This window comes from Aegilops tauschii, chromosome 4, assembly GCF_002575655.3.
Source record: "Aegilops tauschii subsp. strangulata cultivar AL8/78 chromosome 4, Aet v6.0, whole genome shotgun sequence".
NCBI lineage: Eukaryota > Viridiplantae > Streptophyta > Magnoliopsida > Poales > Poaceae > Aegilops > Aegilops tauschii.
This window is the reverse complement of record NC_053038.3, coordinates 53,027,811-53,171,989: the sequence shown is the minus strand read 5'-3', so window position 1 is coordinate 53,171,989 and position 144,179 is coordinate 53,027,811. Positions and strand designations below refer to the sequence as shown.

At 45.2% G+C, this 144,179-nt stretch overlaps 1 protein-coding gene, 1 long non-coding RNA gene and 1 pseudogene across 4 annotated transcripts; all 3 read left to right on the top strand.

The window, feature by feature from the left end:
- Window positions 1-3,425: 3,425 nt before the first annotated feature.
- LOC109763290 (uncharacterized) lies at window positions 3,426-9,582 on the top strand. 2 transcript variants are annotated; one of them, XM_073496216.1, is made up of 3 exons: window positions 3,426-4,110; window positions 8,302-8,407; window positions 9,069-9,582. In XM_073496216.1, the coding sequence occupies exons 2-3, from the start codon at window positions 8,348-8,350 to the stop codon at window positions 9,471-9,473; spliced, it is 465 nt and encodes a 154-aa protein (XP_073352317.1). In that variant the 5' UTR covers window positions 3,426-4,110; window positions 8,302-8,347; the 3' UTR covers window positions 9,474-9,582. The 2 variants fall into 2 exon arrangements, with proteins under 2 accessions (XP_073352317.1, XP_020177725.1); XM_020322136.4 differs by lacking the exons at window positions 8,302-8,407; window positions 9,069-9,582 and adding exons at window positions 4,758-4,863; window positions 5,534-6,129 and having other exon boundaries at window positions 3,511-4,110.
- A 17,716-nt stretch (window positions 9,583-27,298) lies between these two features.
- LOC141021189 (uncharacterized) lies at window positions 27,299-30,892 on the top strand. 2 transcript variants are annotated; one of them, XR_012181327.1, is made up of 6 exons: window positions 27,299-27,551; window positions 27,625-28,031; window positions 28,196-28,362; window positions 29,127-29,217; window positions 29,394-29,500; window positions 30,365-30,892. It is a non-coding gene; the product is annotated as an uncharacterized lncRNA (long non-coding RNA). The 2 variants fall into 2 exon arrangements; XR_012181328.1 differs by lacking the exon at window positions 27,299-27,551 and having other exon boundaries at window positions 27,734-28,031; window positions 28,181-28,362.
- Window positions 30,893-74,978: 44,086 nt separating this feature from the next.
- On the top strand, window positions 74,979-136,002 carry LOC120963241 (uncharacterized; annotated as a pseudogene).
- The last annotated feature ends 8,177 nt before the right edge of the window (window positions 136,003-144,179 follow it).

Here is a 144,179-nt window from a genome sequence, read left to right as displayed (position 1 = left end):
TTTGGGTGACCTCAAAGGACTACTCCTTAGAGCAGCGAATTGGGGAACCAGAGCACTTGCCGAAGTTCGCGTACATATTGGAGATTTTTTCCGAAGAACCGAAGAATCTCACGCATGAAGGAGGTTCCCGCGGTCCGCGTGGCAGAAAATAACCACATCATCGGCGTAACGCGATATACTGGAGGCGACATGTCGCGAAGTAAGGCATTGAAAAAACCCCTGCTCGGTAGCTTTGGTGACCATGGAGTTGAGGACATCAATGGCGAGCGTGAACAACATGGTCGATAGGGTATCGCCTTGGCGCAGGCCGCGGGCATGCTCGATGGAAGGTCCAGACACACCGTTGATGAGGACATGAGTCGAGGCCATGGGCAGAAGGATGGAGATCCACTCTCGCACCTAGCCCCGAAGCCGAGGTGAATCATGGTGCCAAGCAGGAATGCTGAGGAGACCGAATCAAAGGCACAAGCAATGTCTAGCTTCAGTAGCACCATTGGAAGTTTCAGATTAGATTGTGGAGGAGGCACGCAGTTTGCTGGACGAGGAGGAAGTTGTCATGAATGCATCTGCCGACGATGAACGTGCTCTGGTTCATGGAGACCATCGAGCTGAGCCGGGGAGCCAAGTAGAGGGAGCACCTTGACGAAAAGCTTGGCGAAGAGATGTATGAGACTGATAGGCCGGTAATGCTGCAAAGTCTCGGCATCAGGCTTCTTTGGAAGCAAGGTGATGAAAGCTTCATCAAGCTTCTGGAAGCCGTGACCGTTGAGCATGTAAAGCTTGTCAAAGGCCTCACAAATGTCGTGCTTGATCACCGACCAGCAACTTCGCAGGAATTCCACCGAGAAGCCGTCAGAGCCCGTCGCCTTGCCGGTGGGAAATGATTCAACGGCAGCCCAAATTTCATCCTTAAAAAATGGCAGCTGAAGCTCTCCCGGATCAAACGGGCGTTAGTGGATGGCCGCAAGGTTGATGGAGTAGCACCGCTCCTTAGCCGAGCCGAGTACGGCAGTGAAGTAGTCATAGGCAGCCCTCGCCAAGTCCGGTGGCTCAGAGCTAACGAAATCACCCACCTTGAGGGAAAAATGTGCCTCTTCTACTACCGATGAGATGCGTGGATGTGCAAGAATGTGCTACTGGCCTCACCATTCTTGATCCAGGAGAAGCGGACGCATTTGTTAGGAAATGTGCAATTTGTATTTTCATAAGGCCATAGACCAGTATATATACATGTACAAGTGTAGAAAATATGCAGAAAACCCCTTATACGATGGGGTAAAGACAAAAGGCTACATGACTATATATACTACTCTAACACCCCCCCTCAAACTCAAGGTGGATGAACAACACTGAGTTTGGAGAGATAGAAGCCATGTTGTGGTCTAGTCTGGGCCTTCGTAAAGAAATCCGCCAACTGTAACTCGGAAGGCACATACTGAAGAGCAATAACATGATCCTACACACCAGCACGCACATAAAAAGCATCAACACCAATATGCTTGGTGAGATCATGCTTCACAGGGTCGCGCACAATGCTAGTAGCACCTGTACTGTCAGACAATAGCAGAGTAGGTGTAGTGACAGAAACACCAAAATCCTGAAATAACCACCGTAACCAAGTCACCTCTGCCGTCAAAAGAGCCATAGCTCGCAACTCAGCCTCTGCACTCGAACGGGAAACTGCGGTCTGTTTCTTCGTCTTCCAGGCAATGAGAGAACCACCAAGGAAAACACAGTACGCAGAAAGTGAACGGCGATCCGAGAGATCACTAGCCCACGTAGCATCCGAATAGGCCTGAAGCTCTGATACCATGTAGAAGTGCATGCTCTAGCCAATGCAATCAAAAGACCGATCTGATGGAAGTGACTAGGCAGCACATTATACGTCAACACTCCCTCTCACGTGTGGCTCCCTCAGGCCTAGACGTAGACCGAAAGTAGGTTGCAATTTAATTGCGCCAGCCGGGTCTTGAACCCAAGACCTCTTGGCTCTGATGCCATGTTAGAAAATATGCAACTTGTATTCCCATGAGGCCATATGCCAGTATATATACATGTACAGGTGCAGGAAATATGCAGAAAACCCCTTATACAATGGGGTAAAGACAAAAGGCGGTCAAGAGAAGATAGGCCGCCTTGAGCTTTCCGTGCAGCCAACATTCAGTTTCAAAGCGGTCTTAAGGTCTTGCGTCGCGTTGAGACAGGCGATGTGCTCTCGCGCCGTTTCGTTTCTACCCCGCTTAAAAAAAGAGAGGGAGCCAGGGAAAAGTTTTACGCTTCCATTCCCCTGGCCTTCTTTCTCCTAATGTCTAGAGCTCTTGTCTCCTCCTAAACACCTAGGGTAAAGACAAACGCTTTTAGCATGTGCCACCTCCGACACCATGGCTGTAGACGGGAAGGAGCACAAGGGAGGGAAAGCAACAGTTGCCGAGAAGAAACCGACGGCGAAGCCCAAAGGGAAAGTGGAAGCCCTCCACTGTGGACTAGGCCCAACTGGACCGGTTGACCGCAGCTGGCTACCTGCTGACAGCGGACTTGTCACAAGAGACCACGCTGCTGCCCGCTCTCCACTCGATATCGAACGTGGCGGACGCGCCCGGGCTCGTCCGGGCGTCCCCATATCCACCCACATATGGGCTGGATGGGGTTGCCGGTCAGCCCGAACGTTTGGGCTAAGTTTGGAGCGTTCGGTCGGGTGTCAATTTTACGTCCGGGCAGGCCGTCCGGAGCGTCTGGGGCTTGTATAGGGCGTCCTGTTGTAGATGTGTTAACAATATTATTCAAGCCAAATAATGTACTGAGTACTGACGTACAAGCCATAAACTTAATTATCCCGGAAAAGGCATGACATATTCTAGTACACCAAATACAAATTAATTGCATGAGCTGTCGCCATCGTTCGGTAGCTTTATTTCCCATGCGAGGCTGATAGTTTGACTTAGGATGGCACTAACATAAGCAATTACTATAACACGTGTTTAGGATCCGGACAACTGGAGTTGACAGTAGTAATCCGGTGCGCATGTGAATACGAGAGATCTAAACACGCCGCATCTCGACTTGTCTGCTCAATGATTCTTGGGAAGGATTGATCCATAAGAAAACAATGAGGACTCTAGTGTGCTACGGAACCCCGGTAAGTACATGAAAGGTACACATGACAATATGATCAAAGACTAACAAAGCACGTACCACTAGTAACCTATGGCTGTGTGATACATATCATGTGACATATTTCCTTCGTCCGGAAATACTTGTCAGAGAAATGAATATATACTCCCTCCGTCCGAAAATACTTGTTAGAGAAATAGATGTATCTAGACATATTTTAATTCTAGATATATCATTTTTATCCATTTCTCTGACAAGTATTTCCGGACGGAGGGAGTATGTGATAAGCAATTCAAACAATTCAAAAAGAAATGCAAAGGTCATGGATTATCTTCCTTTTTAAAAAGAAAAACAAAGCACATACCCTCAACATATTTGATAGTGTACCGGGGTGATTGCTAGAAATATTCTCATAGATGAAACTTTAATAATACCATTACATGGAAACCCACAATGATATTAAGGAAAACCTGTTTCTCTAACCCCTGACAGGCAATCCAAGTGCATGTGTGTATATAACATTATTAAAACCAAGGCATTTCAAGTGTGTAGAGACACCAGGGGACACATAGGCTTTGAGTAGTTTTGAGGTTTGTTTAAAATATAATACTCAGCTGTAGCTGGAGCTTCTTATCTCATCATCATGCCTATCCTTTTCCTGGCACCAGACGGAAGCATCTTTGACACATCAAGATACATGGAATCGAACCTCATTGGCCAAAGTGACTTGGATTCGTTCGGCATGCCTACAAAAAAGGCCCCACCAGCTGCTGCGCTGTGAAGCTCATGGCAGCCCGGAGAGAATCTCATATCCCCTCCATCGCCTCCCTCTCGCCCTGGTGCCTCAAATCATATCTATATCTACCTGCTTGCTTGCTTGCTTGCATCTCAGCAGAAGCAAAGCTCTGGCCTGGTAAACAAACTGTAAGAGAGGAGAGCTTCGTTGGGAGAGGCAGAGGGAGTACCTTCTCTGGGAGGCGGCTGGAAACCAAAACAGAGGTGGGCACAGCCTTCTTCTGATCTCTTGTCTTGTTTCTTCTTCTTCCATGGAACATGTTGTGGCGTGCTTCAGAGCTCAGAGTAGGCAGATCCTTGTGTTCTTCTCAAGTGCTCTTTGCGATGAATTTTTCCGGAAGGCCGAGTGGCATGCGCTAGTCTGAAAGGAAATTTGCCAGCTACTTCTTTCTCCGTCTCCCTCATAGCTCTATCCATTTTGCTACCCTGTCATAGAAAGAACAGTTTTACTGTTGTTGACAGAAGCGTAACAGAATGCCGTTCACTTAGTTAGAGAAATACAGTACTCCATCCGATTCATATTAATTGTCGCTGATTTAGTATTGTACTAAATCAGGGACAATTAATATGGATCGGAGGGAGTACTAGATTTGATCGGTTGTATTAGGGTGTAAGCTATAAGTTCAATCTGAAAAACAAATGAATAAAATTGGTTTCTCCACAAAAACCAAAAAAATCAGGGCGTTTTTCTTTTCTTCCTGGAGGACATAAGCACATAGGTTGTAATGAAAGCTACCAATTCATGGAACAAGGCACTACAACAAATATTTCAACACTGAACACAGATCCTATTATTATCATTTAAGTCAGAAATTGCATGCGGTACTCACTGTGATATTCCCATGAAACAGATTGGAGATAGACACAGAAAGACTTGCAGCTAGCATTTTCCAAGAGATGGACAGAGAGGAGATGAAGATGGTTATCCTGGGGCAAGAACAAACATTCAGACAACAGGTAAGGCAGCACACTCGGTAAACACCATTCTACCTATGTGTGCATCTTCCAGTAGAACATTGGACACGCTTCCAGTATACGGCCAGGGAGTAGGCATCATCGCAAACTTTTCCCTGGACAATTTCGTGGGTGTGTATGTAGCTCTCCATAGCCGGGCAACTAACCAGAACATGCAACACCTTAACACATAAGTTAATTTCTCCAATGCATCAACAGATGTGAGCATACCCATGTTTTAATAGTAATAGCCGTCTTCCCATCCAATACCGTCCTGACAGGTTGGACATGGGTTCTGGCTGAAGTAGTAGCCCACCGAGCTCACTAGCCTGAAAGAGGCTATATCCTGATGCCACTCATTCCCAAAATATAGTCCAAACCAGCCTCGGTAGCATGTAGTTTGGTGTCTCCTACCGTGCAAACAAGGGAAACTCTTTGCGCAGGGTGTGAGTGTGACTTCCTAAGTAATAATAGGTTGCATCATGCTCTCTCTGCATCCTATTATATATCCAATTGATGGAGGTACGAATAGTCATATGTAAGAAGAAATAGAGTACAAGCAAGTAGTTGAGACATTAATGCTAGTCTCTAAGAAGCAGTACTACATTTGCTGTGTGCACTTCAAGATAGGCGAAAAAGCTTCTCACCGATTTGCACATCTTTGCTGAACCAGGTTCATGAGATGCACCGAGTTTACCATGTTCAGAAACAACTGATGAGGGAGATGCAGTTAGCTGGGCTGAACCAGGCTCACGCTGAGACGAAACATAAACTTGAGGTCTGGCGCGACGACAAGGCTACCGACCGTCAGCAACTCTACAGTTTCTCAAACAGCTGCACCCCTGCCTCTGCTGCAGAAGAATGCGACCTCGAGCTCACTCTGGCAACCGGGAGCAGCAGAAGCCACAAGGGCAAGCAAGTCGGCAAGTCCTCAAACTCAGACTCAGGGATGGCGGTGTCGTCAACATCGACCGAATCCGATCTGGCTCAGTTCAAGGAGTTTGACACAAGGGTGGTGAGGTTTCAGACCGAGAGCAAGAGGTTTACCATTGCCGATGAGACGAATCGGTCTCCTTGGCCGTACCAGCCTGTGATCCTTAGGGTGGCACGGTGACCGACTTAGCTAGGGTTTGGCGTTGTAGATTTCAGAGAAAGAAGAAGAGATGTTGTCACTTCACAGAGCAAATTTGCTCCAACAATTTGCAATAGACAAGAGGTCTCCATCTTCCGGAGGCATATGCAACATCTAATTTAGTTGTTTCGGCAAAACCTCTGAACAAAGAACAAACATATGTAACATCTAATTTAGTTGTTTCGGCAAAACCTCTGAACAAAGAACACAATTGATTCAGAATTTCAGCCACGTTCATAAGCACGACAAGTATGCTAAAATGTTAATATGCAAAAGTAACAACTCACTGGACTTTTCTGCAGTGAAGCTATAACACAATAGATTTTTGAATTGCATGAACTATGACATGAATTCGTAGTTGTTTACTCAACCAAGCCGAGTAAGTTGGTTTCTCCACAGAAAATAATCGAGACGTTTTTCTTTTCTTCCTGAAGGACATAAGTACATAGGTCGTACTGAAAGCCGCCAATTAATGGAACAAGGCACTACAACAAATATTTCAACACTGAAGACAGATCCTATTATTACAATTTACCACAGAAATTGCATGCCGTACTCATTCTGAAAGGTTAATTTCTTCAGTGCATCAACAAATGTGAGCATATCCATGTTTTAACAGTAATAGGAGTGTTCCCATCTAATACCGTCCTTATAGGTTGGACATGGGTTAAGACTGAAGGTGTAGCCCACTGAGTTCACTGGCCTGAAAGAGGCTATATCCTGATGCCACTCATTCCCAAATTTTAGTCCAAACCAGCCTATGTAGCCTGCAGTTTGGTGTCTCCTACCATGCAAAGAGGGGAAACTCTTTGCTCAGGGTGTGAGTGTGACTTCCTAAGTACTGCTAGGTTGCACCATGCTCTCTTTGCATCCCATTATATATCCAGTTGATGGATGTACGAATAATAATAGGTGACAGGTAGAGTAGAAGCAAGTAGTTGAGACATTAAGACTAGTTTCTAAGAAGCAGTACTGCATTAATTGTGCATTTCAAGATAGGTGAAAAAGCTTCTCACCAAATCTGCACATCTTTGCTGAACCAGGTTCATGAGATGCATCGAGTTTACCGTGTTCAGAAACAACTGATGAGGGAGATGCAGATAGCTGGGCTGAACCAGGCTCACGCTAAGACGAAACCTAAACTCGAGGTCTGGTGCGATGACAGGGCCACCAACCGTCAGCAACTCTACAGCTTCTCAAACAACTGCATCCCTGCCTCTGCTGCAGAAGAATGCAACCTTGAGCTCACTCTAGCAACCGGGAGCAGCAGAAGCCACAAGGGCAAGCAAGTGGGCAAGTCCTCAAACTCAGACTCCGGGATGACGGTGTCGTCAACATCGACCGAATCCGATCTGGCTCAGTTCAAGGAGTTTGACAAAAGGGTGGTGAGGTGACCGAGAGCAAGAGGTTACCATTGCCGATGAGACGAATCAGTCTCCTTGGCCGTACACCCTGTGATCCTTAGGGTGGCACGGTGACCGACTTAGCTAGGATTTGGTGTTGTAGATTTCAGAGAAAGAAGAAGAGATGTTGTCATGTCATAGAGCTAATTTGCTTCAACAATTTGCAATAGACAAGAGATGACCGCGTAACGGTCTCCATCTTTCAGAGCCATATGTAACATCTAATTTAGTTGTTTCGGCAAAACCTCTGAACAAAGAACACGATTGATTCAGAATTTCAGCCACGTTCATAAGCACGGCAAGTATGCTAAAATGTTAATATGCAAAAGTAACAACTCACTGGACTTTTCTGCAGTGAAGCTACTCCCTCCATTCCACAATGTAGTGCTTCCTCTATCTCCGTGCTTCAACTTTGACCGTAAATTTAACTACCAAGACCGATTGCGGCGGGAGCAAAAATTATATCAGTGAATTCGTATTCGAAAGAAGTTTTTAATTATGTAATTTTTTCACCCGCCGCAGTCGGTCTCGTTCGTTAAATTTATGGTCAAAGTTCGACCTCGGAAAGCGCGGGCGCACTATATTTTGGAATGGAGGGAGTATAACACAACAGATTTTTGAATTGCGTGAATTACCACATGAATATTCGTAGCCGTTTACTCAACCAAGCGGAGTAAGTTGGTTTCTCCACAGAAAAATAATGAAAATTGGTTTCTCCACAGAAAATAATCCAGACGTTTTTTTCTTTTCTTCCGGAAGGACATAAGTACATAGGTCGTACTGAAAGCTACCAATTAACAGAACAAGGCACTACAACAAATATTTCAACACTGAAGACAGATCCTATTATTACCATTTACGACAGAAATTGCATGCCGTATTCATTCTGAAATTCCCATGAAGCAGATTGGAGATAGACACAGAAAGACTTGCGGCTAGCATTTTCCAAGAGATGGACAGAGAGGAGATGAAGATGGTTATCTTGGGGCAAGAACAAACATTCAGACAACAGGTAAGGCAACACACTCGTGTAAACACTATTCTACCTATGTGTGCATCTTCCAGTAGAACATCGGACACGCTTCCAGTATACAGCCGGTCATCAGGCATCATCGCAAACTTTTCCCTGGACAATTTCGTGGGTGTGTATGTAGCTCTCCATAGTCGGGGAACTAACCAGAACATGCAACACCTTAACACATAAGTTAATTTCTCCAATGCATCAACAAATGTGAGCATACCCATGTTTTAATAGTAATAGGAGTGTTCCCATCAAATACTGTCCTTACAGGTTGGACATGGGTTGAGACTAAATATGTAGCCCACTGAGCTCACTGGCCTGAAAGAGGCTATATCCTGATGCCACTCATTCCCAAAATATAGTCCAAACCAGCCTATGTAGCCTGCAGTTTGGTGTCTCCTACCGTGCAAACAGGGGGAACTCTTTGCTCAGGGTGACTTCCTAAGTACTGCTAGGTTGCACCATGCTCTCTTTGCATCCCATTATATATCCAGTTGATGGATGTACGAATAATAATAGGTGACAGGAAATAGAGTAGAAGCAAGTAGTTGAGACATTAAGACTAGTTTCTAAGAAGCAGTACTGCATTAGTTGTGCATTTCAAGATAGGCGAAAAAGCTTCTCACCAATCTCCACATCTTTGCTGAACCAGGTTCATGAGATTCACCGAGTTTACCATGTTCAGAAACAAGTGATGAGGGAGATGCAGATAGCTGGGCTGAACCAGGCTCACGCTGAGACAAAACATAAACTCGAGGTCTGGCGTGACGACAAGGCTACCGACCGTCAGCAACTCTACAGCTTCTCAAACAGCTGGATCCCTGCCTCTGCTGCAGAAGAATGCAACCTTGAGCTCACCGTAGCAACCGGGAGCAGCAGAAGCCACAAGGGCAAGCAAGTGGGCAAGTCCTCAAACTCATACTCCGGGATGGCGGTGTCGTCAACATCGAGCGGATCCGATCTGGCTCGGTTCAAGGAGTTTGACACGAGGTTGGTGAGGTTTCAGATTGAGAGCAAAAGGGTGCACCAGCCTGTGATCCTTAGGATGGCACGGTGACCGACTTAGCTAGGATATGGTGTTGTAGATTTCAGAGGAAGAAGAAGAGATGTTGTCACATCACAGAGCTAATTTGCTTCAACAATTTGCAATAGACATGAGATGACCACGTAACGGTCTCCATCTTTCGGAGGTATATGTACATTTGGTTTAGTTGTTTCAGCAAAAACTCTGAACCAAAAACACAAGTGATTCAGAATTTCAGCCAGGTTCATAAGCACAATAAGTATGCCAAAATGTTCATATGCAAAAATAATAAATCACGGGAATTTTCTGCAATGAAGCTATAAGCAGCAGAAATCTGAATTGCGTGAATTACCCCATGAATATTCGTAGCCGTTTACTCAACCAAGTGGAGTAGGTTCAGAACTAGAATCGATCCCTGTGATTCAACTTGCCGCAGTAGCAACTACGAACAAGATACAGTGAAACTAAACCAATGGGCCATCAATTGCAAGGCTACACCGCCGCGAGTTTGCCACATAAATCCGCCCAGTGATAAATTATCTAGGCAGTCAACACAGTCGCACAGCTGCATCAATCACAGTATCCATGGAGTAATACGGGAAAGGAAAAAAAATGGATGGATGGAAGGAGAGCTCACCGTTGCTGGGTGGCAGCTGGCAGCAGTCAGCGGCGTGGCTAGGAAGGTGTGAAAGTGGAATGCGTCCATGGGGCATGCGGCGCGCGGAACCGGCGGCTGGCGACGGCGGCGGGGCTCGCCAGATGGGGTGGACTGCTCTTTCCATCGAGTGAGTTTGACCTGGAGAAGGCCCCCGTGGATTCGGCCCAAATAGGGTCTCGTTTTTTTCTTGGCTTTTCTTTTCTTACTTCCTTTTTTCTTTTTTCTTCGTTTTTTTAACATAATACAGACGCAAGCGCTCATATATACGCGCATACACTCACCCCTATGAACGCACACACGCACACCCTACCCCTATGAGCACCTCCGAATAACTGAGCCGACATATCATCTTGAAATTTACGAAGTCACCATAGCCACCTCGTCATCGACGGGAACGTCTCCTCCCACTGAATGCGCATCACCGGAAATCCTGAAATAAATCCAGAAGTAAATGCGAGCACCAGGATTTGAACCCTGATGGGCTGGGATACCACAGTCCCTCTAACCACACAACCACAGTTTGGTTCGCGATTTCTTTGTTTCCTTATTCGGTTTTCATCTGTTTTTTCATTTATTTCTTCATTTTTAACACATGTATATATATATTTTAGACATTGTATATTTTTCTAATACATGATTAACATTTTTCAAATATATGTTTTGATGCCTATTTTTAAATATATTTTTTGTATACACATATTTTTTTTAAATACTGTGAGTACAGTTAAACATTTTTTAATACAAGTTAAACCATATTTGTATTTATAATATTTTGAAAAATATAGAATAACAATAAACCAACCCAAAAAATATATAAATGCTGAGTTGGCCGGCCCACTTAGGGCATCCTTGAGGCAAGGGCATCATTCATCTCGCATAAAACAATACATACAAGATTCTAAAACAAACAAGACATATCCCCCCTCATTTCTTATACGATGCTCATTGCGTTGTATTGTCGACCCTTCACATAGTACTGATAAGACCAGCACTCCATGCTCCACGTGAGGTTAAGTAATTTATGATTGTCGACCCTACTTGTGCTGAAGACCCTCTCTAGTGTAGTTGTGTACTGGCTGACAGCGTACAACTACAGGAGCTCACGCACATGAGAGGGAGGGGAGCAGAACATGAAAGAGGCGCATGCGGCAGGTACCAAACCAGGGCGACATCAACCACACACTACACAAGTCTCGTACGAGTGCAACACTCTAGCCTAGCGAGGATTCGACAGCTGAGACTTGGCACATATGTCACATGCTCGTGTTCAGCCTAGAGATGGCCTGCACACCAAAGATTCCAAATCCTTGGCGTTGGCTGGTTGTACTGCAACTCGAGATCGTGCTTAACTAGGAAGGGCATGGATACACATTGGCAGCCACATTTAGAGCATCTCTACCTCTTCTCTTAACCCCCTCCCCTCCTCCAAAAAAACTTAACACATTTTAAAAATTCTGAATGTTTTAAAATGTTCATGTTAGTGTAACAAGCGTGCTTGACACTTTTCATGCGAAACAGGAAAGCGATGCTTCGTATATGAAAAAAAATAGCGTTTGACTTTTTTTGTAAATGCTTAAGCTTTTGCCTTTAAGATTTGCGGTTAGCATTTTGGTGTGACAATGGACATCTATTTTTTTTATATTTGTAAAATACATTTTTGACGCGCAAGAGCATATGCTCCCTAGAGACAAGTTGGATTTCCATAGTTTTTTGCACATAGACCTTTCCCCCGAATTCTTAACTCCTCAAAAACACAAATTTGCACAAATAGGCACCTCAAAAACACAAATTGGAACTAGATTTAATAACTTATTGGTTTATAAAACATACTGCCTCATTATAAATATAAAAGTACCTTAATTAAACTACGGTGCACTTCGCACAGATAAAGCCAAAAAGACATGGAGATGTTGTGAGGCTTGAGGCTTTAGGAAGCTTTGGGCAGATAAGGCTCCACTAGGAGCAAGAGTATTAAACCATTTCTTAGCATCACCCTTTAATGGGAAAGGAAACAACTTAAGAATGTAATAGTAACGATTTTTTTTCTCATGAGCAAATAGGGTGGCAATATCATTTAATTTAGTAAGGTGTGCTATAACAGTTTCAGTTTCATAACTATGAAAATGATTAGATTCTACCAAAGTAATTAATTCAGGATCGACAGAGAATTCATAATCCCTATCGGTAACAAAGATAAAGATATGAGAAGTCGCAAACTTAGGATCATATTTCATCATCTCTATCATTACAAGCAAGAATTTCCCTAGATGTCTCCCCATCTATAACATAACCATCAGGTATCTTAGGCATTTCAACTATTATAGGAGAGCTAGGCATAATAGGCGAATCATAATTATCATCAATTTCATCATTCTCAATTTCTTTAGCTTTAGCAATTTGTTCATCAAGAAATTCACCTAGTGGCACAATATTATCAAGCAAAGTACTAGCATCATCACAAGTTTCATTTATAGCAGAAGTAGCATCATCAATTACTTGTGACATATCAGAATGAATAGTAGGTGGTGGTGTCGCAAGCCTACTTAAACCAGAAGGTGAATCAAGTGTAGAGTATGATGGCGGTTCCTTACCTCCCCTCGTCTTAGAGTGTACGATCTTGGTCTTAGCGTCTTTCAGATTCTTCATAGAGATCAACAGATATAATTCCCAAGTGATTCAACAAATAGAGCTATGCTCCCCGGCAATGGCGCCAGAAAAAGGTTTTGATAACCCACAAGTATAGGGGATCACGACAGTCTTCAAGGGTAGTATTTCACCCAAATTTATTGATCCGACACAAGGGGAGCCAAAGAATATTTATGAGTATTAGCAGTTGAGTTGTCAATTCAAGTGTTTAGTAGCACAATAGTATGATAGTTTGATAGCAGTGATAACAGTAGCAATAGTAACAAGAACAGTAACAATAGCAGTTTTGTAGTGATTGTAACAGTAGCAACAACAGTAGTAACTTAGCAAAGATCAATATGAGACAATCTTAGGCATTGGATCAGCGATGGATAATTGTGTTGGATGTCATTCATCATGTAACAGTCACAACCTAGAGCGATTCATAATAGCTCCAATTCATCAACGTAATGTAGGCATGTATTCCGTATATAGTCATATGTGCTTAATTATAATAAGAACTTGCATGACATCTTATGTCCTACCCTCCCGTGGCAACAGGGTCCATAAGGAAACTAAGGGATATTAAGGCCTCCTTTTAGTAGAGAAGCGAAAAAAAGCATTAGCACATGGTGAATACATGAACTGCTCGAATTACAGTCATCCCCGGAGAGTATCCCAACTATCATCACTTTGGGGTCTACGGATCAGAACAATAACAAGTGCATATAACTAGCAGATAGGATCAAGAACTCAAATATATTCATGAAAACGTAGAGGGTTCATATTTGAAATCATGGCACTCGGGCCCTAGTGACAAGCATTAAGCATAGCAAAGTCATAGCAACATCAATCTCAGAACATAGTGGATACTAGGGATCAAGTCCTAACAAATTGACTCGATTACATGATAAATATCATCCAACTCCATCACCGTCCAACAAGCCTACGAAGGAATGACTCACTCCCGGTGGTGAGCATCATGGAATTGTTGATGGACGATGGTTGATGATGACGACTGAGGGAGTCCTGGACTAAGGGGTCCTCGGGCGTCCGGCCTGTTAGACATGGGCCGGACTGATGGGCTGTGAAGATACAAAGACCGAAGACCCTCTCCCGTGTCCGGATGGGACTCTCCTTGGCGTGGAAGGCAAGCTTGGCGTCCAAATATGAAGATTCATATCTCTATAACCGACTTTGTACAACCCTAATCCCCTCCGATGTCTATATAAACAGGAGGGGATAGTCCGTAGGGGCAATCATAATCACAGAGGCTAGACTTCTAGGGTTTTAGCCATTACGATCTCGTGGTAGATCAACTCTTGTAATACTCATATTCATCAAGATCAATCAAGCAGGAAGTAGGGTATTACCTCCATAGAGAGGGCCCGAACCTGGGTAAACATCGTGTCCCCTGTCTCCTGTTACGATCGACCTTAGACGCACAGTTCGGGACCCCCTACCCGAGATCCGCCGGTTTTGACACCGACATTGGTGCTTTCATTGAGAGTTCCGCTGCATCGTCGTCAAGAGGTTCGATGGCCCCGTCAATCATCTACAACAATGCTATCCAAGGGGAAGTCTTCCTCCCCGGACAGATCTTCATATTCGGCGGCTTCGCACTGCGGGCCAACTCGCTTGGCCATCTAGAGCAGATCGACAGCTACGCCCCTGGCCATCAGGTCAGATTTGGAAGCCTGAACTACGTCGCTGATATCCGCGGAGACTTGATCTTCGACGGATTCGAGACTACGCCAGCCGCTCCCTGTCACCTCGATGAACATGACTTAAATCTGTCATCGGACCATACCCAGGAGATAGCACCTGTAACTGCTCTGGCCCTAGATCCGGAGCAGATCGCGCCATCCGAAGACGGGAAGCTCAACCCCTCCACGGAGGCCGCAGACTCAACGGCGTCGGAGCCGCAGACAGACCCAACCTCGGGTGGGATCTGTGTCACCGGAACCTTGGACTCATTTCCGGCTGCAAGTTTCGAACCATGTGCGTCCGCGTACGTCGAGCTCGATCAGGCATCGATCGTCGAATTCAGCTCCGCGGACATCTTCCGACGCTCGCCTTTAGGCGACGTGCTAAACTCATTAAAAGCACTCTCCTTGGCGGGGGACTCACAGCCGAATTATATCCGGTTCGAACTAGAGGCTGATGACGGAGAATTTCGCTTCCCACCCACCGCCCACTTCATAGCCACTGTCGAAGACTTAACCGACATGCTCGATTATGGCTCCGAAGACATCGACGGTATGGACGATGATGTCGAAGAGGAGCAGGGCCAAAACCCGCCGTTTACCGAACGCTGGACGGCCACTTCTTCGTACAACATGTACATGGTGGATACACCTAAAGAAACTAACGACGATGACAAAGAAGATCCAGTCGAGGATAAACCTCCTGAGACACAGCCAAAGCGCCGGCGTCAGCGGCGCCGCTCTAAGTCACGTCGTGGAAAAGACAGCAATACCGACATGGGAGAAAGCAATGCTCCGGACGATGCTGAAGACAATGAAGACCCCATTGAGGCAACTTCCGAATAGGACGAATGGGAAGACGGGCAAGTTAGCCCTGATGAACAGGCCATACACGAAGACTCGGAGGACAGTAATTATCTTTCGCTCTCTGGGGATGAGGTGAGCCTTGGCAACGAGGATTTTATCGTGCCCGAGGAACCTCTCGAGCAGGAGCGCTTTAAGCGCCGGCTAATAGCCACTGCAAGGAGCCTGAAAAAGAAGCAGCAACAGCTTCAAGCTGATCAAGATCTGCTCAACGATAGATGGACTGATGTCCTGGCAGCCGAGGAATACGGCCTCAAGCGCCCAACCAAAAGTTACCCGAAGTGCAAATTGTTACCTCAGTTCGATGATGAGGTACTGGAGCCCGTACCATCATCGCGCAATGCGGCTGACCGACCACCACGTGGTCGGGACAAAGCGGCAACTCAAGCCGAACACCAGCCCGCTCCACCTCACCGTAAAGGCAGAGATAAAACAGCTCGGGGTCATACATATGACCTTCGGCAGGAGCTGGACAGTAGAGCAGGACATACCAGATCGATCTACGGATCGCGAGGGCGTGCCCCGACACGCGACGACGGCTATCTATTTGGACGTGACAAGCCTAATCACGCCGGGCCAAAAACCGCAGGCGGACTCCATCCGACCTACGTCGCGCTGTGGCCCGATATAGAGGCGCCGCACACCCTCTTTGCTTCACTGACGAAGTAATGGAGCATGAATTCCCGGAAGGGTTTAAACCCGTGAATATCGAATCATATGATGGGACAACAGATCCCGCGGTATGGATTGAGGATTTTCTTCTCCATATCCATATGGCCCACGGAGTGATCTTCACGCCATCAAATACCTCCCGCTAAAACTCAAAGGGCCAGCTCGGCACTGGTTAAACAGTTTGCCTGAAAACTCTATTGGCAGCTGGGAGGACTTGGAAGACGCCTTCCGTGACAACTTCCAAGGCACATACGTACGACCTCCAGATGCTGATGACTTAAGTCACATAGTTCAACAGCCCGGAGAGTCAGCCAGGAAATTCTGGACTAGGTTCCTAACTAAAAAGAACCAGATTGTCGACTGTCCGGATGCCGAAGCCCTAGCTGCCTTTAAACATAGCATCCGCGACGAATGGCTCGCCCGCCACCTCGGCCAAGAAAAGCCGAAGTCCATGGCAGCTCTCACGGCACTCATGACCCGCTTTTGTGCGGGCGAGGATAGTTGGCTGGCCCGCAGCAATAACACGGCAAGCGAAGCGGGCACCTTTGAGGTCAAAAACAACAACGACAAGCTCCAACGCAACAGGCACAACTGTCGAAGCAACGGTGACAATACCGATGACACGGCAGTCAATGCCGGATTCAGTGGCTCCAAGCCCGGTCAGCGGAAAAAGCCATATAAAAGAAACAATCCGGGACCATCCAGCTTGGACCGCATACTCGATCGTTCGTGCCAGATCCATGGCACCCCAGACAAACCAGCCAATCATACCAACAGAGGTTGTTGGGTTTTTAAACAGGCCGGCAAGTTAAATGCCGAGAACAAGGAGAAGGGGTCGCAAAGCGAGGACGATGACGAGGAGCCCCGGCCACCGAACATAGGGGGACAGAAGAAGTTTCCCCCCAGGTTAAAACGGTGAATATGATATACACAACCCATATGCCCAAAAGGGAGCACAAGCCCGCGCTTAGGGACGTCTACGCGATGGAGCCAGTCGCCCCAAAGTACAACCCATGGTCTTCCTGCCCGATCACTTTCGATCACAGGGACCATCCGACCCGTCATGGCGGTTCAGCCGCACTGGTCCTCGACCCAATCATTGATGGATTCCATCTCACACGAGTCCTCATGGATGACAGCAGCAGCCTGAACCTACTCTATCAGGATACAGTGCACAAAATGGGCATTAATCCATCACGGATCAAGCCCACAAAGACTACCTTTAAAGGAGTCATACCGGGTGTAGAGGCCCGATGTACGGGCTCAATCACACTAGAGGTTGTCTTCGGATCTCTGGACAACTTCCGAAGCGAAGAGTTGATCTTCGATATCGTCCCCTTTCGCAGTGGCTATCACACACTGCTTGGACGAACCGCATTTGCTCGATTCAACGCGGTGCCACACTATGCTTATCTCAAGCTCAAGATGCCCGGACCACGCAGCGTCATAACAGTCAATGGAAACACTAAACGCTCCCTCCGTACCGAGGAGCACACTGCGGCTTTAGCAGCAGAAGTACAGAGCACCATTTTTAAGCAGAACCTTAATTCGGCGGCCGAGCTCCCGGACACTGCCAAACGAGTCCGGACTACTCTGCAGCAGGACAGCCCAGCTCGTCAAGAGCTCGACTAGCAATTTGGCCTCCGTCCCAGTCCCGACCAAGTGGCGGCATTCGTACCGCGCGTACATAACTACGCACTCAAAATACCATGGGCATAGACGGAGGCATAACTAGTTGGTGATCCATCATACGGCTCGATCGCCCCTGGACACGCATACTTTCACTTTTTCTTTTTTCTCCTTTTCAGGTTCCTTTTCCACAGGCCTTCTCCGACGGCCTGATCACCGGTCCTTTCGAAGGATAGATACGCCAAGACGGCAAGAAGCACGGACGTATAGGGGAATTCCTAGGTGGTCTCTTTAAACGATCACTCTACCTGTTTCCAGGACCCGCACCCAGCTCTCCCTTGGTCGTGGCATATTAAATAGCCTCGCTCCTTATTGCACTACTTGTACAAATACGCTTTGACGTATTAATCAAACCATAACGAAAACAGTTTGTGGTCGAACTTCTGCGGCACTAGCTCGCCACTCTTCTTCTTGATAATTTTATTGCACCCGTACACTTTGGTACGCTTTAATCCACTAGTGGCTTCATTGAGCCCCACAATGCGGCAAAAAGTCCGAACACCTTCTTTTTATAGTACAGTTCGGCACCCCGAATTTATCATTGTATGCATTGGCTCCGAATCATGTCTTTGGTCAATAGTTGGGTTGCCCGGCTCCTGTGCTTGCTACCTTACGTTCCGTTATATCGGCTAGGGTAGTAAAGGGAGAACTACTACGATTGTGTCTTGGTTTATCCAGATGAGGACCTCAGTAGAGAAAGCCGAAAACTGACTGTCATGATGCGACGAGAGCTGGTCAGCTCTTCGGAGGTTTCAAATCTTTAGCGATTTTTCCGCATTATGCGAGGGATCGGTTCTTACCCGATCAGGTGTTTACAGCATCCCAGTTCGGATACTAGGGGTTGCGCCTAAATTTTTATTGTCGAACTCCTATGACTAAGTGAGGGTGCTAAAGCCACGTAGTCCGATTGCCTGGTTCGTTGCGCTAAACACCTCCTTTAAGGACCAAACAATTGGATCAAGAGTGTTTAGATTCCATCCCGAACACCCCCGTACTACCTACGTGGGGGCAGAAGCCGACGACTGGCCAACTCTCAGCTTTCATAAAAGCGGCCGCACAGGAGGTAATTTTTTTTACAAGCATTATATTACATAACGACTTTGTTTCATCATAGAAGGCAAAGACAACATGAATGTATTCATTCAAAGATAATGTCTTTTGCACATTGCGTCGCCACAATGCGAGACCCCTCCAGGACATCTTCAAAATACCGCTCGGGCGTGCGATGCTCCTTGCCCTCGGGTGGTCCCTCAGTCGCGAGCTTGACGGTGTTCATCTTCGCCCACTGCACCTTGATGCGGGCGAAGGCCATGCGCGTGCCCTCGATGCAGACCGACCACTTGATGACGTCAAGCTGAGGGCAGGCATTCACTAGCCGCTTCACGAGCCCGAAGTAGCTGCCGGGTATAGCTTCGGCAGGCCACAGCCGGATTATTAAATCCTTCATGGCCAGTTCGGCCACCCTATGCAGTTCGACTAGCTGTTTTAGCTGGCCGCTCAAGGGCGCCGGATGTTCTGGTGCAAGGTATTGCGACCAGAACAGCTTCTCTGACGAGCTCCCTTCTTCGGCTCGGAAGAATTCCGCAGCGTCAGAAACACTGCACGGCAGATCCGCAAACGCCCCTGGAGAACTCCAAATCCGGGTTAGTAAGAGATACCTCTTCTTCACATACTTGCTTTGCATACTAAAAGCCTTACCCGCCGCGATTTTCTTGGCCTCCTAAATTTCCTGGAGGGCACCCTGGGCTTCAACCCGGGCCTCTTGTGCGCTTTGACGAGCCTTGGCGAGTTCGATCTCTTGAGCCGAAACATCGCACTCCAAGGACTCGCATTTTTTCACGGCATCCTGGAGCTCTTGCTGGACCTCATCGAGCCTGGCCTCATGCTTTTCACGGGCGGCTTGATCCTTGGCAGCTTTCTCCTCGGCCTCGGACAACGCCTTTTTAAGGGCCTCGACCTCGGTCGCCGCTCCTACAAATATCATGGCACTATGGTCAATACACATCATTCATCCTTTCCGAATAGACACAATGTCATTACATACCTTGTTGGTCCTCCAGTTGCGTTTTTACATGGCCGAGCTCTTCCTTGGCCCGCTCCAGACTCTGCTTTAGTCCGGAGACCTTCGCAGCATGAGAAGTCGCGGCCAGCAATGACGCCTGCTTATTCACATAAGACACATTTAATTAGTTTCCTGCAAAAATTATTTGACCCTCTGTCTGGCTTTTCTTTTCGAACACCAGACAGTGTCTCAGGGGCTACTGTCTATACTGTGACATTCTTTTTATATAATGACATTGCTTACCTCAAAGCCTGTTAGAAGGCTTGTGCAGGCTTCAGTCAGTCCGCTCTTCACAGACTGAATCTTCTCAATCACCGTACCCATGAGGGTACGGTGTTCCTCCACAATGGGAGCGCTTCACAGCGCTTCCAAGAGAGCATCTGGTGCCTCTGGTTGGACAGAGGGCACCGACAGAATAGGTACACTTCCCTCTTTCAAAGGAGGCTGCTTGCCCGATTCTGGAGCCGTATAGGTCTCCGGGACCGTATTCGGCTGGGGGCCAAACTGAATATGGCCCCCGTCACCAGTCTCCATGGGGATTTGCTCCCCCATGTGTCCTGCGACCGAGGTTTTACCCTCTGGCGCCACCCTGACGGCCTCCTGAACCTCTCCCTGGCCTGGGAAGGTCCTTTGGGACAGCACCTCGGCATCGCCCTTGGCCTTGGGAGAGTAAGCGGCCGACGGTGACTCGCTGGCCATCGCCTTTGAATCCAGCGAACCTCCTGATGAGGATCGCAGGGAGCTGTCATGGGCCAGACTGCAAGTGCATGATTCAACATGTTAAAACTATGAACCGAAGAGGCTGAATACACGAATGTGTCGGAGTCTTTTGAGTACTCACGATTCGGCCAGGGGCTTGTTTCGGGGGCGCGGCTCTGGGCTGCTTTCGACGTCCCATGCAGAGTTATCCGTGAAGGAGCCCTTCCCCCTCTTGGACGCCTCTGCCTCCATATTTGTGGAGGCCAAACTTTTCTTCCTTCCCCCATCAGGGGGGAGTTGCTTTCTTCCTCCTCCTCCTCGTCGTCTTCGGCGGCGGAGGAGTGGGTCTTGTTGTCTTCGGACGTCACGTCCGAAGCACCCTTGCGGCGGAGACCACTTCTGGCCCCTTGGCCTTCTTCTCCGGCGCCTGGTAAGGCGCCGGGACCAGCATCTTCGTCAGAAGCGGGATGGCTGGTTCCTCGGGCAGCGGAGCCGAACACCTAATCCGCTCCGCCTTCTTTGTCCAGCCCTGAAAAATAAATGGTGAAGCTTAGGTATCTTCCCTGAACAAGCGAGTAAAGGATACACCTTGAAACGTGAAAAACTTACCGCACTGGCGGGATGGGCCAGGGCGTGCCCGCGGTCCTCGGTCGTCTCCGGCGGCATCTCGTTGCCGTTGAAGAGCACCGTCCAGATATCTTCGTGCGTAGTTCTGAAGAACTGTTGCATGGTCTGGTGCTCGGGCGGATTGAACTCCCATAAATGGCAAGTCCGGCTCTGGCATGGAAGGATCCGGCGAACTAGCATCACCTAGATCACATTGACGAGCTTGATGTTCTTGTCCACCATGCTCTGGGTGCGCGTTTGCAGCGCTATTAGCTCGTCTGACGAAGACCAATTCAGGCCCTTCTCTAGCCAGGAGGTGAGCCACATTGGGGCTCCGGAATTGAATTCGGGAGCCGCGGCCCAAGTGGCGTCGCGAGGCTCTGTGATGTAGAACCATAGTTTCTGCCACTCTTTGACGGTCTCCACAAAGGTACCTTTGTGCCATGTGACATTGGGCGTCTTGCTCACCATGGCACCTCCGCACTCTGCGTGTTGGCCATCCACCACCTTCGGCTTCACATTCAAGATTTTAAGCCACAGTCCGAAGTGGGGTGCAATGCGGAGGAAGGCCTCGCACACGACAATAAATGCCGAGATGTTGATGAAGGAGTTTGGGGCTAGATCATGGAAATCTAGCCCGTAATAGAACATGAGTCCGCGGACGAAAGGGTGGAGAGGAAACCCTAACCCGCGGACAAAGTGGGGGATAAAGACCACCTCCTCGTTGGGCTTCGGGGTGGGGATGATCTGTCCCTTGGCCGGAAGATGGTGTGCGATTTCTTTCGCCAGGTACCCGGCCTCCCGAATCTTGGTGATGTCCTTCTCCTTTATGGAGGAGGCCATCCACTTGCCTTGCGCTCCAGATCCGGACATGGTCGAGCGCTTTCTTGAGGCAGAAAAGATGAGGACTTGGGCGCTGGAGCTCGAGAATGGGAGGGCAGAGAGAGAGAGAAGGCGTGGGTGAAAGAGAGGAATCCTTATCTCCTTATAAAGGTAGTGAATATCAAGCGCCTCCCCACTCACCTAAAAACTCGCCTATTCCCAAGGGCTGTGCAGACGGCACGGTTGGATTACCCATGCCCGTATTGATGAGAAATCCCGTAATAAGGGGACACGATCTCTGCTTCGACAAGACGTGCCAATGAAAACCGCGTCTCGAAACATGGAACGGCAGGATAAAAACGGTTTGAAATAATGACCGGGCAGACATGATGTCACGCTACAAAAGTTGTCAGTGGATTGGACTTGTGAAATATTATACTCTCTGCGGTTGTGTGTGGTACTTATGTTGCAGAGCCGGACACGTTCGTTGTGTTCGAAGACTATTTTGGAGTATTCGGAGGAGGAACCCGCCTTGCAATGCTGAAGACAATCTGCGCGCCGGACACCTCGTCATTGAAGCCTGGTTCAGGGGCTACTGAGGGAGTCCTGGACTAAGGGGTCCTCGGGTGTCCGACCTGTTAGACATGGGCCGGACTGATGGGCTGTGAAGATACAAAGACCGAAGACCCTCTCCCGTGTCCGGATGGGACTCTCCTTGGCGTGGAAGGCAAGCTTGGCATCCAAATATGAAGATTCCTTTCTCTGTAACCGACTTTGTACAACCCTAATCCCCTCCGGTGTCTATATAAACAGGAGGGGATAGTCCGTAGGGGCAATCATAATCACACATGCTAGACTTCTAGGGTTTTAGCCATTACGATCTCGTGGTAGATCAACTTTTGTAATACTAATATTCATCAAGATCAATCAAGCAGGAAGTAGGGTATTACCTCCATAGAGAGGGCCCGAACCTGGGTAAACATCGTGTCCCCTGTCTCCTGTTACCATCGACCTTAGACGCACAGTTCGGGACCCCCTACCCGAGATCCGGCGGTTTTGACACCGACAATGACGAAGACGAACCCCCCTCTCCGGAGCCTCAAACGGACTCCAGAACAGCCCTCCCAATGAAGAATAGGAGGTGACATTGGTTCCATATCATAAAATGTGATGAAACTTCTTCTCTTATTTCTTTCTCGGGGAAACAAATTTTATAGCGCTGGAATTAGATCAGACGGCCGCCTGTGGGCCCCACAAGGTAACATGGCATGCCCAGGAGGGTGGTCGTGCCTTGTTGCCTTGTGGGCAATAGGTGGCCCCTCTCCGTTGAATCTTCGTCCTAGTATTTTTCATACATTCCATAAAAAATCTCCAAAAAGCTTCGTCCGATTTCAAGAACTTCTATTTCTGCACAAAAAACTACACCATGGTAGTTCTGTTGAAAACAACATCAGTCCGGGTTAGTTTCATTCAAATCATGCAAATTAGAGTCCGAATCAAGAGAAAAAGTGTTTGGAAAAGTAGAAACGATGGAGACGTATCAGAAATCATACAAAAGAATTGGGTATTTAATGACTACACCTCTTGTACCCCATGGATATGATCCATGTTACCGTACTAAATCTTTCTTCACTGGTGTTCAGAATAACACTTTACGGTCTCCCTGCCCTTAGCCTCTCTGTGGGTCGTTGTCCATGATCCTGGGTACCTGCAAGGATGAAGAACACGGAAGATACAAGAGCAAACTACGAAGCAATTTTATGTTACACATACGGGACCTTAATTCAAAGTACTTCCATCGATCTCTCAAACAAATACATCAGGTTGTAGGGCTATGCCTCAACCCATGGCCTTACCAAAATACTTACACAAGGAGATCAGATCACAAGGAAAACCCATTGAAGAACACCTCATGAAGATTGATTGATTGATAATATGTCTTATAATAGTTTCCTGATGTGATACATGATTACAAAGTAAGGCTAGATGGATGAGTGCTACGGTGGTGGATATGGTGGCGGCTAAGGAGATGGGAAATGGCGGCGCCTAGGGTTCCTGATGAGGATGAAGGTCTGGATGTTTTCTGTGTATGTTTGATACGCCTCCATCGTATCTATAATTTATGAAGTATTCATGCTGTTATATTATCATTCTTGGATGTTTTACAATCATTTTATAGCAACTTTATATCTTTTTTCAGGACTAACCTATTGACATAGTGCGAGTGCCAGTTGCTGTTTTCTGCTTGTTTTTTACATCGCAGAAAATCAATACCAAACGGAGTCCAAACGCAGCGAAACTTTTTGGAGATTTTTTCTGGACCAGAAGACACCCGGTGGGCTAAAAAAGTACCAGAGGGGAGCTCCGAGGGGAGCACAACCCACCAGGGCGCGCCTGGGGGCCCAGGTGGGTTGTGCCTACCTCGGTGGCCTCCGGCACCGCCTCTTCACCCTATAAATTCCCAAATATTCCAAAAACCCTCGGAGTAACCCTAGATCAGAAGTTCCGCCGCCACAAGCCTATGTAGCCACGAAAAACCAATCTAGACCCCGGTCCGGCACTCCGCCGGTGGGGGAAATCATCACTGGTGGCATCTTCATCATCCCGGCGGCCACCATGATGAGAAGGGAGTAGTCCACCCTCGGGGCTGAGGGTTTGTACCAGTAGCTATCTGTTTAATCTCTCTCTCTATCTCTCTCTCGTGTTCTTGAGATGTCACGATCTTGATGTATCGCGGGCTTTGTTAATATAGTTGGATCATATGGTTGAGTTGTATCGCGGGCTCTGTTTAATCTCTCTATCTTGTTGTGAATTGAGTTTTCCCTTTGAGATTTCATTCTTATCAGATTGAATACTTTTATGGATTTGAGAACACTTGATGTATGTCTTGCTATGGATACCCGTGGTGACAATGGGGGTATCATATTGATTCACTTGATATGTGTTTTGGCACACAACTCGCAGATTCCCGAGGTGACATTGGGGTAATCTATGCATAGGGGTTGATGCATGTTCTCGTCTTTGTTTCTCCAGTAGAAATCTTGGGGCACTCTTTGAGATTCTTTGTGTTCGATTGAGTATTATGACTCTGAAATTGTTTGATGCACATCGCATAATCAACTCACGAATACTCGCGGTGACATTGGAGTATCTAGGTGACATTAGAGTTGGTTCATGTGTATCATATGGTGTTATTTTAGTACGAACTCTTGGTTCGATCGATCGGAAAGAATAGCTTGGTGTTATTTTAGTATGAACTATAGGACAGATTGATCAGAAAGAATAGCTTTGAGGTGGTTTCGTACCCTACAAACAATTTCTTCTTATATTCTCCGCCTGATAAGAACTTTGGAGTGATTCTTCATTGCACATTGAGGGAAGGTTATATGATCCAATTAGATTAGCATTGTTGAGAGATTACACTAGCGAAAGTACAGACCCTAGGCCTCATTTTCAAGCATTGCAATACCGTTTGTGCTCCGTTTTATCAATTTGTACCTTGTTGTTTTTATTGTTATTATTACAAAAATCAATATCTATTATCCATATTACACTTGTATCACCATCTCTTCGCCGAACTAGTGCACCTATGCAAATTACCATTGTATTTGGTGTGTGGGGACACAAGAGACTCTTTGTTATTTGGTTACGGGTTGCTTGAGAGAGACCATCTTCATCCTACACCTCCCACGGATTGATAAACCTTAGGTCATCCACTCGAGGGAAAATTGCTACTGTCCTACAAAACTCCGCTCTTGGAGGCCCAACACGAGTCAACAAGAATAAAGTTGCGTAGTAGACATCAAGCTCTTTTCTGGCGCCGTTGTCGGGGAGGTGAGTGCATGAAGGTATATCTTTAGATCTTACAATCGAATCTTTTAGTTTCTTGTTTTATCACTAGTTTGGTTTATAAAATAAAGCTACAAAAGTGGAATTGAGGTTGCATCATATTATTCATCTTTATAATGTCTTTCGTGAAAATGATGGAAAGGAAAATTATGCTCAATTGTTACAAGAAGAATGCTATAAAATGTTTGGCATAGAATCCATGAATGATGAGAATGATTGCAATGTTGCTTGTATGAATTCTTTGAATAACCATGATGCTAGTGATATGCAAAGCCATAAGCTTGGGGATGCTATGTTTGATGAAGATGATATTTTTAGTCCTCCAAGATTTGACGTGCAAATTTGTTATAATGATTGCTGCCTCCTATCTATGATGATTATATTGATAAAAGTGGGTTTAGAAGAGTGTCAACTCTAGGTAATGATCCCACTATTTTGCAGGGTGTTGAATCTTGTTACAATATTGAAAAAACTGGATTTGGAGAGGTCATGACTTTATTTAGTGACGAATCCACTAATTTGGAAGAGGTTTCAATTGATTATGACAACAAAGTTGCTATCTATGATGATTATGGTGATGACATGTATGCTATAAAGAATAATGATAACTATGAAACTTGTCATCATGATTTTATTTTTCAATCCCATGATAGTTATTTTGTTGAGTTTGCTCCCACTACTATTCATGAGAATAAATTTGCTTATGTGGAGAGTAACAAAATTTCTATGCTTATGTATCATGAAAAGAATGCTTTATGTGATAGTTATATTGTTAAATTCATTCATGATGCTACCGAAAATTACTATGAGATAGGAACATATGCTTTTACATATTGTAATAATATCAAGTTCCCTCTCTTTGTGTTGAAGGTTTTGAAGTTGTACTTGTTTTGCCTTCCTATGCTAGTTGATTCTTGCTCCCATAAATTATTTGCTCACAAAATCCCTATGCATAGGAAGTGGGTTAGACTTAAATGTGCTAGTCATATGCTTCATGATGCTCTCTTTATGTTTCAATTCTTACCTTTTATGCGAGCATCATTGAAATCATCATGCCTAGCTAAAAAGGCATTAAATAAAGCGCTTGTTGGGAGACAACCCAACACTTTTACCTATAGTTTTTGTGTGTTCACATGATTATGCTACTGTAGTAATCATGTTTTATTGCTTTTGTTTCAATAAAGTGCCAAGTAAAGCCTTTGGGATAGTGTGGATGATAGTTGACTTGAATCTGTGTAAAAACATAAATTTTTGCGCTCAGTACAGGAATTTTCAAAATTCACTAGAATGTGCTTTTGATATGAATTTCTGACAGGTGGTATATATACAAATTCTCTATGTTGTCCTAATTTTTCATAATGTTTGGAGTTACAGAAGTGTGGTTGGAGTACATATTGCTTCAGACTGTTCTGTTTTTGACAGATTCTGTTTTCAATGCATAGTTTCCTTGTTTCCTAGTTTCCATGGCTTGTATTGCTCAATATAAATTGTGGAAATGATATGCTACAGTAGGAATTATGTGAAAACAATTATGAATCTTGTCTTTGATAGTACCAAAGTGAAATGGTTTGCTCTTTATCATACTAACCTTTTAACTTTTTAGGACGGACCAAAACTCTGACGTTCGCACGCCCACACGGCGGAAACAACCGCATCCTCGATCAGCTCCCTAATTTTCGGGCCGATTCCAACAGAATCGTGCCTCTTCGATCCTTCTTTCTCTTCCCAGATCGAGAAAAACGGCGCCGCCGCTCCTCGCTTCTCCTCCTTCTGTGCACTTCCCCCCGATCCACCCCGAGTCGACCCTGCCTCCAGTCGTCGCTCGTGCTCCTGCAAGCCGCCACTGACCTCCTCAGCCGGTCAACCACGCCCAACGCCCTCCTTCATTTTCTCCCCTCTCCCCACTAATCTCTCTCTGTTCCCAAACTACAGGACGCCATGGCCACCGGGGGCAGGGGGACGCGGCTGCGATGGCCCCGAGCTCGGCGGCGTGGAAGCCATTGGAGGCGCTGGCGAGGCCGAGGTAGGTGAGCCTGGCAGCGGCTGTCGGGTGCATTGAGCGCAGGTCTTCCCCGCCACGGCGCCCCGATGCTCTGCACCACCATCATTGCCACCGGATTCGGCAGGGAGCAGATGGATCTGAGGAGCCCGCGTCGTATCCGCCGTCCCAGCTTCCCGTTGATCCACTAGCGCCCTGGTCCGTCCTGTGATCTCCAGACGCCTCCACGCGCACGGGATCGAGCGAGGCCGCGCCTGCGTCCCACGTCCGCGTCATCCCATGGGCCGTCAGCCTTCGCCTCGGCCCACCTGCCTCGCGTCCAGCCTACAGCCGCCCTAAGGTGTAATGTTGTTGTTGATTATTTAAGTGTATTGTGATAAGGCGTAATGTTATAGCATATTTACTTGGAGAATTTCATGGATTATTCATTAGATATATGTTTTTCAACCTTTTCTGCTGACTATATCTGAAGGAGCAATCCTCATTTAGCATTTGGAAGCCCAGGTTTCCGTCACCCCGGACGTTGACGGGCGGCAGCTCGAAGGACGTGTGGCCACGATGAAAATGGCGCAGCAACCGGCACAAGCGGCGGGAGCAGCGGTCAGGACCACGGGCATGGCTGGGCAGTGACATGTGCGTAAGCAACGTCGAGCGTGGCGGATGACGCCAATGTGAGATTCTCCATATCGTTCTTTCCTCTCTCTCTCTCTACCAATCCTTCTTGCTTCCCCTCTGTCTCTCTCAATGCCACTATATGCAAGTTCTGACATGTGCTTTCATTTGAACCCGACTTGATTTTTTCTTTGGTAAGATTCAATGATGGTTGATGCAAGCCCATGCTTCTCACAAGTTGGATTGAAGTTTGTTGTTCCTCTATTTGTACTATTGTTTCCTTACCAAGTATATCAGACAGCCGAATGTGCTGTTTGAACTGTTTCCCCTATATGCAGGAAGTACAATTTGCATGTAATTTTTTACTTTTAGTTTCAGATTATCCCCTTTTCTGTGTGCATTTACTAGAAGCTTATATGAATCTGTGTCATCTTTCATCGAGTAAAATGTAAGTCAGTTCAAGTTAACATTGAGCATTTTTCAGTTCTCTCTCCTGTTAGGCTAATTTAGGTAGTTTTACTGGGCCATGCATACTTGCTTCGTGTCCTTTCTTTCAGACATTTGGCAAATTAAAATTTCTCATCCAATGTTTAGTTATTTTCTCATTATATTTTCCTGAAGGTGTCCAAATACAATCAATTTACCCCCCTTTAAGTGCACCCAATTTGATGTTTTTGTCAATTGTATTATTTAGAAGGCGCAGATTTCTAGCAACCATATAATTTAGAAATGGTATGATATATGTTGCCGTCTTGTGACCCCCAGTTGACAAGCAATTTCAAGAAAAAACACCATTTCACTAAGAGTGATTATCATTTTGCAGGCCTGGTATAGAATAACTAGAGTTGAAGCTCTCTGAGTATACCAAAAAGATGTCATATCTGCAACAGATGGTTCAGGAGCTAGCCTCAAAGGTATAAATTCAGCACTGGATCTTATTTCCTTATTCACACAGTTGTGATTTGGTCATATATTTAAAATCAATTTATACACTTCTATTTGAAATTCCCATGCATATTGTATTAGTTAGTTTGTTGATAGTACACTGCAGTATACTATTTGCACTAAAAAGGTAGTCTCTGCTGCCCAGTATGACTATAATCCGAACGAAGACTATGCCGAGACAGAGCTGAAGTTGAGGGAACATTGCAATCGTTTATCGGAACAGTAAAATCCTTCAATATTATATACAGTAAGGTGAATATCATTTGTACTTCTCATTATCATTTTCCATGCGTTTTTAGTTGTGAGAAGATAGAAGTTATTTGTCATTGTACGAAATCCATCCTTTGGCCCACATGATGGAGGTGCCACTTGTTAGAGAGGCTTATAAGTTATAACACAATTTTAAAGGCACTTTCTACATTTTTGAATCGTTTATTGGTTTGTTACTCATTTGAATTTCTTGTCTATCTCTGACTTACATCTCATGATCTGGTTATTTGAACTTTTGATGGGTTGAAAATAGTGAAAGTTCATTTGTCAGTACGCACTCAGTATGTCATAGTACTGCCATAGTTCTATGGCATTTCTTCGAAGTTTCAGTGAACATATTATTAAAGGCAATTTATTGTCCTGCAACATGAACTTAGTGCACAAGGCACATGTTTGTTTTTTCCTGTCAATAACTCAAAAATAGTCTCCGTACTAAACCTTATTGGTGTTATTTTTGAAAAATTCCGATGGCCGGCAATTATATCTTCTGAACTCTAGCCAACAGGAATTAAACATGCCACTGCAAATTTAAAATCAACTGAAATGATGCATAGAATGTAACCTCTTAAGTAGACCATCTCCGGCAGAGCAAAAACTTCTGCCGAATCGACATATATGCTCCGCACCCAGGCAGGCGCTCCAGCAGCGGTGCAGTTGTCGTCATCGGTGTCGATGAGGGGCGTAGGCACAGAGATGATGCCAATCGACAGTCAGGAGCAGTCGAGGAGCGCCACTCTGGCCAGAGCCTCCACGCCATCCCTTAGCCAGCTCTACTCTAAATTCGGAACTCTTAACAAAACTGTGAAACAAATCTCAGCTGGCTGTAATTGTGCAAATATATTTCAGGTGCAGGCCGATCAAATGAGGGCACGGGCGAAGAACAACATGACCAAGAGACTGTCCCCATTGGGCCACAAGGTGGAGGGGAAGCAGGCGAGGGTCGAGGCGAGGCAGAACTGGCGGGCACTCCGGTTGGCGCGACAGGTGAAGCGCATCCGGAAGACCGACCGCATGCCGTCCCGGTTCCGGTGCTACAACTGGTTCCTGTGCTAAAAACCAAACAAAATTCAGATTGCGTCTGAAATGCAACCTGACTGAAGAAGCCTCAAGGTCTCAATGCAAGCTTCTGGGCAAGATGTACACGAAATTATTTGAATCAATGTGCTGTAGGTGTTGCTTTACTCTGTAATCTGTACAATCTTAATGGCTTTGACCTGAGATTCTGTAGCATGTTATGAGCTAACGGTAATGGCCTGCTGACTAATGTACTCGGAACTTTAAGTCATCTTTTCTTTAAGCTTAGTGGTAATTGTAGAAAAAAGAAAAACATGAGGTAATACTATGATCTTTTATCTTCACACTTATTGGCACTTATTTTTCGGTGTTATATTTTATCTCACTACTTTCTGGTTGCTTCCTAGCTTTTCTTCAGGAACAAATATTAAATTGTGAATTCATTTGAGACCTTGCCATCTTATAATGAAGAATATATAAGAGATTGTTCAGTTGATGTGTCTTCTCACACTTCCATTGTGGGGTTTAGACCGTTCTAGGTGAAATTGTGAAGGAGCTGTGATGGTTGATAACATTCAAATATGGAGTTTTGATAACTCATTTATGTGCATGAGACTAGTAGATGGTAGGATGCCTTGGATGTTGATTCAGTAATGCCGGAAAAGAGTCTTTGGAATTGTATAGCTATTCTATCCGAGTGGTAACTGTGATTGATGTCGATGATGTACTAAATCTTGGTACATTGTAGGATATCTCATCAAAATTTAAACTCGCGGAGTTTAAGGAATGTATCCAAATCATTGCACATATATGTGGATTGAAAATTTAAGCTTTAAAGTATTCGAATTTTGAATTCTGACAAGACGTGCATTGCACGTGCACACTTACTAGTCTCACGAAGTTCCGTTAAGTTTTGTGTGATTGAAGATTTCAAGCTTTGGGTGAGATGTCGATATTAGGAGAATAAGGAGTGACAAGACACTAATCTTGGGGATGCCCAAGGCACCCCAAGGTAATATTCAAGGAAGATCCAAGCAACTAAGCTTGGGGATGCCCCGGAAGGCACCCCTCTTTCGTCTCCAACATTATCGGTAACCTCACTTGGAGCTACGTTTTCATCCGTTACATGATATGTGTTTTACTTGGAGCGTCAATTTATTTTGTTAGGATTTGCTTTATGTTATTTAGAATAATGTTTTGCATCTTTTATTTCAATAAAAGTGGCAATGATAGCTTTTGCCATTATTATTTTGCAAGTCTACATGTTGCTGTTTCAAAACACAAAGTTTATTGCTATTGAAAAAATTCTCTAGAAAAGTCAGAATGTGATAAAATGTTGAAACTTTTTGAAAAATAAGCTCTGATAAATTTTCTACAGTGTGCTAAATTATCAGAATTGTTGGAGTTAGATAAGTATGAATACTTTTGCATTCTTTACAGACTGTCCTGTTTTGGCAGATTGCTGTTATGTTTGCATTGTTTGCATATGTTTGCTTGTTTAATGATTCTATTTGACGATAGGACTATTAAATATGCAAAGGCATTTAGTATGCAATGTTAAATAATAATTTTAGTGATTTGCTACAGTAGAGAATGATAAGTTTTTTGCATTGATTTATACTAACTTATCTCACGAGTTCTTGTTGAGTTTTGTGTGGATGATGTTTTTGAGATTTAGGGAAACTGTGATACGAGAGGGATGAAGAAGACACAAGAGCTCAAGCTTGGGGATGCCCAAGGCATCCCAAGTTAATATTTCAAGAAGTCTCAAGCATCTAAGCTTGGGGATGCTCCGGTAGGCATCCCACCTTTCTTCATCAACAACTATCGGTTAGTATCGGTTGAGCCTAAGTTTTGCTTCTTCACATGAGTTGTGCTATTCTTGGAATGTCATTTTGTTTTGTTTTGCTTGCTGTTTTAATAAAATACTTAAATCTAAAAGTTTATAAATAAGAGAGAGTCCACAATTAGCTACCTGTTTACTTAACTACTCGCTTGATCTTCACTTATATCTTTTTTGGAGTAGCTTGTCATTTACTCTTGTGCTTCACTTATATCCTATGGGTAAATTGTTGAATGAATTGAATATCATGAACTTGAAATTATATCATTCCTAGTGGTAGCTTCACATTGAGTTTAGAAAGTGAAATCTTTTGAAACTTGACAATCACAATATTGGTCATACAAGCAATTCATGAATGATTAGTAGAAGGAAGAGAACTTTCACATGCAAATATATTATCTTGGACATCTTCTATGATTGTGAATACCCATTAATTATTTTCAAACTTGAGCAAATTAGTTGAAGTTGGACAAGGAAGACAACGTAATGAGTTATGGTTGTGTATATTTGCATAGAAGTTATATTGTCATGGATCCTCCAACATGACAGTTCATTTGTCAGTACGCACCCAGTATATCATCTTCTATGTTTGCTTAGGATCTTTTGCTAGCCAAAAATTCATACTAAGTAGAGATACTACTTGTGCATCCAAAAACTCTTAAACCCAGTTTCTTGCCATGAGTGTCCACCATACCTAGCTATGGATTGAATAAGATCCTTCAAGTAAGTTGTCATCGGTGCATAAAGCAATAAAAATTGCTCCTAAATATGTTTGATCTTTTATTGTAAGGGAAAATTGAGCGTTGTACGAACTTGTGATGGCAAAGGAATAAAAGCAACAGACTGCATAATAAAGGTTGCTATCGTAAGGGGCAATATAATGTGACGTTCCTTTGCATTAAGAGCTTGGGCATCCAAATAAAAAGCGCATGACAACCTCTGCTTCCCTCTGCGAAGGGCCTATCTTTTCCTTTTCAGTATTTACTTTAATGCAAAGAGTCAATAGTATAAATTCTCATTTCAACCTCAATTATTCTCTAGTTGGCAAGCATCATGTGTTGGGGAAAGATCTAGGCACATATGACCAGTCAAATATATTTGATCATGATTTATTATTGTCGACAATTATCTCTATGATAAATGAGTTGGGGCGAAATATTAAGCCCCTATCTTTCTTTGTGTTCGATGGATGCCATTTGTTCTAAGAATATGCTTTGAGTAGTAGCAATCATGGAAGACTATATGATGATTGAGTATGTGGAGCTCTTACTTACACTCTGTTGAATAAGTTGAATTGCAATTGTTTGGTGACTAAGAATATAGGTTGTTGAGTTTCAAGAGAATTCATTGTTTGAACCTTAACATGTGAATTGGTTGCTACTTTAACATGATGAGTTTTATGAGAAAGAGTTGCTGTTATGACGCTAGGAAAAGTGATTGAAATTATCATTGATCAAACTTATGCACTTTGCTAGCATTCACACTTCATAAATTATTTATTTTATCATTTACCTACTCGAGGACGAGCAGGAATTAAGCTTGGGGATGCTGATACGTCTCCAACGTATCTATAATTTATGAAGTATTTGCCAGGCTCAATTCCGTAATTAAACACAGAATAGCCCAAAGTCACACCAGCCCAAGATCAGGACTTCTGGTGGACTTCCTTGATATAGATAACCAGTACAAACATAATACTACATCGGGTTGAGCCAGAGTGCTCTACAATCTGTTACAAACTTGTAAAACAGGTGGCGGTGGAATATGACTGTGGGTGACGGTGATATAGCACCGATACAATAAAGTAAGCCAAGCGTGAGGGTGAGGCTTGACTATTTTATTTGTGTAGCAGAAGCACTAGTTGATGATACACGTGGTAGACTCCAAATCCACGGGTGACTGACTGGGAACACCTCTATGCGTTGGGCTCACTAGCGCAGTCATCCTCCGCAAGTTCGTCCTCCTCCAGGTCTGGCCAAGACAATAGCCAAGGACAAGCCTGTGAGTACATTGGAATGTACTCGCAAACATTATGAACAAAAGATATAACGAATGCAAATGCTCATGATGGGCTATGTTAAATGCACATGTTGACTGTAATTAAATCATGGCATGATAATGTCAACCTGGTGTGGATAAATAATCAAATAACAGTAGTGATAGCTGAGAAATTTAAAGTGGAACATTGGGCGTTAGACCGCCTGAGAAATTCCAAGGAAAACGCCAAACGGGTGTCTGAAAGCGATGCCTCGTAAGGTCTTTAAAAGAAATGCCAGATGGGTGTCTAAAAGCGACGCCTCGTAAGGTCTTGAAAAGGAATGCCAAACGGGTGTCTAAAAGAGAATCAGGCGAGATAGGACCGCCTGAGAACTCAAGCGACGCCACGAGAGGTCTTGAAGATAAAATTGAGTATCCGGGTAGTCTAGCCATCCCAAGTGATACTTAGAAAAGAAAATAAAGCTGAGTGCACGGGTAGTCTAGCCATCCCAAGTGACACTCAGTACAGTTGAATAAGAGAAACGGGTTAGTCCACCACAATAATAATATGCATAACAATAATATTCATGATAGCCTCGGTGGTGACCATAATTATCCTGCAAGATGAATCAAGCTCAATTTAATTATTTTCCTCCAAATACCGACACCGGGACTGATACTTGACCCTTCCCAACTGTGCCCTTGACCATGGACACGGCTATTCGAATAGATGTAACTCTGCAGAGGGTGTACTCTTTACCCACATGTATGGAAGTTCTGTAGCCAATGTTTAAACCTTGACTAATTTCCATTACGGTTTTTGGGTTGGAAACACACCTGACCAGCACACACCAGAATAACTTTCCGGACGCCAGGAATCACCCAAAGCATCTTTCAAGAAAAACTCTAAGTCGGGGAGACCATCGTCTCGAATAGCATGGGATCACTATTAATACGTGCAGATTACAAGGGGTGCCCCCTCTCAGCCCAGCCGGATACATCCATGCCCCCTGACCCGATGACTGGCATTAGCCCATGGCCGTGGAACCCTCATCGTGGCCTCTCCAAGTGGTGTGTACACGGAAAGGGGTTAACAACTTACTAAATCGCACTCCCCTTGCAGGAAGACAAGTGGCAGCATGATGTGCAGTTAGGCTTAATGGAACAAGACTCGATTCTAGGTCGACTCAGGAGGTGTTGTTATTAATACTGGCATGTCTCTCTAAAAGGATCGAGAAGAGGTGTCTAGGGGGGGGGGGTGATTAGACCCTCAACAAAGAAAAGTGGCAGTTTTTAATTTCTTCAAGTTAAGGTGGAGTTTTAGCACAAGTTTAAACATTCACAATACATTTCAAGCAAGCATGGCAAGAGTATATGAGCAGCAGAAAGTAAAGCATGAAAGTTGCAAGAAAGTAAAGGGATGAGATTGGAGTGTGCAAATGCAATTGGAGACACGGAAATTTTTGGCGTGGTTCCGATAGGTGGTGCTATCGTACATCCACGTTGGTGGAGACTTCAACCCATGAAGGGTAACGGTTGCGCGAGTCCACGGAGGGATCCACCCATGAAGGGTCCACGAAGAAGCAACCTTGTCTATCCCACCATTGCCATCGCCTACGAAGGACTTGCCTCACTTGGGTAGATCTTCACGAAGTAGGCGATCTCCTTGCCCTTACAAACTCCTTGGTTCAACTCCACAATCTTGACGGAGGCTCCCAAGTGAGACCTAACTAATCTAGGAGACACCACTCCCCAAAAGGTAATAGATGGTGTGTTGATGATGAACTCCTTGCTCTTGTGCTTCAAATGATAGTCTGCTCAACACTCAACTCTCTCACATAGATTTGGATATGGTGGAAAGATGATTTGATTAGAAAGCAACTTGGGGAAGGCTAGAGATCAAGATTCTTGTGGTTGGATTGGAATGTCTTGGTCTCAACACATGAGTAGGTGGTTCTCTCTCAGAAAATGAATGCTGGAAGTGTAGGCACATTCTGATGGCTCTCTCCACGAATGGAGGATGGGTGGAGGGGTATATATAGCCTCCACACAAAATCTAGCCGTTACACACAATTTACCAAACTTGGTGGGACGAATAGTGAAACTCGGTCAGACCGATATGGTTCAAAATGTGAAGGTTAGAGTTTTTGGTTGGACCGACATGACCAACTCAGTGGGACCGATGTGCTAGGGTTAGGGTAAAACCTCAACTCGGTTTGACCAATTACACAAACTCGGTGAGACCGATTTTGGTAATGAGCAAACAGAGAGTTGGTCAAGCAAACTCGGTGGGACCGAAATAATTGCAACAGGCAACAGAGAGTTTGCAAGCCCATCTCGGTGAGGCCGAGATCCCATCGGTGAGACCGAACTGATTAGGGTTTCTGGCAGTGGCTATGTCAAGTGAACTCGGTGGCGCCGGATAGATAAAATCGGTGGGGCTGAGTTTGACTTTAGGTTTAGGACATATGTGGAAATGAGAAAGTGGTTGAGGGCTTTGGAGCATATCACTAAGCACTTTGAGCAAGTAAGCCATTAAGCAACACCTCATCCCCTTTTAATAGTGTTGGCTTTTCCTATGGACTCAATGTGATATTGGACCACTAAAATGAAAAAGTAGAGTCTTGAGCTTTTGCAAATGTTTGTCCTTAGCATCTTGAAGGGGTTCCACATCCTCTTGTCCATGCCACTCCACTGTTGAACTCATCTGAAATATACTAGATAAAAATATTAGTCCAACAAGAGATATGTTGACATTAATTACCAAAATCACCCAGGGAGCACTTGTGCTTTAAATCTCCCCCTTTTTGGTAATTGATGACAACATACATCAAAGCTTTAGGCAAAGATATAAGAAGTAGCAAGTAAAGCTTTGGAAAGACATGTAACATGCATAGGCTCCCCCTACATGTATGCAATCATGTGAATATAGAATATAAGAGCATGTGAATGCATAAGCATGTCAGAGCAAGCAATGAGTTACATGTATCTTGGTTATATGCATCAGAGCAAATGATTTAACTATAGGAAATGTACCTCCATGTTCATGATTCCTTCTTGCAAACAATATGTACAGTAGCAAGAAATCATCATGCACATGAATGTGATGCATATACTTACCTTGTGGTCTTGAGCTAGCTTTGGAAGAGATGAACCTGAGTAAACAAGGTTAGATAACACACGAACACCTACTAGACAAAGCAAGTTGAGAAAACCACAAGAGTACTAAGATTGGGATGACATGTAGAGATTGAGTACTTAGTACTCTATTTGGATATAGACATGTCCCAAAGAGTAAAGATATGTAATGAATTCGAAGATTTCCTTCCCTTAAATGTCTTTCTCCCCCTGAATCTTATATTGGATAATGGGAGAAGATAGGGTAAAAGAAAATCAGAGCAAAAAAATCATAACAAACATATCACATACTAACATGTCAAAACAATCATAACAAACATATCACATACTAACATGGCTTTCCCCTCTTGAAGACATGTGACTTCTCTCCTCTATGGATAATAAGCATCTGGAGAAGCTTAAGGTGTGCATTCTCTCTTATGTGGTAAGCTTTGATGTGCTCTCTCTCCCCCTTTGGCATCAATTTCCAAGAAGGGATCTTCTGGAGCATGAGTCAAGTAGGTTTGGTCCTTGAGTCACATTACAAAGCAACATGTAATATAAGATGCTGGTAGAGGACAAGAACCATTGAGTGGAGCTAGAACAAATATGCAGGATGCAAATGGCAAAGCGTTTTCTCAGTATTGAAATCGGTAACACCAAGTCTTTTGCTTCGGTGGCACCTAGGTGTTTCGGTTTAGCCGAAGGAAACAAACCGGTGAGGCCGAATTCAACACAGAGAGAAAACAATTGTCATCTCAGCTCACTTAGGCAAATAAGATCTCACAAAGATTTTCAAGGAATTAACTAAAAGATTTGCAATTAATTGGATGCACGGAATGCAGAACATAACAGAGAAAAAGAAAAGAAATCTAGATGAAGTGAAAGGGAAACATGCTAGGCACAAATGCAAGAACTCAAGGAAACACTAGAGAACTTCATCTAGAATTGGTCGGCGACAAATTCACCTATGTTAGAGTATATTGACTGAGGAGTCAAGTGAGAACACTTGATCGTAGGTCATACTCATCGTTTAAGCTCAAAATGGGGTTACCATTTTTCGTTTAAGCATTTTTATGTATTCACATCTTGTTGAGCTGCTTTGACCCATGTCTTGGGGTAAAGCTTCTCTAAGATGGAATGACATACCTTGGGTGGTGGTGTTGATCTTGGTCATGTAGTTGAACTTGTGTAGAATGCTCAAGGTTGATGTAGCTCATCAATGAGTTGGGAGCACCACTTGTAGTTTGAGTTCATCTACCTACATGGGTTAGTCTTGCAAGGAAGAGCACTTGTGTATCCAAAATGACAAGCATGATATTGATACCAAATGAAATTAGATATATAGAAATTGTCAAAGGATATGTTGAAACGATTTATGCTTCCTTGTCTTCAACCACCGTATTGTAGAGACTTGGTGATGTAGAGATTTCTCAAGATGTGAGTGAGTTGCAATCTCATAGATTTAGATTCATCCAAGTACCTACAAGGGTTAGATAGCATGCAAGGGTACAAGTATAGATCCAAGACATGTTGTAACACCCCGGATGTAACTTTCCATATTTGTAACTCCAACTCTTGCCATTTTCGGCTATGTGTTATGATATTCCCTCCGTGGTTGGGTTTCGTCTTTGTTTTTGCATTTTGTTCATGTCATGCATTTCATATCATGTCATCATGTGCATTGCATTTGCATACGTGTTCGTCTCTTGCATCCGAGCATTTTCCCCGTTGTCCGTTTTGCAATCCGGCACTCCCACCTCCTCCGGCGCACCCCTTTTGTTTCTTTTCGTGAGCGGGTGTTGAACATTCTCAGAATGGACCGAGTCTTGTCAAGTGGCCTTGGTATACCACCGGTAGACCACCGGTCAAGTTTCGTTCCATTTGGAGGTCATTTGATGCCCCAACGGTTAACCGGGTAACCGCAAAGTCCTTTTGTGTGTTGCAGCAAAACCCCCCTCCAAACAGCCCTCTAACCCCGCAAACTCACCTTCATGCTCTAGGTCGTCGGATCATGATCGCACCTCCCCCCTCCAAAATTACGGATCCCCGAAACCGTAACCCGCTCCTCCGCGCCGCCGGACGTGTCCGCCCGGGGCCGGACACATCGGCGCCGCCGCCCCCAGCCACTCAGAGGGTGACACATGGCGCCCCGTACGCGCCGCCGCCGCGGCCTGGGAAGCCCGCAACCGGCCCCCGCGGCCCGAGCCGGCTCCGCCCGCGCCCCGCCTCCTTCCTCCCTCCAGCCGCGCCGGCCTCCCGCGCCCTCGCCGGCGTCATCGTCTCCGGCGAGCCCGCGCCGCCGCATCTCCCGCGCCCGCCGGCACCCGCGCGCCGGCATGCCCCGGCGCCGTCCTCGCCGCCTCCTTCCGCCGCCATCCCCGCCGACCTCGGCGTCCCCCGGCGCTCCTCCGGCCGGCTCCGCCCCGAGCTCCGGCGAGCAGCTCGGCGAGCTCCAGCCCCGATCCAGATCCGTCGACCACAAGGTTGACTTCCTCTCCTCCCCCGATTTCTCCAAGTCCCAGATTCTTACATGACATGCTCTTGTTCATCGCATCATAACTCTCTGCATATAGCTCCGTTTCATGCGTGTAATATATCGAAATGTTCGTCTCGTGATGCTCTTCATTTTGTTCCATTATGCCATGTTCATTTGAGTCCATCTTGATGCCCAAATCTCTGGTGCAAGAGTGCTAGTTGCTGTTATCTGCTATTACTTATCAGTACTTAGGGTTTTGTTATTTTTGTTGCATTCTGTGCATCTTATTGGCATGAGCTCTACATGTGTTTTGATGTATGCCATGCCATCTTTACAGTGGTGTATGCTATGTATTTTTGTGATCTCTGTGGTGACTAGCACAAGCATGCAAACTAGGCTTCGTAATGTTTCTGTTTTCAGGGACTTAGTAATTTTACTGTCTGTGACTGCTGTTATTTTGTTGCTATGTATCCATGTGTCTACAGAGAGATCCATACTTATTTTGGTGATGTTCAGCAAGGATGTTTTGTAGATATTGTTGTATTTGATCCATTCATGCCCTTGTTTGCAATTATGGAGTGCCATAGCATGACTCAATCTTGCTCTACTTTTGCTATAAAATATTTCTGGCAGATTGTTAACATGATATTCAATTTTTGCCAAGCTTGTTGTAGTTGATCCATACATGCTATGTATTTGCTCTTGCCATGGATAGATTCATAAACATGCCATCTTGTTGTAGGTATGCTTGTTTTGTCATGCATTGCTTTGTGATCAGTGCATCAAGCTCACAAAGATGCCCTTATAATGTCTGTTTCTGCCATGCTCTGTTTTCTGCTAAGTCTGGAACCTGTTAACGGAACTTTCTATGTTTACATGGTTGCCATCATATCTTCTGGTCCTTTTTGTCTTATGGTCAGTAAGGGACTTTTGTCATATGCATTTAGTAGATTCATGCCATGCCTTGTTTTGCTATGTTAAGTTCCTGTAGCATGTGTTTTTTCTTGCTCTGAACATTGCTACCTGATGCTGTTTCAGCCATGTCCAGTAATTTCACTAAGTCTGTGAACCTGATATCTTTTGCACTTTTGCCATGCTTGTTTGAGCCTGTTATGTTGTGATCTAGCTGTAGCTCAGTGTTCATATTTTGTCAAGCATCTCCTGTAGGTTACTGCCATATGCTTTGCTGCTATGTTGGAGTGCTGTAGCATTGTTACTTGATGTGTTCTAAGTGCTATCATGCTGTTAATCGCAGAATCGTGTCATTCTTGTTTTGCTTGCCATTTGCAAACCGTGCATCCGTTTCCGGTGATCTTTATATCAATTTCAACCGAAATCATCTCGTCTTTCCAGTGGCATACTTGGTTTGCGAAGTTACTGCCTTGTTCATCATTTTTCTTCCGGAGCACGCATACGCATCGCATATCATATCTTGCATATCATTCATGTATTGCATCATGTTGCTTGTGCATCTCCCGTGATTGATTGTGGTTTCATTGCTTGTGTTCTTGTTTTGGATAGAGCCGGGAGACGAGTTCATGAATGAGGAACCTGTTGAGTACGCTTACGAGGATCAAGCTTTCGACAACTCTGAGAACCTTGCAGGCAAGATGACCATACCCTCGAAATCACTTCTATCTTTGCTTTGCTAGTTGTTCGCTCTATCGCTATGCTGTGCTACCTACCACTTGCTATATCATGCCTCCCATATTGCCATGTCAAGCCTCTAACCATCCTTTCCTAGCAAACCGTTGTTTGGCTAAGTTACCGCTTTTGCTCAGCCCTTCTTATAGCGTTGCTAGTTGCAGGTGAAGTTGAAGTTGGTTCCATGTTTGGAACATGGATATTTTGGAATATCACAATATCTCTTATTTAATTAATGCATCTATATATTTGGTAAAGGGTGGAAGGCTCGGCCTTATGCCTGGTGTTTTGTTCCACTCTTGCCGCCCTAGTTTCCGTCATACCGGTATTATGTTCCTTGAGTTTGCGTTCCTTACGCGGTTGGGTGATTTATGGGACCCCCTTGACAGTTCGCCTTGAATAAAACTCCTCCAGCAAGGCCCAACCTTGGTTTTACCATTTGCCACCTAAGCCTTTTCCCCCGGGTTTTCGCGAGCCCGAGGGTCATCTTTATTTAAACCCCCGGGCCAGTGCTCCTCTGAGTATTGGTCCAAACCTGTCAGTCGCCGGTGGCCACCAGGGGCAACTCTGGGCTCGCCTATCGGAAGCTTGGACAATCCGGTGTGCCCTGAGAACGAGATATGTGCAGCTCCTATCGGGATTTGTCGGCACATTCGGGTGGCTTTGCTGGTCTTGTTTTACCATTGTCGAAATGTCTTGTAAACCGGGATTCCGAGACTGATCGGGTCGTCTTGGGAGAAGGTTTATCCTTTGTTGACCGTGAGAGCTTATAATGGGCTAAGTTGGGACACCCCTGCAGGGTATTATCTTTCGAAAGCCGTGCCCGCGGTTATCTTTCGAAAGCCGTGCCCGCGGTTATGAGGCAGATGGGAATTTGTTAATGTAGAGAACTTGTCACTTGACCCAATTAAAATACATCAACCGTGTGTGTAGCCGTGATGGTCTCTTCTCGGCGGAGTCCGGGAAGTGAATAAGGTTTGTGTTATGCATGAACGTACTCCCTCCGTTTCTTTTTACTCCGCTTATAAGATTTGGTCAAAGTCAAACTATTCAAAGTTTGACCAAATTTATATAAAAAAATATGAACATCTACAATACTAAAACTATATAGTATAAAAATACGTTTCATGGTGCATATGATAATATTGATTTCATATTGTGATTGTTTATATTTTTTAATACAAAGTTAGTCAAACTCTACAAAGCTTGACTTTGACCAAACCTTATATGCGAACTAAAAAGAAACGGAGGGAGTAAGTAGTTTCAGGATCACTTCTTGATCATTTCTAGCTTCGCGACCGTTGCGTTGCTTCTCTTCTCGCTCTCTTTTGCGTATGTTAGCCACCATATATGCTTAGTGCCTGCTCCAGCTCCACCTCATTACACCATCCTTTCCTATAAGCTTAAATAGTCTAGATCTCGCGGGTGTGAGATTGCTGAGTCCTTGTGACTCATAGATTCTACCAAAACAGTTGCAGGTGCCGACGATGCCAGTGCAGATGACGCCACCGAGCTCAAGTGGGAGTTCGATGAGGAACGTGGTCGTTACTATGTGTCTTTTCCTGATGATCAGTAGTGGAGCCCAGTTGGGTCGATCGGGGATCTAGCATTTGGGGTTATCTTATTTTCATTTGGATTTTGACCGTAGCCGGTCTATATGTGTGGATTTTGGATGATGTATGAATTATATTTATGTATTGTGTGAAGTGGCGATTGTAAGCCAACTCTCGTTATCCCATTCTTGTTCATTACATGAGATTGTGTGAAGATGACCCTTCTTGCGACAAAACCACAATGCGGTTATGCCTCTAAGTCGTGCCTCGACACGTGGGAGATATAGCCGCATCGTGGGCGTTACACATATGATCATCATCATAAGAGAAATATCAAGGATTAGTCAAAGGCTCATGCCTTGCATGCATCCAAATGGAGTGTCTACTCCAAATTTGAGGCATCAATGATGTTCAATTCACCTCTCAAACGAAAAAAATACTTTCTCATCAAGCGGTTTGGTGAATATATCCGCCAATTGCTTATCGGTACGAACATGCTTAAGATCAATGTCTCCTTTAGCAACATGATCTCGAATGAAATGATGACGAACTTCAATATGCTTAGTTCGAGAATGTTGCACGGGATTGTGAGCAATCTTAATAGCACTTTCATTATCACAACGCAGTGGAACATGTTTCACATATATGCCATAATCTTTATGTAGCGACCAGACCTCAAACAGTCTAGTCTTTGTGCATCAGTGTCATCCCTGGATCGGTAATGCTGACATGCACAGTACTTTGAAGGATTTATAACAGAGTAGCAATCACACACTTATTACATCGAATAGTTCAAGAGAACTCAATACAATACATATGGCTTAAGGCCATCTAAAATACGATAACAGCGGAAGGCTTGGAAGATAAAGTGAGTCCATCAACTCCAACGGCATCACTGAGTATAAGACCACGACCTAAGGCTCCTTACTCGTCGTCTGAAAAGTCTGCAACATGATACGTTGCAGCCCGAAAACGGGTCAGCACATGGAATATGCTGGCAAAGTAACACATAGAGAGTAATGAACAGAATAATGCTATCACTACATGCATATTTGGCTGGTGGAAAGCTCTATGGTTACAGTTTTGCGAAAAGCAAATTTTTCCCTACCACAAAGGTATAAATTTTATTTAACTATCATGGTGGTTGTTAAACATTGAGAAGGTACCTCCAACTCAATCCCAATTGAGAACGTGATTAACCCAATCAAATTAAATTAAGTAACATGATGATGAGATTCACATGATAATCCAAGAACTAGATACTCAAGATGTCCATAACCGGGGACACGGCTAATCATGATTAGTTTGTACACTCTACAGAGGTTTGTGCACTTTTCCCCACAAGACTCGATCACCTCCGCTTGATTTATCGCACTACATGGTGTTTGAGAAATGGATGACCGAGACACAGTCTTTCAGAAACACTACTCTTTACTCCGGGTGGACAGTTACACCTACTTTCCCCTACATCTGCTAGCCCACCTCTTCAAGAGGTCATGTAACCTACTCAAATATGCTAGAGCCCATAATAGCTTGTGGCTGCACACGGAAGTTTCTAGCATGAATAATCTCATGATCCCTTTGAGTCTGGGTGGCGGTCCATAGGATGATCACACGGGTACTCCGGGATATCCAAAAATACAGGCAACACTGGTTTCTCCAGGTGCCTCAATCCACCCAGATGTAAATTAAAGTAGCCACCTTAAGTTGAACCATAAATTAATAATCTCACATCTGTCATGAAGAATTCACTCAAACCCAATCCACGTCTACGAGCATAGCATAGCAATATAAGCAAACGTAGAAGTAACTCCCAAAGGTTTGATAGTAAACAGGACAATAGGTACTACCTCATCTACTTCCCAAAACCCACATATTAATCAGATCCAAATCATGCAACTGTTTGAGGATTGATCTAATGCAATAAAACTGGGTGATGAAAAGTATGATCAAAGTGTTACTTGCCTTGCTGATGATCCGTGAAACCTAGAGACTCGTAGTAGCACGCTTCGCACTCCGGGTACTCTATCGCAAACAAACAATATATACATAAGCAATCAAGCAAGGGTGCACGAAATAAAACTCAAAATAAGAGATCTAACCAGAAAGTTCAACTTAAGAACTCCGGTTTGCAAAAAGAATCAATTCAAACGAAGCAACGAAGGTCAAACGGCGAAAGAAACAAGCTTCGTTTACTAATGTAAATCTAAGTCAAATTTTACAGTAGCAAAAACTTGTTTGAGTTGGTTAAACGGAAAGAGAATTTCGAGATGAAACTCTAGGCGCTTGAATTGCCTGATTCCGATAAACGAGCGAAAAGTTATACTAAAACGAAAAACAGATCGGAAATCGTGATCAGGAATAATCGCGGAAAATGCGAGAAAAAGAAAAACTGACGAACAGGCTAACGATCGAACGTTTGCTGTCTGTAAAAAAAACAAAAACCGTTCGTTAAAACGAACGAACGAACGGGCGTTCGCTATTTAACTAAACCGGAAAAAAAATAAACCGATCTAATATATAAAAAAACGCATCTCGGTTTCGAAATAAAACCGAACGGTTTTTCGAGAAAAACCGGCGCCTACCTCGGTTCGCGTGACGGCGGCGGCGGCGAGCGGCTCCGGCAGGTGGCGGGGCGGCGGCGGCGCGGGCGGTGGCGGCGGCTAGGGTTTCGGGGCGGCGACGACTTGGGCTGAGGCGGGGCTCGGGCCGTGGCTTTAAAGGCCGGCCGGGCTGAGGTGTCCGGGTCGGACATGGCCCGTAAGGCGGTTGACTTTTTAAAAAATAATAATAATTCGGACATGCAGAAAAAGTAAGAAAAGAAATACTAAACGGACTCCAAAAATCCCGAAATAAATTTTCCCCGTCCTCTAAAAATAAGCCAAACAAGATGAACATTTATTTGGGCCTAAAATGCAATTTTGAAAAACGCGTATTTTTCCTAATTCGAATAAAATCAAATAAAATAAAATATTTGTTTTTAATATTTTCCTCCAATATTTCATTATTTGTGGAGAAGTCATTTTATCCCCTCTCATATATTTTGATATGAAATATTTTCAGAGAGAAAAATAATTAAAACAAATGATCCTATTTTCAAAATTTGAGAAAACCCAAATATGAAAATAGCGAAATCCTCAACTCTCTCCGTGGGTCCTTGAGTTGCGTGAAATTTCTAGGATCGCAAATCAAAATGCAATAAAATATGATATGCATGATGATCTAATGTATAACATTCCAAATTGAAAATTTGGGATGTTACAAACCTACCCCCCTTAAGATGAATCTCGCCCTCGAGATTCGGGTTGGCTAGGAAATAGGTGAGAGTGGTCCTTCCGTAGATCTTCCTCTCGCTCCCAGGTGGCTTCATCCTCGGTATGGTGACTCCACTGAACTTCGCAAAACTTGTTAACCTTGCTGCGGGTGACTCGGCTGGCATACTCAAGAATCTTAACTGGTTTCTCCTCATAGGTCAAGTCACTATCCAGCTGAATCGCTTGCAATGGCACTGTATCTCTCAGTGGTATCTCAGCCATCTCTGCGTGGCACTTCTTCAGCTGAGAAACATGGAATACATCGTGAACTCCCGACAATCCTTCGGGCAATTCCAACTTGTAAGCAACTTCCCCCATACGCTCCAAAACTTTGTATGGTCCTACAAAACGTGGCGCTAACTTTCCCTTAACTCCAAAGCGCTTTACTCCTCGAAGTGGTGATACTCGAAGATAAACTCTGTCTCCGACTTCGTAAACTATCTCCTTGCGTTTAGAATCCGCATAACTCTTCTGCCTGGACTAGGCTACCTTGAGCCTATCGCGAATCAATTTCACTTTCTGTTCAGACTCTTTAATCAAATCTGGTCCAAACAACTGGCGGTCTCCAACTTCGTCCCACAACAACGGTGTCCTGCACCTCCTTTCGTACAGAGCTTCGAAAGGGGCCATCTTCAAACTGGATTGATAACTATTGTTGTAAGAGAACTCTGCATATGGCAAATTGTCGTCCCAACTAGATCCATAATCTAGCGCACAAGCTCTCAGCATGTCCTCCAAAATCTGATTGACTCTCTCGGTTTGTCCGTCTGTCTGTGGATGAAAGGCTGTACTGAACTCTAGCCTGGTACCCAAAGTCTCATGCAACTGATTCCAAAACTTTGAAGTAAACTGGGTTCCTCTATCTGATACAATGGTCCTCGGAACTCCATGCAGACATACGATCCTGGTCATGTATTCTTTGCCAACTTAGCACTTGTATAAGTGGTCTTTACTGGGATGAAATGAGCTACCTTCGTCAAACGATCGACTACAACCCATATCGAGTCATAGCCTGAACGAGTCCTAGGCAATCCTGTGATAAAATCCATGCCTAGCTTATCCCACTTCCATTCGGGTATCGGCAATGGTTGTAGCAATCCTGCTGGCTTCTGATGCTCTGCCTTTACTCTCTGACATACATCACAATCTGCTACTTACTCCGCAATATCCTTCTTCATTCCGGTCCACCAGAAAGTATCCTTCAAATCCAAATACATCTTGGTATTTCCTGGGTGAATCGAATATGGTGAATCATGGGCCTCTTGCAGAATCAACTTCCTGATCTCCGGATCATTGGGCACATAAACGCGGTCCTCAAACCATAAGGTATCGTATTCATCCTCACGAAATCCCTTGGCTTTTCCTTTACTCATCCTTTCCTTTATCTCAACAATTTCCTTGTCTGTTTTCTGAGCTTCTCTGATCTTATCCATCAAGTAGACTGAATCTCCAATGCTGCTACAAAACCTCTTGGAACTATTTCCAAACATAGTTCACGAAGATCCTGTGCTAACTTCTTGGGTAACTCTCCGGTCATGAGAGTGTTGACATGGCTCGTGCGGCTCAACGCATCGGCTACTACGTTAGCCTTCCCTGGGTGATAATGCAATCTCATATCATAATCCTTAATGAGCTCCAACCATCTCCTTTGCCTGAGATTCAACTCCTTCTGGGTGAAAATGTACTTCAAACTCTTATGATCCGTGTACACCTCACAATGGTTTCCTATGAGAAAATGTATCCATGTCTTCAACGCATGCACTACGACTGCTAACTCCAAATCATGTGTAGCATAATTCAACTCATGGGGTTTAAGCTGTCGTGAGGCATATGAAACAACTCTTCCCTCCTGCATTAGCACTGCTCCAAGTCCTCGACGAGAAGCGTCGCAATATACTTCATAATCCTTGCGTTGATCTGGCAGAATCAACACTGGCGCTGTAACCAAACGTTTCTTCAATTCCTGGAAACTAGCCTCACATTCCTCAGTCCAAATGAATTTGGTGTCCTTCTTCAACAACTCCGTCATAGGCTTTGCAATCTTCGAGAAATTCTCGATGAATCTCCGGTAATATCCTGCGAGTCCAAGAAAACTCCGGATTTCTCCAACTGTCGTGGGTGCTTCCCAATTTGTCACAGTGTTAACCTTGGTGGGATCTACTGCTATTCCTTCTCCGGATATAACATGTCCAAGGAATCCAACTTCCTTTAACCAAAACTCGCACTTGCTGAACTTGGCATATAACTGATGTTCTCTGAGCTTTCCAAGTACCAAACGCAAATGCTCCTTATGCTCTTCTTCATTCTTCGAATAGACCAGAATATCATCAATGAACACTACGACGAACTTATCCAAAAACTCCATAAACACTTTGTTCATCATGTTCATGAAATAGGCAGGTGCGTTAGTCAGGCCAAATGACATAACGGTGTACTCATATAGCCCATACCTTGTGGTAAAAGCTGTCTTGGTTATATCCTGCTCTCGAATCTTCAACTGGTGGTATCCTGATCGCAAATCAATCTTGGAAAATACTTTAGCTCCTTGTAGTCGGTCAAACAGATCATTGATCATCGACAGTGGGTACTTGTTCTTGATTGTTACTTCATTCAATCCACGATAGTCAACAACCATCCTCAACGATCCATCTTTCTTCTCCACTAGAAGTACGGGTGATCCCCAAGGTGACGAACTTGGGCGAATATATCCTTTATCCAGTAACTCCTTAATCTGCTTCTTAATTTCTTCCAAATCCTTAGCGGGCATCCTGTACGGTCTCTTAGATATTGGCCCAGTGCCTGGCAAAAGCTCAATAAAAAACTCGATGTCTCTATCCGGTGGCATGCCTGGCAACTCCTCTGGAAATACGTCAGGGAATTCCTTCACCACTGGTACTTCCTCCTATACAACTCCTGATAAGGAATTCACTTGAGTCCTCTTCGGCACATGTTGGGATACATACTTAATCCTTCTTCCTTCTGGGGTAGTAAGCAAAATCGTCTTACCGGCGCAATCGATGTTTCCTCCATACATCGATAGCCAATCCATTCCCAAAATCACATCCAAAGCTTGTGACTCCAAAACTATTAGGTCTGAGGGGAAAATATGCCTACCTATGGCCAATGGCAACTGAAAACATCCTTGGCTTGCCATATACTTTGCTCCTGGCGAGGTTACTAACATAGGTGTTCTAAGAACTTTGGTGGGCAACTTAAACTTATCCACAAATCCCCTTGATATGTATGAATGTGATGCACCAGTATCAAAAAGAACGATTGCAGTAAATGACTTAACCAAGAACTTACCTATTACTGCATCAGGCTGTGCTTCAACCTCCTCCACATTAACGTGGTTCACCTGTCCCCTGTTGAAAGGGTTCGGCTTCTTCCTCAAGCTTCAATTGCCATTTCCATTCTTTGCTTCTGGACAATCAGTGGCATAATGTCCAGTCTTCTGGCACTTGAAATAGGTAATGTGGCTTAGATCCCTCTTGGCTGGGGTTGATGGGTTGGTACGGTTCTGTCCATTGCTTCCTCCGTTCCCATTGCCATTCTTGGGGCCACTATGATTGTGCAAACTTCCTCCATTGTGATTGTGACCTCCATGGTTATGCTGAAAGTGTCCTCCCGAGTTCGGGGTAAAACGAGGCTTCTGGTGAGCTCCTGTACTGTACTTTCCTTGTCCATACTTCCTCTTACGACTCTCAATCTGCTGCTGCTTCCCTTCAATCATGAGAGCTCTATCTACCAACTCCTGGTAGTTGTTAAAAGTTGCCACCATCAACTGCATGCTCAGCTCATCATTCAGTCCTTCCAGAAACTTCTCCTGCTTAGCTGCATCCGTAGCAACATCATCTGGGGCATAACGTGCTAAATTACTAAAATCCTCCACGTACTGGCCAACGGTACGTCCTCCTTGGCGTAAGTTGCAAAACTCACGCTTCTTCATGGCCATAGCTCCTGCTGAAACATGGGCAGTACGGAAAGCTTGCTGAAACTGGTCCCATGTGACAGTGTCAATGGGGTGAGTGGCTGTGTAATTCTCCCACCATGATGCTGCGGGTCCATCAAGCTGATGTGCGGCAAAACGCACTCTCTCCGCATCTGTGCATCCTGTAGTGGTCAGCTCCCTTCCAACCTTGCGGAGCCAATCATCTGCCACAATCGGCTCGGTGCTACTGGAAAACACCGGCGGATTCAGCCTAAGAAATCGGGCTAAGTGATCAACAGGTGGTGGTGGTGGGTTGTTGTTGTTGTTGCCTTGGTTTTGAACTAGCACTTGCATCAGGGCATTCTGCTGCTGAATCAACTGAGTGATCTCCGGTGGGAAAACAAATCCGGTGTTGCGTCTCGGAGGCATCTGATGGTTTAGAAAAGATGAGAAAATAGAATAGAATGAGGTCTAGAGGGAAAACACTACCCATATGCACATGAGACAAACACAATCATATCACTCCAATCAATTCAAACAAGGCATACAATCGATCTAACCATCGTTACAAAGTGCTTGGACTATAATATATACATGGTGGAATACTACTACTAATTTGGTGGTCTACTAGAAAAATTGCTCAGTCGAAGACTCCATGATATCTGCTCCGGCTTCATCCTCCAAATCATCCTCACTGGGGTCCGAGTCGGTGTCGTCAATGATGATGTAATTCTCCGGGCAAGTAGAATCGTCATCATCTCCTCCTGATGCTGGGTCTCCCATGAAAACTCCTAGCTTCTTTGTCAAGTCGTCATTCTTCTCCACTAGTGCGACGATTTCCTCCATATAATCCTCGCGTGTAGCCTTGAGTTCTTCCTCCAGTTCCATGATCCTAGTCTTTGCCTTCTTCAGTTATATCATGTCTGCGCACATCTGGTTCTCCTGGCGACGAATGTGCTGGTTTAACTCCTGGATGAAAGCTGCAATAGATCTATCCTTCCTGGTACTGATCATCTCCCATTGCTCGTCTCGACGCCCACAAATCTGATAGATAGTATCCTTGAGATCATTGTGGTACACTTCTCCAATGCGTCCCATGGTGATGTGGGCTGCCATGCTCTTTCCTAGACTCCAGGCTGGTGCATCAAAGGAAAACTCTATGGGCTCAGTGATTGGCATGAACGTCCTTCCTGGAACTTGAACTTGAATCATCCAGCGCTCCTCTTCTGGTAGTGTGGCGTTGTAGGTTCCGGTGAAGCTTGGTATTCCGATGTTCAGGTACTTAGTAACTTCCTTCAAGTGTCGTCCAAAAGGTGTATCCTCATCTGGTTGCGCAAACTTGTTCCTTGCATCCGCCATCCTAAAAGAGTGAAAGAAAGGAGAGGAGTCAGAAATGAGAAGAGAGGTAGTGATCTAGGGCTTTAGCTTAGTGGTCGTGTCCTACAGTCAGCGTGTGCTCTGATACCATCTCTGTAGCGACCAGACCTCAAACAGTCTAGTCTCTGTGCATCAGTGTCATCCCTGGATCGGTAATGCTGACACGCACAGTACTTTGAAGGATTTATAACAGAGTAGCAATCACACACTTATTACATCGAATAGTTCAAGAGAACTCAATACAATAAATATGGCTTAAGGCCATCTAAAATACGATAACAGCGGAAGGCTTGGAAGATAAAGTGAGTCCATCAACTCCAACAACATCACCGAGTATAAGACCACGACCTAAGGCTCCTTACTCGTCGTTTGAAAAGTCTACAACATGATACGTTGCAGCCCGAAAACGGGCCAGCACATGGAATATGCTGGCAAAGTAACACATAGAGAGTAATGAACAGAATAATGCTATCACTACATGCATATTTGGCTGGTGGAAAGCTCTATGGTTACAGTTTTGCGAAAAGCCAATTTTTCCCTACCACAAAGGTATAAATTTTATTTAACTATCATGGTGGTTGTTAAACATTGAGAAGGTACCTCCAACTCAATCCCAATTAAGAACATGATTAACCCAATCAAATTAAATTAAGTAACATGATGATGAGATTCACATGATAATCCAACACTAGATACTCAAGATGTCCACAACCGGGGACACGGCTAATCATGATTAGTTTGTACACTCTGCAAAGGGTTGTGCACTTTTTCCCACAAGACTCGATCGCCTCCGCTTGATTTATCGCACTACATGGTGTTTGAGAAACGGATGACCGAGACACAGTCTTTCAGAAACACTACTCTTTACTCCGGGTGGACAGTTACACCTACTTTCCCCTACATCTGCTAGCTCACCTCTTCAAGAGGTCATGTAACCTACTCAACTATGCTAGAGCCCATAATAGCTTGTGGCTACACACGGAAGTTTCTAGAATGAATAATCTCATGATCCCTTTGAGTCTGGGTGGCGGTCCATAGGATGATCACACGGGTACTCCGGGATATCCAAAAATACAGGCAACACTGGTTTCTCCAGGTGCCTCAATCCACCCAGATGTAAATTAAAGTAGCCACCTTAAGTTGAACCATAAATTAATAATCTCACTCTGTCATGAAGAATTCACTCAGACCCAATCCACGTCCACGAGCATAACATAGCAATATAAGCAAACGTAGAAGTAACTCCCAAAGGTTTGATAGTAAACAGGACAATAGGTACTACCTCATCTACTTCCCAAAACCCACATATTAATCAGATCCTAATCATGCAACTGTCTGAGGATTGATCTAATGCAATAAAACAGGGTGATGAAAAGTATGATCAAAATGTTACTTGCCTTGCTGATGATCCGTGAAACCTAGAGACTCGTAGTAGCACGCTTCGCACTCCGGGTACTCTTTCGTAAACAAACAATACATACATAAGCAATCAAGCAAGGGTGCACGAAACAAAACTCAAAATAAGAGATCTAACCAGAAAGTTCAACTTAAGAACTCCGGTTTGCAAAAAGAATCAATTCAAACGAAGCAACGAAGGTCAAACGGCGAAAGAAACAAGCTTCGTTTACTAATCTGGATCTAAGCCAAATTTTACAGTAGCAAAAACTTGTTTGAGTTGGTTAAACGGAAAAAGAATTTCGAGACGAAACTCTAGGCACTTGAATCGCCTGATTCCGATAAACGAGCGAAAAGTTATACTAAAACGAAAAACAGATCGGAAATCGCGATCAGGAATAATCGCGGAAAATCCGAGAAAAAGAAAAACTGACGAACAGGTTAACGATCAAACGTTTGCTGTCTGTAAAAATACGAAAACCGTTCGTTAAAACGAATGAACGAACGGGCGTTCACTATTTAACTAAACCGGAAAAAAATGAACCGATCTAATATATAAAAAAACGCATCTCGGTTTTGAAATAAAACCGAACGGTTTTTCGAGATAAACTGGCAGCTACCTCGGTTCGCATGACGGTGGCGGCGGCGAGCGGCTCCGGCGGGTGGCGGGCCGGGCGGCGGGGCAACGCGGGCGGCGGCGGCGGCTAGGGTTTCGGGGCGGCGGCGACTTGGGTTGAGGCGGGGCTCGGGCCGCGGCTTTAAAGGCCGGCCGGGCTGAGGTGTCCGGGTCGGACACGGCCCGTAAGGCGGTTGACTTTTTTAAAAAATAATAATAATTCGGATCTGCAGAAAAAGTAAGAAAAGAAATACTAAACGAACTCCAAAAATCCCGAAATAAATTTTCCCCGTCCTCTAAAAATAAGCCGGACAAGATGAACATTTATTTGGGCCTAAAATGCAAATTTGAGAAACACGTATTTTTCCTATTTCGAATAAAATCAAATAAAATCCAAATAAAATCAATTTTTTTTTTTAATATTTTCCTCCAATATTTCATTATTTGTGGAGAATTCATTTTATCCCCTCTCATATATTTTGATATGAAATATTTTCAGAGAGAAAAATAATTAAAACAAATGATCCTATTTTCAAAATTTGAGAAAACCCAAATATGAAAATAACGAAATCCCCAACTCTCTCCGTGGGTCCTTGAGTTGCGTGAAATTTCTAGGATCGCAAATCAAAATGCAATAAAATATGATATGCATGATGATCTAATGTATAACATTCCAAATTGAAAATTTGGGATGTTACACTTTAAGAGTTTGGGTCATCCAAAGTAACTGAGCACAACATGAACCAGCGGCAATTTATTCAGCTTCGACGGTGGATAAGGATACCGAGTTTTGTTTCTTGGAGGACCAAGACACAAGAGATCTACCAAGAAATTGACATGTACCCGAAATGGACTTTCTATCAACCTTGTCACCAGCATAGTTCGAGTCGGAGTAGCCAACAAGATCAAAAGAAGACCTCTTAGGATACCAAATGCCAAAATTTGGTGTGTGAATTAAGTATCTCACTATCCTTTTCACTGCCTTAATATGACATTCTTTGGGTGCCACTTGATATCGTGCACACATGCACAAACTTAGCATAATATCGGGATGGGAGGCACATAGATATAACAATGAACCAATCATAGGGTGGTAAACCTTTTGGTCAACCGATTTGCCATCCTTAGTCAATTCAAGATGTCCACTAGTAGGCATGGGTGTTTTCATACCTTTGCTTGCTTGCATGTTGAACTTCTTGAATAAGTCCTTGGTATACTTTGTTTGAGACACAAAGGTACCTTCCTTAGTTTGCTTGATTTGCAAACCAAGAAAGAACTTGAGTTCACACATCATAGACATCTTAAACTTCTTCGACATTAGCTTTCCAAACTTTTCACTAAAATGAGGGTTAGTCGAACCAAATATGATATCATCAACATAAATTTGGCACAAAAATAATTCTCCATTAACCCTTTTAGTAAAAAGAGTAGAATCAATTTTTCAATCTCAAAGCCTTTCTCAATAAGGAACTTGGTCAAGCATTTATACCACGCTCTAGGAGCTTGTTTAAGACCATAAATAGCTTTGTGAAGTTTGTAAACATGGTCAGGTTTCTTAGGATTAACAAAGCCGGGAGGTTGTTAACATAAACTTCCTCCTCAATTTCACCATTTATAAAAGCACTTTTAATGTCCATTTGATACAAAGTAATGTCATGATAACTGGCATAAGCAAGTAAGATGCGTATAGACTCAAGTCTAGCAACGGGGGCATATGTCTCACCATAGTCCATACCTTCGACTTGAGTGTAGCCTTGAGCGACAAGACGGGCCTTGTTGCGTACAACTTGTCCATCTTCATCTTCTTATTCTGAAACACCCATTTGGTACCAATGATGTTGTGGTTGTTGTCGGGCTTCTCAACCAATGTCCACACTTGGCTCCTCTCAAAATTGTGTAGCTCTTCGTGCATGGCATTTATCCAATCCAGATCATCAAGCGCTTCTTCAACCTTCATAGGTTCAATGCTAGAGATGAATGAATAATGTTCACAAAAATTTGCCAAACAAGTTTTAGAGCGAGTAATTCTCCCGGTTTGGATATCATCAAAGATTTGTTCGACGGGATGGTCTCTTGAAACTCTTGGTCTAACTCGTGAGAGCTTTCGTTTGGGTCGGGGTGGAACATCTTCTTCATCATCTTGTTCTTCCTCTTGGCCTTCTTTGTTGTAGCTGTTGTTGTTCTCTTGTGGAGGTGAAAAACAAGAATTTCAGAAAAAGAATCAATTGAAACTAATCTGTGGTTTAAAAGTTATTAAGGACTTAAAACCAGGGACCTCTCTATAAATAAAATAACTGCCAGCGGGTCCCTACGGTAATAACTGAAAGTTCGTCGGACAGAAATACGCTTCCCAGCGAGGAATGCGTAAACAAGGAAAAGACGCTTTCGAAAATAATGGAAAATAATAGAATACTGACAGGTGGGCCCCACATGCCAGGTTTGAAATTCAAATATGCTCGACGCGTGCGTACAGAGGGGAGGCAGTGGTCACCGGTGGCGATCGCCGGTGTTTTAGGAGGTGGCGATCGTAGGGATGTATTCGGGGTGGCACCCCGCGTCGGTGGGTGGTGGTGGTGGTCGTCGGCGAGCACCAGAACGACGACGAGGTCGACTCTGGTGGACGGCGGCATCGGGTGGTTGCGGGACTCCGGAGAGGGCTTCTTGCGTCAAATTGAAGCGCGGAGACGATCACTGATACGTCTGCAATGTATCTATAATTTATGAAGTATTCATGCTATTATATTAACCATCTTGGATGTTTAATGGGCTTTACTATGCACTTTTATATTATTTTTGGGACTAACTTATTAACCCAGAGCCCAGTGCCAGTTTTTGTTTTTCTCCTTGTTTCAGTGTTTCGCAGAAAAGGAATATCAAACGGAGTCCAAACGGAATGAAACCTTCGGGAGAGTTATTTTTGGAATGAAAGCAATCCAGAAGACTTGGAGTGTACGTAAGGGAAGCAACGAGGAACGCACGAGGCAGGGGGCGCGCCCACCCCCCTGGGCGCGCCCTCCACCCTCGTGGGCCCCTCGTGGCTCCCCTGACCGACTTATTTTGCCTATATATATATCCATATACCCTAAAAACATCGAGGAACAGAATAGATCGGGAGTTCCGCCGCCGCAAGCCTCTGTAGCCACCAAAAACCAATCGGGACCCTGTTCCGGCACCCTGCCGGAGGGGGGGAACCCTCACCGGTGGCCATCTTCATCATCCCGGCGCTCTCCATGACGAGGAGGGAGTAGTTCACCCTCGGGGCTGAGGGTATGTACCAGTAGCTATGTGTTTGATCTCTCTCTCTCTCTCTCTCTCTCTCTCGTGTACTTGAGGTGGCACGATCTTGATGTATCGCGAGCTTTGCTATTATAGTTGGATCTTATGATGTTTCTCCCCCTCTACTCTCTTGTAATGGATTGAGTTTTCCCTTTGAAGTTATCTTATCGGATTGAGTCTTTAAGGATTTGAGAACACTTGATGTATGTCTTGCGTGGGATACCCATGGTGACAATGGGGTATTCTATTGATCCATTTGATGTATGTTTTGGTGATCAACTTGCGGGTTCCGCCCATGAACCTATGCATAGGGGTTGACATATGTTTTCGTCTTGACTCTCCGATAGAAACTTTGGGGCACTCTTTGAAGTTCTTTGTGTTGGTTGAATAGATGAATCTGAGATTGTGTGATGCATATCATATAATCATACCCACGGATACTTGAGGTGACATTGGAGTATCTAGGTGACATTAGGGTTTCGGTTGATTTGTGTCTTAAGGTGTTATTCTAGTACAGACTCTTGAATAGATCGATCCGAAAGAATAACTTTGAGGTGGTTTTGTACCCTACCATAATCTCTTCGTTTGTTCTCTGCTATTAGTGACTTTGGAGTGACTCTTTGTTGCATGTTGAGGGATAATTATATGATCGAATTATGTTATTATTGTTGAGAGAACTTGCACTAGTGAAAGTATGAACCCTAGGCCTTGTTTCCTAGCATTGCAATACCGTTTACGCTCACTTTTATCATTAGTTACCTTGCTGTTTTCATATTTTCAGATTACAAAAACCTATATCTACCATCCATATTGCACTTGTATCACCATCTCTTTGCCAAACTAGTGCACCTATACAATTTACCATTGTATTGGGTGTGTTGGGGACACAAGAGACTCTTTGTTATTTATCTGCAGCGTTGCTTGAGAACCATCTTCATCCTACGCCTCCCATGGATTGATAAACCTTAGGTCTTCCACTTGAGGGAAATTTGCTACTGTCCTACAAACCTCTGCACTTGGAGGCCCAACAATGTCTATAAGAAGAAGGTTGCATAGTAGACATCAAGCTCTTTTCTGGCGCCGTTGCCGGGGAGGCTAGGTAAGCGGCACTCACACCCCGTCAACTAAGCTCTTTTTTGGCGCCGTTGCCGGGGAGGTGAGTGCTTGAAGGTATATCTTTAGATCTTGCAATCTAATCTTTTAGTTTCTTGTTTTATCACTAGTTTAGTTTATAGAAGAAAACTATAAAAAAATGGAATTGAGTTTGTCTCATACGCTTCATCTTTTTAATATCTTTCGTGAAAATGATGGGAAGGAAAATTGTGCTCAAGTGCTAGAAGAAGAATTACATAGAATGCTTGGCATAAAATATGTCAATGATGAGCATGATTGCAATGTTGTTAGTATGAATTCTTTGAATACCCATGATTCTAATTATATGCAAAGCCACAAGCTTGGGGATGCTATGTTTGATGAAGATGATATGTTTAGTCCCCCAAGTTTTGATGAGCAAATTTATTATGATGAAAGCATGCCTCCTATTTATGATGATTATTGTGATGACACGTATGTTATAAAGAATAAAGATAACCATGAAACTTGTCATCATGATTTTAATTTTCAATTGGATTATGCTTCACATGATAATTATTTTGATGAGTTTGCTCCCACTACTATTCATGAGAACAAATATGCTTATGTGGAGAGTAATAAAATTTCTATGCTTGTGGATCATGAAAAGAATGCTTTAGGTGCTGGTTATATTGTTGAATTCATTCATGATTCTACTGAAAATTATTATGAGGGAGGAATATATGCTTGTATGAATTGCAATAATATCAAGTTTCCTCTCTATGTGCTTAAAGTTTTGAAGTTATGCTTGTTTTGCCTTCCTATGCTAGTTGATTATTGTTCCCATAAGTTGTTTGCTCACAAAGTCCCTATGCATAGGAAGTGGGTTAGACTTAAATGTGCTAGTCATATGCTTCATGATGCTCTGTTTGCGTTTCAATTCTTATCTTTTATGTGAGCATCATTGAAATCATCATGCCTAGCTAGGGGCGTTAAACGTTAGCGCTTGTTGGGAGGCAACCCAATTTTATTTTAGTTCCTTGATTTTTGTTCCTGTTTAGTAATAAATAATCTATCTAGCTTCTGGTTAGATGTGGTTTTATGTTTTAATTAGTGTTTGTGCCAAGTAAGACCTATAGGATCTTCTAGGATGATAGTTATTTGATCTTGCTGAAAATTCCAGAAACTTTCTGTTCACGAAAACAATTGTTTAAAATCACCAGAACGTGATAAAATACTGATTCCAATTGCAGAAGATCAATAATCAAATTATCTAGGTCGTCCTATTTTGGTAGAAGTTTTTGAGTTCCAGAAGTTTGCGTTAGTTACAGATTACTACAGACTGTTCTGTTTTTGACAGATTCTGTTTTTCGTGTGTTGTTTGCTTATTTTGATGAATCTATGGCTAGTAAAATAGTTTATAAACCATAGAGAAGTTGGAATACAGTAGATTTAACACCAATACAATTGAAGAATGAGTTCATTACAGTACCTTGAAGTGGTGTTTTGTTTTCTTTCGCTAACGGAGCTCACGAGATTTTCTGTTAAGTTTTGTGTTGTGAAGTTTTCAAGTTTTGGGTAAAGATTCGATGGACTACGGAATAAGGAGTGGCAAGAGCCTAAGCTTGGGGATGCCCAAGGCACCCCAAGGTAATATTCAAGGAAAACCAAGAGCCTAAGCTTGGGGATGCCCCGGATGGCATCCCCTCTTTCGTCTTCGTTCATCGGTAACTTTACTTGGAGCTATATTTTTATTCACCACATGATATGTGTTTTGCTTGGAGTGTCATTTTATTTTATTTTGTTTTGCTTGCTGTTTGAATAAAGTATCAAGATCTGGAATTATTAAATGAGAGAGAGTCTTCACATAGCTACATAATTATTTAACTACTCATTGATCTTCACTTACATCTTTTTGGAGTAATTTGTCATTTACTTGTGTGCTTCACTTATATCCTATGAGTAAATGGTTGAATAATTTGAATGTCATAAATCTGAAATTATATATGTTTCATATGCCTTTCCCATGGGAAGTAATGCCTTCACATATAAGAAGTAGAGGTGGTAAATTTATTGAAGGTTAGCAAACATTGTATTGGTCACTTGAACAATTCATGAAAGAATATTGAAGGAAGAGAGATTTCACATATAAATATACTATCTTGGACATCTTCTATGATTGTGAGCCCCATTAATTATTTTCAAACTTGAGAAAATTAGTTGAAGTTGGACAAGGAAGACAACATAATGAGTTATGCTTGGGTATATTTGTATAGAAGTTATATTGTTATGGATCCTCTAACATGTGGTGCTTGCTATTTAGAATCCTTTGCTAGCCAAAATATCTGTACTAAGCGGGAATACTGCTTGTGCATCCAAATTCCTTGAACCAAGTTTCTTCCATGAGTGTCCACCATATCTACCTATATGCGGTATTTACCTGCCGTTCCAAGTAAATTTGCATGTGCCAAACTCTAAACCTTCAAATAATAATCTGTTTTGTATGCTCGAATCGCTCATGTAGCGACTAGGAGCTAGCAGTATCTTCCATGCTAGGTGGGTTATTCTCACGATGAGTGGACTCCGCTCATCATTCACGAGAAAATGGCTGGTAACTGGGATGCCCAGTCCTATGATCAAAAGATCAAAAACAAATTCGCAAATAATTTAAACAAAACTCGCCCAGGATTGTTGAAAGTTGGACGGCACCCATTGTTTCGGACAAGCCGTGGAGTGTGAATGTTGGTGGAGGGGGAGTAAAAACTTTACCTTTCTGCGTGGGAACCGCCTATAATGTATCTAGTATGGAAGATATTGGGAACTCTTGGTTGTTATGTAGACAATGAAAGCATACCTCTCAAAATTATTTTCATCTCTGTTTTAGCTTCGAGCTCTGGCACCTCTACAAATCCCTGCTTCCCTCTGCGAAGGGCCTATCTTTTACTTTTATGCAAGAGTCAGTAGTATTCCTTCTCATTCCAACCTACTCTTTAGTTGGCAAGCATCATGTGATGGAAAGATCTAAGCATATATGGCCATTCAAATATATTTGAGCATGAATTATTACTGTTGACATTACCCTTGAGGTAAAAGGTTGGGAGGAGAAACATTAAGCCTCTATCTTTCTGTGTGTTCGATGAATACTATTTGTTCTAAAAATATGCTTTGAGTGGTAGCAATCATGGAAGACTATATTATAGTTGAGTATGTGGAGTTTGCTAAATCAAAGCTCTGACATAGACTCTTCCCGAAAATAAGATGAATTGCAATTGTTTGATGACTTAGAACTGTTTGTTAGTTTTCAAGAAAGTTTATGATCTATACTTTAACATGTGAATAGCTTGTTACTTGATCATGAAAAGTTCTATGAGTTGAGCTATTGTCATGACATATGATGATGCTAGAAAAGGTGATTGAAATTATCATTGATCAAACTTGTGCACCTGCTAGCATTCACACTTCATAAATTCTTTCTTTTATCATTTACCTACTCGAGGACGAGCAGGAATTAAGCTTGGGGATGCGGATACGTCTTCAACGTATATATAATTTATGAAGTATTCATGCTATTATATTATACATCTTGGATGTTTAATGGGATTTACTATGCACTTTTATATTATTTTTGGGACGAACTTATTAACCCAGAGCCCAGTGCCAGTTTCTGTTTTTCTCCTTGTTTCAGTGTTTCGCAGAAAAGGAATATCAAACGGAGTCCAAACGGAATGAAACCTTCGGGAGAGTTATTTTTGGAACGGAAGCAATCCAGAAGACTTGGAGTGTACGTAAGGGAAGCAACAAGGAAGGCACGAGGCAGGGGGGCGCGCCCTCCACCCTCGTGGGCCCCTCGTGGCTCCCCTGACCGACTTCTTTTGCCTATATATATCCATATACCCTAAAAACATCGAGGAACAGAATAGATCGGGAGTTCCGCCGCCGCAAGCCTCTATAGACTCCAAAAACCAATCGGGACCCTGTTCCGACACCCTGCCGGAGGAGGGGAACCCTCACCGGTGGCCATCTTCATCATCCCGGCGGTCTCCATGACGAGGAGGGAGTAGTTCACCCTCGGGGCTGAGGGTATGTACCAGTAGCTATGTGTTTGATCTCTCTCTCTCTCTCTCTCTCTCTCTCTCGTGTTCTTGAGGTGGCATGATCTTGATGTATCGCGAGCTTTGCTATTATAGTTGGATCTTATGATGTTTCTCCCCCTCTACTCTCTTGTAATGGATTGAGTTTTCCCTTTGAAGTTATCTTATCGGATTGAGTCTTTAAGGATTTGAGAACACTTGATGTGTGTCTTGCGTGGGATACCCGTGGTGACAATGGGGTATTCTATTGATCCACTTGATGTATGTTTTGGTTATCAACTTGCGGGTTCCGCCCATGAACCTATGCATAGGGGTTGACACACGTTTTCGTCTTGACTCTCCGGTAGAAACTTTGGGGCACTCTTTGATGTTCTTTGTGTTGGTTGGATAGATGAATCTGAGATTGTGTGATGCATATCATATAATCATACCCACGGATACTTGAGGTGACATTGGAGTATCTAGGTGACATTAGGGTTTCGGTTGATTTGTGTCTTAAGGTGTTATTCTAGTACGGACTCTTGAATAGATTGATCCGAAAGAATAACTTTGAGGTGGTTTTGTACCCTACCATAATCTCTTCGTTTGTTCTCCGCTATTAGTGACTTTGGAGTGACTCTTTGTTGCATGTTGAGGGATAATTATATGATCCAATTATGTTATTATTGTTGAGAGAACTTGCACTAGTGAAAGTATGAACCCTAGGCCTTGTTTCCTAGCATTGCAATACCGTTTACGCTCACTTTTATCATTAGTTACCTTGCTGTTTTTATATTTTCAGATTACAAAAACCTATATATACCATCCATATTGCACTTGTATCACCATCTCTTCGCCAAACTAGTGCACCTATACAATTTACCATTGTATTGGGTGTGTTGGGGACACAAGAGACTCTTTGTTATTTGGTTGCAGGGTTGCTTGAGAGAGACCATCTTCATCCTACGCCTCCCACGGATTGATAAACCTTAGGTCATCGACTTGAGGGAAATTTGCTACTGTCCTACAAACCTCTGCACTTGGAGGCCCAACAACGTCTACAAGAAGAAGGTTGCGTAGTAGACATCAATGACATGGTGGATCAGTGGGCTACTGATGAAGTTTGGGTGGAGGAGATGGCCTAACGGCGATGAGAGGCTCTCGGATGCCGCAGCGGATCGGGTGGTCGGAGGTGGGGAAGATGACCCTGTCGAGGTCGAGGCAGTGTGCGGGAGGTCGATTGGGATGGTGTTGGAGTGGTGTGGGTGATGAATGGAGCTCGGGGTGGCCTTTTATAGGTGGTCCGAGCAGGTCAGTGGCGGAGTGGATCACATCGGAGTTACTTTGGCCGGCGAGGTAGGTTTGGGAGGCGGGTGCGGTCGACGTGGAGTGGATGAGGTCGAGGGATTCTCTCGAAGTGCTAGTGCGACGTCCACGAGCTCCACCATCGAGTCCCGATGATGCGATTCGTTCGGCCATGGCCGACGGCGTGCGGCTCCGGCGACTGAAAGATGGGCGTGGGGTGGCTCGGGCGGTGGGTCAACGCCGTAGAGGAAGCGCCGCGTGGAGAGGAGGTAGGTAGGGGAGCAGTAGGGGAGTGAAGGCGCTGGTCGGCGAGCTGATCCGCTCGGCCGCCGCTGCCGAGGGCGGTGGCAGGTGCACCAGCCAGCCACTGTTCTGGCGTCGTTGAGCGCCCGACGAGAGGTGACCCGGCGACCCATTAATGAGGAGAAGAGGCGTGGACGAGGAGAGGATGCGGTGGAGTGCAGTGCACGGCGTCGATCTCTCCCCCCTCTGTCTGTTTCTGGATTTTACTGAAGATATTGAACATTTTGACAGCGATGAACAATGCACACTAGGTGTTTGATGAAATGCCAGAGAGCTCTAGGCATTTTAGAAATTTCTGAGAATTTTTGTGGCGACGTGTTGATGCATAAGAGAGTGTGTGGCAAAATTTCAGAATTTTTGGAGTAAGGGTTTTGCCCATGGAATGTGAATCTGGTCAGAATTTGAATTGCATGGGATTTGAAAATTTTGAACTGTGGAACCCCATGTTTTTTGGTGAAATGAGTTGTGGGTATTGCCTAGTTGCTAGGATAAATTTTGTGGGTGGACAAGAGTTGAAAAGGATATGGTTCCTTTGCAAACCAGAGGAACTAGGAAAAATGCAAATTCCAACTTTGGAATTTAATAAATATGATAAGAATATTTTTGTGGAGAAGTGAGGTGTTGGACACTGTCCTAGAAAGTGAGGAAGGCTAGGAGAGGAATTTAGAGTGACAAAATAAATTATTGGGAAGAGTTTAAAGTATTTTGACAAGAGTGGAGTGACCAAATCCTTGGAATATTTTTTTAAGTGCCACAGAAACCCCCCTAATATGGGAAATGCTTTTGATATTCTAGATAAAATAACCAAACCAAAAACTCTCCAAATAAAACCATTTTAAAATTTGAAAATCCAATTGAATAATTTTGGGGTGTTACAGTATTCATGCTGTTATATTATCATTCTTGGATGTTTTACAATCATTTTATAGCAACTTTATATCATATTTTGGGACTAACCTATTGACATAGTGCCCAATGTCAGTTGCTGTTCTTTTGCTTATTTTTACATCGCAGAAAATCAATACCAAACGGAGTCCAAATGCAGCGAAACTTTTGGAGATTTTTTCTGGACAAGAAGACACCCGGTGGGCCAAAGAAGTACCAGAGGGGAGCTCCGAGGGGAGCACAACCCACCAGGGCGCGCCTGGGGGCCCAAGCGCACCCAGGTGGGTTGTGCCCACCTCGGTGGCCTCCCGCATCGCCTCTTCGCCCTATATAATCCCAAGTATTCCAAAAACCCTCTGGGTAACCCTAGATTAGAAGTTCCGCCGCCGCAAGCCTCTGTAGCCACGAAAAACCAATCTAGACCCTGTTCCGGCACTCCGCCGGAGGGGGAAATCATCACCGGTGGCCATCTTCATCATCCCGGCAGCCACCATGATGAGGAGGGAGTAGTCCACCCTCAGGGTTGAGGGTTTGTACCAGTAGCTATCTGTTTAATCTCTCTCTCTCTCTCTCTCTCTCGTGTTCTTGAGATGTCATGATCTTGATGTATCGCGGGCTTTGTTAATATAGTTGGATCATATGGTGTTTTCTCCTCTCTATCTTGTTGTGAACTGAGTTTTCCCTTTGAGATTTCGTTCTTATCGGATTGAATACTTTTATGGATTTGAGAACACTTGATGTATATCTTGCTATGGATACCCGTGGTGACAATGAGGTATCATATTGATTCACTTGATATGTGTTTTGGCACTCAACTCACAGATTCCCGAGGTGACATTGGGGTAATCTATGCATAGGGGTTGATGCACGTTCTCGTCTTTGTTTCTCTGGTAGAAATCTTGGGGCACTCTTTGAGATTCTTTGTGTTGGATTGAGTATTATGAATCTGAAATTGTTTGATGCACATCGCATAATAAGCTCACGGATACTCGCGGTGACATTGGAGTATCTAGGTGACACTAGAGTTGGTTGATGTGTATCATATGGTGTTATTTTAGTACGAACTCTTGGTTAGATTGATCGGAAAGAGTAGCTTGGTGTTATTTTAGTACGAACTCTAGGATAGATTGATCAGAAAGAATAGCTTTGAGGTGGTTTCGTACCCTACAAACATTTTCTTCTTATGTTCTCTACTAGATAAGAACTTTGGAGTGATTCTTCATCGCACATTGAGGGAAGGTTATATGACCTAATTAGATTAGCATTGTTGAGAGATCGCACTAGCGAAAGTACAGACCCTGGGACTCATTTTCAAGCATTGCAATACCATTTGTGCTCCGATTTATCAATTGCTACCTTGCTGTTTTTATTGTTCTTATTACAAAAATCAATATTTATTATCCACATTACACTTGTATCACCATCTCTTCGCCGAACTAGTGCACCTATACAAATTACCATTGTATTTGGTGTGTTGGGGACACAAGAGACCCTTTGTTATTTGGTTGCAGGGTTGCTTGAGTGAGACCATCTTCATCCTACACCTCCCACGGATTGATAAACCTTAGGTCATCCACTTGAGAGAAAATTGCTACTGTCCTACAAAACTCTGCGCTTGGAGGCCCAACATGAGTCTACAAGAATAAAGTTGCGTAGTAGACATCAATGTTCTGCTGCTCTTCTAGCATGGGGCCTTTAATATAGTCTCTTCAGGTGGATCAGGTGGTGCCTTTGGTAGTCCATATGAGCGGGCATACAAGCGTGTGCGAACATATGGAACATCGTTGTTTTCTCTATCTTCTCTGGTTCACCTTCCACTTGATCTCCTCTATATCCTCTCTGCTTCTTTCCATATATTAACTTAATTTCATCAATAAATAGCCCATTTTCTGTGGAAATGAAATAAAGATCGGATATTTGGAATCCTTTGCATTCATTAGACATTAGTAGCATATTGAAGCAAATATCTCGGGTTTTTCGTCGCGCCATCCTCGAACCAGCAAAAGGGGCTGCCTCTACTCCTTGTGTCACGTGCTTCCGAGGACACCCACCGACAAACGGTAATCAACTTCACGTTACTACTAGCAACCAGACTTCTACCATGTCTTCAAGAACTAAGGGATCTACTCACAAGACATCATATGGATCATGATTAGTAGGTATGAATATATGAAGAAGAATCTGAAGATAACAATCTTTCACAAATAATTCTCCTATGCATCAACAACAAGGTGTAATCAACACATATAAGTACTCCTAGGTACCAATCTAAGCTTTGATACAAAGATTGAGCAAGAGGGATGATCTAGGGTTTGAAGATGAGGTGGTGTGGGTGAAGATGTTGATGGAGATAATGATCCTGATGATGAATAAAGTGTTGGTGATCACGATGGCTTCAATTTCCCCTTCCATGCTCGTCGTCAGCCTCATTCTCCACCTCCCCGGTCATTTTCGTGGCATCAAAGTTGTAAGTCGAAACACACGCTGCTGCCTCCGGTGACTAGCCATGACCACTATTCAAGGTAGTGAACTATTGTGTGGCTATGATGATACGGTGACGACAGCCATACAATAAAATGGGGGGGGGGGGTAAGCGACCATGGTCACCCCATGCTAGGAACAACACCTTGGCATGCTACTGATACATCTCCAATGTATCTATAATTTTTGATTGTTCCATGCTGTTATATTATTAATCTTGGATGTTTTATAATCATTTATAGTCATTTTATATCATTTTTTGGTACTAATCTATTGACATAGTGCCAAGTGCCAGTTGCTGTTTTCTGCATGTTTTTTACATCGCAGGAAATAAATACCAGACGAAGTTCAAATGCAACGAAACTTCACAGAGAATTTTTTTGGACCAGCAGACACCTAATGGGCCCTGGCTGCCCCTAGGGTGCTCCGAGGAGAGCATAACCCACCAGGGTGCGCCAGAAGGCCCAAGAGCTCCCTGGTGGGTTGTGCCCACCTCGGGTGCCCCCCGGACCGCCTCTTTGCTCCATAAATACCCCAATATTCCCAAAACCCTAGGGGAGTCGACAAAATATTCATCCAGTCGCCGTAGAGTCCAGAACCACCAGATCCAATCTAGACACCATCTCGGATGGGGTTCACCACCTCCATTGGTGCCTCTCCGATGATGCGTGAGTAGTTCTTTGTAGACCTTCAGGTCCGTAGTTAGTAGCTAGATGGCTTCCTCTCTCTCGCTGGATTCTCAATACAATGGTCTCTTGGAGATCCATATGATGTAACTCTTTTTGCGGTGTGTTTGTTGGGATCTGATGAACTTTGAGTTTATGATCAGTTATATCTTTTTATATCCATGAAAGTATTTGAGTTTCTTTGATCTCTTTTATGTGTGATTGCTTATAGCCTCGTATTTCTTCTCCGATATCTGGGTTTTCTTTGACCAACTTGATCTATTTATCTTGCAATGGGAAGAGGTGCTTTGTAGTGGGTTCGATCTTATGGTGCTAGATCCCAGTGACAGAAGGGGAACCGACACGTATGTATCATTGTTACTAAGGATAAAACGATGGGGTCCATCTCTACATAGATAGATCTTGTCTACATCATGTCATCGTTCTTATTGCATTACTCCGTTTTTCCATGAACTTAATACACTAGATGCATGCTGGATAGCGGTCGATGTGTGGAGTAATAGTAGTAGATGCAGGCAGGAGTCGGTCTACTAATCTTGGACGTGATGCCTATATAATGATCATTGCCTGGATATCGTCATGATTATTTGAAGTTCTATCAATTGCCCAACAGTAATTTGTTCACCCACCATTTGCTATTTTTCTTGAGAGAAGCCACTAGTGAAACCTACGGCCCCCGGGTCTCTTTCTCATATATTTGCCTTTGTGATCTACTTTTCCTTTGCATTTATTTTCAGATCTATTAAACCAAAAATACAAAAAAAATACTTTGCAGCACTTTATTTTCATTGCGATCTATTTATTCAATCTACTACAACTTTCTCCTGTCCACGCACCAATTTCTGGTGCCGTTACCCGAAAGGGATTGACAACCCCTTTAACACGTCGGGTTGCGAGGATTTGTTATTTGTGTGCAGGGGCTGTTTACGTTGTGTTGCTTGGTTCTCCTACTAGTTTGATAACCTTGGTTTTATCACTGAGGGTAATACCTACCGTCGCTGTACTCCATCATCCCTTCCTCTTTGGGGAAATACCGATGTAGTCCTAGCCGACATCAAATGGAATTTCTGGCGCCGTTGCCGGGGAGGATCTTCAACATATACCAGGTTCCTAATAAAAAATCTCATCTCCTCGCAATTTACATTGTTTGCCATTTGCCTCCCGTTTTCCTCTCCCCCACTTCACAAAAAATTGCATTTTTATTCGCCTCCTTTTTTGTTTTCCTTTTTCTCGTCAGATCGCATGTTTGCTTGTGTTGCCATGTGCCTTCTTTTTGCTTGCATCTTCACTTGCTAAAAATCTATTGATATGGTCCTCATCCACTAATCTTTTCAAGAGATCCAATTATGATGAACCCATTGCTAGTGAATTGAGTTCACTAGATTATCTTTATGAAGTTTTGCTTGAGATTTATGAATCTTAAAATTGTGATGAAGTGTTAAACAAAGAAATTTATAAAGTGATTCATGATAGCTCCTTGAATGAAAAGCATGATTGCAATGATTTTATTATAAATTCTATTAATGTCAATTGTGTTAATACTATGCAAAACCCCAAGCTTGGGGATGCTAATTTTGCTATGTCCACTACTTGTTGGAATGATCATGATTGGGGTGATGATTCTTATGATCTTGAAAATTTATTTAAACCTCACGATGAATATGCTTGCTATAATATTGAAAGTGGGTTTGGGAGAGTGTCGACTTTAGCTAAAAATAATCCCACTTATTTGGAGAGTGTTCAATCTTATGAAATTTTTGATAAAAGTGGGCTTGGAGAGGTCATGACTTTATTTAATGATAATCCCACTATTTTGGAAGGGTGTCAACTTTGCATGCATGTGGATCATGAAGAGAATATTTTATGTGATAGTTATATTGTTGAATTTTATTATTATCCTACATGTAATTATTATGAGAGAGGAAAATATGGTCGTAGAAATTTTCATGTTACTAAATTACCTCTCGTTATGTTGAGATTGCTATTGTTTCTTTTTCTTCCTTGCATATGCTAGTTTTTGCTTGTCTTGATAATTTGTTTGCTTATAAAATATTTATGCATAGGAAGTATGTTAGACTTAAGTGTGTTTTTTTCCACATGTTTTATGATGCTCTCTTTATGTTTCAATTATTATCTTTCATGTGAGCATCGTTAAAATCTTATGCCTAGCTAAGGGCGTAAAACTATAGCGCTTGTTGGGAGGGAACCCAATGAATAAAATTTATTTTTGCCTTTTGCTTTCTGTTCTTGAGTGTTTGCATAATTATGCTACTGCTATGATTGTGTTTTTTGTGTTTTACTTAGTGTTTGTGCCAAGTAAAGCCTTTAAGATCTTCTTGGGTGATAGTTGTTTGATCTTGCTAAAAACAGAAACTTTTGCGCTCACGAAAACAATTCTTATTTTTAACTAGAGTGTGATAAAATTCCAATTTTTTTTCAGTAGATTAATATACAAATTACCCAGGTCGTCCTAATGTTTCAGAATTTTTGTAGTCCCAAAAGTATTCGAACAAATCAGATTGCTATAGACTGTTCTATTTTGACAGATTCTGTTTTCTTTGTGTTGTGTGCTTATTTTGATGGCTCTATGGTTTTCTTTGATGAGTTTTTGCCATAGAAAAGTTGGAATACAGTATATATAATGCAAAAATAAAATATGAATTGGTTTGATACATTACTTATAGTAGTGATTTATTTTTCTTACACTAACGGATCTCACGAAGGTTTTGTTGAGTTTTGTGTGATTGAAGTTTTCAAGTTTTGGGTTATATTACGATGGATGAAGGAATAAGGGGTAAGAAGAGCCTAAGCTTGGGGATGCCCCAGCATCCCAAGATATTACCCAAAAATGAGCAAACAACTAAGCTTGGGGATGCCCCCGAGTGGCATCCCCTCTTTGTTCTAACGACCATCGGTATTTTACTCGAAGCTATATTTTTATTCGTCACATACTATGTGTTTTGGTTGGAGCGTCTTGTATGATATGAGTCTTTGCTTGTTTTATTTTGTGTTTTAAGTCTTGATTCCTTGCTGGACACACCTATTTAAGAGAGCCAAAATTATGTCATGACTTGTTAGAATTTCTCTCTATGCTTCACTTAAATTTTTATGAGCCATGGACTTGCTCTAGTGCTTCACTTATATCTTTTTGAGCACGGTGTGCTTTAGTATTTTTTGAAGAAATGCTCTCTTGCTTCACTTATATTTGTATTCTCTCTTGCTTCACTTAAATTAATTTGAGAGAAATAAAAAAATTATGCTCATGATCTCCACTTATATTTGTTTGAGCTTACGAAAAGCAACATATGAAAATTAGTTCCAAAGTGATATATATCCAAGAAGGATATAATAAATTTTTTCATGAAGATCATTGGATAAAATAAACTTGATTCTTAGTAATAGTTTTGAGATATGATGATGTGATATATGAGTTATGTTGATGAGTAATTATTCTTTAGTAAGAATATTGGTGTTAAGGTTTATGATTCCCGATGCAAGCACGAAAGTCAATAATTATGCAATTAAATTATATCCTACTTGTGGTGCATTATTCGGTGTTAATTATGCTTAATGATTTCTTATGAGATTATTCATTTCTATGTTGGTCGCTTCTCAATCTTTTGCTAGCCTTCATTTTGCACTAAGTATGATCTCTACTTGTGCATCCAAAAACCTTTAAACCGGTTTTGCCACATGAGTCCACTATATCTACCTATATGCGGTATTCTTTTGCCGTTCTAAGCAAATTTGTATGTGCCATCTCTAATTTTCAAAATAAACTTCTCTTTTGTGTGTTCATTTCGCTCGCGGAGCGGTGAGGGGTGGCTAATATTTTCCATGCTAGATGTGTTATTCTCTCAATGAGTGTTTATTCACTTGTCATTGCACGAGAGTAAGGCAGAGGTATTAGGGATGCCCAGTCCCGAAATGAAAAATGAATTTACTTTATGTTGTCAAATAATAAATTCCTTCGAAAGTGTTGGTATGGAGGGCAACCGTTGATACGGCTAGCCATGGAAACTGAAAGTATGGTTGAAAAAGGAATAAACTTTATTTTCTGTTTGGGAACCACCTATGATATATCTAGCATGGAAAGTGTTGGGAACTCTAAGTCGTTTTCGTTGGTGGGAAGGATACACCTCCCAAAATGTGTTGATCTCTAAATTTTTCGCTTTGAGCTCTGGCACCTCTACAAATCCCTACTTCCCTCTGCGAAGGGCCTTTCTTTTTTACTTTATGCAATTTTTATTTTTGAATTTGAGTCTCCATCTTCTCTTATAAAAGCACCAACTAGGAGACAATATGATTGTACTTGAGTATTGGGTGTAGTTAATATGCGAGTGTGTTTCATGAATGGATCAATGGTTGAGCATGATGGGCTAGGGATAACTTATTTTAGCATTGATATTTTGAAAGACATGGTTGCTTGTTAATATGCTTGAGTATTTAAATTATCATGTCAAAACTAGACTATTGCTTTGAATCACATAAAAGTCCAAATATCCATGCTATAAAGAAAAGAATATGAGCTGACATGTTAGGCAGCATTCCACATCAAAAAATCTGTTTTTATCACTTACATACTGGAGGACGAGTAGGAGTTAAGATTGGGGATGTTGATACGTCTCCAACGTATCTATAATTCATGATTTTTCCATGTTGTTATATTATTAATTTTGGATGTTTTATAATCATTTTATATCATTTTTTGGTACTAACCTATTGACATAGTGCCAAGTGCTAGTTGATGTTTTCTGCATGTTTTTTACATCGCAGGAAATCAATACCAGACGGAGTCCAAATGCAACAAAACTTCATGGAGATTTTTTTGACCAGAAGACACCTAATGGGCCCTGGCTGCGCCTGGGGGGGAGCACCAAGGATCCACCAGGGCATGCCAGGAGGCCCAGGCGCGCCCTGGTGGGTTGTGCCCACCTCGGGTGCCCCCCGGACCGCCTCTTTGCTCTATAAATACCCCAATATTCCCAAAACCCTAGGGGAGACGACGAAATATTGATCCAGCCGCCGCAGAGTCTAGAACCACCAGATCCAATCTAGACACCATCTCGGATGGGGTTCACCACCTCCATTGGTGCCTCTCCGATGATGCGTGAGTAGTTCTTTGTAGACCTTCGGGTCTGTAGTTAGTAGCTAGATGGCTTCCTCTCTCTCGCTGAATTCTCAATACAATGGTCTCTTGGAGATCCATATGATGTAACTCTTTTTGTTGTGTGTTTGCTGGGATCCGATGAACTTTGAGTTTATGCTCAGTTATATCTTTTTATATCCATGAAAGTATTTGAGTTTATTTGATCTCTTTTATGCGTGATTGCTTATAGCCTCGTATTTATTCTCCGATATTTGGGTTTTGTTTCGCCAACTTGATCTATTTATCTTGCAATGGGAAGAGGTGCTTTGTAGTGGGTTCGATCTTACGGTGCTTGATCCCAGTGACAGAAGGGGATCCGACATGTATGTATCGTTGCTACTAAGGATAAAACGATGGGGTCTATCTCTACATAGATAGATCTTGTCTACATCATGTCATCGTTCTTATTGCATTACTCCGTTTTTTCATGAACTTAATACACTAGATGCATGCTTGATAGCGGTCGATGTGTGGAGTAATAGTAGTAGATGCAGGCAGGAGTCGGTCTACTAATCTTGGACGTGATGCCTATATAATGATCATTGCCTGGATATCATCATGATTATTTGAAGTTCTACCAATTGCCCAACAGTAATTTGTTTACCCACCGTTTGCTATTTTTCTCGAGAGAAGCCACTAGTGAAACCTACGGCCCCCGGGTCTCTTTCTCATATATTTTCCTTTTTGATCTACTTTTCCTTTGCATTTATTTTCAGATCTATTAAATCAAAAATACAAAAATACTTTGCTGCACTTTATTTTATTTGTGATCTATTTATTTAATCTATTACAACTTTCTCCCATCCACGCACCAATTTCAGGCGCCGTTACCCGAAAGGGATTGACAACCCCTTTAACACGTCGGGTTGTGAGGATTTGTTATTTGTGTGCAGGGGCTGTTTACGTTGTGTTGCTTGGTCCTCCTACTGGTTCGATAACCTTGGTTTCATCACTGAGGGAAATACCTACCGTCGCTATACTGCATCATCCCTTCCTCTTTGGGGAAATACCGACATAGTCCTAGCCGACATCAGCTACCACCATGGTTCGCGTGCTGGGATTGGCACCTTGATGTGCTGGGATCAATGTCTCTATGTGTTGTGACCAGCCGCTAGATGCAAGGGACGAGTCATGTGGACCTTGATGTGTTGGGAGAGGAGCAGATGGCACGCTGCTGCTAGATGTGAGGTTTGTTATTTCAGCGACAACCCGCGTTACTTTCAACAATGTTTTTTCCACCTTAGTTTTTTGAGGGACCTACGGGAATAGAGTTGGGGAGCTGGGGCAAAGCTTGAAACAACCCACATGACTTGCAATGGACGGCCCACAAGGTGACGATCGAGTGCGTTTGTGGTCCCACGCTGAGCGTTGGCGAAAATTAAACTGTCCATGCCAGCCTAGTGCTACAAGGAAAAAATATTTTAGTTGTTTGTTTGAAGCAAATCTGTAATCTTTGGAAAGCATTAATCTTTTGTACAACCTCCATCCCAAATTAGTTGACTTATATTTATTCACATACAGATGTACCAAACACTAAAACTTGTCTAGATACATCTGTATTTAGACAAATCTGAGTCAACTAATTTGGGACTTTGGGAGTATATGTCTATTGCAAGCAATCACGATTTACCAAAAACAATGAAAAAACACGAAGCAATCATGACTTACCAAGGAATTTTTTTAAGTATTTTATGTAATTTATGGAACCATTAATTAAATTAATATTGATATGATGGAAGCAAATCATGACTTACCAAAAATAGCAGAAAATAGAGCTATTACCGCAATTTCTGGAAGCAGTTTTCTGCATGCACGTTTCTCTGGTCAGTCGGACGCTTTAAAAGATGTCCATCGTAAGCCAGGGCACACAACTTCTCTCTTTCTTTCTTTGTTTGCATGAGCGAAAGCCCCTCGTTATTTGTTTAGAAATTTTCTGACCTCGCCGAAATCCTAGCCCCACCATGCCCGGCCTGGATGGACCTGCCACCGGAGCTTGTCTGCCGCATCGCTGGCGGCCTTGATGACCTCAAGTGGTACACGAGTGCGCGGGGCGCCTGCACGACATGGCGTCGCACACTTGTGCCGCCATCGCCATCCCTGCTCATCGACCACAGCGACGACCCGCCAAGCGCTGCACCACCGCTGCCATTAAGCGTTGTACCACCGCAGCCTCAATCCTCACGTGTCGCTCCTTCGAGCTCAAAGCCATCCCTTCGGGCAAGCTCTGCCCCGCCGCGCGCCGCTCCTTCAAGCTCACCACCATCCCGTTGGCCAGGACCTGTCTCGGCTGCTGTAGCGGATGGCTCGCCCTCTCCATTTGCATCGACGGCATCCGTAGCCTGCTCAACCTCTTCCACCCCATCACGGCCGTTGAGATCCTCCTACCCCTGCTTGTCTATGACAGTCGCCTTGTCTCCAAGATCGTCTTTGCTCCCAACCCTGCCACTGACGACTTTGTGGCCACTGTGATCTGTGACATCGATAGGGTTGCCTACGTCACCACAGGGGCCAGGAGGTGGTCCGTCCTCGACCCCATCCGCCTCACTGTTAGAGACCAGCTCATCGACCTCCTCTACCACGAAAATGGTAGGGTCTACTTCCTCACTCGGTTTGGAGACGTTCACGTGCTCTTCCTACCGCAGCGCCACCACCCGGAACCTATCATCCTCGAGGGCGACACATCAGCATATCCTGCAGTGCATAATAGGAAAATCATCCAGATGCATGGGACAAGACCGGATTTAAGTGCGCCGGCCACCATTAAGGCATTGTTGTCATCTATGGGAAGCAACCTATCGTTCGACCACCAGTTTCGCCCCGCCATACAACACAATCTCAACTTTCACTAGTGTCAAGAACCTGGTGTTCTACGGTGGTAACCTGTACCAAATCTGGAGGAATGCGTCATGCACGATTACTTTGCAGCTGCAGGAAGGGGGTCAATGTCGTGTAGCACATGATGAAATATTTGTCCTGAGGTATGACCCCCACTGCCGACCATGTTGGGACATTGTGTCCGACTTAGGGGGATACTCGGTGTTTATTGGGAGGAACAATTCGGTGTCGATATACACAGAAGGCGTTCCAGGACTCAAGGCTGATTGTGTGTACTGGATCGGCGGGAGGGTTAGGGATTAGGGCATGGTCTTTGACATGAAGACTGGCAAGTCAACACCTTGCATTCCCCTCGTGGATGGTGTTCTTCTGGGTTCTCTACAAAGCACAATCTATTGGTACTTTCTGAGCGACAAATGAAAGAAGAGTTTACCGGTCCCGAGCAAGGGCTCGGGAAGAATCTAGACAAAAGTGATACGTCACCAGGTATCTAGGCCACATAGTGATGAGGACCGCCAACCACCTTGGTGGAAGTGATGTTATACAATCAGTAAAGGGTTTTGTTCATGTTTTTGTATACTACATTTGAACTTGATTTAATTCCTGTGGCACCGTCGTCCTGTCATTTTGATTCACTATTCCCTGCATTTGTAGTAATGTATCTGGTAATGGAGATTGTTTTCGAGCAGGACAGACTATTCTTTTGTGTTTTCCACCATGTCATCGTGGCTAACTGAATATTGATGGGATGCAGCCTGAATTATGAATACGACAAGTGTGGATGGAGAACCCACTAGTATGTTAGTAATTAAACACCACATGCATTGCCATGGGACAACAAATGAAACTAGCCTCTCGGATTCAACTCTTCGTTGATCATGTCGCTTTGCTATGTTATCACCATACTCCAATTCCGCTTTAGTTTTATTTCACCAATTTCGGATGGCTTGCAGCATTCGGCACTCCCACCTCAAAGACATGACAAATTCAGTGGGTTCTCAAAACAATTTTTCAATGTTATACATCAAAAATACTAAAGTCTTCTCGTTTTCCTTTTTAGCATTGTATGAGAGCTGATGGTTCCAGCCGTACAAAGGCACTTAGCCAAGGATTGAAAGCACACATACAAAATAATAGCCTAAGGCCCCGTTTGGATGTTTGTTTCGAGGCTCGGATTTTGCAATTGGTATTGAGCCTCCCGAATACGACTATTTTGATGGCCTCTGAATTGAGATGTGGAAATGAATCACAATACCAACCGATATTGAGGAACACTACCATGCCTTTGAAATGATTGACACGTCGCACGCCCCATATTCGTTGAAAATAGCCTCTAGTCCTTCACCTATCTCTTTCCCCTTCCTCTCGACACAAGACAAACCAAGATGATTGCTACAACCTTAGGAGAAGATTCATGTCTGTTGACAGCTGCTGCCACTGTCATATTATTTCCCATGGGCGGTGTGGATCCATCACGCTCGTGGATGGCTGACTTCCTGTCGGGGACAATTGCGTCCACTGCTCCTTGGCTCATTCCCATGGAGATGGGGACCCCTCGTTCCTCCCTTGCGGTGGTTTTCGTGGGGGGGGGGGTGTCCATGGTGTCTCCTCGTCAATGGCTCGCCTTGTTGTTAGTGCCTCCCCAATGACACAATCCCTAGCAATTTGAAAATGTCATAATACTTCATACTACACATTTTTTTACAATTTGCCTCCTTTCTAAAGTAAAGAATGCAAACTATCATAATCTTTTTTATTTATTTGTTGATACTTCAAGGCAATTAGTTGCATAGTTACATAGGCATTCGTATTTTTTGCATATGGTATTCATTCTAATTCTCCTACAGTTCCTGCCTGGTAGACAAAACCTACTAAACACTAACCTTTTATGGTTCAATCCTATGCACAGACAGATAATTGCTCTACTGTTTGCTTGGACCTATTCAAATTATTATTCAAAATAATACATATCGTAATAACATGCACCTAGTATCATGCACAAATCAGAGGAGGGACTAAACATAACATAACAAGCATTTGGTTTCTTTTAAATTTTATATGGCCGCATAAAAGTAACAATGACCATCCGTACAAAAAATAGTATAACAATATTAAACATTAACAGAAGGAGATGTCAGGCACACTAAACAGTGAATTACCAGAGAGGCTGAAGGACATTGGTCAGGACAAAGTGCGGCTAGCTTCTAATGATAGGAGACCTGAATACCACAACAGCGTGCATATATAGTACTAAGTTATTCGATGATACAATGTATGAAAATCATACTCATCTGGGATGAAGTACAAAATATGGAGAGTTGATACATATAAAAAAATAGCACACATATTGAAGTGAAAATGGAGATCATGTGTACTTAAACATATATGTGATGTATCCATAACACAAGTGTAGCGCCCAAGATGCGATTCTCTCCCAATCACGTGATGAACTCATGATTGGGGCACAACCGCATTTCGAGCACATAGCAAGGTGGATATCATTACAACATACCATGTACTGAATAGATGCAAATATGAGATAAAGGCTTACATTCGCCACAAGCTACAACATGAATACATGGATACATCAATACATAGCAATCATCATACAGAAGAGCAGGATCTGACTATGGATGAAATCAAACGAAAAAAAGAACGACATCCACCCTACTAATCCCAGGCTCCCGACCCAGGACCTACCCCTTGATCGAGGAAGAAGAAGCAAAAGAAGAACTCCAAATAGATCAAGCATTGCTCTCGCGTCGGACCATCGCATTACCTGTAGCTGCAACTATTGTTGTAGTAATCTGTGAGCCACGAGGACTCAGCAATCCCATTACCATGGGTATCAAGACTAGCAAAGCTTAATGGGTATGGAATGGTTAAGTGGTGAGGTTGCAGCAAGCACCACTACAAAAAAAAGACACATCCGTGACATTTTGGGCCGAACGATTTTTTTTTCTGTCATACATATGACACTTCTATGACGATAATTGTGACAAAACCCGGTATCATCATAGATGTGGTGGGCTCCTACTTCTATGACAAAAAATCATGACAGAAAATGGGCTTTTCGTCCTGCACGGGCCTGAGACGCAGCTGCATGACATTCTTTGGCCCGTCCATGACAGAAAAAACCGTGGTAGAAGCGAGGGGGAGGAAAATTTCAGGGAGTTCCCGGTTACGGTGGGAGGTCGGGGGTCGAGCGATGCGTGTTTCTCTCATACACGTACGCGCGTGTGTGCGAGGCGTTGGCTCTAACTGAACCCGAGCGAGGCGTTGGGCTCTAACTGAACCCGAGCGATTGCACTGCAGGCTACACGTTACTGAACCCGAGCGATCGATCGATGGCTGTTAACTGAACCCGATCGAGCGATTCCTTCGCTACTGCTGCTAACTGAAGCCGATCGATTGGATGAACAATGAGCGTTGCGGGGGGGGGGGGGGTTGGATGAACAGTGAGTGGTGGCGTTGCCTCTGGATGAACAGGACCCCGTGGTGTGGAGGGCTGGATGAACAGTAGACGGTGGAGGGGTGCCCGTGGAGGGGTGGTTGAACAGGACCCCGTGGTGTGGAGGGCTGGATGAACAGTAGACGGTGGAGGGGTGCCCGTGGAGGGGTGGTTGAACAGTAGCCGGTGGTGTAGCGCGCGGTGGAGGTTGGATGAACAGGAGCCCGTGGAGGCTGTAGGAGGTCGATGGTAGCCCGTGGAGGCTGGAGGAGGTCGACGGTGGAGATGAACAGTATCCCGTGGAGTCCCGTTTTGCGGTACGCCACACCCCTCCCGATGAACAGGACCCCCGTTTCGACCGTAGGAGGTCCGTTTCGTCCGTTTTGCGGTACGCCACACCCCTCCCGATCAACAGGACCCCCGTTTCGACCGTAGGAGGTCCGTTTCGTCCGTTTTGCGGTATGCCACACCCCTCCCGATCAACAGGACCCCCGTTTCGACCGTAGGAGGTCTGTTTCGTCCGTTTTGCGGTACGCCACACCCCTCCTGATCAACAGGACCCCCGTTCCGACCGTAGGAGGTCCGTTTCCTCCGTTTTGCGGTACGCCACACCCCTCCCGATCAACAGGACCCCGTTCCGAACGTAGGAGGTCTGTTTCCTCCGTTTTGCGGTACGCCAGGCCTCGTTTCCATCGCCTGTTCCGTCCAAGCCCTCTCGATGAACACGACCACGCATTCCGTTTCGACCCAGCCGGTTGGCTCCCACGCGTTCCGTTGCCTCCCGATGAACACGACGCATTCCGTTGCCTCCCCATGAACACGACGCATTCCGTTGCCTCCCCATGAACACGACGCATTCCGTTGCCTCCCCATGAACACGACGACGACGCTGTTTCTCCGTTCCGACCCAGCCATGTACACGAGCCCTGGCCGTACATATGCGCGAGTAGGCGTTCGAGACCCCGCCCGTATGTACACATACGTGGCCGTATTTTCTTTCTTGCACCCTGGCCGCTGTACGTACGTGTACATGCTACGTGCGCGCCTCTACTACGACACGTGCGCGCCTCTACTACGACACGTGCACGCCTCTACATCGACCAGTATGTACGTACACGTTCGTGACCAGAATGACAATGCTACGTACGCTTCGACCAGGTGGGTCCCGACTGTCAGGCACTTCCTTGCCTGCAAAGATGTAGCTGGTGGGTCCCAGCAGTCAGGGGGGCGAATTGTTTTTTGCCCGGACACACTTCCTTGCGTGCGAAGATGTAGCCGGTGGGTCCCACCAGTCAGGGGGGCGAATCGTTTTTTTGCCCGGACGCACTTCCTTGCGTGCGAAGGTGTAGCTGGTGGGTCCCAGCAGTCAGGGGGGCGAATCGTTTTTTTGCCCGGACGCACTTCCTTGCGTGCGAAGATGAAGCTGGTGGGTCCCAGCAGTCAGGGGGAAACGTTTTTTCCGCGAAATACAGTGGCCCGTCCGGTGGGTCCCAGCTGTCAGGTGGAGGAATCATTATTTTCCGCGTAATAAGGAGGCACTTCCTTGCTGCGGCCGTGGACCCAGCTGTCAGCCTCTCCACATATAGTCCACGTCCGATGGAAGTCGTTCCTTGACCACGTTGACCGGGCCGCGCCGAGAGCACCACGGCGGTGGACGACGGCGAGGCCTAGGAAGGGGACGACGCGGAGCCGGGGACGACGCGGAGCCGGGGAAGACGCGGCAGTGGAAGCCCGCGCGGAGAGGAGTACGAGGGTTCACTGGTTCGGCTGCGGTGTGAGGCTGCCGTCGCCGTAGGGCCTGGCCAACGGTGGGAATAGTAGGGGCGGTGAGGCCTCCGCGGCAGCACAGCCGGCCACGGGAGGCAGGAGCATGCGGCACGACCGGCGCTGCTTTGGGCGGCTGGAGCAAGAAGACTAGAGGTTGAAGAAGCACTACGGCCGTTGGATGGACATCGTACGGTCACTGGAGCTAGAATCGTTCATATTGACTAAGTTGACAAAGCCCTCCGTCCCCGTCAACTTAGTTGGCCCACAAATCATCCTCCCACTATGGTGGGTCCCAGCTAGCAGGGGGGTATTCATTTTTTGTGCATAATAAGGAGGCACTTCCTTGCGTGCGAAGATATAGCTGGTGGGTCCGACATGTCAGCGGGGGGAACGTTTTTTCGTGAAATACAGAGGCCCTTCCGGTGGGTCCCAGCTGTCAGGTGGAGGAATCATTATTTTGCGCGTACAGTCCACAGCCGATGGATGTCGTTCGTTGACCATGTTGACCAGGCCGCGCTGAGAGCACCATGGCGGTGGACGACGGCAAGGCCTAGGAAGGGAACGACACGGAGCCGGGGAAGACTCGGCAATGGTTGCCCATGCGGTGGGGAGTACGAGGGTTTACTGGTCCGGCTGCCCTCGCTGAAAAATAACAGGAGGTGTGAGTGAGTAGAGGAATGGCCTGGCCAGCAATGAAGTAGGGTGGGGCGGTGCGGCTTGTGCGGCAGCACAGCCGGCCACGGGAGGCGGGAGCAGGCAGTCCCACCGGAGCTGGTTTGGGCGGCTGGAGCAAGAAGATCAGATATTGAAGAAGCAGCACGGCCGTTGGATTAACATCCAACGGTCGCTGCTGCTAGAATCGTTTGTGGACTAAGTTGACAAAGCCAAAGTACACGTCAACCTAGTAGACCCACAAGTCAGCCTCCAAATCTGTCCCAAACAGCATACAGCCCGAAATTTCTAGCCAGATTCAAATTAATTTTAAATCTAAATATACCTTAATTTAAATTCAATGAAATTTTACCCGCACAAAAACAATGAAATTTAAAATATCAAAATCCGAAAGAAAACAGTATTTTGGAACTAATTGCCTGTTTGCTGTATTTTTTCATTTTACAGCCCATTTATTATTACTTATAGCCCATTTCTTATTACTTATAGCCCATTTTCTGGGCAAAAAATGCATCCCTCCTCGTCTTGAAAGATATCCGGCCCAGCAGGGCGTAGAAAAGCAAGTAGGCCTACGTTGGTTATTCTGCAAAAAACAAAATAGTTGGCTAGCCATTTTCAGAAAGGAAAAAAACAAACTAGGCTGGTCATGTACTAAACATATGAAATAAAAGCCTAGGCTAGACGGGCCACGGGTCCCGCACAACCCAGTTGATACCCTTCTCCGTCCCGAAAAAACAAAATTACTGCGCGCGCTGCTGGGTCCCTACTGTCATCCTCACCATGTACATTCATCTCCTTATTCCTCTCGGTTGTTGACCATGTTAACAACACCGGAGGGCGGCGCCGCGGCGAGCGAACCAAGGCGGAGGACGATGGTGAGGCCTCGGACGGGAACGAACAGGAGCCGGGGAAGATCACAGCCAGCCGTGGGAGGCGGGAGCAGGCGGTCCCGCCGGCGCTGGTTTGGCTTTGGCGGCTCGAGGAAGAAGAGACTGAAGAAACGCGACAAACGTTGAATGTCAATCCAACGGTCAAGGTTGGCACAATCGTTTGTTGACTAAGTGGACACCAAGTAGCATACTTTTTTATATATAGGAAGAAAACTGCGAGGAAAATGCGTTCGTCTGCCGTCCTCCTCACAGGGAACGTTTGCCACATAAGTGACTAGCACCCTTGGTTTTCAACCGAGAGGTCTTGGGTTCGAGTCCCAGGAACTCTCAATTTTGTCCTCCTTCCTTCCTTGCAAAAAAGGGAAAGAAAATCAAAGACTTGGGAAGGCGTACAGAACAAGCTAATGTACCAGTAAAGAGACGTTGCCGAGTTTTAGAAAAAAGAAAGACGTGCTCCTGTAGCTGGTTCGAATCCAAACCTAGACTATGACTATATATGGTGCTATGCTACTCTGCAAGTAATGAAACTGACATATCCAACGTTCACTTCTCCTCTTCTCTACTTACTCTGCCTAGCATCAGAAGCTCTGGCCGCAGCAACCATGTCCGCTGACTGCTCGTCCACCTGCTCTTCAGCAGGCAACAACGAGATATGCGCCAAGTCACCACTCGTACCATCGCCCGTGGGTCTCATCACACCCCCGCCGGCACGCGCACCGCAGCCGATTGCTCATCGCAACCCGCTGCCGTTGGTGTGGTGCCACTGCTGCAAATCACGCAGAGTCATCCGTCGCGTCTCAACCACAATCCGCAACCCTGGCCGAGTCTTCTACAAATGCCCGAATCATGGGGTAATAATATGTTTAAGTGTTGTTCTGCTGCTTTCAGTTGCTGATTTTTTTAATAGTTTGGTTGATGATCTTCCAATTTGATTCGTGCAGAAAAGGGAAGATTCGTGTGATTTGTATTTTTGGGAAGTTGCTGATGTGGGGGAATGCAACTACGCTGATTATTTGGTTAGCCGAGGAATCCCAATACCAGCAGGTTGGGGTGTTGGACAAGTAACTGAAGGAATGGCAGAAGAGGAAGATGTAGAGCAGAAGGTTAAAGATGCAGTTCCTCTGATCATGGCCAAGCAACAGCTGCTGAACGGCCTTAACAGCAATGAGGAGATGAAAGAGCTTGTGAAGATAATGGGCAAAATCGATGTGCTCTGTAGGATGATTGTCTCTTTATTTGCAGTGTATGTAGCACTCATGATGTATTCAGTGGCTACGACATGAGCACTTTGCTGAAACTAGTAATGAATGAAACCTGTGTAGCAGGCTGGGCGTAGTGTTGTGAACATCTAATGATTTATATTAACGGAAATCAGGGGGTATCCCCTTTTGCTCATATAAATAAATAAATAGCAGAGGCCCTGTCGGGTCAGCTTTGTTCTCATTCGAAGACATCGAGCAAATTGCAGTCCAACAGCAAACTATGTCATCAAATTCAAGTTTCACAGCCAAATAAGTGTACAACTAAACAACAATGTCATCATGTTTTAGTTTTCATACAATCACCAAACACAAATCAGCATACATAACAAGTGATGTTCTCACAGCAAAATACTAAACAACATGTTCATCAGGTTTCAGTTGTCATAGCAAACACAATTTCACATAGTAGATAAAAAAATGTCTTCTGACAGGCAAATACGACAAAAGCAATGTAATCATCATCCGCAGCAGCAGCGTCAACATCTTCGCCATGTGTATCAGTCTGAATCGTAATTCCCCACGGTGTCATCTTCTTCTTCGTCCTCAACGTCCTCGAACGTTGGCTTCTTCTTGATCAACTCTTTTATGTCCACAGCACGCAGGCAATCTTTTCGCCGGCGTCATTGACGTGATGGTTCTCAAAGATATTAGGAACATCTGTGTTATCTTGTACATCAGGAGCAGTGTAAGCATCATCTTGTTGTGCAACTTCATTAAACGAATTCCTCTGCTCAAACCTTTGCAATACTCTCCAGTCGTCGCTACGTGCAAATGTGTCTTCCAAGAAAAATATCTGTGTTGCTTGATTTGCCAAAATAAAAGGCTTGTTGGTCTGGTACGCCGCCTTGACATTGATGGATTTGAAATAATCATCAGCTCTGGGTTTTGCAATCCTGGAAAATAGGTTATACCAACGACAGCACAACAGAACCACACACCGATGATCCTCGAAACTGGAGATATACTGCAACTGAACAATGTCTGTTATGTTAGCATACATTTCAGTTGTCTCTTTGTCAGACGTATCCGTGCTCATGATGGCACTGTTTTGTGTCTTCCTGCCTTCATCTCATGCAAGGGTGTTGTAGCACACATCTCCAACAATGCAAGATTCATAATGTCTTACCCGAGTATCAGGACCCATTGCTAGTGAGAAAAGGGCATCATCAACTGCCTGCCCATCCTCCCGCATCTTCTTAACCTATGGTTAGAAAATAGACAAGCTGATCATCTTATGTACTCAATATATTAAAAAAACTGACAGTGCACTTCAAAAGCTTACATGGTTCTTGAACCATTTCACAAATCCTGCCATAATCAGTTTGTCAATGTTTCTTGGATTTTGCGGCAGTAACTCCTCTTTGTAGATGCTGCACAACATAGTGATCGCGTCAAACATCTAAATATATAAGAATGTGCTGCAAGTTTAGTAGATTATGATGTATAAGCTGCAGTACTGCACTTACTTGATATAAGGTAGTATCTCAGGACAATTATTCAACACATACCAAACCATTTTGTCCAAATCTTTAGGTTTGTCCTCTTGTCGACTCCTCCCTGTAACTCGAACAGAATAATCGAAAACATTGAGCCCGGGATTGTCTTCACCCACCTCTTTGCTAAGCTGATCAGCTGTTTCAATGTATTTTGAGCAGAATGTCAATGCTTCTGTAGCAATGTAGGCCTCTGCAATGGAACCCTCAGGTCTAGCTCTGTTCCTAACATAGCCCTTGGAAGTGCCTAGCCGCCTTTCAATAGGATACATCCAACCATACTGTACTGGACCTCTAAGTAGTGCCTCATCAGGTAGATGAACAGCCAAATGCACCATCACATCAAAGAAGGCTGGAGGATATATCTTCTCAAGGTTGCATAGGATAGTTGGTATCTTGTCTCTAAGACGCTCCAAAGCATCTATATATCCTGATATTCCTACTGCAGAGTTCCCTGAAGAATTGTCCCAACTCTGCAACTGCTCTGTATAAGTCAGGGCGGCCCAATCCTCTAAGGATAACAGGTAAAACCCTTTGAAGTAGGACGTGGCAGTCATGAGTTTTCAACCCTTGTACCTTGTTTCCATCTGCACTGACTCTCCTTTCAGGGTTGGAAGCAAATCCATGTGGGAATCTCACACGTGACAGGACCTCGCAGAATTCTTTTCTTTTTACCTTGTCCAAGACGTACACAGCTAGTGCCATATCCCGTGGTTTACCTTCATCTTGCACCTGCAAATCCTTTCTGATACCCAGGTGTGTCAAATCAATCCTAGATTTTAAGGTATCTTTCGTCTTGCCTTCAATATTAAGAAGTGTGCCGATAATGCTGTCACATATATTTTTCTCGATGTGCATCACATCAAGATTATGCCGCAGATCCAAATCTTTCCAATACTCCAAGTCCCACAAAATGGACCTGCGGGTAAACAATAATCTCTCTTCTACCCTGCCACGCTTCCTTTTCCCGCTACCATTACCAGGATGGTTTCCTGGTGTAATATGCCTGACCTTCTCTAATTCCACTTGCAACTCATCGGCGGTGAGCCTCTTTGGCGCATCACGGTTTTCATGCTTTGCATTGAACACATGTCTTCGGTATTTTCTAGGATGCGGCTTGTCCTTGGCAAGGAAACGGTGGTGTCCAATGTAACAGATCTTGCTAAATATTGCGTATGACAGCGGATTCCTGTCACAACGAACACATGCATTGTAACCATGTGTCATTCGCCCTGACATAGTGCCCAAAGCCGGATAATCATGGATGCACCAAATTATAACAGCACGCAGAAAGAAATCAGCTGGTGGGCTGCTATATAGGTCTCGAGTGAGAACACCCTTCCATAGCTGTTGAAGTTCCTCCACAAGAGGCTCCATGAACAAATCAAAATCCTTTCCAGGACTTTTTGGACCTGGGATGAGCAAGGCCATCATGTAGTTTGATTCTTTGGTGCAGACATTTGGAGGCATGTTGTAAGGGATAACAAGCACTGGCCACATGCTATATGTGGCGCTCTGGTGGCCAAATGGGTTAAATCCATCTGAAGCTAAGCCAAGTCTAATGTTTCTCGGGTCAGCAGCAAACTCTTTGTGTTTATCATTGAAGCTTTTCCACTCACTACCATGAGATGGATGGCTCATTACGTTCTGATCTCTGTACTCCTGGTTCCTAGAATGCCACAGTACATCTTCTCTTGTTTCAGCATCATGAAACAACCTCTGCAATCTTGGTGTAATTGGAAAATGTCTCAGAACATTATGAGGAATCCTCTTCACAGCATCGCCATATTTCCATCTTGATGATTTGCATTTCGGGCATTCACTTAAGTTGGCATAATCCTTCCGGAACAGAACACAATTATTCTTACAAACATGGATCATATCATATCCAATTCCAACTGCACGAAGGAAATTCTTCATTTTACTGTAGGTGTGTGGCAGCTAAGACGCATCTAGGAAAGATTTGCGGAAAGCAGCCAACATCGCATCGAATGATTTGTTGGTCATCCGCTCAGATGTCTTCACCTGAAGAAAGGTGACCATAGCTGAGAATACTGACAGCTTATTTCCTGGGGTGATAGCAACGTTGCATTGTTCCAACATGCGGGGCCACCGTTTTTCTTCTGCAGGTGAAAGTTCACGGAATGCACGAGCATTTTGTAGCATTGTTTCAATGTTGGTCAAACTCACTGGCTCCGCCACCACCACCTCCTCCTCCTCTTCCACCTGAGCATCAGGCAGATCAAGATGGTGATCTGCTGCTTCCACGTAGTCAATAACATTGACGTTCACAGCTTCACCATGATGAACCCACCGTACTGGGGTCTTGTAACTGAATTCATACAACTGCTACATGGGCAGAGCACATCTGATTTCGGACCACCGTACTCAGCTCTGATAAAGTTCATGAAGTTTTCAACCCCCTCGACATATGCAGCGGAGAATCTTCGAGCAGAAGTTATCCAAGTCCTGTCCATCTGTTAGACATACAAATTAGTTCTTCTACTAGATATTACAGGAAAAACATATATGCTTTTTTATGAAGTCCAGAAAAAAATACCTAGGTCGATGTCTAAAGCTATGGCAAGATATTTGGACGAGCAGATCTAAGTAACGAAATATATGTAAAGCTAATTCAGGAAACAGATTTGAGTGCCAAATTATGGCAGGCTATTTCAGCAGTCAATGAGGCCGAGCACACAACCATCAAACTATCAAAGGCCATCGCAGCAACAAAGATCGAGTATAAAACGGTGTAGAGCTATTTCACCTAACAGATTGGCTACTAGACCATGGCAATCTATGTCACAATAAATATGTGGCAGGATATTTTAGCAACTAATCGGCCTTGGCATGCCATCTCAACTAAGCAGATTGAGTGCAGAACAGGGCAAGGAAGCTTCTTAAGCAGAGCATATTGACAGTAAACTACTTCGGCAAACAGTGAGATTAACAGCGTCTATCAGCTAACATTCAGCGCTACACCGACATGAACGGGGCCTCAGTCTAGAATGCGCGTACTGTGGGAGAAGCTGACCGCCGTGCGTCTCCACACGAACGTCGCCAGCGGTGGCGGCGCTGACCGCCGTGCGCCTCCACAAGAACGTAGCCAGAGGTGGCGGCGCGGCTAGAGGACGGCAGTCTACGAGAGCGTACTGTGGGAGCAAGAGGATCGCCGAACTGCGGCGCCGACGTATTGGCGCGGCCGGGAGGGCGGCTTTGGCGGAGCGAATGGAGTGGAGGGGGACAGAGGGGGAGGGGATTTGGGGAATATTATTGGCTAGTTGGCCGAAGGGCTGTTGAATCAGATTTGGGGGAAATTTATGGGTGTGTGGGGGGGGGGGGAGGATTTTCGTGCGGTGGGCGGGGGGAGTTTGGCGCATGGTCGGTTTCTCCAAGTGCAGTCCCACGTGTCAGTGAAGAGGCAAGCCGAAGCGCGTTCCGTTTGCGTGAGCCGTGTGCAGGACCGAACGTGTGTGGGGTGCAATGCGACCGCGAAAGGAGTGCTGTGAGTGTACCGCCTTTTTTCCTTTTAAACTAGGTGCTTCGCCCCCTCAAAAAAAAATTTGTTGCTTCGCGCGATCCATCGGTACTACTACTAGTAATCCGGTAATCCCGACTAAAACAGCATGGCCAGGTCTTTTCCTGCGCGATATGCTGGGAGGTTGGCTTAGTTGGGTTTTTTAGGACGAGTAATGCTACACCTACGTAATCCCAGTTACGTAATTAACGTAATGTTAAACGTGTGAGCTGTTGATTGTAGATTGGGGGGGAGGGAGGGGCCCATCACCATGAAAATCAGGGGAGGAGAGAGAGAGGCAATTTACGTTAACCCTTTCGTAGGTTCCCGTAGATGTAGAAAGATGTGAAATGCGTGAATGTGTTGTGGACGTACTATTGGAGTGCCTAAGATAATTTGTGTATGTATAGACCCTATGTGTTTATTTTACTTCGCATGTTAGATTTGTCTCGGTTCAATAAAAAGCAGAGTTGGTGATGATGGTGTGCCTGTCATCCTGCAATATAGGCCGTCCGATCTATATCTAACGGATAGGAAGGAAACTATGACAATTTACCCGCACTCCTCTCCACATTTGCAGATAAGGCTTTCCCTTGTTCATCCTTTTCTCCCACAAGATCTTGATCTTCCGTGCAACGCACGGGCATCTTGCTAGTACTCCTACACTATGTATATTATTGTGAAAGTTCATATACACCGGCTGAGATTAATGCAAACACGGCAGATTTTCATTACATTTGGAACTTTTATAGGACAGAAAATAAAAGAAACCCGACCCTAAACCTATTCTACGGCGGCGACCGACGTCCTCCATCTGCGATCTCTATGTACGGGGGCGGGGTTCAAGACCCGTGAAGTGAAGGTGCGGTCTCCGGCGAGGAAGAGTAGAACACGGGATACGGAACGGCCAGTTGGCACACCATGCCCTGCCGCCTCCCATGCCCTACTCATCCTCGGAGGAGTCCCCGACCTCGGCGGTGCCGAACGTTGGACAGCGGCAAGTAGGACGGGTGGCTGACGGTGCTCCCGTCATCGGCCGCCAGTGTGGCCACCGCTTGTGCGGCCGCGTCCGCGTCCGGCTACGCCGCTATTGCGTCGCGACCTCGAGCTTCATCCCCGAAGACAAGCTCTCCTGCAGAGCGTTCGCACTTGCGGTCATGGCGGATGTGGTGCCAGGTAGGAGGATGATGCGCTATGGTGTGGAGGTTAGCTGGGCGTTGCCGCTTTAAGTAGCGCATTCCGGTGAGGCCAAGCGTCCGGGTGCGTTATTAAGTCGCCGGAGTTGGTTCCTTGGGCACCGAGCCTCTTATCGACGACATACAAACGGACGGCATGAATGCGGGCAGCTGGCGCCGGCTGGGAACGCACCGCGCGACGGCACGAGGTACGAGGGTTTTGGTGTGCCAGGGTAGTCAGCTGCGGTCGTGGCAACGTTGGAGATGCCCTTTGCTCACATGCGATCCCCGCATGTCATTGAAAAGGCAAGATGACCCGACATGGTCTCAGGTCCAGAGGATGCAGTTGGCCGCGCTACACCACTCCGCGGACGCGTCGCGGCGCCCCGTGCATCCTCGACGAGCCGGGTGTTGGGGTGTGTTTGGATTGTGGCCAAAGTGCACCTTACCAAAATTTTGGTCATGACCCAAAGATTGGTCTTTGTTTGGATGGTTGCCATTTTTTGGCATGCCAATGAACTCTAGCCAACTCTAGTTCATTTTTCTTGCCAATGTCGGCCAAATCATGGGCAACCAATACCTCAACCAAAATTTTGGTCATGACCCAAAGATTGGTCTTTGTTTGGATAGTTGCCATTTCTTTGGCATGCCAATGAACTCTAGCCAACTCTAGTTCATTTTTCTTGCCAATGTTGGCCAAATCATGGGCAACCAATACCTCAACCAAAATTTTGGCTACCCAATGCTTTGATGGGGCAACTTTGGGCACAAACCAAACATACCGTTGGTCGTGCCACAACACTAACGCCACCCTCGGCACACTGAAACCGACCGTGTCTAGCGACGATATGAGCGTGTCGCTCACCGCGGTCCCCGTGTCCAGAGGCGGTGCTGGAGCTGCGCCCCGTTGTTGGCCCGAACGACCCACATGAACGGTTGTCGATGGCGTGGAGGTCGTGGGCCAGCTCCTCCATTGGACTAGTCTGTGCTACGTCGTCCCGACGGGTGTGCCCCACATGTCGGTTTCCCTGTTTTCCCGGCCATATTCGAGTGTTAGTGCTCCGCGTTGCGCATTAGGCCTTTCACTATGTAGGCCAAGCGAGACAACTTATTGTTTATTTGAGCCGTTCAAGTATAATCATATGGCGTTTGCTTATTTCTCATTCCTCTCCAACCCTCTTCTCCATCGATCATGTCGCCCTCCAGTCGAGTCCATCCTCCCGCATGCCTCATTTGAACATTCCGCCGAGTATCATTCGCATGTACCCACCCTAGTCCTCTTTCAATAGATTTCCGGACCCCGAGATGAAATCGAGAGGGAACGAGTGGGGGCACGTGATACCTAAGGCGGATTCAAAATTTTGAACCGGTGATCATAACATCCGCAAATCATATATAAAGGGTATTCAATGTTCGTTTCGTTTTTGAACGTACAATATACCCCCCTATCCTTTCTAGTTTACATCTAAGTTTTATGTGCAGTCAAAGTATCTCTACTTTGATCAAAAAGGTATCAACATTCAACAACGCCCAATCAATATTGTTAGATTCGTACGTACTCCTAGATTTGTACTCGAGATGGTTTCCAATTTGACTATTGACAAGATTAATAGTACATGAGATGTATAATGTGAAAATTATATCATTGGAAACTCCTTTCACATACGAATTTGACCGTATGCTTTGTGTAAGTTGCATGTCATATATTATTACTCTAACATTTGGTCAAAGTTAGCCTCAAAAAACGCATTAGACCCTGCATGCTTTGTGTAAGTTGCATGTCATATATTATTACTCTAGCATTTGTGTAAGTTGCATGTCATATATTATTACTCTAACATTTGGTCAAAGTAGTATAGTGGAAGTGGATCCTATGACGTAGGTATCCCTGCCTTACCCTCCCTTTCGGTCACTTACTGGTGGACCCCATGCTTGCTAGTTCCCGCATGTCAGTTACTCAATGGGTTCGGCCACGTCAGGGGATCCTCATCCGTAGTATACTCCCTCTGTTTTTATTTACTCCGCATAAAACGGAGGGAGTGGTGGTATAATAAATGACGCGGGCGGGGGAGGGGGAGGGACGTCGGTTTGCTCTCAACTGCGGTCCCACAAGCGAGCGAAAATGCATGACGAAGCGCGTTCCATTCGGTGAGCGACGTGGAGGGTCCAGCGTGCCGGGCTGCAACGCGAACGCGACAAGAGCGATGTACAGTCAAAACCGATTGACCGGTCGTCACCGGAACCACTATTCACACCAGAACCTTCGCTGCTCGGCCTACGCCAGCCACTGCCCTAAAACCACACCAAATCTCCAGCCCATTCCCCCACCTTTCGATCCCCTAGCCCGCATCAAGCATCCCCTAGTTCCCCGGAAAGCCATGGTGCGCCGCAAGATCACTTACTACAAGATGCTGATGCCGGAGCGCCGCGCAGAAATCGCGGCGGCGGTCGGCGCCACAGACCTCCGTTCCCAAGCTCGCTTTGCGGCGGGCCAATCCTCGAGTTCTCTGGAGCCAAGCTACGAGGAGGAGGAAGCCGATCCAATGTTCATTGCGGAGGTCGCGGCGCAGAAGGCCCCCGATGGGTATGAGATGATGGACGTCGACTTCGTGCCGGCGTCCGAGTCCCCCATGGTGCAGGCGGACCAGCGGTTTAACATGGCGATACTAAAGGAGGACCGGGAGGCAGAGGCTCAACTCGACGCGGAGCGCGCGCATGCCGCTGCCATCGATGCTCTCCTACAGGCAGAACAGGATGTCGTGGATGAGAACTGGGCGGCGGAGGCTCAACTTGAGGCGGAGCACGCGGATGCCACTGCCATCGAGGCCCTCCTGCAGGCGGAACCGGACATCCTGGACTTGAACCGGGTGGCAGAGGCTTGACTCGACGCAGAGCGCGCGGATGCCGCTCTCGTCGACGCCCTCCTGCAGGCGGAACCGGACGTCCTGGACTTGAACCGGGCGGCGAGTCACACCGATCTAGCCTGTAACACCTCATATCACATTGCGGCCTCACGCACGGTACTCCCACGGGTGTCGCCTTACCATGGCCCGGGACCGTTTGCGCCTTTTGGCTCACGTATATGACAATGTCGCTAGCATCCATATGACAGAGAACCCGGGCCGACATGGCTAGTCGTGAACCCAAAGCGGCACTAACGTATGGGGACAGGCATACATGAATCAACATCGAACGTGTCGGTCAGCAGCGTGTGAATCCGGGCTGTAGCACTGGGCTAACAGGACTCCGGGAACCCGGGCTGTAGCAGGCTAGGCAGGACTCCGGATGTCACCGCGTGACATTTCCCCGAAGGGACAGACACAGGAACGATATGAAACACATGCCGGCCAGTCAAGTGTCCAGAGCAGTAGTGCTGGGCTAGCAGGACTCCGGTGAACCGGGCTGTAGCGGACTACTATGGCTCAAGGAGGCACTAGACTACATTTCCCCATAAGAGAGGCTGCCAAGGATAAACAACTAGATTGTCGGATCCCACACATACCAAGCATTTCAATCATACACACAATATGCTCGATATGTGTAAATACAACATGGCATCACAACAAAACTCTACAACTCCAAGTACTTTATTTAAAGGGCTCCAGAGAGCCTTACATAACATGTTCATACAGATAGGGGTCACATGACCCAACACTCAAGTCATACAATCATACAAACACATGCGGAAGCAACTTGTCTGGGTACAGACACTAGAAAGAAAGAAGGCTTGACGAAGCCTGTCTATCTACGTAGGCCCTTCACAAGCCTAGATCACCACCTGGGTGGCAAGTCACTCGTCGTCGTCGAGTTCTACATAGAACCCATCGGAAGGGGCGCTGTTGTCGTCTGAAAACAATAATTGAAGCAACATGAGTACAAAGGTACTCAACAAGTCTTACAACAGGTCCTACTATACATGTTCATTCTCAAGAAGGTAGTGGAGTTATTGCAGCAAGCCAGCTTTGACTCTTGGCTAAGCTATCCTACGAGACACCACTTGTAAAATAGTTTTCGCACACGAGTCCACTAATCACCATTTCAATACTCCACCGTGGATCCTCCCTCGTCATCCCACGAGAGAGCCATCCGCGGTACTCACACTTATCTTGAGGCTTTTAGTAGTATCCATTTACTTTTCTATGAACTGCATAAGCGACCAAGTAGTCCTTTACCGCAGACGCGGCTATTCGAATAGTTTTATACCCTGCAGGGGTGTACTTCGTCACACACGCTCTCACCACTTACCGTCGCTACATGACATGTACTCGGCAACCTTCAAGCGGAAGCCCAACGTGGGTGTCGGCCATAGCCTACCTAAACACTCAAGTCTCTAGTCCAGGTTTATCGCCTATTCAGGTTCCATCCGCAGGGAGTCCGGCCGAGGTTTCCACATACGGCCCCAAACGATGTGTGCAGGGTTCCCGGACACCAAACGGGCGACTCGATACACCGTGCCACGAGCCTACCGCATCACAGCCCACCCCTTGGTCAGCGCTGTCCACGGCCTCCAGCTTACTACAAACACCAGAAACTACGTGCAACTCCTGGACAGAGGACAAGGGTGATTAAGAAGCCGAGGGGGTCCATTGGTTTCGGGCCCAATGCGTGGTAGTAGCTGAATCTTAAATCACGCATACAGATCTCAGTTCTTAGGGACGGTCTCAATGAAACAACCCACCATGTACTCCTACATGGCCTCCCATCGATACCTTTACCAAATCGTATTCAACACCTCACTCTCATTACCGACACACGCTTTCACTCTAGTTCATCACCCTGATGAGCCAGACCTGACACGACTCTAAGCGTAGCAAGCATAGCATTGTAGGAACACAACATGGCTCAATCAACTCCTACACATGCTAGTGGGTTTCATCTAGTTACTGTGGCAATGACAGGTCATGCAAAGGAAAGTGGGTTCAACTACCGCAACACACAGCAGTTTGAATTGCGTTGTCTTAATGCAGTAAATGAGAGCAGAAGCGAGAAGATGGGTTTGTATCGAAATGATCAATGGGTTGCTTGCCTGACGGAGTGGTGGTGGAATGCTGCCCTTCAGTTGGATACTCGTGAATATCCTCGGAGGTAGAACCTACCACGATGAACACATCGAAGCACAATCAACACCAAGCAAAGTGCAACAATATGATGCATGCATGAGACATGGCACAATGGATGTATTGGGCTAATGCAACTAAGACCAGATGGGTTTGGACTATTTTGAATCAAAGATTCAAATTCCAAGTTCATAAATGGCCCATGTTAGTGCTTTATCTTGTTCTGCATTAAACAGTAGGTTAATTTGCTTAAACATGCATGAAACCAGTACAGATGGATAGAATGGATTTTTCTGATCATTTTTCATATATAAATCTTTTCATTCTGAGCTATAGATTATTTTCTATGATTTTTTGAAGTTTGTGATATTTTCTGGAATTTCCTGTATAAGAATAATTCCAGTAATTAAATTACTTATTGCGTCAGCAGTGTGTCATGATGACGTCAGCAAGTGAACTGGGCGGTCCAGGTTAAACCTGAATGGTAGGACCCGTCTGTCAGTGTCACAAGGCTAATCCTATTTTAGTTAATCTAAACTAGGAAATTAACAGGGGCTGGCCCCACATGTCAACGACCCAGGGGAGTCAAACCCCTCGTCAATGGGCCTAACACGCTGGCGGTTAGCCGCCGGCGAGGTCAGCGGCGCTCCTGTGCCTCGGGTTTGCTCTACGGGGCACCGTTCGAGGCGCCGTTGGGCTCTACGGGTAGCTGACGCAATGGCGCGTCCATTGGTGGCCGTGGTTGGGCCTGGGGTGGCCGGAGTCGACGGCGGCGAGCTCTTTTGCGGCCGCTGGAGTTCGGGTGCCGACGAAAACGACGACACGGTGCACGGGAGGATCAATGGTTAGTCTCTACGGGTGCTGCAAGTGCTCACGAAGATGACAGACATATGCACTGGACCATTTGGTCATCGGAGCCTCGTCGGCAACGAGCTCGTGCGGCGGCGTGTGCGGTGCTGCTGGTTACGGTCGAAGCAAAGGGCCGCAGCAAGAATGAGAGGATGGGGAAGGGGTAGAAGCTCACGGCAGAGGCGATGAGCTAGGTGGCGCTGTCGGGGACGAACTGCTGCGGTGGTGACGGCGAAGGGGATCTCCGGCGGTCGGCGGTGAAGGCAAGGTCGAAGCAGTGGCTTCGGGGCAAGCGGGCGCTCGGGGCTCGACTTGCTCGAAGGAGAAGGCGACGGCGGAGCTGCTGGACACGGTCAGGTGACGCGGAGACGGCGGTGGCTACGGCTACGCCGGCGAGGTGGCAGCGGCTGCGTCGGCCATGGTGGAGGAAGGCGAGGGAGAGGTGGAGGGGACGAATGGAGGTGTCCAGGGGCTCGGGGGCGCAACGTGGAGGTCGTCCAGCTCGTCCACGGGCGAGGCGGCAAGCAGGTGGCGCCGTGGCGAGCTCGCGCACGCCGGCGTCACCTCTCTGCCTGCTCTGGCGGGAGCAAGCAGCTGACTGGCCATGGGCCAGCACAGTGCTGGGCCACCAGGTGGGCTGCCAGGTAAGTTTCCCTCTCTGCTTTCTGTTTTTCTTTTTATTTGTTTCTGTTCTGTGTTTTGAAATAGTAGAAATACTATTCCATTTAGGAAAAACCTGAAAATATTCAGAGGCACATTTGAAAATATTCTCAACAGCCTAAAAATACCTTCAAGATTATTTGGGCATTTTAAAATATTTATAGGATTTAAATTGCCCAAATGCAAATACTCATGGCTTGGTGCAAAATCCAGAGCCTCCAAAAATATGAAACCATTTTTGGCAGAGGGTTTAGCCAGGACCAAAGATGGTGAACATTTATGGAGGGCATTTCAGGTTCATTGAAAAGGATTTTAGTAAACCCTAGTTGTGTTCAGGGGGGTGCTGGGGGTTTCTGTCATCCCCATTTCAAGTTTCTGTGAAAAGTAGACATGATGCAACACTCTAATGCATGAACTAGCTAGGATGTGACAACTCACCCCCACTCAATAGAATCTCGTCCCGAGATTTAGGATCCGTTGGGAAGAAGGTGGGGTACTCAAGTCGAAGACGATCCTCCCTTTCCCAAGTAGCTTCTTTCTCGGAATGGTGTGACCATTGAACCTTGAGAAACTTGATGTTTTGGCGTCGAGTGGTATGCTCGGCTTGATCAAGGATTCGAACAGGATATTCCCGATATGTGAGATTATCTTGGAGATCAAGCGTTTCGTGGTCCACTCCACGGATAGGATCCGAGAAGCAACGCCTAAGTTGAGAAACGTGGAAGACGTCATGAACCTTGGAAAGATGTGGAGGTAGTTCCAATTGGTAGGCAACTTCTCCTCGCTTGGCAAGAATGCGAAAGGGTCCAATGTAACGAGGAGCCAATTTGCCTTTGATACCGAATCGATGGGTTCCCTTTAAAGGAGTAACCCGAAGGTAAGCCTTCTCGTCAACCTCAAAAGTCATAGCCTTATGTTTGCGGTCATAATGGCTCTTTTGGCGAGATTGGGTTGTTTTCAATTTCTCACGAATAATGCGAACCTGCTCCTCTGCTTCCTGAATCATATCCGGGCCAAAGAGTTGTCTTTCCCCGGTTTCTGACCAGCTAAGAGGCGTTCGACATTTTCGTCCATAGAGAACCTCGACAGGAGCTTTGCCCAAGCTAGCTTGATAACTATTGTTATAAGCGAACTCGACGAATGGAAGGCATTTCTCCCAATCCATGCCGAAAGAGATGACAGAAGCTCGGAGCATATCCTCCAGAATTTGATTAACTCGTTCTACCTGACCACTTGATTGAGGGTGGAAGGCGGTGCTAAAGGAGAGACGAGTTCCCATAGCATTCTGGAAACTTTCCCAAAATCGAGAGGTGAAGAGACTTCCACGGTCTGAGTTAATTTCCAATGGAACACCATGAAGAGACACTATTCGGGAGATGTACAAGTCAGCTAGCTGGCTCGCGGTTATACTCTCACGAACAGGTAGGAAGTGTGCTACTTTGGAAAGACGATCGACAACAACGAAGATAGCATTATTCCCTCTCTTGGTCCTGGGAAACCCGGTAATGAAATCCATACCGACTTTATCCCATTTCCATTCAGGAATAGCCAAAGGTTGAAGGGTGCCAGCAGGCCGTTGATGCTCTGCTTTAACACGACGACAGACGTCGCAATTAGCAATGTATTGAGCAATTTCTCTCTTCATCCTAGTCCACCAAAACCTCTGGCGTAGGTCTTGATACATTTTAGTACTACCGGGATGAATGGTGAGAGGAGATTCATGAGCTTCCTTAAGGATCAATCGCCTCAGGTTGCGTACCTTGGGAATCACTAGACGGTCTCCAAAGAACACAACACCTTGGTCATCAATGGAGAAACAATCCGCAACTCCTTTCTTGATGTTTCTCTTAATACGGGAGATTCCCGGATCTACCTTCTGAGCTTTGATGATCTGATCCGTAAGGGTAGGTTTCGCCATCAGGGTGGATAGGAACCCTCGAGGAATAATGTGAAGGTTAAGCTTACAGAATTCCTCTTGGAGAAGTGGTTGACTTTGTTGTAACATCAAGTTGTTACAATAAGATTTACGACTTAGCGCACCAGCCATGACGTTGGCTTTGCCCGGGGTGTAAGTTATTCCTAAGTCGTAATCTGTGATCAGCTCGACCCAACATCTTTGCCTGAGATTCAAATCTGGTTGGGTGAAAATGTATTTTAGACTTTGGTGATCGGTGAAAATCTCACAACGATTACTGAGAAGGTAATGTCGCCATGTTTTGAGTGCATGGACTACGGCTGCAAGCTCTAGATCATGTGTGGGATAATTATCCTCATGTGGACGCAACTGTCGGGAAGCGTAGGCAATCACATGACGATCTTGCATGATTATGCAACCTAGTCCTTGTCGCGAGGCGTCGCAATAGATAACAAAGTCCTTAGAAAAATCTGGTGGTATGAGTACGAGAGCAGATGTCAGGCGTCTTTTCAGTTCCTGGAAGCTGAACTCGCACTGTGGGGTCCACTCGAACTTTTTATCTTTCTTGAGGAGTTCAGTTAGAGGTTTAGCAACCTTGGAGAAATTCTCGACGAAGCAGCGACAGTAGCTCGCTAAGCCAAGGAAACTCTGAACTTGCTTGACCGATTCAGGTGGAGTCCAGTCAAGGACGGCTTGAACTCGCTCGGGATTGACAGCAATACCCTTACTAGAGATTACATGGCCTAGATAGGTCACTTCTGGCAACCAGAATTCACACTTAGAGAATTTAGCATAAAGGCGATGCTCTCGAAGTTTTGTCAATACTAGTCTTAGATGCTCGGAATGTTGTTCCTCATTCTTGGAGTAGATGAGTATATCATCGAGGTATACTACGACGAATTTATCCAGATACTCCATGAAGATCGAGTTCATTAACCGAGAGAAGGTGGCTGGAGCATTGGTTAGACCGAAGGACATGACGGTGTACTTGTATTGGCCATAATGAGTAACAAAGGCCGTTTTAGGAATGTCCCCGTTCTTGATTTTTATTTGATGGTAGCCCAACCTCAAATCCATTTTAGAGAAGACTGAGGATCCAGCGAGCTGATCATTCAGGTCGTTGATCCTGGGGAGCGGATACTTGTTCTTGATAGTGACTAGGTTGACAGGTCGGTAATCTACAACCATCCGATCCGTACCATCCTTCTTCTTGACGAAGAGGACGGGGCAAGCCCACGGAGAAGAACTAGGACGGATGAAACCCTTTTTCAAGGACTCATCGAGTTGTTTCTTAAGCTCGGCTAGCTCTAGGGGTGCCATCTTATAAGGTCTTCTAGAGATTGGGACGGTTCCTGGAACAAGGTCTATCACGAACTCGACATCCCTGTCAGGTGGAATACCTGGCAGTTCTTCTGGAAAGACATCCGGGAAGTCGCGGACTACCGGAACATCTTCAAGGTCTGGAAGAGGGTTGGCATTTAATGAGTAAAGCTGACGCTTAGACACTCGGGTCAAAACATTGACTGTCTTGCCCGACGGATGGGTGAGTTGAACAGTTCTAGTAGAGCAATCAATCTTAGCATAATGAGCTGACATCCAGTCCATACCCAAGATGATATTTATGTCTGAGGACTTGAGAGCTATTAGCGATGCAAGGAAGACCAATCTGTCGACAAGAATTTCATTTCCATGGCTTATCCTAGAGGTTTTCCACTTAGAACCGGGGGTTTGAATTACCATGGAGGTGGGCATGTCACAAAATGTGGTGTTGTGCAATCGAGCATAGCTCTCAGAGATAAATGAATGAGATGCTCCAGTATCGAAAAGAACGGTTGCCGGATGGCAATTAACAAGGAGCGTACCAAGGACGACGTTGGGATCCTCATGAGTTTCTTCGGCTGAAACATAATTGACATGGCCACGTGCAGTGGTGGCTGGCTTGGTGTAGTAAGTCTTTCCTGCTGGCTTACCACGGCCAACGGACTGTCCAGGTTGATTGGGGTTGTTTCGGGGGCACTCGCGCAAATAGTGACCCGTTTCTCCACACTTGAAGCATGTCACAACATTGGGGCGTGGAGCAGCATTAGCAGCGGGGCCACCATAGACCTTGGGCGGTGCATACTGCTGGTTGGGGCGAGGCGCCTCGAAGGATGGCCTCGGAGTGAACCTAGGTGGCAGAGCAGTGTTTGGAATCCAGACCCGGCGCTTCTGAGATCCGGAGCCGGATGAGGAACCAAAATCGCGAGAGTGCTTGCGTGTAGCGTCATAGTCAGTCTGTCCTGTCTCAGCACTGATGGCCTTATTGACCAATTTCTGGAAAGAGGTGCACTCGTGCAGACGAAGATCACGGCGAAGCTCGGGGCTAAGTCCCTTGCAGAACCTTGCCTGCTTCTTGGCGTCGGTGGATACCTCTTCAGGAGCATAGCGTGCTAGATTTCCAAACTCACGGCTGTATGCATCCACAGTCAGTCTGCCTTGGGTGAAGTTGCAGAATTCTTCCCGCTTACGATCTATGAGACCCTCCGGAATGTGATGCTCACGGAAAGCCTCACTGAATTCAGCCCAAGTAGTGATTTGGCCGGCTGGGCGCATAGCCTCAAAGTTTTCCCACCAAAGGCTAGCAGGGCCTTCGAGGTGATAGGCAGCGTAGGTAACCTTATCAGCTTCGGCTACGTTGGCAGAACGTAGCTTATGGGTGATGCTGTGAAGCCAATCATCCGCATCGAGGGGCTCGACGGAATGGTTAAACTTCGGTGGGTACAACTTGATAAAGTCATTGATGGACACCAAGTCGTTCCTCTGATGACGTGTAGTATTCTGCTCAATTCGCTCTAGCAAGCGGTTAGTCTCACGCTTGTTTCTTTCTGCCTCCAGCATAACTTCGGCCAGAGAAGGCGGTTGAGGCAGATTCTCCCCCCTAACTGCATTGGCTTCACCCTGCGCCTGGACAGCAGGGTTGTTGCGGGTGTTGACCATCCTAGGAGAAACAAGATAACGGTTTAGACAAGGATGGCTGAATTCTTGGCAGGGAAATGTGGAATGTAATGGATAACACGGAATGCAGAGATGATCATCAGTATGACATGGTAATATAGCAACTGACATACATATACCAACGGTCATACACGCCATACATAGTTTAGTACAAGTCCAGGCTAGAGTATAGCTACGATGAAAGACGATACATCTCATCAGAGGCATTCCAAGCTCCTATACATTATTTTCTACACCTCCGGAACGTGATACACACCAAGTCGTATCCCACAAGACACGCAGGGCTGTGGGGAATACAACTGTTACAATACTAGTGGAACTACCACCAACTCAGACGTCTCCGTAGTAATCTTCATAGAAATCACCGCCATGTCCTGGGAGTTGAACATGATCATCTGGAAACAGTCGGTCCTGTGGAGCTTGCGGTCCATAAGGACTCGGGTGTGGCCTTGGTCCAACAAACAGTGGCAGACGGGGTCCACGAGGAGGGGTGATGCCTCCTACATCACGCCATTCCATACAATCTGGCAGACCAGACCGCACAGGGTACAAGTCCCTCATGTCCATATACCCGGCCTGCACGGCAGGTGCAAACCGTGTCAGAGTGGCCAAGTGATCAAAACGAGCATTAAAGAGCTCCATTCGCAAGGCACGATTCTCACGGTCCTTGTCCTCAAGCATCTCGGTGGTGGTGCGGAGTAGTGAATCCTCATGGGTAGGATCACAGTAAATAGCCTGATAGTACCCTTGTGCCCCAGGGAGTGATGCTGGCATATAGCGGAAGTCAGTGTTCTGAAGCAAGGTAGTTCTGGCTCGTATGATAGTCATCATTGAGTAAGCTGCGTCCTGCACGGACATCTCGATGGTAACCCCAAGTCCATAAGAGCAATGGAGGGGTTCAGTGGATCCAGGATAGGAAGGGTAAATCCTGACTGTGCAAAAATATTGGCTTTGATTAAAGTCTCGAAACTGCTCCTCGACGGTATACTCGGGATACCATCGATAGCCTGTTTCAACCATCACTCGGACCAGCATGGCCGTGTGACCAGGTACATCGAGGCACCGGGTCAGACGAACCACTTGATTCTGGGAGCGGGTGGCCATCTGAAAGCACGAAATAATGCAAAGGCATTAGAATTTCTAGGAGAATTCGGACAGCATAACGGCTGTAAATGCTCGGAAAAGACTTGAAACATTCGCAACAGTTTGCAAAACCACTCAACAACATCATATCAAGGTTCTGGTTCAACCGACAACATACTAAAGGTAGTAGAAACTGAACCAAAGCATGGAACCAACAATCCTATAACTTACTACGGATTAGTAACACGTGAACCTGATAGAGAGAAGAGAGCCTAGTCCTTAACCCATGTAGAATGAGAAGAGAATGACTCAGATCAGAGGGCATGAGGTAAAGGAGTAAAAGCGCCTTACGTTCCCTACCACAATCAATTCCCCTACATATAACTAAAGCATTTCTAGACTCGACATCGACCAGTTTGGCTTAACGCACCTACAGGCAGTCCGGCTCTGATGCCAACGCTGTCAGGACCCCGATTCTAAGTCACACCGATCTAGCCTGTAACACCTCATATCACATTGCGGCCTCACGCACGGTACTCCCACGGGTGTCGCCTTACCATGGCCCGGGACCGTTTGCGCCTTTTGGCTCACGTATATGACAATGTCGCTAGCATCCATATGACAGAGAACCCGGGCCGACATGGCTAGTCGTGAACCCAAAGCGGCACTAACGTATGGGGACAGGCATACATGAATCAACATCGAACGTGTCGGTCAGCAGCGTGTGAATCCGGGCTGTAGCACTGGGCTAACAGGACTCCGGGAACCCGGGCTGTAGCAGGCTAGGCAGGACTCCGGATGTCACCGCGTGAAATTTCCCCGAAGGGACAGACACAGGAACGATATGAAACACATGCCGGCCAGTCAAGTGTCCAGAGCAGTAGTGCTGGGCTAGCAGGACTCCGGTGAACCGGGCTGTAGCGGACTACTATGGCTCAAGGAGGCACTAGACTACATTTCCCCATAAGAGAGGCTGCCATGGATAAACAACTAGATTTTCGGATCCCACACATACCAAGCATTTCAATCATACACACAATATGCTCGATATGTGTAAATACAACATGGCATCACAACAAAACTCTACAACTCCAAGTACTTTATTTAAAGGGCTCCAGAGAGCCTTACATAACATGTTCATACAGATAGGGGTCACATGACCCGACACTCAAGTCATACAATCATACAAACACATGCGGAAGCAACTTGTCTGGGTACAGACACTAGAAAGAAAGAAGGCTTGACGAAGCCTGTCTATCTACGTAGGCCCTTCACAAGCCTAGATCACCACCTGGGTGGCAAGTCACTCGTCGTCGTCGAGTTCTACATAGAACCCATCGGAAGGGGCGCTGTTGTCGTCTGAAAACAATAATTGAAGCAACATGAGTACAAAGGTACTCAACAAGTCTTACAACAGGTCCTACTATACATGTTCATTCTCAAGAAGGTAGTGGAGTTATTGCAGCAAGCCAGCTTTGACTCTTGGCTAAGCTATCCTACGAGACACCACTTGTAAAATAGTTTTCGCACACGAGTCCACTAATCACCATTTCAATACTCCACCGTGGATCCTCCCTCGTCATCCCACGAGAGAGCCATCCGCGGTACTCACACTTATCTTGAGGCTTTTAGTAGTATCCATTTACTTTTCTATGAACTGCATAAGCGACCAAGTAGTCCTTTACCGCAGACGCGGCTATTCGAATAGTTTTATACCCTGCAGGGGTGTACTTCGTCACACACGCTCTCACCACTTACCGTCGCTACATGACATGTACTCGGCAACCTTCAAGCGGAAGCCCAATGTGGGTGTCGGCCATAGCCTACCTAAACACTCAAGTCTCTAGTCCAGGTTTATCGCCTATTCAGGTTCCATCCGTAGGGAGTCCGGCCGAGGTTTCCACATACGGCCCCAAACGATGTGTGTAGGGTTCCCGGACACCAAACGGGCGACTCGGTACACCGTGCCACGAGCCTACCGCATCACAGCCCACCCCTTGGTCAGCGCTGTCCACGGCCTCCAGCTTACTACAAACACCAGAAACTACGTGCAACTCCTGGACAGAGGACAAGGGTGATTAAGAAGCCGAGGGGGTCCATTGGTTTCGGGCCCAATGCGTGGTAGTAGCTGAATCTTAAATCACGCATACAGATCTCAGTTCTTAGGGACGGTCTCAATGAAACAACCCACCATGTACTCCTACATGGCCTCCCATCGATACCTTTACCAAATCGTATTCAACACCTCACTCTCATTACCAACACACGCTTTCACTCTAGTTCATCACCCTGATGAGCCAGACCTGACACGACTCTAAGCGTAGCAAGCATAGCATTGTAGGAACACAACATGGCTCAATCAACTCCTACACATGCTAGTGGGTTTCATCTAGTTACTGTGGCAATGACAGGTCATGCAAAGGAAAGTGGGTTCAACTACCGCAACACACAGCAGTTTGAATCGCGTTGTCTTAATGCAGTAAATGAGAGCAGAAGCGAGAATATGGGTTTGTATCGAAATGATCAATGGGTTGCTTGCCTGACGGAGTGGTGGTGGAATGCCGCCCTTCAGTTGGATACTCGTGAATATCCTCGGAGGCAGAACCTACCACGATGAACACATCGAAGCACAATCAACACCAAGCAAAGTGCAACAATATGATGCATGCATGAGACATGGCACAATGGATGTATTGGGCTAATGCAACTAAGACCAGATGGGTTTGGACTATTTTGAATCAAAGATTCAAATTCCAAGTTCATAAATGGCCCATGTTAGTGCTTTATCTTGTTCTGCATTAAACAGTAGGTTAATTTGCTTAAACATGCATGAAACCAGTACAGATGGATAGAATGGATTTTTCTGATCATTTTTCATATATAAATCTTTTCATTCTGAGCTATAGATTATTTTCTATGATTTTTTGAAGTTTGTGATATTTTCTGGAATTTCCTGTATAAGAATAATTCCAGTAATTAAATTACTTATTGCGTCAGCAGTGTGTCATGATGACGTCAGCAAGTGAACTGGGCGGTCCAGGTTAAACCTGAACGGTAGGACCCGTCTGTCAGTGTCACAAGGCTAATCCTATTTTAGTTAATCTAAACTAGGAAATTAACAGGGGCTGGCCCCACATGTCAACGACCCAGGGGAGTCAAACCCCTCGTCAATGGGCCTAACACGCCGGCAGTTAGCCGCCGGAGAGGTCAACGGCGCTCCTGTGCCTCGGGTTTGCTCTACGGGGCACCGTTCGAGGCGCCGTTGGGCTCTATGGGTAGCTGACGCAACGGCGCGTCCATTGGTGGCCGTGGTTGGGCCTGGGGTGGCCGGAGTCGACGGCGGCGAGCTCTTTTGCGGCCGCCGGAGTTCGGGTGCCGACGAAAACAACGACACGGTGCACGGGAGGATCAATGGTTAGTCTCTACGGGTGCTGCAAGTGCTCATGAAGATGACAGACATATGCACTGGACCAATTGGTCACCGGAGCCTCGTCGGCGACGAGCTCGTGCGGCGGCGTGTGCGGTGCTGCTGGTTACGGTCGAAGCAAAGGGCGGCAGCAAGAATGAGAGGATGGGGAAGGGGCAGAAGCTCACGGCAGAGGCGATGAGCTAGGTGGCGCTGTCGGGGACGAACTGCTGCGGTGGTGACGGCGAAGGGGATCTCCGGCGGTCGGCGGTGAAGGCAAGGTCGAAGCAGTGGCTTCGGGGCAAGCGGGCGCTCGGGGCTCGACTTGCTCGAAGGAGAAGGCGACGGCGGAGCTGCTGGACACGGTCAGGTGACGCGGAGACGGCGGTGGCTACGGCTACGCCGGCGAGGTGGCAGCGGCTGCGTCGGCCATAGTGGAGGAAGGCGAGGGAGAGGTGGAGGGGACGAATGGAGGTGTCCAGGGGCTCGGGGGCGCAACGTGGAGGTCGTCCAGCTCGTCCACGGGCGAGGCGGCAAGCAGGTGGCGCCGTGGCGAGCTCGCGCACGCCGGCGTCACCTCTCTGCCTGCTCTGGCGGGAGCAAGCAGCTGACTGGCCATGGGCCAGCACAGTGCTGGGCTGCCAGGTAAGTTTGCCTCTCTGCTTTCTGTTTTTCTTTTTATTTGTTTCTGTTATGTGTTTTGAAATAGTAGAAATACTATTCCATTTAGGAAAAACCTGAAAATATTCAGAGGCACATTTGAAAATATTCTCAACAGCCTAAAAATACCTTCAAGATTATTTGGGCATTTTAAAATATTTATAGGATTTAAATTGCCCAAATGCAAATACTCATGGCTTGGTGCAAAATCCAGAATAGCCTCCAAAAATATGAAACCATTTTTGGCAGAGGGTTTAGCCAGGAACAAAGATGGTGAACATTTATGGAGGGCATTTCAGGTTCATTGAAAAGGATTTTAGTAAACCCTAGTTGTGTTCAGGGGGGGTGCTGGGGGTTTCTGTCATCCCCATTTCAAGTTTCTGTGAAAAGTAGACATGATGCAACACTCTAATGCATGAACTAGCTAGGATGTGACAGGCGGAGGCTCGACTCGACGCGGAGCGCGCGGATGCCGCTGCCATCGAGGCCCTCCTGCAGGCGGAACCGGACGTCCTCGAATTGAACCGGGCTGTGCTCTCATCCATGCAGAGCGCCCGCACGCTCCGCTTGAACGAGTAGCTGGAGGCCGAGGACAACCACGGTGCAGAGACACACGTCGGCAGCGACGGCTGGTTCGCGCCGGCAGCCAAAGACGACGAGGCCGTCTCTTTCCGCGAGCAGTGATAGTTTTTCTTTATGTTGTTGTTTTCATGGATCTTTTGGTGTGTAAAAACATATATTTGTTATGCAAGTCACCTGACTTGGGTCAGTCTACCATTTCAGGTGGTTGGATGAATATCCTACGTCTCCTAACCCTTCTTTCCTTTTTCCTCACCTCTTCTTCTTCCCCAACAGACCACCGCACGGGCCGTACGGATACTCCCCAACATGCGGTTGGATAAACATACTCTATGAACGCAAATTATGTGTCAGCGATAGTATGGCTGAGTTTGGTTTGTTCACATGCGACAGCACGTGTCAGTGAGGGTGCGTTCCCTTGGTTGGGTTTGCGGCGTGCAGGAGCGACTGTGTGAGGGTGCGGTGCGACCGCGGCGTGCAGTAGCGACCGTGTGAGGGTGCGGTGCGACCGCGACAGCCGTGCGCAAGTGTACCTCCTTCTCATTTTGAAAACTTTAGGCAAGCTTGGCAAAAATGTGTGGCGAAGTTTGGCAATGCAAGGCCTAGACCCAAACAGGATAAGTACGTACGTACTAGGAGTATTAGTGTTAAAAAAGAAAGGCGGGGTTTTCCTTCGCGGGATTTAATCGATACAAATCCTCGTTTCACATGTCAATTAATGCGTATTTTTTTCTCCAAAGACCAAAGAGCTAACCATCTCACTCCTCATCGCTTGATTAATGCAGCGCCATGCAAACCAACCTTCTCACTTCCGCATGCATGCAGGGGATATTAATGTTCTTGGTTGCTAACCCCATCAATTTTGCCTCGATTAGTGTTAGTGGCCCTTTGCAAATTGTAATGTTGATATACTGGCCTTGTGTACAAAAAAATGGAGGTAGTAACTATATTTGACTTCCTTCCCCATTGCGGTGACGTCGACGATATCTTTTTTTTTGGTTTGGCGAAGTGCGTTCGACGGAGAACACCATTGAGGGAGACCACGGTAAGTCATTCGCAAGTGCCGCCTGCAAGCCGAGACAACCGCCTTATTTGCATCTAGGAAGTCCTTTACTAGTACTACTAGGAGTACTAGTGCGGTGAGATGGTTTCTCGAAGAAGACGATGGAGAAGCGGAGTCAGCGAAGAGTGAAATGATGGTTGCTTCGTTCGTGCTTTTGTGATTTGACGCCTCACTGCTTTGTGATTTGTGATAGAAGGGACAGGGGAGTAGACTCTGTGCTCTATACTGTACTACATGCGTCCAAGCATGGGAGAAAGAGGAGAGACGTTGCATTTTTCTATTCCTTCAATCAATCAATCAGGGAGCTTTGGTTCCATCTTTTTGGCTTTGGCAACACCGTCCACAATGGTTCCCACGATGCCAAAAGCTATTTTCACATTTGGCTACACATTGTGGATGCCCTTAACCGTACCACTTGGTTTTGCTACTGTGTGCTATCTATACAAATCTCAATTATATTGATCTAAAAAATTATAGAATCAAGATTAGTAAAAAGGAGGTGATTTTGCCGCGCGGATGGCGGGGGAGGTTTCTTATTTGAGCAATGCTACATCCACGTAATGGTTTACGTAAAGTTACGAACTGATGTGATGTGGGACTATTTTATTGGATTAAAGGAGAGGATTAGGCCCACCCCACCTGAAAATCAGGGGGGCATATATGGATTAGATGGAAAGTATACGTAGCAGCTACGTAGCCCTTTGTAAGTCTAGGATTAGGCTTCTTATTTTCGAAGGACGTTGTCCTGGCAGTTTGCTAACATGCGGTCCCACGTGTCAGTGCTTTACCAAGCCGATCCGCGTCCCACATGAGGCAAAACAACGGCAGAAGCAACACGTGGTTAAGTTGAAGAAGATGAGGGAGAAGCGGATTCAGCAATGAGTGAAATGATGTGATGGTTGCTTCATCCCTCCAACTTAACTACGGGAAAGGTGCAACTTGTGATTTGACGCCTCATTGCTCATTACTACGCCGGCGCCATGACTGGGGTGCTTCACCCCGGCTGCTCTGCACTGTATTCCGGTATGGCACGTGGACCCGGTAGCTTGATGTCCCACATGTCGGCGAAAGGGACTAGAAGATTTATGAAAGCGAGCGCTCCACTCTTACGACGGAGGAGTAGACGACACGACGGCCCAGTGAACTGTCACTTGTAGTACTGTATAGTACTATAGTTTTGCTGTTTCGCACGATCCATCGATACAAACCCGATTAAACAGGAAAGGGCGGGATTTTTCCCGCGCGGTAGATGATACTGGCCATACATTTCAAAGGAAATTTTAATGTATGCAAACTGAATAATTATAAGTAACAATATGATATCTAGTAAAACTAACAACACATATGATTTATTGTGTTAGAGTGTAGTAGTAGTGCTGTATTGCATAGTTGTTAGATGTAACATGCGAGAACGTGTAGAGATGTAGTTTTGGAGGGCCTACAGAGAGAAAAGCGTAATACGGTCACCGAACTTCAGAATAAGCTGATTACGGTCACTAAAAACGTTTTGCGGTGATTATACGGTCACTTGCTCACAGTTCAGCATCGGATTGCACTCTGTTGACCGGCCAAATAGTCTGCATGGCGCCATGTTGACTAGTTAAATTGACCATGTTCCTTGTGGGTCCCACCTGTCAGTTCGCATAGGCAAAAGGTCAGATAAACACAAATTTACGCAGGCGCGACAAGGCTCCAGCCCGTGCGCGGGAATCACCTCGTTGTGTATGTGTCTGTCAGGGCCTGATGTGTGCGCATGCACGTGTAGGTTGAGCACTTGAGCGTGAGAGTGTGTGTTGGTCGTGTGGTGTACTGGTGTGTGCATGCATGCGTGTGTGCGTGTGTGTTGTGTGCGTGCGTGTGAGTGTTGCGTGCGTGCGTGGCTGCATGTGTACGTGTGAGTCTTGCGTGCGTGCGTGGGTGCATGTGTTTGTGTGAGTGTTGCGTGGATGCAGTTCGTGTGCATGCGTGCGTGTGTGTATAATCACCACACTGCTCCTGTGTGTTAAAACAGACGGCTCAGCATACCAATACAAGGCCACCTTATCTGCTGTGCCCGCGGTCATGACTTCGAACCACCGTCCAAATATTTTTTTGTCGTTTGTTTTCATTCTTACTAGCAAGATGCCCGTGCGTTGCACGTAACATCAAGATGCATTTGTATGACTTGTTTATCTTGTGAGAGAAAAGGATGAACGAGGGAAGGCCTTATTTGCAAATGTGGAGAGGTGTGTGGGTACCTTTTTGCAAAATTGCCATAGTTTCTTTCCTATCCGTCAGATATAAATCGGACGGCCTATATTGCAGGATGGCAGGCACACCATCATCACCAACTCTGTTTTTATAAGAGTGTATTTTATGTATTTTATAAGAGTGTAGATGTAGAGTAGATACAAGTCGACAGGTGGGCACGATGGTAGTGAGATAATGTGATGCAACACTAGAGGTGCCACGTGGAGCGTTTAACTGGTCAACTAGTCATGTCATGAGCAAATACAGAGTTGTACGGTGAGCCCATGACTGTATAATAACCACTAAACATAAATGGTGACCGTAATGAGTGGATTCTGAAGTCCAACGTACGTATCGTGCTTTCGCTTCAAATACAATGATCGTCATTGCATATATCGCGAGAGAAAGATGAAACATGCGTGAATTTTCTGGGGGCTTACTTTTAGAGGACCTGGAGATAGTTTTGTGTGCATACGTGAAAGGGGCGTACAGGGGGGGGGTATGCGATGGAGAGAGAGATGCTCTTCGTTTCTCTTTATTATGACTAACTTTGTATATAGTATAAAAATATACAAATTCACAGTGCGGAATAAATATCATTGTGGGCACCATGCAATGCAAATTAGCGTTCGTACTCCTCCATATAACTTTGTAATGTTGTATATATGTAGAAACTCTAAAATAATTTTTTGGCCACACTTTATTCAAAAGGAATGTTGTATGCGAAATAAACGTGAAGAGAGGGCTTTTTAGATCAATGGGGTACGTGATGTAACATGTGTGAATGTGTAGTTGATGCATTTGGCGGGGCCTAGAGAGGTATGTGTGTGTATTACGTATTCGAGAAAGGCATGGATAGAGGGGCCGGGGGGGGCGTGGGAGAGATAGCACGAGAAATGAGAGTGGTCTAGAGAGAGAGACGAATATGACGTCACGACAAGAGATTCCATTCCCTTGAGTGTGTATATGCAAGGGGGGAGGGAATAGAGGCACCAGGAGAAATTTTCGGTGTGTGTGGTGTTTGTGTTGGTATGTGTGGGTGTGAGAAGATAATGAGACGTGGGGGCAGAGGGTGTGTCACCGCGTGAGGTCCGGTGGGTCGAGGTGAGGCCCTTCATTCGGTTCCGTCCTGCGCCACATTGGTCGGCCCGTGACGCATTTAGGAAGACCCATGGATGACTAGTCGTACAAGACAAAGATAGCAGAATTCTGAAGGACTCTGTGTCCACTGACAAAGCCGGCTAGGATTTGTAACCCTAGGTTCTCGGACTAAGGTAACCCCTTTATCTCTGATATTACTATTCATCCAACCTAACTTTAAGGGGCATCCTACAGAATGCTCTGCTAGAATCGTACTCGTCGATTAGGAAGAGAGGTGTGAGACAATGCGTGAGAGACAGGCGTAAAGATAATGTGCGTACATGAGACACGTAGGCAGGTCCATGTATATAGAAAGGGTCGATGAGGATTGTGCGTGTGTATGTTTGCGAGAGGAAGAGTGCTTGTGATAATGGTTAGTGAAAACAGTTGTAAATGGTTACGAGAGGGAGGGAGGGTTATATCTAGAGCATGTGTGCGAGAAAGACACCTCGGGAGAGAGTGTGTGAGCATGTGTGAGAGACCACCGATGGAGAGTGAAACTACACGTAAAAGACTGCTCTACACATTGATTAAAGATATAAATTGTATCCAAATATTAGGATGGGATCATGATATTTGCAATTCGCGTAAGGAGCGGTCATTGATCCATCAGACATCTAGATTCTATCGAATTTGAGCATGTCTATGTTATTATTCGACACAATTGATCCACATAGTTAGTATTTTGAACTCTAGACAATGCATCGCTTTAGCAATCGAATATAAACGTGAGTATAGTTCACGTTGTGTGTGTAAAGCAAATTATACATACGGAAGTTACACAATGGACATTATAAATAGCTACCTATGAACTAGCATACATTTGAATTCAACTTAAGGTGGTTTAAAAAAATCGAATTCAACATGAAGTCCATTCAATTATTTGAATTTGATATCATGGCATTTGTAAACCATACCTAAATTATGGGGGCACCAATCTTTGCTCTGATTTTGTACATAATAGCATATGTAGTCGTGTACAAAATAGATTCAAAGTTAGCTCCTCCATTCCAAAATAATCGTAGTTATAGGATTTTCAAGTGTCAAAATTTCAAAAAGAAGCGGATAATTTAATGAGGGTTTCAAACATACAAGGTCCAATATAACGTTGTCTATTTAGGTCAATCCTCATAGTTCAAGAGTATTCTAAACGTGAATGCTTGTGTTTCAAAATTTCGAACGAAGCGCCAAAAGAGCCTCTACTCGCCCGAAACCGCGTGAGACCAATGTTTCGTAGTACAAGGAAATTACTTTTCTAATAACTCCGACCCGTGAAACCTACCGGCCCGACATCCAAAGGTCTAAACCGGGGTAGGTTTGTAGCTTCATCTAGACGCCACACAACCGCATCCGAAAAACATTCATACAAAATGGCCGCCTAAGCACACATGCGAGCGGCCGAAATTGCTCCCGCCCACTATTTGGGACACCTGGGATTACCATCCTACCCCCGACCCGCAGTAGGTCCGAAATTTAAGAGGGGGGCAAAGTTTGTACTTCCCCCAAATTTCAAACAAGCGCGTCCCATCTTCTGTTCAAAAAAGCCAAAAAACAAGCGCGTCCTAGACGGAAACATGGTTCCCCCACCCGTCTGATTCCCCATTCGTACTCCGTGGGCGCCAAAACTACCTCTCCACCAGCCGCGAAACCCCGGCGTCCTCCGTCCGCCACCCCATCCCACCCATCAACCGCTGCCCTCCTCCATCACGCCGGAGCCGATATCCCGACGTCGTCGTCCACCGCAACCTCAACCGCAACGCCCTCCACGGCTAGTAGTTGAAGCCGAGGCCGAGCCGTCCGTACCCGAGCCAGTTCAACCACGCCGTCCTGTGCCTCACCGCTGCCGCTCCAACTTCGCCACCCTCCACCGCACCGGAGCTGTTCCTGCTACGCCGTCCTTCGCCGCCTCGGATCTGCTTCCCCTCCGCCGACATACGGCCACGGCAACACAGTGAAAAATTTGGCCATGGGTTCGTCCAAGCCTGCACCCTCCAGAACATCGGTTTCCCAGCGTTCATCCCACACCGGCAACCGAAAAAGGTACTCCTCTTCCCTTATTCGTGCAAATCTTACGTCTCTGCTTGCACGGTATTCATCCCAAAGAAGACACTAGTTGACCGCTTCTTCTTGATACTAGATGTTCCTAGTAACTCGCGATGCACAAGGTTTCTCCTCATATACTATTTCACCTTAGCTAGAGGTCCGTCGCCCCCCTGAATTTCAATTTCTGGCCAGTTGATTCCCAATTAACGGAAGCATTCCCTGGCGTAACAGGCGCTAGTACGCCTATTACGCCGGGGAAGCAGCGCCTTGGTTTTATCTTAGGGGCGTGTGCGGCCTAGAGCTACTGGCGCCCGATCTGGAGGTCGGCCGGGATTAAAGGGATGGCCTGGGGGCGCTGCCAAGCACGACGGTGGTGTGAGGTCGATGGGAGGGCGGGGCGGCGGAGGCAGGGGTCTGGGCGGGTGGTCGCTGGCGGTTCGAGAAAGATCGTCAACAGTGACTGGCGGGAGGTAGACGAAGGCCATCTGCCCGTTCCTTATAGATCGGACGGTTCATTTAAAAAATTGACTGACCTATTTATTTTTAGTCGACTGTTATCTTAGATATGACCACATGTGGTGGTGTGCTGGAGGAGTACCTGCATTTCCTGTTCTCATATATTACAAAATCATACGGAGTAGAATCTAATTTTGTTTGCCATGCAATGTTGTAGAGCTATCATATGTCTCCTGTCATTTATTTTTCAGCCACCTGCTATCTGCTAGTTTTACAGTGCACTAGTTCTGCACACACTTCACCCTTACTCTCACTATTGTGTTTTTATGCAAGGGTATTTCAGACTCAGCTGCCATGAGAGAAGCCAAAAAGAAAAGAGAGAAGTCGCTCCAGCTTCGTATGCGGGTAGGCAAGACACGTTACAGTGCTATAAAGGGTGCAGTGTCAACAGATGGAGACGGTAAATGTAGCTCTGGAGTTGATGACCTCGCTCGCAATGAACCACCATCCTAGGTGCTTGCTTTAACTTCGCGGTGTCATATGTGGTTGCATGTTCCTTATGGTGTCTAGCTTGTATTCGAAAGGCCGAAGTCGGTAAGATAAGGAAAGATATTTTTTTACATGAACCACCATCCCGTGGGCACCAGAAGACAAATAGCTAGTCAGGGCACTGGCCGAGCCAGTGACAAGCCCAACAAAGATAGGCATCACCTGGAAGCCAACTAAAAAGCTGCGATGGTGGTGAAGCAGCCCGCCTCCCACCAGGCTCTCAGGTCCTAGATGATCATGCTCACCACTCCAGCCGGATGTCTAGCTTGTATTGCTTCCAATTTGGTTAAATTGCATCTGCTTAGCTTACACATTATACCTTTGAATATGACATACCTTTATGTTTTTGGTACATACTAGTACATCTGTGTATTAACCATGTTCTTACATCAAACTAATGTTCTTGTGTATGCCTCATCAATCACTTATGACGAGGCAGGCAGGCAAGGGGACTACTCCTCATTTAAAGAATGCAGCGTCAGCCTCCCGACATGATTCTCAAGAAACAGAAATGCTAGATGAAGATAGTGAACGTAGCTCTGTAGTTGATTACAGCATTTCCCCTACACTAGCATCGCAGGTGCTTGCTCTAACTTGGCAGCGTGATATGTGGTTGCATGTTGCATATGGTGTCTAGATTGTAATTCTTCCAATCTGGTTAAACTGCATGTGCTAGTCTGCTTAGCTTATACATTATACCTGTTAATGTGACATGCCTTCTTGTATTTAGTACATAGTACATCTGTCTATTAAGCATGTCCTTACATAAAACTATTGTTTTTTTGTATCCCGCATCAATCAAAATGACGAGACACCTTTAGTATATGCAGTGCGATATTAGTTGCATCTTTCATATGATTTATAGCATGCGCTGCTTCTAATTTGTTGAAATTCCATTTATGATGGGACGCTTTTAACTTGGCAGAGTCATATTGGTTGCATCTTTCATGTGGTGTCTAGCTTGCATTGCTTCTTATTTGCTGGAATGGTTTCTGCTTAGTTTACACAAACAGTTGTGAACATGCCATGCCGTCCTGTTTTTGTACATATTCCATCCTGGTTTCATGTGTTTGCCTTAAATCAAAGTAGTGATTGTCAGTATCATGCATGAATGAGTTCTGAAGAGAGAATTTTATTGCTTTTTCTTGTCGGTTTTACTTGACAATTCAAAATCAATAAAGCAGAAGGAAGTTAGCAAGGCAGCGGATAAAGGTGCTCCTTCCGAACGGAGGGCCTCTATAGTTTCTACTCCTCCACACCCCCAAGATGATTTCCAAGACAACACATGCATAGACACTCAACAAAGCTGTGTTTATGATGAGCACGTCTCCCCTAGTGCAGCATCACCGGTGCTCCCTCTAACTTGGCACTGTTATATGTGGTTGCATGTTATGTGTGATGTCTAGCTTGTATTGCTTCTAATTTTGTTGAATTCCATCTGCTTACTTTACACATTATACTTGAATAAGACACGTGTTCCTGTTTCTAGAACATACAATATATGTCTATCACACCATGTTCTTACATCAAATTACTACTGTTGTGTAACCTGCAACAATCACTTATCATAAGACACGTTTGACTTCGGAGTGTGATATAGGTTACATCTCACATTCTTTTCTAGCTTGTACTACTAATTTGTTGAAATGACACTTATGACGAGACAGTTTTAACTTGGTAGAGTGATATTCGTTGCATCTTTCATATGGTGTCTAGCTTTCATTGCTTCTAATTTGTTGAAATGCCTTCTCCTTAGTTTACACATCATAAGCTGTGAATATGCAATGGCACTAATGACGAGAGACCTCTAACATGGTAGTGTGATGTTGTTTGCATCTTGCATATGATTTATTTCTTGTACTGCTTCACATTGGTTTAAACGCCATTTATGATGAGACACTGTTAACTTGGCAGAGCGATATTTGTAGCATCTTTCATATGGTGTCTACCTTCCATTGCATTGCTTCTAATTTGGTGAAATGTCTTCTTCTTAGTTTACACATCATAGTTCTGGTTATCTCTTCCGTCCTGTTTTTCATACATATTACATCCTCCTATCATTTGGTTGTCTAACATCAAAGTTCAGTTCGTCTGCATCACGCATCAATTTGTTCTGAAGAACTAAATTGTTATTCATTTTTCTTGTCGGCTTGACTTAACATGGCACAGAGAAAGAGGAAGAAACACAGAATGGCAGGGAATGAGAAGCGGATGAATCCTGCAGATTCTGCTAGTACTGATGGTGCAATAGAAGGTCAAAGTCCAGCGGAAAATTCTACAAACACGGCATCCCATGCTACACGAGTTGCAAAAAAAGCCAAACAGAAACTAATAGCTGCCACCAAACAAGCAGAGACAACCCTAGTTCTTGCAACACCTACCACAGTACTACCAGCTGCACGACTTACTCGTGCGTCAACTGAGCTAGCAGCACGTTCCCAAGCTCCCTTGCCACCTGACACTACTTCCCAAGCACTCTTGACACACGACGAGTTGGCAATATCAGATGAACCTTGTGAGCTTCAACAACAAGAAGGTAGTTGCTAGAGTCAAGTTACAGTTGCATGCTTCTTTATATGTAGTCTCACAGTTTGATGTACACTAACACTTCCTATGTTCGTTGTTGGACTAGCACCTAGGCGCAAGAGGAAACGAACATCAGGGATAATGGCTCGATAGGTTAACTAAATCTAGAGGAGGAAGAATGGAGATCCGTTTTGAGGCAGGTTTAAAAAGGCCACGTGATGCTACAGAGTCAGCCAAGTTAGTATCAGAGGCAGCGGTTGCCGTTAGGTGTCATGTACGTATCCTCCCAACATGGATTCAGTACAGGAATGACAAAGATGAAACCCAGTTCAACACCTTCCTCGACCATTTATCTGTAAGCATGGTTATGTATGGAAACAAGTAATATCGTCTTGCTCTGTCCCATACTTTCTAGGTTGCTGATAATGAGACTCCCATAATTTTCAACAGATGAGGTTCAAGTTGGATAGCCAAGATGATGCAACTAGACAAGCTTGCACCCATGTTTTCAAGTCTGCTCTGCGATAGTATCGGTATAACTTGAGGAAAACTCACTTTGAAGGCAAGGCTAACAGTGAACTTTCCCAAACATCTCCAGTGGAAAATATATCGGATGAAGACTGGAGGGGCCTTGTTAAACACTGGTCTGATCCGAAGTATCAGGTACGTTATATATATGTGATCAGATCACATGTTGAAGTCCTATTTACGCATGTGCCACACAAATCTATCTTCTTGTAGGTGAACTGTTCAAAGAACAAGGCCAACCGTACGAAAGTGAAATTCCAACAGACGACAGGATCTCGTAGCTATATTACACACTGCGAGGCTCTTGTAATTAGCTGCTGTTTCACTCTTTTCGCTGTACCATATTATCAGATCTATATTGACTTGTTCGAAATGCAGAGGAAAGCCCGCAAGGACCAAAAAGTACCTGAACCAAATGCTGTGGAAATCTTCAAGGACTGTCACACCAGCAAGAAGAAGGGCATGACTACACCAGTCAAAGCCGCTGTTGTAAGTCCTTAATCCTCATGCCTTTTAACTACTACTTACTCTGACTTGTCCCTTGAACTGCATGGTTTGCAGCCAATGTCTATTACTCTTTTCAATTTTATACACAATTGTCTTAGCGTATCATTGCACCTTACAAGGTTTAAAAGAGAGGAGTGATGTTCCTTTGATCTTGACCCGTACTCTAGTTCCGTGCTGGACTTGCCCACACAATGTTACAATTGCCTGTTTGTCTGTTCTCAGTTGTTTTGTGATATGAATGATGTCATACTATGCTTACCGTATTATAAACTTCGTCTCTTTATCTTTAGCCCTCAATACAATGTGAAGAAATAGACAATACATTAGCGATGGTACATGGTCATATGTTTGGAACCTGGTTTTATTATGTACTTTGCAATAAAATACAAATAATATTTTACATGGGTTCACCAGAATAAGTTCTGTATATAGACCAAAGCTATTTTCTTTGGTTTTGCTGCCTCCTTAATATCTTCTGTTCTGGTACTACTAATGTAAAACCTCAACTTTTCAGCGAGCTATGGAAAAAATGGTGGAACCGCCACCTTCTGAAGGTGGCGAGGCAACTATAACCGCAATGTCAGCTCTTGCTGCAGTGGGTCAGTACCTGTCCACTAACAGTGCCAAAAGCACGTTCCTGCATAATACTGGGTTGGTTGTTAAGGCAATATCGTCCAAACTGCCTCATGATCAAGATATGCAAGCTCAAAGCAATGTTGTATCTGCGCTCCAGACACAAGTCCATTCCCTAACAGAGACCCTTTGTGAAACAAGGAGAAACATTGCTCAATGTTGTCAAGTTATGCATGGTTTTGAAACCAGACTATCAGACATTTGCTATGTTGTTCAGGAGCCTAGGGGAAATGAAGGCGAGGGTTATGGTGCTCCATCGGACAATACAACATGAAAACATAACAGTCAGGTCAAATGAACTGAGCTTCTGAACTTCTGGTGGTGCATTTATCTGCTAGACTGTTAAGTTTTATGCCAACCTTCCTTTTGTTATATAGTTGTAATTTGTTTTGGTGCGATACAAAATTTATTCTTAACATGCAGCCATCGGCTGAAGAAAACAACAAGCCATTTTTGTATAGTGTAGGGTGTTCCCTATATTTGCACTGGTGGCGATCTTTGATGCCGAGTGGATGTAATCTGTGCAATCGCCTTAATAGCCTAGCATTAGTTTCGGCCTTATTTATTTCCTAGTCTTCTTATTCCCTGGTTTGCTAGTGGCCGCAACTACCATGGGCCATATACGGGCCGTAGGATCCATGGGTCTCCTACGGGCCATCGATAAATGGGCCTGTAATCGGTGGGCCTCGGGCCGTCGGATAAATGGGTCTACATGGGCCGTAATCGGGCGTAATTGGTATCGGCCCAGCATGGTAACAGGCCGTTAACAGGCCGTAGGACAGCAAAGGCTTAATTCTGTCACAGGCATAACGGGTCGTTAATGGGCCAGAATATAGGACGGGCTGGAAACGGCGCAACGGGTTAACAGGCCAGAAACGGCCGACTCTTGCCATGGGCCGAATTTGGCCCATTAGGGTAACAGGCTAGTAACGGGCCGACTCTTGCCATGGGCCAAATTTGGCCCATTAGGGGAACAGGCCAGTAACGGGCCGACTCTTGCCATGGGCCGAATTTGGCCCATTAGGGGAACAGGCCAGTAATGGGCCGGAAGTAATCGAGGGCCGAAAAGGAGCCCAAGAACGTATGGGCCGTCAATAGGCCGAAAGCTAACACGGGCTGGAAACGGCCCATGTAAATCACGGGCCGTTAACGGGTATAAAGAAAATTACTGTTCATTATGGGCTAGAGTCACCGTGGGCTTGTAAAGGGCCGAAAGATACGAAGGCCTCATATGGGCCGAAAGACGTCGTGGGCCATACATGGGCCGAAAGTAAAATGGGCTGGTGTTATATTCGACGGCCCACATGACGTTGTTGGGCCGATTTCCTTTAGGGCCTAACGGGCCGCAAAATGGGCTATTTGCAAAGAGACCGTTAACAGGCTTTTCATGGGCCAGCCCGTTAACTTTTGGCCAAGTCAAACGGGCTAGCTTTGTATGCTAAATGGGCCAGTGGTGGGCCGTGGCACGTGTCGACATATCATAGGCACCTATCTGACCCACTGACGAGCTGACACGTGTTTCGTCCGGCCAATAAGAATTTTACACGTGGAAATTTCCCATTGGTCGGGGCTGTTAACGGGTTATTGGATCCAAAACCTGACCCGATAGCTTAACGGCGTTCCGTTACGGTGGATGCCACGTGTCGGTCACCCTTGACGAAAGCACTTCTGTGACGCGTGATTTATCGTCATGGAAGTGGACACTTCCGTGATGATAATTTTGGTAATGTCATGGAACACTTCTACGACAGCACAGGTATGACTATCTTGATTGTGTCATAAAATCATCATGGATGTACATGCATGACAAAAAACGCGACCTACTGTGACAAACACGTATCATCGCGGAAGTGTATTTTTTTTGTAGTGCACTAAGCATTGTATGGTGGCTAACTTATGAGTACATGAGTAAGGAGAGTGGCTACACATAACGGTCACAAACTAGTAATGATCAATAAGTGATCCTTAACTACGTACGAATCAAACATAACCCTACCGTGTTCTCTTCCCGAACTACCTCGAAAAGAGACGATCACGGTTACGCATGCGGTTGGTGTATTTTATTTCTGTTCTGGTGTCAAGTTCTCTACAACCGGATATTATGAATTTCCAATCTGCCACATAACCGCGGGGGTGTCCCAACTTAGTCCATCACAAACTCTCACGATCCGCGGAGGAAAATCCTCCATTTCGGAACAACCCGATCAAGCTCAGAATCCCGGTTCACAAGACATTTCGACAATGGTAAAACAAAACCAGCAAGACCTCCCGACGTGCCGACACCCTGATAGGAGCCGCGCGTATCTCGTCTCAGGCCACGATCGGATGGGACAAGCTATGAGTAAAACCAATCCTTGAGTTGCCTCGTGGTGGCCCCGCAGGCTACCCCGTTTGGACCAACACTCATGAGGAGCACCGGCCTGGGTTGTTGGTTAATTATCCTCGGGGACCGGAAAGTCCCTATGCAAGTTTTAGTTGTTATTAGGTAAATGGTAAAACCAAAGTTGGGCCTTCCTGGAAGAGTTTTATTCAAAGCGAACTGTTAAGGGGGGCCCATAAACCCCGACCGTGTTAGGAACGCAAAATCAAGGAACATAACACCGGTATGACGGAAACTAGGGCGGCAAGAGTGGAACAAAACACCAAGCAAAAGGCCGAGCCTTCCACCCTTTACCAAGTATATAGATAAATTAATTAAATAAGAGGTATTGTGATATCCCATGATATCCATGTCCCAACATGGAACAACCTACAACTAGCAACGCTATAAGAGGGGCTGAACAAAGTGGTAACATAGCCAATCAACGGTTTGCTGGGATGGTGGAAAAGGTTAGAGGCTTATCATGGCAATTTGGGAGGCTTGATAAACAAGTGGTAGGTAGCGCGACATAGCGATAGCATCGAGAAAACTAGAAAGGCAAAGATAGTAGTGGTATCCAGGGTAATGATCATCTTGCCTGAAATCCCGCTAGGAAGAAGAAAGAGTCCATGAAGTAGACGAACGGGCGTCGGCGAATCCTCACAATTGCAATGTTACCGGAACTATCGAGAAGAAGCAACACCGGAAAGAAGCAAACAACATGGTAAACACACATATCATAACCATGGCATAATTCACAATCAAGTATGATGCATGTCCGATTTAAATATGCATGGCATGGCAAAGTGCAACAAACAATACTACACATTAAGTGGAGCTCAATAAGCAACGAGTTGCATATTGACGAAACACCACATTCAACAATTTCCGGCCCCAAGCAACAATTTTTTATGCTACTCAACAATTTTAAATGTTGTTAACATGGCAAGAGGTGCAACACAATTAAACTACACTATCTAGACAATTTAAATGAGGCCGGAAACAACAAACAACAATTCTGGAAAATCCCCATGTGCATATTTCAAATTTGGTACTGTTTTGTGAGGAGCTGCTCACCAGAGGCACTAGGCCGGCTCAGTGATGGGCTGGTCAAGCTGGGTCGGATGTGGGTGGCTGAGGCCCACGCGCGCGAAGGAGGCCGACCCACTCGGCTAGGTTGACGCCGCGGTCAATGAAAGCGGGTGCTCGGGCGCTCGTCTCCTCGCAGACGAGATGAAGATGACGATGGTCGAAGGCGAGGACTCCGGCGGCGGTAAGGAACTTGGCAGCGAGGCGCGGCTTGGGGAGGCGGAAGAGCAGTTGCAGGGCTTGAATGAAGTTAGTGCGGTCGAGGCAGGGGATCGAGCAGGTGTCGTCCTTTTCTGTTTGATGCAGAGGCAGGTGTCGGGCGCGACAGCTATAGGGGAGGTCCTGGGCGCCGGGTCGGTGGGGTTGGGAACGGCGCGGGGAGGCCGAGAACGGATGGGTCTGGGCATGGCGTCCCCGGATCCAGCGACGAACGAGGCCACTAGCCCCATGTGGTTGACGACGCGACAGAGTTCATGGCGTCAGGGAGGTTCCTGCGAAGGGGAGAGAGGGAGAGCCGAGAAGTTAGGAATGGAAGACAGGAAGGAAGGACGAGAAGGGCAGGGGCGCAGGATAGTGGCCTGGTGGCTTGTAGGGCCCACAGGGGTCTCTTGCATCGCCTCTTTGCCCTATAAATTACCAAATATTCCAGAAACCCTAGGGGAGTCGACGAAACACAATTCCAGGCGCCGCAAGTTCCGGAACCACAAGATCCAATCTAGAGCCCTATTCCGGCACTCCGCCGGAGGGGAACACGATCACGGAGGGGTTCATCATGCTCATTGATGACTCTCCGATGATGCGTGAGTAGTTCACCATAGACCTACGAGTCCATAGGCAGTAGCGAGATGGCTTCTTCTCTCTTTTTGATTCTCAATACAATTGTCTCTTGGAGATCTATCTGATGTAATGACTTCTTGCGGTGTGTTTGTTGGGATCCGATAAAGTTTGAGTTTATGATTAGATTTTTATCCATGAATATTATTTGAGTCTTCTTTGATCTCTTATATGCATGATTTTCTTCTCCAAGTCTTTGGTTTAGTTAGGCCAACTAGATTGATTTTTCTTGCAATAGGAAGAGGTGCTTTGGGATGGGTTCGATCTTGCAGTGTCCTTTCCCAGTGACAGAAGGGGAAGCGAGGCACACATGTATCATTGCTATTAAGGATAACAAGATGGGGTCTATTCCTACATGAATAGATCTTGTCTACATCGTGTCATCGTTCTTATTGCATTACTCTGTTTCTCCATGAACTTAATACACTAGATGCATGCTGGATAGTGGTAGATGTGTGGAGTAATAGTAGTAGATGCAGGCAGGAGTTGGTCTACTAATCTTGGACGTGATGCCTATATATTGATCATCACCTTGGATATCGACATAATTATTTGTTATTCTATCAATTGCCCAACAGTAATTTGTTTACCCACCATGTGCTATTTCTCGAGAGAAACCACTAGTGAAATCTACGGTCCCCAGGTCTATATTTTATCATATTTGCTTTCCGATCTATCTTTTGCCATATTTAGTTTCAGATCTATATTTCCAAAACTCCAAAAATACCTTGCTGCACTTTTTCTTTATTTATTTTAGTCCGCATTTTATCGAGATCTATTTATCCAATCTACCACAAAACAATTTGTCTTATTACCGAGGAAGGATTGGAAACCCCTCTTACGCATCGTGTTGCAAGTATTTGTTCTTTGTGTGCAGGTACTGTTTAAGTCTTGCTTGGTCCTCCTACTGGATTGATACCTTGGTTTCATAACTGAGGGAAATACTTACGGTAGCTGTGCTACATCATCCCTTCCTCTTTGGGGAAATACTGATGTAGTTTCAAGCCACACCACTTACATAAGAACATCAATGCCAAAATCATCATCGACTCACAAAAATGACATATCATAGCAAAAGTAAAGTGGCCTGGTGCAAAGATATATACATTCATGCATTTCGTTCTTGTAATTATAGGTAGATTATTAATGAAAGTACATAGAAAGGTGCAGAGGCTGCTGATGCGTCTGAAGTTCGTTTGTACAACTCTAACCTCTACGCTCTTGCCATGATTACTATGTAATTACGAAGTTATTAACTTTCTCTTCATTTATAATTAGAACATGAGACACTACTTTGATATATCCCCTTCTTGACACAGATCCTGAAAAACATCAGGCACATAAGCCTAAAACAAAACAGTGGTGATAACCTTGGGAAAAGATCACTTTGACCCTTGTCTTTCTACATCAATCAATGAACCAAATTCTACTCTAGATGGCCATAGATTGCCCATTCACAATTTTTGTAAGGTGTGTTGACCGAGTAACTGACTTTTAGTTCTATTAGGTAGTAAGCATTGGTCGATGCAACATCAATGAGCAAAAATAGTTCCTTAAGTAGAGAAGCTTTTTGGAAAGTTCACATGGAGAAAGCAAGGAACCTCACCATGATATCGAGATAAAGCATATGACAACCCAAACATAATAATCATGAAGGAGAAATGCCAAATGAGACCATAGAAAAAGGAGCGCAGAAAGAGAAATCAATCAACTTAAGAGGAGAGATGGGTCTCGCCTTGGCACATGTTGCCTAGTCCATCCCGTTGGTCTAGAGCATCAATTCCAAAAAGATTCCAAATCTAGAACAACAAAGTGTGTAATATAGCCAAACATATGAAAGCAGAGTAGCTGCCGTAGATAGACAAAGTTGTTGTAAGGCATAAATCAGAGAGTGCTAGAACAGTATCTAAATCGACAGGCAAACCTTGGACCAGGTGTGGAAGTTCAGTGCTATCATTGTGCCAGGCATGGACGACACCATCATGGTTAGCCCCATATAGGCTTGAGACAATGACATAATCCATGTTGGTCATGTGGCACCGCAAGGCATATTCGATACACCATAAATAAACCAACAACAAATTAGTTGTGCCCTCCAATACTTAAAAAGTACATGCAAAAGCAATTATAAACTACTATAGTAAGAATAAACAGAACTTCTGAACCGCTCGTAACCAGCAAGAGAACTGAAATGGTCCACTTTCATGAAGCTGAGAATTTAAAAAATGTATAGAAAAGGCATAAATGGAGCATAGGACCCTGAGCAAAATATACAAAACTACAGAATCTATTCGGTGGCAGCCATATGGACCGAGGAAGTAACTAAGGGACCAATTGAACCAAAAACAATTTAAAAGGGAACCAACTAAGTAAACAAATAAAGAACAAATTATCACATCAACATGCTAACAACACATCAGTGAAAGAAGTTGTATATTTGGGAATCCTATTATAGTATGGAGAACACTCAGTATTTACAGAACTAAAGAGAACCAACCAACAAATAGAGTGGAAGATGTGAGGAGGCAAGGAATCATGGGATCCTATTTTTCACTGTATACTTTTGTAGAACCAAACTGTTGCAAGAGTAACGCTTATGCTTGGGAATACTTGGCAGAAAAAAGTACAGGAATGCACTGATTGTCACTATAACTATGACAATGTAAGTTTTAGCATTATCTGCTGGTAATGCATCGAAGATACTCTACATTCATGCATCAAAGTGGAAAATGAACTATCTGCTGGTCAAATAATCCAGAAGATGATTAAATAAGTAAGCATGTAGACAGTGAGCAATATGAATACCTCATGTTTTTTCTTTCGATTGTCAAACCCACCTAGGCTTACAACTTCTGGTAGTGATGATTTCTATCAGAGGGCATTGTGAGGTCAACCTTGTCTTGCTTTTATCTACTGCCACAAAATTTGTCAAAATAAGTTCATTGTTATGAGATACAGTTTCTAAATCAATTCTTGTAAAATATACAACATCCACTCAACATCCACAAAATTTGTCAAAATAAGTGCATTGTTATGAGATAAGTGCATTGTTATGAGATACAGTTTCACACTGGTTTCACATAATTCTCCCTAAAAACTACATACACATGCACACATGCTCTCATCTATTAGTATAGTTACCCATAGAATCTGTTAGTTGCATCAAACAAAAAACTGAATTCATGCATTCATTACAAAGATACTTTTTTTTCACACAAAATAATGCATCAAATCCTATGACTCAGAAGTTGTTGATCATAGCAGGCCATGCGGCTCGTCTTAACACCAAGACGTGTTGTTATTGAGACCAAAAACTATACTAAATGAAAATGGCCAAAATCTGGTACATATTGGTAACAACAAATAACATGATTGGTAAGATACATCAATAAAATAACCATAGAATATTCTGCTGCATGCTACCATGTATTTCTGAATCACAATGAGTTCACAAAATTTTGTGCACACAAGAAGGCAAAGGAGCATCCAGTTATGTTTAGTTATTCATGAGTTTATTGTTCCTCTACCTTTGCATCATGTGTATACTACTGGGTTGGATGGAACTGGACCGGGTGGGTGCGGCAAGCCACACTTGCTATCTGTACTAACTGCTTAGAAGATCAGGTAGCAAACATTGTGGAAAACACAATATTTAATGAAAGCATATGCAAAACATGCGGTGGAAAAGGTAATTAAACCATGATTTGCATCATCACAAAAATAAGTTTGTTAGTACTTGATGAGTCCACAATGGATGAAATTAATGAAACACGTGGGGAGGTAGTTTCAAGTTATTTTTCAACAGAAAAAAATTCCCAAATTGCACTATAGTTCAAAGCTATGTTGTGGAAGGAAACAATGGAAGCATGAAAATAGCGTGAAATGCTCAAACCATGCCACATTGTAAAACATATCTTTAGTCAATGCATATAGAAGAAAATGGGAGCAAGGGAAATAAAGAAGCCTTTCAACATAGAAAGGCTGCAACCCAACATCACACACATGATAAGGTTATGAATAGATTCTTCTACAGGTTAATCCCATGATGAACAACATCTATGAAATCCTACCAAGCCTTTCACTACTAACAAAGTAGTTTTGGTGATGAATGGTTATAAATAATTAAACTGCATATGTTAGATTCATTGTAGAACACTAAGATATTTTTGTTTGAGGCACCTATAGTAAAGATACGAAAGTAGTATGTTTGACCATTAATCAATTAACAAAATACTACTTTATTGATATCCATGACAAATTACGCCAACATATAAGGCTATAAGTACCAATGAGCTAGAAAATAACAATATCGACCTTTTTATAAAAACCAGAGAAGCAGTGGACTAGTAGCATATAAAAAATAAGAACCCCTGTGCAGAAATAAAATTGAAAAAAATGCAATATCATAAGGGAATTGTTGGTGGAAGAGGGGCATAAAAATGAAGATGGTGGGCAATGTTGTCGTGAAAACAGTAAGGATCTACTAAATTGATAAACCAATTATCCCAATAATTCCAACTTCCATCATGGACAATCTATCTACTTTAAATAATAGTAAGGAGTGACTAAATTGATAAACCAATTATCTTATACACGAAAAGAAATATTGCATCCACATATCTAAATTACTCTCAATGCTTTTAGCACATGGATTCTATTCATGTAACAGTACAAACCAGCCCTAGAGTATCCAATGCACAGCAAGGCAGAACAAAAAAATCAAGGAAAATGTACAACAAGCATTAACAAGGGCCAACAACATAGCATCAGGAAGGAAAAGCACTACAACCTGACCATTAGTTCTATCAATGCCGATGACCAAGGCCTCAAGGACATGAATAGCATCCAACATCGAGCAAAATAGAAAAATGCACGAAGCAAGAAGATAAATATTGGCTCACACATCTTATTGTCGACTTTCTTGCGCTTCATGCCTAGTTGTAGTTCTTGGTACTTATTTTCCAGAAACCATCTTGTTATCAGAGAAAACCCTAAAGACTGCAAATTAGAAGCAGAGCATGAGAACAAGAATGAAGTTACAAATTTTATATACATATATGCCATTTAACTAAGCAAACATGATTAATCATACCAGAAGGAGACAGTCAAAGGCAATAGCAAGTACAAAAGACTGTCATTATTTAAACAGAATATGCTTAAAGCCTCTATCTGATTTTAGCCAAAGCAAGAGAACATCTAATATAACAAAATAGCAGGGCGGGATGTTTCTATAATCATCATAGAACTTAAAAGTATCACTTCCATACAGCCCAGAATATAAAATTAGATGGCAAAAACACGCATGGACTGAACTCTTCAGCAAAATAATATACACATATTCAAATCTATATGTTTCCAGATTGTTTGGGATTATTTTAACTGCTAGCAAATCATTATGTTAAATAATAAGTAAAAGAAGATGCCATATCAATGGATAGATATATGTCTAAGAAGAAAAGAAAGCTTCTCAGTTCATATGGATCAGGTATGAGCCATAAATGTGTATCTCCTATACATCTAAATAAATCAATATGTACAAATAAAATTCCCTTTTCGCTAGATAACATAATCCCTTCAGTTCACAGAAGGCCAAGAGGCAGATACTGCAAGTGTCCTGCATGCCACCCTCCAAGATAGCCGCCGCCACCGAGAGCATCTCCATCTCACTTCCTTCTCGTCCATCCCTCGAATGGACCGCTTCCTCCCCCCGTGCAATCCCTGCAACAACGTAAACGACAAGATTTAGATATAAAATTCGCATGGAAATCCAACCAATCGAGGTAATTCTAGGCAACGTGCCGGCCATGATCTCCTCTTCGTCCTACAATCTTCCTCTCTGCTTCCTCACCGTCCTTGCTCTCACCAGCAGACACACCACAAGATAAAAAATGTTAAGAGGATTAAAAATCTGAATATTTTTGGCAGAATCATTTAACTATGCATGACTGCATCATCTTTCTGCTGGCCTTGGTACAACATGTGGTGATTGTTCTGCACATGGAACAATTTATCAGAAAAAGATGATTTCTTCCTCTATTAAATTTGTCTAAATAAAGTACGCATAATATAAGCACATTTATATATTTGTGTTGTCCTACAAATTTAACTGAGCAAAGCAATGAGTGGAGGAAGCAAAATTGCAATCTAAGCCATACTACCGCGCAACTGAACAGTTTTGGAACTAAAAGATCAATAATATATATAAAATAGAAAGAGTCTTTACCGTGCCATGGCAGGACATCCAATGTATACAGTAGAATGCTCATTGCCTACTTACTTCAGCAAAATAATTTCTTAAAGGTTTCTTGTCTTTGCCATCTTCAGACATTGGTCAAAGTGTGCCGTGTAGATGATCTTTTTGTTCTTCCGAGATCTAAAAAAAATTCACAGAGAAGTGTCAACATCAATTGTTATGCTAAAAACGGTTCTCATGGTAATAATGTAACAAGGCAATTCCTTGGCCCTCTCAGAATTAAGGGCCAGTAAGATGGTGTCAACTTGCAAGATCAAAAACCAAAAATAATATTGAAATTTAAATAGCCAGTGGAAGGCACAATGGGGATAGGGACGTACCTAAGAATCAGAGGTACACACGCAAAGAACGGCGCTGGACAACATAGAAAATCCAGTGAGCCGAGATAACAATGTAAATCCACCAAGAAAAATAAATTTTCGGTGCAACGACGTCTCACCTCAGCATTCTCCCCAACCAGTAGGTCCATGGCGACAGACAGGCATTTCACCCATCGATGGCGGCACACAGTCTGGCATTCAGTGTGGCCAGCTGAACTTCTGTGTGTCCTTTTCAGTGTTTCTTGGTCGGCGGCAAAGAAACAGGCTGGAGGAAGAGAGGTAGGAGTAAGCAACTGAGGCGAGGCTAAGACAGCGACGACGGCGAGGCGAAGAGCAACCAAATCAACACACTTTGCTGCTCCAGGACACCATGGACTGATGAGTAGTAGCCAAAAAAGCTATAGATAATCAAATCTATAGCAGCAAGAGCATACAAATGTTAATTTGCAGCAGCAATAGCACATCTTGGGCCCTTGGCAAGTTTTATTCAAATCAGGCCCTGAAAACATTAGACCAAGATTAGTTCGTCCTAATATATTATATGATGAACACAAACACACTACAGAAAATGTGACATTACCTCTCCACTCATCAATTTCCCGCCCAGCCGCCCAGAAATCAGCAAGCTCATCAATAGCCTCATCGAAACATACACTGGTGCGTGTCGGTGCTATACTAACGGTTTTTAACCCCTTTCCGCGACGGCATTTGGAACCGTCGCCAAGTGAGTGTGGGCGATAGGGGGGTCCTTCCCACACGACCCAGAAACCGTCGGGGATAGGCCCTACTGGGACACAGGCTGGGGCAAAATGAGCTCGTGTGCGATCGGGCGAGGCATCGAAACCCAATCATTTCCGTTCGTATGTACACCCCACACGGTGAATCCCAGAAAAACATTTCCGTTTGTATGTATATCACACACAGTCAATCCAAGGAATATGTTTCCGTTCTTATGTACATCCCACACAGTCAATCCAGGGAAAACCTTTCCGTTCGTATGTACATCCCACACAGTCAATCCAGGGAAAACGTTTCCATTTGAGTGTACATCCCACACAGTCAATCTAGGGAAAACGTTTCCGTTCGTATGTACATCCCACACAGGTTTATGTATAGTCTCGTGTGTGATAGGTGTAACTATCACACATGCTCTGCCTTGGTTAACCATTGCTTTTATCAACTACATCACACACGATTTGATGAAGAAAACTGTGTGGCATTGAGATATCCATCACAAGCGCTTTTACTGCTAGAACCGTTTGCAAAGTTCCATGACACATTTAGCAGGTTTATTAGTTTACAATTAATATTTCCAGTATTACGCAAATTCACATTTCATACCGAACAACTGTTTGCCAATTTCATATCAGGCACATAAATATATTTTAACATCACAGTACGATAGCTACCTGAAAATAGCACAATACAACATATAGCTAGTTCAACTTCATAAGAACAATATTAGAACAATATATTCATTTCACTACTCGAGATCATCCAGGCTCATCTTATCCACTTCTGCTTTCAGTTCGGTAAGAACCTAGTTTGCACTGGCCAACTGGGGAAGTGCCTCCTCCTTCGCCAACACCATCTTAGCAAAGTCTGATTTAAAAAATCTGAGCTCATTCTCCACCTTCCTCTTTTTATCTCGTATCTTCAAATATTCTTCACCGTTGATACCACTTTCTCTAAGCCTACCTCTATTCTCTTCCTCATACATGCTCCAGAGCTTTGCTAGGCACATCTTCAAAGACTGTGGCCACTCTTGATCAACCCACTCCAAGTAAAAATACTTCCGTTCATCCTATAATATTTAAAACTAGATCAGTAACAATTGTAGGGGAAATGGGTTTATAGCAACATAGAAAATCACCAATGCTTATTTTGAAAAACTGAATGAACATGTTAATTATGACATATCTTCTCAAAAAGATCAATGTACAAATGAATTAATTGCTACTTAGACAACAAACAAATTCTGAAACATCGGAAGCTATAATTAACTACAACAACGCTACAAGTTCTTACTCATGTACAATAAATAACAAATTGAACATTTTATGAGGAAGGTAAATATAACTGCAACAGCATAGCGACAATGTTTGGATGACAGCAAATTGATACTAACAGGTGTGTACATGCACAAATTTAGTAACATATAACTAATAGCACTAAGGCCATCCACTATGTATGCCAAAACTGGTGTAAAGACAACTGTTGCTACATCTCGCACCGGCCCTGCACTGGCGAGCCGATGCAGCGGAAAAAAATCAGGGACCCAGACTCCAGAGCACCTAGTTGCTCCGATGCCCAATTCCTTCGTGCCATAAAGATTTAGTATTTTACTGCTTGGCTGCTCGGATGTGTGGACCAAAGTTGGCTGCACAAACTGCTGAAGCGGTGCCAAATAATTTTCTAATGGCACCGCTGATGAGATGGCAACAATTTTAGATACTAGGTACAAACTGTGGCACTGTCTTAGGATGCGTTTGGTTGAAGGTGTGGTATGAATGGGTTGGGACCGTGATAGGAGATTGATGGTGACAACGAGCAGATAGATCTTCGGCCACCCCGCTCCATTCGTTGCCACTGATGGTCCTAGGGAGCTACAAGAGGAAGAAATGACTCAAATCGGCTCCCGGGTAAAAATCCTTCATTCCAAGTCATAGCCCAAGAGAGAGAAGAGAGGCATACCCGGGTGGTGAAGGAGTCGTCGTCGGAGGAGGAACCGCTGGAGAGGTCTTTGAAGAAGACCATGGCGACCCCGGCGGTAGGATGCAAGACGGCGAGAGCGAGGAAGCAAGCGAGGAAGCGGCTATAGCTTAAGAAGGAAGGAAGGAGGAAATAGGGGAAATGTGACTTGTGGCCGGGGAGAAAAGAGGGTGGGGAAGGGGGAGGGGGGCGGGGGTAGATATTTTGGCGGTAGGCCAAAATTTTGGAAATGTGGAGAGAAACTTTGCGCATGGTGCCGCCAGACACCATTCACTTTGAACGATCGTGTGCATCACAAATGATTCATCTGCTTTATGCGCATGGGATGAGTTTGATAATTCAAATTTTGGTGGAAATTTCCCCGGGTACGTCATTGCATAATTTAACATCGCTTGCTAATTTGGGCACACAAAAGAGCGTACAGCAGACAGACCACACTTACTGAATCGAGCAATTTTAGTAATTAAACAGAGTCAGTTGACCTAAACATTGCTCTAACAAAAGACCAGCATTAAAAACAAAGCCTAAGTACGCATAATTTTAATAAGTCCGCCGCCGAGCCGACCTATGCATCGCCGGTGTGAGATGAGACGTCGATGACTTGTCCTGGCGACATGCCACCGTTGGTGGACTCCGCGTCCCCCCTGCTGAAGTCGACCGCGTCCTCGTCCTCGGCGCGGCCCTCAAGGTTGTAGTACTCGTAGTAGTGGCTGCGCCAGAGCTCGCGTTGGTACTCCACCACCAATTCCTCGATGGACAGACTCTTCTCTACCTCGACCTTGGCCACGCGCAACTCCTCCTCCCGGCGCTCCTCGATCTCCACCGCCTCCTGCATCTCCAGCTCCCGCTCAGTGACCTCATGAGGAAGTAGGTGCTCCTTGGCCACCGCCGCCTTTTCGGACGTGGGTTGCATGATGGATTCCGAGGTGGCCTGGAATATCTTGGCGTGGATGGCCTCGACCCGGGCCAGGGCGACATCGGCGGCATGGACGGCAGCTCGAGCGCTCTCGGCGTTTGCAGCCGCCGTCGCGGTAGCAGCTATAGCTGTCTCGGCTGCAGCTGCCCTGTCGGCTGCCGCAGACGCCCTCTTAGCAGAAGCAGCCGCGCTCAATGCGGATGCGGCCGCACTCTCGTCATAGGCGGCAGCGCTATCGGCGCAGGCGGCGGTGCTCGGGGGGATGCGGCCATCGTATGGGCCTTCACGAAGCGTTTCCACAACGTCATCTTTCTAAGAAGGGGGTGCGGGAATGGGGATCGGGATTCATGGATTCGGGGGTTGCCGACACTTGAGCAGACGAGCCGGCGAAGCTTAAGGAGGAAGACTTAAATAGACCCAGAAATTTTCATCGCAAACGGTTCCTATAAAACAACTGTGTGTGATGTTGTAGATATTTTTTATTAGTTGTGAAAGACGAATTTGGAGTAAAGTGGAAATGGATGGTGTCGTGGAATTGTCACGGCAGATGTCCTAGTGTGAGGACTTAGTCGTGGAGCCATCACAACTTGGTTAGCTTAAAGGGGTTAAACGGGACAAAGGACATAGGAAGTTTATACTGGTTCGGCCCCTTGCGGTGAAGGTAAAGGCCTAATCCAGTTTGAGGTGGTATTGCTTATGTCTCGATTACCAGGGAGCGAATATGATTGACCTAGCTTTCGATCTGTTCTCTCTTGCCCTAAACCGCCGCCGGGTTGTCCCTTTATATACACAGGTTGACGCCCTGCGGCTTACAGAGTCCCGGCCGACTCATAAACGTGTCCGGCCTGGTAACTAATTACACTTGCCTTACAATACAAGTTATACATATATGGCGGTTTACACTTTATGGGCTTTAAGCCGCCTTCGGGCATTGGGCCTTTTAACAAGTCTCCTTCTTGAACCGCCATCTTCAACATCTTCATGGGCTTCGTCTTGATGAACCGCCATTGGGATAACCCGGCCCCTCCTGGGCGGGTCATACCCAATAGTCATATCCCCAACATTAGGCCCCAGGTTGATTTGAACTTGTTCATGTCAATCTTCAACACTTTATAAAAATTCCTTCTTTGTTTGTTCTTTGCGAGATATTGTAACCGGCCATGACGTCATCTCCTGGAATTATAGAAAACCGCCATGATGTCATCTATCATTAATTTCGCACAATACCCAACATATCTTAACAGATCCTTATCTTTTAATAACCTCCCAAAAATCAAGGCGTCTGATTAGCTGGATAATCATTCTTTGGCCTCCTTGTTTTCCGTGCCCACATGTTACCCTTCTCCTTATAAATAGGGTCAGGCAGCCCTCTTTTCATTTCCCCTCTTTTCCATCTCGTATTCCACCTCTCTCCGCGACGCATCTGCACGCCTGAGCCCCGCCGCCGCCGAGCTCGTCAACTTCCTCGACCCTGGCCGCTGCATCGACCTGAACATGACCAGATAAACCGCGACGCCTCTCCATTGCTCAGTGGATCCAGTAAGTGCCTCTCCTTTCTCCGCTGTAGATCTCCATTAGGGTTTCTCGAAGTTCTTCAGAGTTTGTCGCTGTTCTTAATCATACCTCGGTTTGATCCTTTAATCCAAAAATAACTTTTGAAATACTTTGTCAAAATCGGCTATTTACCCGCAAAAGATATCATGCATTGGCGCGGCCCCAAACCAAGCGAAGAAAGACCTTAGCCAAAGGATGGTGAGGTCATTTTTTTACTGATCACATGAATCGGGGCTTCTCCCCACCTGGGTCCAAATTTTTCCGAGACGTTCTGCACTTCTTTCAACTTCATCCTCAAGACATTGGACCCAATTCCGTGTCAAACATCTGCAACTTTCAAGTTTTCTGCGAAGTATACCTTCAAGAGGAACCCAGTGTTGAACTCTTTAGGGAATATTTTTATTTGAACTGCCAAAATGAGTTTACGAACGGACCCATCTTGGAACTTGGTGGAATCTCAATTCAACAAAGAAGAGATGCTATCTTCCCCTATGCTTGCTTACCGAGTCACCCCAAAGATTGGAACCAGACATGGTTTTATTTCAAAGATACCTCTCCGGCTGACGAGAATCCACTAAGCTTAACACTGCTGAACGTCCAGCGTCTTGACCCAAAGCATCGTCTTCCCGAAAAGCTTACCACTGTTGAACGTGCAAAGCTTGCCCCCAGCATTGCAAAGGTCAAGGTTCTGCTGGGAAATGGGTTAACTGGCATTGACTTGGTTCGGTGCTGGGTTTCTTGGCGAATCATATCCTTGAGTCACCGACCCGGCTTAATGTGTACTTACATGTGTGGTATAAAGGATCCACTGCGCCACAGTTCCGTGCGTTTAACTGATGAGGTAATCAATGAAATGACAAAGACCCTTCTGAATGAAGATCCGGAAGACTTCAGCAAAGTGGGTCTGAACCCTTTTTGCAAACTTAACCCGCCACCGGATGTGAGTCTCTAAATCACTTACTTTTACCTCATCATTCAAATATTCTATTAACTCAACTTTGATGACTTTCACAGGCTGAATCTGATTTTTGGAAAAAGAAATATGACCATGAAGCTGCCAAAAAGGCCAGGGCTGCCAAGAAAGCCGCCAAGAAAAATAAGAAGAAATCAAGTGCTTCCGAGATGTTTGAACTGAATGACAGCTCTGAGTCGAAGGTAGACCTTGACTCCCTTGGTTCCTTTTTCAATTATCTTATTGACACTGATTATTATCAGGATGACACGGGGGCTAGCCAAGCAGTTGAAGAAGAGGTAACTATTATTTCCTCCGGCTCAGCACCTTTGCCAAGACAGAAAATTCGACGAGTAACCCCGAAAGTAAGCTTTTCACACCCCTTAGCTCATTTGGATCGTCACTTTCTTTTGAAGCAACAGCAGCACGAGAACTAGCGATAGACTCGGACCAGCGGAGGTGAAGAATTATCCTCCGGCTTACCGAATACTCCAGTTCTGCGGAAACGTCGAAACGAGGTCCTTCCAAACTTAAACTTTTTTTACCCACTGGCGGGTCTCATTCGCCAGCCACTTAATTCTTCCGATTCAAACTACCAGGAGGCTTCTCGCTCTTCTTCTGGTGACTCATCACAGACCCAGTTGCCGGCTTTCAAGACTGCTCCTGGGTAATAACAATTTCTTCATTTTCTGTCTCCTTATGCTCTTTTATATTTGTCACTACCGCAGGATGCTACTAACGCGACACTACGATCAGAGACCCTTCGACGAAACTGTGTGCAATGCAATAATCGCAAACGGTGGTGTAAAAAACCGTCAAAAAGGCACAAAACGTTTGCGATGACGGATGCATCAAACATGGTTCAGATTTTAGTTGCATGTGCGATTTAGGGCATACGGTTCAGTTCAATTAACCGTTTTCGATGAGTAGGAACAAAAGAAACGGGCAGCCAGATGAAGGTGTGTGCAATGTACATCATACGGTTCACTCGGATGAACTGTTTGTGATTAGGAAACACAAAAGAAACGGTCAGCCAGATCAAGGTGTGTGCGATGTATAGCATACAATTCACTCGGATGAACTGTTTGTGATTAGGCAACACAAAAGAAATGGTCAGCCAGATCAAGGTGTGTGCGATGTACGACATGCGGTTCACCCGGATGAACTGTTTGCCTTGAGACAAGAGAACATAAACGGTTCAATATAACAAATACCATAAATATTGCAAGGTTCAAATTCAAAGATTACAACGCCCAAATTCAAACATTGCAAGCTGCGTCATTTCTGAAAGGGATCAGCCGCTGACAAGTCATGTATGGGTTTGACACAATGATTTCCAATTGCTTTGCCATATGTTCTTCCCATATGAAGTTTGGCATTTTTGGAGGCACTTCCATTCAACAGTACCAGCCGGCTCTGCTGATCATACCATTGATCTTTCCTAATTAAATGCGTGTTCAACCTCAGTACACTCAACACCTTTGCTCTGGCAAGAAAGAACCTGGCGAGTGTAATCTCCGGTGGGGTCCCTCGGTAGGAGTTCAAAGTAATATTTTAGAGATGCAGATCCATGCATTCGATGTGATTGTCGTTATAAACATCATCCACCGGGCCTAATACGCACTGCAAAAGAAGAGAACGTGTTAGTGCCTACATGCAGTTTTGAACACTGCTACACGCCCATTTGGTTTGCAGGATTGGTAAAATGCACCAACGTGCCATCTTCGATCTGGCATGATTAACATGGGCATTTGATTAAAATCTAGAAACATGTAGCCTTCTTCACAAGAGGTTGGATTGGATGAAAAATTCCCTAAGAAAACTAGTACAGATGAATCTAAAGGAGAAATTATTATGGACGATTGTAACCATATGAATGAAGCAACCAATATGGGGTGGGGGTGTATGTCCTAAAATCCTCCAAAATTCCTTCAAAAATAGTAGTACATTGTCATTGTGAACTTGGGAAAAGGTGCAAAAAATTGAACTCCCTTATGGTTAACATCTAACAGGAAAGGAACATCACCTCGATATACAGCTTCTTCAGGCACGGAAAGCATCTCAGGCAACTGAAAACTTGGTCCAGGTTGGGGACGACAGATTCTAGTGCCAAGACCTTCACTGTGCCCAGAGTCTGGGTGAAGCTTCGCTGGATGATAGACGAGCATACATCTTCTAACTAGTTATAACATTGATATCAAGAAGGAGAGGTATATAAGGCGACTGTTGTACCTGAAAGTTGTAGTATCTGACAGACGAGTAGCCCACCACTTTCAATTTCAGCGTAGAAATGACATCGATTCTGGTTGGACCTTGTTGATCAACTACAAGTAATCTCTCAAGTGAAGGTGTGTCCTGGATGACCATATTGTGGTCCACCTTTTGTGATCTCTCGTTGCAGCACCAACAACACACATAAATAGTGCGGAGAGTCCTAGAGGTGATGTGCAAGGTACTCGACCAATTCATCGCCTGAAGACGAAGGAACTCGAGTGCAGTATGATAACCCACAAGTATAGGGGATCAATTGTAGCCTCTTTCGATAAGTAAAGAGTGTCGAACCCAACGAGGAGCTCAAGGTAGAACAAATATTCCCTCAAGTTCTATCGACCACCGATACAACTCTACGCATGCTTAACGTTCGCTTTACCTAGAACATGTATGAAACTAGAAGTACTTTGTAAGTGTTTTTGGATAGGTTTGCAAGAATATAAAGAGCACGTAAATAAAAAGTAGGGGCTGTTTAGATAAAGACACAACTAAATTAGTTTTAGTAAAGAGCTTTTTGTCACGAGAAAGTTATTTGTCCCTAGGCAATTGATAACTAGACCGGTAATCATTATTGCAATTTCATTTGAGGGAGAGGCATAAGCTAACATACTTTCTCTTCTTGGATCATATGCACTTATGATTGGAACTCTAGCAAGCATCCGCAACTACTAAAGGTCATTAAGGTAAAACCCAACCATAGCATTAAAGTATCAAGTCCTCTTTATTTCGATACACCATGACCCACTTATCCCTGTTTGTGTTTCAGTCACTCACGCAACGCAGACAATAAGCAAACCATGAACATATTGCAAACCCTACAGCGGGGATCCCTCATGCTTGCGCGACATGGAGAGCACCATAGGACAACACCAACAATAAAACATGCAACTCAAACCAATCACGATCATCAATTAACCCATAGGACAAAACAGATCTACTCAACCATCATAGGATAGCCATACATCATTGGGAAATAATATGTAGCGTTGAGCACCATGTTTAAGTAGAGATTACAGTGGGTAAAAGAGGGGTTACACCGCTGCATAGAGGGAGGAAGAGTTGGTGATGACGGCGGTGAAGTTGTTGGTGTAGATTGCGGTGACGATGATGGCCTCGGCGGCACTCCGATGCCACCGAAAGCGAGGGGTGTCGGTGTCAAAACCGGCGGATCTCGGGTAGGCAGTCCCGAATTGTGCGTCTAGGATCGATGGTAACAGGAGATGGGGGACACGATGTTTACCCAGGTTCGGGCCCTCTCTATGGAGGTAATACCCTACTTCCTGCTTGATTGATCTTGATGAATATGAGTGTTACAAGAGTTGATCAGCCACGAGATCATAGTGGCTTAACCCTAGAAGTCTATCCTATGAGTATATGGTAATGAATCTGTCCTATCCGGACTATGCCCTCCGGTTTATATAGACACCGAAGAGATCTAGGGTTACATGGAGTCGGTTACATAGGAGGAAATCTTCATAATCGGTCGCCTAGCTTGCCTTCCACGCCAAGTAGAGTCCAATCCGGACACGGGTATAGTCTTCGGCCTTCATGTCTTCCTAGCCCATCAGTCCGGCCCAACAGATAACAGGCCGGACGCCCGAGGACCCCTTAGTCCAGGACTCCCTCAGTAGCCCCCGAACCTGGCTTCAATGACGAGGAGTCCGGCGCGCAGATTGTCTTCGGCATTGCAAGGCGGGTTCCCCCTTTTCCGAACTCCAAGATAGTCTTCGGGTGCGATGAGTGTATTCGGACCTGTTACACACCACACACAACCGCAGAGAGAATTTATATATTTTACACGAGTCCCATCCACTGACAACTTTCTGCAATGTGATGTTACGTCCGTTCGGTCATAATTTTGAACCATTTGTCCCACGTTTCAAGACGCGGTTGCAATTGGCACATCTTGTCAAAGCAGAGATCGTGTCCCCTTATCACGGGATTCTCATCAATGCGGGCATGGGTAACCCAACCGTGCCGTTTACACAGCCCTTGGGAATAGGCGAATCTCAAGGCGAGTGAGGAGGCGTTTAATATTTGTTGCCTTTATAAGGAGATAAGGATTCCCCCTTCGTCTTCTCACGCTTTCTCTCTGTCTCTGCCTTCCCAACCTTGAGCTCCAGCGCCCAAGTTCCAATCTCCTTTCCACCCCAGCAACCATGTCCGGATCCGGTGGTCAGGGCAAGTGGATGGTCTCCTCCGTCACGGAGGAGGACATTACTGAGCTCCGGGGGGCTGGATATTTGGCGAAAGAAATCACCCACCGTCTGCCGGCCGAGGGATAGATCGTCCCCACGCCGGAGCCCACGGAGAGGGTGGTATTCATCCCCCATTTCTTCCGCCGGCTAGGGTTTCCACTTCACCCCTTCATCCGCGGGCTGATGTATTATTACGGGGTAGATTTCCATGATCTGTCCCCGAATTCCTTCCTCAACATTTCGGCATTTATCGTCGTATGCGAGGCCTTCCTCCGCATCCACCCCCACTTCGGACTGTGGCTCAAAGTCTTCAACGTGAAGCCGAAGGTGGTAGATGGCCAACACGCGGAGTGCGGAGGGGCAATGGTGAGTAAATTGTCCAATGTCTCTTGGCCCAAAGGCACCTTTGTAGATACGGTAAAGGAGTGGCAGAAGTAGTGGTTCTACGTCACAGAACCACGCGGCACCTCCTGGGCCGCGGTTGCCGAATTCCGCTCCGGCGCTCCTATGCGACTCACCTCCTGGGTCGAGAAGAGTCCGGACTGGTGTTCGCCTGACGAGCTGATAGCGCTGCAGACGCGTGTTCAGAGCATGGTGACCAAGAGCGTCAAGCTCTTTGATGTGATCCAGGTGATGTTAGTTCGCCGGATCCTTCCATGCTAGCGCCGGAGACCCAGGAGTGCCAGAGACGTTGACGAACATGCTGCGACGAGCGTCCGTTTCAGAGGAGCACCGTGCCTTAATGGTTACGGTGGTCGAAAAGGTCTTATCCGCGAAGAGCGGGTTGAACGAGGCCTTTACGAGCCTTCTGAGGGGTTTTGAGGTTTGTGATGTAATGTTGCCAATTGAATAATATTGACAGAATGCACCTGTTGTGTATGCAGTAGCCCATGAGACTCGGATCGCCTTCCAAAGGAAGCGATCAGAGGATCGAAAAGATATTTTCAGGTGCTAACCTTGGTTTAATTTGGAATGCAGGCTGTCTCCCCTCCCGCCACCGCCCGAAATTCGGAGGTGACCGAACTGCAGCGAAAGCTGGATATTGCGGAGGATGACATTGCTTTGATCAACAGGCGTCTTGATGACTCGCAGGGTATATATTTCGAGTATTCCTTACACCAATGTGCTTGTAATTTAAGCCTGGCTCTGAAAAGAGTTTGATATGAAATGTGCATGAACGCAGATGGTGCTGCCGCCGTGGAAGCCCTTCGGGCGGAGCTAGCCCAGGCCAAGGAGCAGGCCCGGTTTAGTAATGCGGCTGCCGAAAAGGCATCGGCTGAATTGAAGGCCGAACAAGCCGCACGGCGTCAAGACAAGGAGACGATGTCCACCATGGCGCGCGAGTTAGAAAATGCGGCTAGCCGCTATAAACTTCTTAAGAAGGAAAATGAAGCCAAAACGGCTGAACTTGACAAGGCCTTACGAGAGGCGAGAGAAACGCAGTCTGAATCCAGAGCAGCCCGTGAGGAGATCCGGCAAGCTGGGGAGATTGTGGCTGGCAAGCCCTTTTTGCTACAGGCTAGGTTCGGCGATCCGAACTATGCTCAGCTTAACCAAGTATGGAGTTCTTCGGACAACTTTTTAGATTTGTCGAAGAGTTCTTCCGATGCGACGCAGTTTTATCAGGTGCAAGAGGGGTATGCCAGGGAGAAACTTTGTTGGTCACAATTTGGCGCGTCGAAGCGCCCTCTGTTGCTGAATGAACAGACGTCTCAGTGGGCCGAGCTGCATAGGATATCCGGCGCGGCCATGAAGGACGTCATAGTCCGGTTGTGGCCGACTGAACCTGTTCCGAGTAGTTACTTCGGCCTGGTGCAGCGGCTTGCTGACGCGGTGCTGCATATCAACGCTGTGAAGCGGTCGGCGTGCATTGAAGGTGCACTGCTGGCCTTCGCCCGTGTCAAGACATTCTGGGGGAAGATGAAGGCCATCGACGTTGCGACGAAGAGTCCACCCAAAGGCAAGGACCGTCCGGAACCGGAGCGTTATTTTGAAGACGTTCTGGAGGCCGCCCGCTTGATAGAGGGTCAGTGCTCCAAAAACATAATATTCGAGTGATGTGTACAAGGGTTGTAATAGACATCTTTATAGTTAATCTATTTTTATGTTTTGCTCGAGAGCTTGTATTCCTCCTGTGCGGCCGTTTTAATATAAATTGAAAGTTTTCCAGTCGTCGGCTTCATCCCCCTCGTAGGAAATACGGGGGTGTTCGGAAAAGCATTGAATCACTCTTTATCCAACGTCTTGGTCCATAAAGGAGGTGATAATGCGGCGAACCAGGAGATCGGACTATAGGGCGTTAACACTTTCACTTAGCCATAGGAGTTTTATGGTGGGGCTACGACATAGCCCTTGGTATGTATGCGGCGTATCCTAATATTGTGCCTTACATGTTTTGATCTGAAAAAAATCCTTCTTGTAACACGGAGAATTGCTAAAGATTCGAATAAGTCATCAAGTGGTTGACCAGCTCTCGTCGCATCATGACAGTCAGTTTTCGGCTTTCTCTACTGAGGCGCTCATCCGGTCAAAGCCAGGGCACAATCGCAGTAGTTCTCCCTTTACTACCCTAGCCGATAGAGCGGAACGTAGGGTAGCAAGCACAGGAGCCGGCAACCCAACTATTGACCAAAGACAATGATTCAGAGCTGATGCATATAAGGCCAAACTTGCGACGTCGAAGTACGCTATAGAGCTGTTCGGACTTTTATTGGCGACTCATTTGTTCCCATACCGAGCCCCTGGCAAGTTATGCCGAGGTGCGTCATGTAACACAGCCGCTGCGGCCGTACTCATTGTATGAAGAGTATTTAAGATTAGCTCGGCTAAAGTTTACTGGGAGTGGAGCAATATGCCAATGATAAATTCATATATATATATATATATATATATATATATATATATATAAGAACCACAACCCGGCTATTTGACATGCTCGGGGTCGGGAACAGAGGAAAAGGGCATAGTACAGGCTCAAAATAACGAGTGCGGTCTACAAAAAGCTATTTTGGACCTCCTCTCGCACGTCTGCGCCGCCCGTCCTCTGGGAGGGGAGTTCTTAACGAAAGTTGCCCCGTAGGTGAGTGTACGGGTCCGAACTCCGATAGAGTCCGACTAGATGCTGTCCTGATGGTCACCTGTTTTTAGGAGATAATAAAGAAAAATGTGGAAAACAGATAAAAACGTTACGGGAATGTTTGCAGGGTTGCTCGTATTGTGCTTCCGCCGGTGCCCATGGTATATTGAGTGCATAGTGATGTATGTGTTAATCTTGCCGGTATAGCGGGTGGGTGGCGGAAGCCGAACTGCTACTTCCGTTCCGGGAGTGGTCGAACTTCGGAGGGAAACTGTTTCTGGCCCCTGGTATTCGGCTGGCGAGCCGCTCCGTCGTTTTTATCGCCTGGTGGCCTCCTCGCATTGTGTTCGGCGTTAAGCTTGCCTGCCTGCTTAAAGACCCAACAGTTTCTGTTGGTGTGATTAGCTGGCTTATCAGGGTGGCCATGAATTTGACAAGGTCAGTCCAATATCCTGTCGAGGGTGGATGGTCCATCCTGGTTTGCCTTAAATGGCTTCTTCCGGCGTTGACCGCTGTGTCGCGTAATCTTTCACTATTGCTGCGACTATTGTGTTCGTTTAGTCGTGGCTTGCCGTTGCCGTCTCGGATTTCGGAAGTGCCCGGGTCGCTAGCGTTGTTGCTTTTACGAGCGAGCCAGTTGTCTTCTCCCGCACAAAAGCGAGTCATTAGAGCGGTAAGGGCTGTCATGGATTTAGGTCC

Excerpts from the sequence above, each read along its gene's own strand:
- LOC109763290 (XM_020322136.4), top strand. The coding sequence starts at position 4,804 with ATGGACAGAGAGGAGATGAAGATGGTTATCCTGGGGCAAGAACAAACA. Across the intron at positions 4,864-5,533 it reads AACAAACATTCAGACAACAG|GTTCATGAGATGCACCGAGT; the intron begins GTAAGGCAGCAC and ends TTGCTGAACCAG.